The 144,179-nt window shown below is 41.0% G+C and overlaps 1 protein-coding gene across 1 annotated transcript; it reads left to right on the top strand.

Moving 5' to 3' along the window:
• Window positions 1-27,433: 27,433 nt before the first annotated feature.
• On the top strand, window positions 27,434-143,354 carry ZCCHC24 (zinc finger CCHC-type containing 24). Its single transcript, XM_063338597.1, has 4 exons — window positions 27,434-28,001; window positions 44,529-44,729; window positions 129,794-129,958; window positions 139,809-143,354. Exons 1-4 carry the CDS (start codon window positions 27,762-27,764, stop codon window positions 139,920-139,922), a joined length of 720 nt encoding a protein of 239 aa, XP_063194667.1. The 5' UTR covers window positions 27,434-27,761; the 3' UTR covers window positions 139,923-143,354.
• The last annotated feature ends 825 nt before the right edge of the window (window positions 143,355-144,179 follow it).

Genomic DNA, 144,179 nt, shown 5'->3' with positions numbered 1-144,179 from the left:
AGATGCATGGTGGCATCAGCTTGCAGGCTCAGCTTCTCATGTAAAAAACTTTCCACGTTAAAGCATTACAATGCAGACAAGGATGTTTCTTAACTTCTGTGGTTAACTTGTATGTTTCCATTTCACTGCGAGGTTGGGATGGATGTGCTTTCCACAAGGTCAGGAGAGTTTGCCCTGGATCGGCTCCTCTGGCGTTCATACCATTACACGTTTCCTGTTTTGTACAAGACAGCACAGTAAGCTTTTTTGAAGACACAAGCTGTATATGTAAGCCTTTGGAGCTGATTTACTACTTCACTATTGCAACAGAGTCAGACAGTACAAAGCCAAAGGAAACCACTTTTGATTGAAACATTTGTCATCTCGCTATCTAGTTCTTCAGGAACTGAATTCAGGCCTGTAGCTGGAACAAGCTGAATTCAAAGAGCGACCACCCTGGGATTTAAACTGGGTTTTCAAACCCCTAAATGTAAAATGATTGGATATAGCATTTTAGTTTTGTCTTTTGTCCATTGCATAGTCAAGGCAAGTTTCACTGTGTCAGAGTAGCTCCACTAGCACTTGTCAAGTCTGGTAATATGAAGTTACCAGAGACTCAGTACAGACACATCCTTTCCAATCAGCCCAGAGGTATTGAGGCAGCAGTTCCTGAATCAGCTGTTAAAAACTGCTATCACTATTCCTTTTCCACAAACTGCTTCACCTATGCTCAAAACGACAGGCTGGTTCTCACCTCATACATTTTTCTGAAATTTCAAAGTTATTTAGAGGTTGAACATATCCAGTGATTTACTGTAAGTCTGTTTCTTTGCTATACTGCAGATAAAGTAGTGTTTTCAAAGGAACTAACATCTTTGAGTCTTCTGTTAATATGTTGTATTTTAAAAGGATCTTTTTAAAGAGAGGGCAATACCAAAAGCATGGAAATTACAAAGAGAAGTGTAAAGGAAATGACCAGCAAGAAACATCATTTGGGGATTTTTTTAAATCAGTTCAAGCGGAGATGCAATTTAGACATCCATCTGAAAGGCCTGATGGTGATCTATGAAACTGGTGCAGAGAGGGCTATAATTTTAAGATGGCTTATGTCAGCCAAGTATCACTGAAATTACACCTGAAGACTTGGCGTAGGTCTCCAAGACTTCCGGAATCACAGTTCAAACCAGGATGCTCCATTACCTATGCACATTTCTGTTGCTGTCTGTTCAGAAAGCATCTTTGGAACAGCTTAAAGACAACAAAGAAATTGTCTGAAATCATCAGGTTTGTCTTGGCATGGGACATGATCTTGAAATATAGCTGTTCTCTGGATGTGAAACTGAATTACAAAGCAGGACTTTTGACTAACTGATAGAATCTGATAGTCCCCCAAATTGGGATCTTTATGCATAATTTATAAAACTCTTTCCTACAAGAAAATACCTGCAGAACGTAGGACAGAACAGCAGGAGGGGATGGAGGCAGCCTTCAGCCCCCCACAGCCAGCGGGGTGTCCCAGCTGTACAGGGACTGGGGCAGAGGCGGCTGCCTCCTCCCTCCCGTGCTCTTCAGCGTTACCATCGCCCCGGAGGAAGCTCTGCACTGGAGGAGCCTGGCTGGCCTGCTCCTGCCATCGGGAAAGGAGGACATAGACAAAGCGGAGCCAGAAACAGTGCATCGTCCTGCAGGACATTGCTCTCTTAACACTACATTTGTGAAATTAATTCAAAGCAGGAATTTAAGAAAATATGTAGAAACATCACAATTTCTTTCTGACATTTCCAAAGATCCTGGCAACAGAGTATTTCATCGGTAAGCCACCAGCCTGTAACCGGCTTCAAAGATGGACCATCTCACTTCACAAGCAATGAAAAACAGCTACAGGGCACAATCTGATGCCTGCTTGAATCCCTCAGCGAGCTCTGTGCAGGCAAACCCACAGGCAGGGTGCAGGGGCTGCTTGCATGAAATTCAGTACAGGACTGGAGCTGAATTCTCTGTTCTAACAGCTGTTTGGTAGCGTGCAAGACCCTAGCTGGTGAGCTCAGATCAAGCCTCAACAGGCACATGCTCACCTCTTAAAATAGTACATTCTGGCAATAGATTGTAAAAAGACCACAGATACACATGCTATAAAACCTAATTACCATCCCAGCCCACATCACATCATGGCCTGCCATTGCCTATGATGCACAGGAAAGGAAAGTTTTACTCTCCAGGACTCTTGACAGCTCAGCATGGTGACTTTCCACCCCTGCAGTACACTGAAGAAATGCGTCAGAGGAGAGGTTTTTATCTATTTTTCTATAACAAAATCTTTTTACAAGAGTGACATCATAAATGCTAGAAACAGGGAAGAAATATCATTGATTCGTCTAGTTGTATTCCATGCCAGAACAATATTGATCCCAACTGTACATTTACTCATGCTCCAGCCAAACTACTGTTGTATCTGAAAAAGTGGTTCCACTGCTTCCACCTTTGCAGTCTTTGAGTTCACCACCCACAGAGTATAGAAAAGTTTCCCTTTCCTGTCTACAACCTGTTAGTCTCTATTATACCGCCGTTTAATTACTCGCTTAACTCACCAATGTTTGTGTACACCCTGTATTTGCTGGCATTTACCTTGAATTCTCTGCAGAGAGACTTCAACATTTTGTGGGTTTGAAAAAACTAAATTCCACTTTCTTGACTCCAGTTGTGTACTATGTGAAGTCCTAATTGGGTGCTTAATCTTTCCCCTGCATATATTTTCTAGCCTGTCCATGTTATCCAAATATAATAACTAGTTACTGAATATCAATTCAATGACCAGTTTTGATCACTACCTTCTAACCTACAACACCAAACTTGCATCATTTGTATTTCATTGCCAGAACATTGAATAAACATATCTAAGCTATGACATTATTGCCACCCTCCTGTATTTTTTAGTTTCTAACTATCCTTCCATAAAATAATGACAGCATACAAGCTGCAATGATCCATGGTAAATCAAATGTATTCATTTCTCACTCAAGCATCTTCTTTCCATAGTTATTTCTTGGCCCATTCTAATATTTACAGTTTCCTTTCAATCTGGTATTATCTGAATATTTTACTAATATTCTGCTCCTGTTTTCTTTTACGGTAGGCTCATGATGTACTTTCAGTTCATGTTTTTAAAAATCAGTAGTTCATCTCTGTACACAAGATTAAAAACCAGAATAAACATTTGTTCAGTGTTATCTCCCACTATACCTTACATTTGCAATCTATTGCTTCTAACCTTGAGTTCAACCCTAAATTTATTATACTCTGGGCTTTTAAAATTTGTTTGAAGCTTATCAATTGAAACTCTACAGTCCTAGCAGTGGAAGCTTAAGAAACTGTTTACTTACCATCTGTGTCAAATTAGACTCTCACTTCTACCTATATGATCAGAAATAGAAGAGTTGAGCAACTTCATTATTAAAATCTTTTTTCCAGGATCTGGGGCAGGGGGCGCGGAAAGGCCTCAGTAGCACAGCCAGGTTACTAGATACAAGTTATTAACAGGAATTACGTACTTTCTTTATTGATATATAAGGAGTAAGACACTATTTTTAAAGCAATCTAGTATTCATATTAGATACAAGTGTCTAATAGGTAATAACAGATTAACACGACCAAAACACACAAAACCCAAGCTGAATTATGTGGGTAAGAGGACTCCCTTCAGAATATTTCACAAAACAATTCCTGATGTTTCTGAAGAAAGTTTACATTCAAAATCCACTTGGATTTCTAGTCAGGAAAGGCCCAGTGAAGTAGGGGAGATCTCCCCTCAAGATAACCCTTTAACAGCTCTCCCTCGGAAACTGGATATGCAGAGGGATAGGAATAGAGTGGCAGAGAATGCGTGCTTAGAACAAGAGAAAAGAGCAGCTGCTACTATAACTGCGATGCATTTCTGCTTGTAAGACAGCTTGAAAGTTGCAAGGGAGCAGTAAACACTACTAACTTTAAACTACTAACTAACCCAAAAAAAAAACCCCCCGACCCAAACCTCTAATTCGGGACCTGATTTGGCGTGTGTAATTTTAAGCTTTGCTAAATGACCAGCTGAACACAATGAAATAAGGACAAGCTAAAGAGAAGTCACAGGAGATTTAGGTGGGATTTTGAGCAAGGTTCTAACTCCACTCCCAAAGTCAAGTGAGCTCTTACGAATCCTATCCTTAATAAATTATCATTTAAATTGACAAAGCTACTGATCCTATTACTGGTTAAGTACAAAAGCCACTTTATACATGTAATAATTCCACAAACATTGAGGTTTCCATTCAACAGGCCGTCTGATGTCTGCAGTTCAGGACTGGGGCACAGCACTTTTGTCAGGAAAAAAAGGAAAGAAAAAAGAAGAAAACCTCAGTCCTCAGTGTAATTGCAATAAATTGATAATTAACTGCTTAATATGATGTGTAATGAAAGGCTGAGGGTAAGGTGAAAGAGATGACTTTCACCTCTGCTACAGTTTGCTGGCAGGAAGACTCCTTTAGATCCTACAGATCTACATAGGCTGTGAGTTGAAAAGAAAACATTGTGTGGATTTCTATGAGGCTTCTGTGAGAGGCAACAAAAGTTGTCCTTTCTGAGAAATGTACCCAGAATGAGAATATCTCCTGCTGGACAGCTTGGACAAAGAACTGGAACTGCCAAGAGCTAAGGAAAGCTGCCAAAGGAGAGCGAAGAAAATTAAGCAACAGAAAAGCGCTAACATTTTATCAACAACATCTTTAGGGTAGGGAACAGCAAACTTACAAATACCGACAGTCACCGTACACAGAACGCTCTGAAACAGGAAAGAGCCAGAAATTCCAGCTGGGGAGCACGATAGAAGACTTTGAACAGGAAATGGGGAGATCACATTACCATCGTTCAAAATGCATGATTTTCAGAGAGGGCCCAGATAGACAATAAAACAAACAGTTACAATCCTATAACCCCTTTTAATACTACGAGTAGTAAAAAATGTAACATATGAACTAGACTTAAGATGCTCCACAGTCTTACCTGCAAGCACCCTTTATGGATTACCTCCTGCAAACTCCAGGAAAAGTCCCAGATTTCACTCAGGAAAGCGTGATCCACACATATCAGACTGCAGACACTTTCAGGTAATGTTTTGCTGCCAGTCACCAATATCTGGGCTTTGTTCAGTTATTTCCTGGATTAAAATAAAATTTGTATCAATCATTGCATGAAAACAAGAAGACTTAGCTATTAAAACTCCTATGCAGAATTACAATCATGCAGCCACTCGATTATTACGACTATGACTTCAAAAGTAAAACCAATTTTTTTTTTTTTTCCATATCCAAGATAGGTAGAAAAACCTCAGAAAACCAACATCAGTATATTCCAGAAAGTTTCCAGAAAATATAACCAATGACATGGTACTGGTGAAGCAAGAGAATATTAATCTCTGTCCTCGAATAAATTGTCATTTTTATTCACTCCAAGCAAGCATTCTCACATGTGCTTTTATATGAGGTTAAGGAAGGAATTTCAAAGAAATATCTTTAGTTTTTTTCTACTCTCATGTAATCAGGACTGACTGAAGTTACACCTGACTGTGGAAACTGAGCTGCTGCGTTACTGCCACAGAGAGATTAGATACTACTAAAATTAAGAACATGGAGCCACATGCCATGCTTTGCAGCATAGTTACTTCTCTCATTACAATCTTCAGCATATGCTTCTTCAGTAGTATGCAATTCGGTGTAGTTACACGGAGTATGTGTCTATGCATTTGTATATGCATATACATCTGTATTTCAAATAAATGTGGGAGTTATCCTATATACCTGCCACTGGAGTTTTTATTTTAGCCTTAGCTGCACATGACTAATAGTATCCTGTTTTACTGGCTGGAATTTGCATATGAGAGAATAAGAAAGAATGGCATCCATTTACTTGCATGATTAGTGAAAGCAGTCCTGTGTAAGGATCTCTTGATTACCATTGACTATATAAATTATTATAAAAAACATACAGTAGCTGGCACTGAACTCTACGTGGCAGTAATGTACCAGCTCAGTCTGCACAGCCAAGGCTTAAAATAGGTAGGGGATTACATGATGCAGGTGTAAATTAGGAAGGTATTAAGACTGTGTCCCATGAACTTTGAGGAAAAGAAACAAACCCTGAAACAAATGTAAAGAATTTATGATTTACCACAATTTTGGGAAAGCATGTCCCCTCTCTCCTGCATGACTAGCAAAAACTGCCCTTCGTCTTTCTGAGAATGTATTCATGCTTGGTACAGTCTTAAAAATCTACTGATATTTTTGAGGTCATCCTGTCTGGCTTTGTAGGATCTTTTGGAACTGAGCTCTGCAATTTTCCACCCTAAGACATATGATAGCTACACTAAAAATAGCCCCGTAGCAGTTCCTCTGTTGAAGATACACCTACTGGTATGTGTCATGCTGATCATAGTTTACAGTCCTCTCGGACCCTCAAACTACTGCTGATGCCCTAGGGACTTTAACAGAATGAGTCTCAGTGCACTCTTTAAATGATCATTAATAAGTTATGCCCATAATAATCCACATTAGAAGCGCATCTATTTTCTGCACATCAAGTATATACAACTGACTGTGTTCTCTGACCACATGAGGCCGGGGGTGTGTGTGTACGTGCAAATCAATGAGGAGAGGGTATGAAGAACATCTTTGCATTGTTTGCACAGCTGCGGTGTTATTTTTTCCCCTTGCATTACGTTTTCCAGTATTCCTGTCCCAACCAGCTAAATACTCAACAAAATCAACAAATTGCCTCCAATAATTTATTAAGAGACAGTAGTTAGAAGAGCTAGACAAAACCCTGCTTCTATGAATAAGCACTCACACAGCGCAGAGAAATTTGAACTACTGTCGCTGCTGAGACTCTTCCCCGCAAACCACCTCACCAGTAGCTCTGCTAGGATGGACACCAGTAACTCACAGCCTAGTACCCCAGGACACAGTTCCATAGCTCGCCTACGGCAGCTAGCAGCAGTGAATGCTGTTGCAGTGGGAATGTTTCCAGACAGGCTTTGCTTTACATTTTTCTTTGTATACATCAAATAGTTGCAGTCTGTGTGTAAGAAGAATTAAAGATTATATCAAAAATAATAAAAATGCTTTAAAAAGCTTAAGTGCAGCTTGATAACTTACCTTCATTTCTCATTAAGGAAAGCTTTGTAGTATCTAGTCTGCTATTCTGACTAAAACATCTCTCTTTTACCAAGATCAAGGGAGTACAATGAAAAAGGCCAAAATTCCAGCACTGCAATATGAGCCAGCAATTTCTATTTTGTTGACTGTTCGAGAAGATTTTTCTGCCTTTTCAGCTGATAAATCAGAATTTCTAGAGCAAGTAAACTGATTAAAACAAAAAACCAAAACAACAACAAAAAAATCAGTCTTCGTTATTCTGTCACTTTCCTGTAGCCTGAAGATATTAAGACAATATATCTAAATTAGTCACTTGGCATCTCCAGTCTTGTTCTTCTTTCCATTTATAGTTTTTAGCAGTATAATTATTGCATAGATGAACCTTCCAAATGGGAACCTACAGACAGCACTACAGCGAGGCTTGGAAAAATATAGCCTATTTTCTTCTTTCACATGTAAGTTTGTAAGAGTTGACTTATTGGACATGCATGGAAACTGAAGCCACCTCAAAATATGAGCAAGAACCAAGCTAATCATATTGATCATAAGCTAAATTGTCATGAAACATAATATGTACCAAACATGAAGAGAGGAACAGAGTAGGTAGGGTGAGGGGGAGGCATCTTGAAAAGTGAGAGCATGTTTGATAGCACCTTCCCATAAGGTGTAGGGTATCACTCCTCTACCCTGCAAGCCTTTCATTATTGCTTTCCAACTGTTGGCTTCAACCAGGAGTGGAGGAAGGTTACCCATCTATGTGCTAGTTTGATCAGTTTATTCTTTAAGAGTTGCCTTGATTTAACATAAACATAACAAAGTCAAAGTTAACAACTGCATGTACTAAAGTATGTCATTCGTCTTCCTATCTTTCCATGCACTTCTTGCAAGTGTGGTATGCAACACATCGTATTATTACCTGACTTTAAACCAGTAACGTGGAGAAGGTCTGTCCTCAGCTTTGACATGACAGGTACAGAGAGCCAGGGAAGAGAAGAATACAGAAGTTGTTAAAGGATTCAGATTCTAGAGACTTTAACTTCAAGTTTTACTTTTAAGATTATTTTTTTTTTGAGAAGGCAGATGATAAAAATCCCTGTCTCCCCAAACCACTTAATTACCTGTTGAAAAAAAATTAAATCATTCCTGCAAGTCCCAGAAGGTATAGAAAGCTTTGATATCCAAAAGCAGGGAATGCAGCTGGGCTGACAAAAGGACACTATTCTGGAAATCAGAATTAAAAAGAATCTGGAACCAGCATGATCCTTCCATGCGCTCCAGGCAATCCAATTTCTTGTCTATGTGCACAACAATAGATGTGCTGATCTTTAGTGGGAAGGGGATTTATCTCTATATATGGTATTGGGGAGGTGAACTGGAACACCGTGTCCAGCTGACATCCACTTTTTAATAAGACCAGCTAAGTCTGGAGAACAGGGTAGCAGAAAATAAACGCTTAAGAAATTAAAATAAAAAAAGCTTTTGAATTAATTTTTTGCTTAGTAATAAAGGTCTCAAGCTATTTAATCTAACAAAATGAAAAGGCAATGTGATTACAGGACAAAAGAACTTCCATAGAAAGAAAGCACTGTGTAATTAGAAAAAAACAACTGAGAGAGGGTAAAGAAAAAAAGAAAAGAAAATCAAACTGATAATTAGTGGCTGAGGCTGCTTTTAAAGTGGAGGGTGATTAATCACCGGAGTTGATGCCCTACTTGTTGCAGGGGTGTTTTTCATATCACGAAGGTATTTTAGCCAAAGATATTAGAAAGGTTATACAATCCTTGGCAAAAATCAATAGCTTGTATACTAGAGTTGGTCAGAATAAACATTTCCATAGTATCTGCCATCTTCAAATTCTGTGAAGAGTTCACCTCACAGCATTTTGAGGCAAATTTTTTGATTCACTTTTCTACACAAAATCCTGTTATCCACTAAGGTACCCAGTAACATCAAGTGTATTTTTAATAAGGTTGCTACTTCCTGGCAGTAGAAGGGACGAAATATGAGCACGCACAACGAAACAGTTAAACCCAGTGCTAAAATGCAAGCCCAAGGGAACTGAACCATATTCCAGCCATGTCTGCCGGGCTGAGCAGTCAACTAATTAGGTAAGTCTTTTTGTAGACAACTGACAGAGTCATATAACTGGGAATTTTTTTTTTTTCTATTCCTTCCCAAGAAAAATACTGAGTACACTGAAAGGGAATAAACCCACACATCGATAAAACACACCAGAAAACACTCATGAGAAAACACACCATCAAATCCTTGATCAACAGGTCTTCTGTGCCTGCACAAAGCTATGTATTACTGAGGAGGCTGGGGAGGGGAAGAAGGTATTTGAGCTTGGAAATATGCAGGATCCCATCATGAAACCTCTTTATGTGTTTAAAAGTTCTTTTCCAAGCAATTGAAGAGAGAAATGAATGGCAAGAAAGAGGTATATGGGTGAAGGCAACATCCTGAACACCTACATTTGACTACTGAAAGGCAAACAGTCGGTATTTTCTGTGTACAATACATATAATTCCCTTTTTTCTTTTGATTGTTTTTTCAGTTCTTTATTTCTGACCTTAGTTCTTTTATTTGTTTCACAACAATCACATTCCAGGTCAGATGCAAATTTATACTCCATGCTCTTAATAATTTGAAATGGGATGAAAACTAATCAGTTTAGGGCTTTTCAGGTTTTTTTGTTGTTGTTGTTGTTGTTCAGGGTGGGTTTTTTTGGGTGGTGGTGTTTTTTGTTTGTGGGGGTTTTTTGTTTGTTTTGGGGGCTTTTTTTGGTTTTGGGGTTTTTTTTGCAAGGAGCACCTTTTACTTTTTTGTGCTCTACACACACACACCCCCCCACACACGCCCCAGCTAAGTTGGCTCTTTTTTAAAAAGAAGTATTTGCAATTCACACATCATAGCTAGAGCCCAGTGACAACTCTGATCCAAAGGAGAGTACCACAAAGCCACCCTATTTCACCCCAAACCTGTCCAGTTGGACTGTTATCAATGTACCCAATAACACATAACAGCATTTTGCACGACTTTTAGGCACACTAGATATGAAGTTGATTTAAAAATGGAACGTTCTCAGTGGTGGGTTTTATGCTTAGTCTTCCCAAACATCTAATCTTATTTGAACCCCCTGTGTCCAGCCTCAAGAGAGGGAGCAATATGAATAAATATAAATATAGGCACTTAACTTTACTCTTCATCCTAAAGCAAAGAGAGTGAAATAGTTACAGTTCAAGGTAAGAAGAATGGTGAACCCTATATATCCTATCAAGACCAAACTACATGATATGATCATTTCTGATCTTGGGAAAGGACCTACAGGACTATAGTAATGGACACAGTAGACGGATCTACACAGGTGTCACTGGACAATCCATCCAGGCCTTGTGCTGAGCTCGGCAAAACAGAGAATAAGAGATAGTCCCTTGATAAAAAGGCCAGACAATCTAATTAAAAAAAATGGACAAAGGAAGTGAAAAGAGAGAAGTGAAGGGATTTTTCTAAGGTCATGGAGTATTTCAGTGGCTGAATGAGTAATAGGAAGACAGCTCTTCCCAAGTTTCATCTATTGCCCTAACTACAAGATGCGCTGCTACACACCAGCAATTATTCTTCAAGATCAAGACTTTACTGTGTGTTGATTCACTATTTAGAAGCTGAACACAGACAAACAGTTCAGAAGTGTAGTAAGAAATCAATGGATCACTGTTAATTTCCTTCCCAGTGCCCATTGTTCATTATGAGATGCTTCAACACAGCATTTGTGGGAGCTCTCTAGGCTACAATGCAGCCCTTCTTAATCCAAGCAGTAACATACTTTTCAAAGTTTCATTTCCAAGAAGATACTTCAGCAGCTAAAAGGCTTAAAATTTCTTAGTTTATCAAGCTCTTTGGGGGGAAAAAGAAAAGATTGGCAGGGGCAGCAGTGAAAACAAATTCCCCAAAGAAGGGGAGAAGTTCGGGCACTGACTAGAAAATGGGAAAATGACCAAAATATGAGTTCTGAAAACTCAGACTTCTGGAGAGTGTTCCCTACGAGATCTCACATTTCTTTACAGACAGTGACACATCTACAGTTATAACAATCTTCTGAGATAGGTAAAGATAACCATTTCCCTGCAGATTAGTTTTCCAAGGCACAAAGAAGATAACATTCTCAAAAGCCTAACTTTTGCTGCAAAACTACCAAAGTCAGGTCAAATATTTTCTGGTGTTGATATGAAACTCATTCAAAATAACAGGCTTTACTAACACACAATGCTTTAAACATGCTGCAGAGCAGCAAAGGGATTTTTTAAATGCGGCAGTATAGGAACACTGTCAATCATTTATTGTACATAACACTGACACCAAAATTCAGTTCTCCACATCATATAACTGGTTTTTCTTATGAACATAATTAATTGGTATTTCTACAGCAAAGTAAAAAGTAAGAAAGAACACAGCAGCAAGTCCTAATAGGTAATCACGAGAGGATTACACTGCATTAGCAAATATTTTACAGAGTGTGTTCAACAGTTGTACAGAAATAGATGCAGTTATTTTTGGCCAGGCTATTTAAATGTAGATATTCGTTGGCTATTTACTACCATGCCGAAAGTTAGGAATTGATGTTTTAAGAAAAGCAAGGGGTCAGATCTCCAAAACACAAGTGCCCATGCATACATTTGGTACAGTCATTTGGCTGTACAGATGCTGTGTACCAAACACTGTTAGAATTACATGTTTTTCTCTTCACATTGGAGTAAGACTAAGGTCTGTGGTTTACTGATTGGGAAAAAACTGCTGTGTTGCTGCCTATATGAGCTGCATTGTGGCCAGTCCTTGGCCAAAGGATAAATATATATGGTTTACTATTCTACCAATACATAGCCTCCATTGACATGTACACTCAAGAGGCCAAACTAAACTAAGCCCCTTCATCTCAACAGCTATGCAATTTAGCAGCGTTTCAAATCTATAGGTAAAGTTGGAGGCTTTTGTAGCACTGAGGAGATTTAAGCAGTGTCTATTTTCAAGACAGTAGAGCAAGACATGCAAAAAAAAGAAATAAAATTAGGTCATGCAGAGAGTCATACAAATAACGAATTCCCTTATGTATCCCTAGAGATTCCCAACTTAACAGTAAAAGCAAGGGGTTTTGGACAAATTCTGCAAGACAATCTAACTTGAGCTAAATGTCCAATATCTGACACATCATACTAGATTTTTGGCAAGACAGTCAAAGAAGAAAGAAATTTGTCTGTGGTCAAATATTATTTTCTGTTAAAAATTAGAAGCTGGGGTTTTTTTCCTGGTCATATTTGTCAATAATTTTTCCACAGAATCTGACCTGATCAGAAGTTACTGAAAGATGAAAAAAAACACAGCCTGTAACACCATATTTTGTGTTGTGTGAAAATTGAGAAGGAATAGTCAAAAGCCTTCCAGGAAACTAACTTACCATCCATGTAGAACAAGCAACAGAATCACTGGGTCTTAATTAACGAATGATCAAAGCAAACAACGGGGAGGCACCATTCCAATAGCCACTTCTTAAGGCTGAAAACAAAGAAATTGGCAATTGCTACTTATAATAATTGCTGCTGGATAAAGTCCGAGTGATTCTCACTTTATCCTTAAGCTAGATATAACCTGAAGTAAGAGGCAGCAAGTTCAGGTATTTCAAAACATACTGCTTCAAAGCAGTATGCTTCAAAGCAGAGGAAAATACATTCTAAGTTTTTAGAGTTTGTCAGAGTATATAGCTTCAGTCAATTCCAAGATTTATAGCATTCAATACCTGAAAAATTCTAGTTAGTAGTCTATAATAAATCATTCCTTTATAATAGTCATGAACATTTTAGTGGGAAACTAGTGAAAAGTTATTAAGCACAGCATAGTCCAACATGGAGCTAAAAAGCATCAACTGCTCAAAGCAGCGTAGTTTCTTTAAAGAAAATCTGTTCCCTCCCTGCCCAGTTTGACTACTCTAATAAGTTAACGGAATAGGCAACAATACTGTTTATGTGCTTTTTCACAGGGCATTGTGAAGAGCCGTCTCACAAATACTAACAAGGAAAATAAATAGCTGTGAGCACACACGCGTGTAACCAGAGACATACATGCATATGCCTGATATGGGAGAAATAATATAAACCCAAAATCTATTCTTCCACAGATGAAAAAACAAATACCGAAATAAACAAACCTCTCTTTATGAATTATATTATTAGTACATTTATGAAATATTGGAAAGCAGCACAACGAAGTCATGAAATGAAGGTGTTCCAAAGGAAAGGGTTTCCAAAGTAAAACTTGGTAATTTACTCCAATCTTAAGTTTTTGTTAAGTTTTGTCATAGTTTTTTGCAGATGCATTGATTTCTCAAAAACTATTTGCCAAGTCCTTCCTACAAATAATTTTTACACTGGGAACAGTATATTACAAGGATTGGCTACTCATTATATACAGCTGGCTTTGTTGGCAACGTAAATCGTGGGGTGTTTTCCCGAGTACACAGATGTATAGGAGCTCATACAAGTATGCCGAGCATTGACAGAAAAGTGCATTTCAGTTCTGTTCTCTCCCTCCCAAGACTCCTCAGCAGAAAATACGTGCGAATGACTGACAGAAAAATACCAGGCGTCCTGCATGGCCCGTGCAGGCAGGGAGGTTCACAGGGCAGCAGTGCCCTGTGCGATCAGTCCTCCGGCAGCCAGAGCGCCGACGCCATGGGGACAGAAGTCTCCTACCGCGACGAAGGTGCTGATGACAACATTAAATGAAAATGATCAAGTATGAAAAAAAATCAAACAAATTCAACGCTATAGTGAAACAGCATATAAGCTCTGACTTACTAAATTTTGTGTTTCATTTTGGTCTGTACCATTTAAAAAAAAAAACACAAAGCAAAACACAACAATGTCTCTAAACTTGTGAGCCAGGTTATTGGGTCACATCCAGTCTGCAACTACTGGTAGTGATATATTATGTTCTCAGAGCTACCCCTTGTCTTTCAGAGAAGGAAATTTTGAGACAAAGTGCCTGAAAGTGTTTCCCATGCTTGGATGTACAGTGTTATCAGAAGTCCAATGAGTTTACCAAAAGTGCAGAGGATAAGCAGAGATGAGATGGAGAAGAGAGCAGCCAGGTCAGCAGGGACCCCTCAGGGCTGCAGCCAGACACTGCTGCACCTTCTTCAGCCCCACAGAGATACGTTGGTTGTGGAGGCAATAAAACTCATACCTTTTGTAACTTATACATTCACATCTTTCAAACTCCTGGTTTGAGACAAAAGCTGGCAATTTTTCTCTGCTATAAAATTATAACAAGCTTTTTGACTACACAGCACTTTTTGCCTGGGATTTCAAAGTTGCTATCGCTCTTAAAAAAAACAAATCAAAACAAAACAAAATTGCAAATACAAATCTGGAAATGCTTATACAAAATCTGTCAGGGTAAATAAATACACAAAGTAACTCTCATCTAAAGAGAAGTAGAAGAATAAAGGGGATCAAGAGGCAAAGTACATTCTGTGTTGTCTTATATTGAAATACGCTATAAATACCTATAATGTTATTACGCAAAAAGACAGACAGAGCTTAGGGTTATTAAAGAAGTGATGGTAAAATATAATTTCTTAATCAAAATATTAATGGGCATCAAGTGTAAAGTCAAAACCAAATAACTCTGCTTTATATGCCAGTAAGAACTGCTAAGTCTTGAACTCTTATACAGGTAGATTTGAGAAAGTAAATCTGTAGTATTTTTAACAACCAAAGCTATGCGCTGTGGCTTGCAGAGCAGACGCTGGACTCCTTCCAGGAGATGGAAGCACTCCAGGTAGAGCCAGGATGCTGGGAGCAATTATGGCAGACCAGAGCCTTCGTCTTGTTAGAAGAAAGGGTGGCTTATTAGTTCTGGGAATCTGTCACGACCAGCCAGTGGAAAAAAGGGAGCTGGAGATATTCCAGGTAAGATGTAGCAAAAATGGTTTGCAAACAAAGCACTTGCCGCAAGCAAGGGGTTTTTGTTGGTTTTTGTTTTGTTTTAATTCTAAACAATATCCTCCAGAAATACCAATATCCCAGTTTAGCCTGTACCTACATTGCTGCAAGAGCAGAAGTTGGACAGTAACAGCAGAACATTAAGTGAAAAAAAAAATATGTTTAAAGCGCAAAGCTTGTAATAAATTACTAGGTTACGCTTGAAACTTCAGTGCCTGGGCAGACACTTAAAGGCCACAAACACACACGTGGCCAAACAAAGCCATATTCCTGCAGAGATCCAAAGCCACCCCTGAAAGTCTGGGGTTTCATTGCCTTCACTTGGTGATCAGTTTAGCTTGAAGGGATGTCAGCGTTAGATAACATTGTGCAGCGAGGTGACTATAGCAGACGTAGCTGGTGCTGGGAAGAACAGGAAAAGTGTTATTTTTGTTTTCCACAAGTAACCCACAGGCAGCGAGCGGGGAGAAGGTTTTAAGCCTATCCCAGCCTGAATGTCTAGGTGCTAAGTGGCAGCCAGGTTCTTTAAAGTCGCCGCTTTGCAGCAGGGTTGTTGTTTCTCACTCCTAACAGAAGTGCAACTTTACAACACTGTCTGAGTGGTATGAAAAGAAAGGAATAAGTGAAATGAAGGCTTTTACAGTTCCCCAGTAGTGTCTGTCACTCAAAACACAGCCACTCTTAATCCTAGTTCCAATAAACAGTGGAAGCCATTCCCCTGAAATGCGTGTTGCAAAGCAGGGTAAAGGGAAGGGTTCAGACAGCCGCCTTGCTCCCAGGCCCCAGGGGATGCCAGCAGCTTTAGCAGCCAAGGCAGCTCATTAGAAAAAGGCAGAAACTAGCTCAAAGGTAAGCAAGACGACGAAATAAAGGAGAAACACTCTTCATGTGTCCAGATTTTAGTCAGCCCTTTAAAGACAACAAAATTCAGTGGGACAGATAAATTTCAGAAGCAGGCTAACTGACTAGGATTATTCTAATTTATTTTTGCTGAAAACAGTCTTGTTTCAGAAGAAAAGGCAGGACAGGACTTTGCATCCCAAATTCAGAACTTTTTTTCCAGGGAGGGGATGTATTTCCAGAGTACCTACTGTTAAAGCACACACACCAAATCCCTGCTCTGTGGGTAAGCGGTTGGAGTAAGAAATTTGAGGTCACAGCTTTGGCCGGCTCTGCCTGCCAGGGGGCCACATTTATCCACAGTCAAGTCATTTAGTTGGTCCGAGTTTATATAGCTACAGAGTTGATTTTAATAACACCTATCAAACGGATGCATTCACTCTTATGTAATATTGATAAAGTACTTAGTAATTTTAGAGTGCCATTCAGCTAAGGATCATTAAAGAAAACCATTATTTTCAGAGCCTGAAGAGAATGATATACGGACATTTTCTTCTTCCCGTGCCGGCTGAAACTTGGCCCACACCACTGATAAAATCCTGACTTGATGACTGTTTAGTGTCCTATGACAAATAATACATAGTTTTGATTCCATTTCAAGCAAATAAGTGATCATCAGAACTACATTGGGCCACTATTTGTGGCATTGATCCTACTGGAAGCCTCACAGAAAAGACAAATGGGCTACATAATGGAAGAAACATAGAAGTATGAGTGAAGACAAACTATTCAGAGTATCACAGCATGAAAACATTTTGCAATTACTGACATGCCAGTATGGCAAGCGTTCATATAGTATTCTGTGCCCTTCAAAAACACAGGAGGGACATCTTGCCATTTTGAAACTCTTGCTAACAGCAATGCTCAGTGGAGAGCCTTCTTTCATACCTCGACAGAGGAGAAAGCATAAAAAGCTGTGTAACTGGGAAGAAAAAAACCAAAACCAATATCAAAAACCCACAGCCACACAAGAGGGAGAAATGCCATAGTCCATCCTCAATGGAGAGGAGACAGAAAAGGCACAAATTTGTCTTCAGTCCCATGACAAGGGCAGAAGAAATAGAAGTATACTTCATCTTCTCTCAAAAGCAAGGAGGAAAGCCAGAGGAACAGTCTAGTTCATGCTCTCCTCTCAGGTAGGCTCACCTAGAGAACACCTATGTCAACGTTTTGGTCCAGACCAGGAACATGCTCCTGTCGTAAACGTTCTCCCTCACCCTGTGTGTGCTCTAAACACAAATCTGTGCTAAAACCTACTCTGGCTGCTAAAGGGCATATGGTCTAGATGGCAAGACTAGATCTTGCCTAAGGAGAAAAACCCTGAAAAGAGTATGGATGCCAGGTCCGTTGATCCTCCTTTAAAAAATTCACTGCAATCAGGCCACAGTACTCACTAATGCAGATACAACACCATATGCCATCCACCACTGGGGTTGGACTGTTACTTCCCCAAACAGACTTTCAAAACAATAAGCACCCGAACTGTTACAGGTCAAGAAAGGGAACAAAGAGTTTACCAATAAGGAAGAATTCAGTAAGGGAAAGCCGATAATTAGAGAAGCAGGTTGAAAAGAATGAGGCCTTCTCCCCAATCTCTGGGAATTATGACAAGCCAAAAATAAAAGTTTAAGAAACGCAGGCAGGATATACGACTCTCTCAATTTTTACTGAGTTAGAACTGAATGGTTTTCAAGCTTTCAATGGAATATGCAGGTACCACGCAGCCATAATAGTCCGATTGAAAATGCATTATAGATTCCAAGGAGACTAAGCTATATCTCTGGGTAGCTCAGTGGAATTTATTAGTCCTTGCAGACTGGCTGCTATTATGATCAAAAGCAATTATTCATGTTGAAAGTGTGACTGTCAGTTTAAAAGTGTCCAAATGTAACCCAAGCCCCCTGCTAACATCCAGTCTTCAAGCTATCCAGAAAACAGATCTTTAGGGGTTATAACATGAATTATTTATTTATTGGCCTTCTAGAGCCATTCTTTATGAAAGAATTATAATCACATAACTACTATGGTGGAGAGAACAAGAGAATCTTTGAAGTGCAGAAACAGTACAAGATAAAAGTATTATTTTAAAACAGAGAATCAAACCAAATCTGAACCCAGTTCAAACTGCCCAAATACAACTGAAAATGAATTATTATTTTGGAAGTACTTCTGCAAATTGTACCTCCAGCTGACACCCCAGCTACAGTTAACCACAAATCAAAGCCAAACCACAACATTTTACTGGGGGTATTAGTTGTCGCTGTCAGTTCTTCTCAGAAGATTTTTAAGAGAATCATAATCTTGGCAATAGTTGCAGCACAGTCATATTTTCAGTTCATCAAGGGGGAAAGTTTAAAAGAAGTTAAACAAATGATATTATTTCTAATATATTGTTATATTCTTTACTAAATATACGTAAGTTTAACCCAAGTGAAACTCTTTGGTAGCACTTGATTTGCCAAGGGATGCCTGATATTTTTTTGCTGACACGCAAAAACCACAATGCAGATAACTGGGTTTTTTGCCAGCTGCATGAATCCTCTTATCTCACCTCAAGACATCTGGCAAGATAGGAAAACACATGCAGGATACTGACATCTTCATTCAAGTCACTCATGACCTAGAAAGAATCTGACTGAAAAGCATGAGCCCTTCCTGTGCTGTTCCTCAGCGTGGATGTTACCATTTGTCATCCCCATTTATTTTGATATAAACATAGTCAAAAGATACATGTGCTTACATCGCGTGCAAAATGACTATAGCATGTATAACATCATACCAGCGACGAAGCAGAACATGAACTTCTTCCTGCAATTGCTCTGGACACCTCTGGTTCTCACTCACAAGGAACAACACGCTGCACCCCTACTGTTAGGCCAGAAAAAACAGAATTTGCATCAGTTTCTTCAGAAGTAACCTGTGCTTGACAGTGCCCTAATTCTTTAAACAGTAGATAACAACACGTCTACCATTTTAAACTTTTTTTTTAAAGAAAATTAAATTTCCTTTTCTCTTAACCCCAGAAAGGGGAGATGAACATATTTAGCAGCAGCTGAACTCACCATCATGTCCGTCATTCAACATACATTAGCAACTAAGTAAAAACAAGATATGGAGAGAAGTTTCAATAATTTCATATGTACTAGAAAGCAGTAGTAAACAAATTGCATAGTCCACACATGTAAAATAAATAAATACTAACTCAAACATCAACTTTTTTGCTTTTTTGAAAATCTAGCTGGTTTTTGTGGACCCAGAGACTCAACATATTTTATTTTAGTTTAGGTTTGCCTGTGCAGATTTTGTCAATGAAGACAAGAGTGTTTTGTATGAGAATTTTCACCAATTCAAAAAGAGTTTAATAAAAATAGTTCAGTTTGCTCAAGTACTGCTATATTTCTCCCCAGAACTGGGTAAAATTCTTGCTGAATAAAGTTTCGCTGTAGCATTCATTTAATAAAATCTTTGCTCAGGGGTGGGAAAAATATTTCTGGTGAATGCAATACATAACTGTGCCATTAGTGAAGCTGGAATTTGGCAATGGCAGGAACATGCAGTACCTTTGACATCACTGGTATGGCATTTGTGCTGGTGAGCTGAAGCCGCTTTCCTGAAAGTTGTTCCACCTGCAGGCATAAAAGGCAACCAGTGTCGAGGAAAGCCATAATGAAAAGACTTTAACTGGGATTTTCTATACTTATCCTTCATGTTTTCCCAGCATAAAAACACGCAAGACCTTTTGCTATGGTTTGTAAGGTGAGCATTAGGATTACACTGGGACATCCACCCATTTCTCGATGTCCTTATTTACCTAGGAATTAAGTTTTGACGTACTTTTAAGGAGCGTCTCTGACAGCGCTGATGGGGATGAGTGTTTGTCACTCATCTACAGAGGTCTACAGTGACAGGGATATTGTGGCAGAAACAGCAAGGTGGACACATGTCAGCTGGAGAACGTGTTTCTGTAGCTACACAGTCTTGTACATGCTCTGTGTCTGGCCCTGGCCTACAGCTTGGGCTGAGACAAGTGCAAGGTGCAATGTCAAAAGTGGGAAAATAAACTCCACACTTTTTTCACTAGTTTGTCAAAAAATATATCATCTGTTCATTGGCTCTTCACATTTCCTAGCAAATATGACATTCCATAAGGTAGAAACACTGGAAAGGTAATTTTGGAGCAATTACACCCTTGCAGACTTCCTCAGCTTTCATTTTTACTTTTCATTCAACAAGTTATTAGTGTTAATGATACCCTTGGCTAATCCTGTCCTCACAGGACCAGGTGGTACATGTTAACACCTTCAAATTAACAGCTATGTTTAAGACAGAGACACTAGTAGGCTTGTTCAGCCCTTTACATGAGAAGAAGCTACTTGCCTCACTAACTGGGAAAGGGTCAGGTCAGTACTTGTGGGCTGGTACCGGTCTTAGCTCAGGAGGTTCATTGTAAGGGTCTGCAGCAGTGCCTAGACCAACACAGAGAGTAAAAATAAAGTTTCAGGTTAACAGGCAAGAAAAATTTCCAGAAGAAATATTCCAGCTTTACCTCAAGGAGTGGGGTATATTTTTCCCTAAAACACGAATACCTATACCGTTCTGGTTCATTTATTTACCGTAATCCCCACTATAACTTTACCTTTTTTATTTAGGGTTGTATTGAAGAAACAAAGAAAACGTCTTGCTAGAAGTTCATGTTTTGCCTTTGGTTGAATTAAACAGGGATAACAGGAATGTGAAATTGATCAGGGACAAGCAACTCTACTGAGAACTCTGTTTTTACACAGGCTTTGGAATAGCACTTTTTTCCCCTCTGACTCTTCTTTTTCTTGGCGAGGGATTGGACTGTAGTACATAAAGATTGGACTATAGTGCCTTTACTAACAAGACGTATATAGAGAAAGAATGGTGTTTGTCAATTGTATGAATTGAGGTGAAAAAACAGCCTGGCTTAAAAAAGGACAGATTTTAATGTTTTTAAGTAGGAGTTTTAGTGTTCCTTCAGCAGTGCTAACTTATGTAGTATCACAGTGACTTTTATCTATAATTGGTAAATGTACATATATGGAAAGCTGTTTTTACTAGAGTAGCTTAGTCCATATTTATGCCCGCACCAATATCATTGTTCTCATAAAACCATACACAGAACGGATGTAGTAAATCTGATCCCAAACCTGTACACCGTGTATCTGTTATAAAAGCTGATGACTTTTAGGCCCTTGATGGGATGGTACTAGGTGACAGCTTCTTCCTGTCCAGAGCTGCAAATGAATCAGTACTTATTGTCACCCCATTGCCTGTATCAGACACCTGAAAAACAGATCATACGCATGACAAGTTCTAGATGATCCTGGGGGATTTCCTAGGCATGTGAGGTGTGCTGACCGAGGCCAAAACTGAGCCCGCATGTGAGACAGAGGTCCAAGATTTGGGACATGAAAATAAAAATCTCTTGTCTTCGGGCGTCTGCACTTCATTCATTTCATACGAAGAACTGCCTAAAACCTCCTTGGAGAGTTTCCAATTCTGATATAAATAATGTGTCAACTCACAGTAACCAGGAAACAAACTTTCCTGCAACAGGGTTTGTGCTAATTAAGAGAAATGCCCGCTCTAGAATCGACGTGGCAACTCAGAATGGATAAGATGCATATACTTGCGAACAAATGCAATACACGTCCTGTTATCCAGCCTAATGGAAAGTGGTGAAACACAGAAAAAGCATAACCACAGATAATCCTGGATATGTAAAGAAGGCATTTAACAGAAATCAGCGAGAGTGCAATATTGAAGCAGGTGGTAGCGATATTCTCTGTGACGATTGTAGTGCAAGCAGATTCCCATACCATGGATAAAATACTGCTTCCAGACCTGAGCTGGCTTAAGAACAACCAGCACTTCCACAAAAAGCAGTCCAATAACCCATTATCAAAAGCTAATTGTGTAGCTATAATCCCAGTTTCCAATCCCACTGCAGCCACTCTGTTCATAGGTCCCATTAGTCCCCTCTCATCCTCTTCATCCCCTGTTAACCGCTACGACCTGTGCCATCCACTAATCATCATTTCATTTCTTTGTCTCCATTGTTCTCTTCTCCCTCCTGCAACTGCTCTAACTCTTATTTTCTTGAAGCCTTGTTCTCCCTCATCAAGAAAAATCACAGAGTTTATAGTTATTGGAAGAAAGAATCTGGTGGAGCTGCCAGGGGAGCAGAGAGAAGAAATGGCAAGCAATTAGGCACTATATCTGGCTCCCAGAGCTTGCTGTACCACGGATTTAATGAGAGAAGCAGATGGGCACAGATACCATACACAGAGTAAAGGCACGCACAAAAAGGTAAAAATTAAGCCCCCCACACGTTTAAAAAAAAATTAAAAAAATCAAATAGAGAATCATCCTTTCCCTCCTTGGGTGATTGTTTGAGTATTTTTATTGCATGCTTTAACACCAATGTCTTTAAGGGGCTCCATAGGCAGCACCTATCCTCTTCGTTTGGTAGCCAGTCACAAAGCACTGAGGACATTTAAGAAATGCCCTCAGTAAAAGGTCTCCTACGGCATAAGGCAGGTTAGAGGGACTCCCAGGTGACAGCACCTCCCCAGGCCTCCCCACTGGCCTGCCGTTTCTGTGGCTGGTGAAGCTTGCAGCAGCAGCAGTTCCAGGGCAGATGGGGCAGCCCCTGCACCCGCTTCTCCTCTCCCCAACCACTGCTGCCCTGCTCTGCCCTCTTCTGTGGGCTCCCTCTCTTGGATCCATGGGCCAAGCAAGAGAAAGGGGCTAAGTAAAAGGGATAACATGCCTCGGCTACTGTTTTGGCCAGGGATGCTGAACTTTTAGATCAGTACTAGAGACAAGGAGCTACTGCCTTTTAAAAATGAAATAAACAGAACACTTCAGAAGCCTGTGCTGCAGCTGAAGAGTCTGCAGGAAACTTTGCAAAGCCATGCAAAAATCAAACTAGTATTTCTCACACAACTGCTCATACCCAGGGCACCTTTCATGCAATTACTCAGCAATCCACTGACATCTTAACATAGAGCAAGGCCCCAAGACACAAAACCATAAACTGTCCAGGTGCAAAACCTGCGTGCTCCAAGAGGATCTGTTACACCAATTACCCACTTGGTGGTTTGAGACAGTCTTGTAGGAATTGTGCTTGGCACACTACCCACAGCAAATCATTATTGCATATGGTATGTATTTACCAAAATTCTACATATGAATGAGCTATAAATTCATATTCATCCATTTCCAGAACTTTCTATGTCAAAGCTATGGGAGGAAGAGTAGCTATAATTCACTTCTGCTTAGAGGAAGAAAGCAGGAATTTTGACTTTTGACAGTACCTGAGCACTAAGGCTGCGGCTGAGCCTTTAGATAGCTGCAAAACCACATGGTGTAACGTACCCAGGCACATGCATTTCCCAGACCCACTTTCACAAACTTTGGTTTATGCCGTGTTTCATTGCTGGCAGCAGAACTGTTGTAGCTCCACAGCAAGCACAAGTGGCTGTAACATCCATAACTCAGAAATGCCACATGCAGATGTACTTTTACAGTTTACAACTCTGCTGAAATGCCTTCTCATCATTTGAAGAGCGCTTACACACTGTTTCCATCCCATAACTAAATTATTTCATAATAAGATAAGAATCTCTGCTGCAGCATATGAAAAACATTTGCTTGGAATATTCCAGCTACACTGCATCTGAATCGCCCACTGCATTATGTATATCCCAATTACAGAAATCAGAGAATACAGTGGTGGGTTCAAGTTACCTGGTTTCTCTGGTCTTATTGGCAGTTTTGGGTATTCATTCTTTTTTCCTTTCAGAGCTCCATCTAATCTAGAAGTAGACTAAGATGACAGCAATTCAGATTAAAACACCTTTTAAAACTTGAGAATCCAGGATATTTGCTATTAGGGCACATTCACTTTTAAAATATGGAGTACCATTTAAAAAAAAAAAATTAAAAATATCACATCTGTAGTTTAAAGGCTAATATCATCTAAAGGTATGGACTCTGAAAGCAGAAACATAACTACATTAGATTATGGAAAAGCAAGTGCTGGCCAGAAGTAGAAAAGTATGTTCCTCACTCTTCCAAAGATGCCTTGGGAAGACAGCAGCTGCAAGAGGTCCAGCTCACTAAGGGCACAGGCTGAGTGAGCAGTTATACAGTCATTTTAAATAAATTACATGGTCACCCGCGACTTAGGGAATAGGACCGAAGATGCTGGATCCTATCTCTGTGTTTGCCTTTGACCTCCTTCAAGGCTTCTATTTTCCAAGTCACTTAAGCCATTCAGATGATTGAAAGTGTCATGTTACGGTTCCAGTACACTTCATTAGCACTACTCACAAGTAAAACCAGGAGGATAAATAAATAACTGTTTTAGCATGTAAGGCCGATGCACAATCCCTATAGTGGATGTCACTTACACTGCACCCCAGTGTAATCAATAGGAACTGTGCACATGTGCCGAAGACACCCTGCAGCCATTGGACTGTCTCATTGGACAGTTTTGTCTGGAATATTTCAGAGGACAACAGATGCAATTGACTTTGACAACTTTTTTTCTCTATTGCAATGTATCTGCTAACGGGACCATTTTTACCCATTTTCCCCTCACTAATATATGACTCCTTAGAAGTGAAGAAAGAGGGGGCTTTCAATGAAAAAACCCAACAACAACAACAAAAACCCCCTCATGCTATCTTGAACATAACTGGGCTGTATCAAATATGGTAGCAGCATTTTTCTAAGAGCAGTATTAAGTCCAGAAAGGGAGGCAAACTGCCTAGAATTTTTTTTCCAGAAGAAACTCCAGCAGAAGACCAGGATGACACCTGAATCTCAAAGTGTGGGTGCTCTTTAGTTAAGCTATTCATAGTGGAGGCATTTGCAGCCTTTTCCTTTCTTGATATGCTAAAGAAAGCATCCATTCAATTCCTCTGATGGGTTACTAGAAGCCACCAGTGTAGCTTCTGCTATCAAGGGGAGGTTACAGCCCAAACCTTTCAATGTTCAAACACATCTGGTGGAACATGTGGTGTCCTTGATGTGACAGGGGCTTGCTGCACCTCTGAATGCAGCTGCTGTAATAAATGCACTCTAACGCCACCTTCCCTTGCCCTTTCGCAATCTGGACTGTGTTGCCTAACTAAAGCAATCAAACCAACCAACTACAACGAGGGCCATATTCAGCTTGGAAAAAAAAAATTATCAAAATATATCAAAAACACTTTGTCCAAAACATTGTATCACCTCAGCCATTCTATAGTTTGACCTCCATTACTAGAAGAACCCTGCTGTGTTATCTTTTCTGCTTTTTCAGAACTCCCATTCATTTCGCAGCATCTTACTATAAGAGAACAAACAGTAGAGCTATCCAATAAAAATATGAGTATTTTGTTTTATTTTAGCAAGTAAAAGAGGGAAGTGATAAGAATAGAAATCGTCTTTAAGAAAGGAATTGGCATGCCTACAAAAAACAAACTCCACAACAACAAAACAAGCAGCTTCAGCCTAGTTCCCCCTCCTAGACTTTCTACCGTATCCTGACTTCACTGACACCATCTGCCAGAAAGGCAAGTTCCTCAGATGTGATCTGTGTTTCTCGTTCTTTTTCCATCTACCAGCAAATCTCGGAAAATCCTCCTCCACAATTTATTAAGTCACTAAGCCTCATTCACCCTTTTGCTTCTTTAAAACACTAGGTAACAGTTTGAGTTTGGCATGCAATTTGATTTAATTCTGTTGTTATGATCTCTGCTGTGGACAGAGACCCTTTACACTGGCGTAGTTTGTTCCTTCTCATGCTGATACGCACACGTTTAGATGTGCTCCAAAGGGCTTGTAAACCAAGACAGCTTATAAATGAGCAAACTGCACTCATTCTGCAAGGACTTTGTCATTTAAATAACAGTAAAAAAAAAAAAAAAAACATTAGCACCACTAAAATTTGATTCAGCTGTTACAAACTACCTTGCCTTGCAGTTCTGGAAAGTTACAGTCTTCACCGTCACTTAAATTCCTGCAAGCAGATAGCTGTGCTGTCTTAACTACCTGCTGTCAAAAGTAAAACGCATCCATCTTTGGTGTTTGCAGCTGACAATTTAATAGTGTTTTCTACTGTGTGTACACCGACCTCCGTTTTCTATTGCTTGTAACCATGCCTTTTCAGAACAGCAATTTTTCTTCAGTCTTAGCAGGGACGTATGGCTCATTACAGCAAACCTAGATGCCAACTTTGATGTTTCAAAGGTCAGACTTTTTTCTGTTATCTAAGCAAGGAAGACTTTTTTTTTCCCAAGACCATACTGGGAAGACACATTAATTTTTATCTTCCTGTCACTCAGAAAAGAGCACAGGGAGCTTTGCTTGAGTTTTTAAGTTACCTCCTGGGAGTTCCTTTGGTTTTAAAAAGAAAACTCCTAGTTTGATTGCTACAGTGTTTGTACCAAAGCGAGCAATAGCTGCCCAGCTCTGCTCCGCTCATCGCAGGGAAGGCAGCGGGGAAGAGTTTATGAACTGTAATTACCAGCTTACCCACTCAAGCTCCTTCCTAAATGGAGTATCATTCATCATCCTCTTTTGTGCTACCGACTCCTTAAAAGGCCTACTCAGCTTTAACTCCAGTGTGTCCCACCGCACCCGGGCTCCCCAGGAGCCTGCGCCAGGGCTACCTAGATGGATTTCAAAGGGAACATCGCGCCGCTTGCCTGCCTTATTTGGGAAACCCAAACTCTGCAGGGCTTGGCACAACCTCGGTGACCGAGCAAGCCTCTTAGACCTGGAGCTCTGACAGAGATTTAAGGAGAATGAACCTCAGATTGCGATGAGCTCCCAGCAGCGGGGAGGAACAGAAATGAGAGTGAAGAAGGGGCGGGCGGGCTGACGAGATCCCCGGGCGAAACTTGCGGAGTTAAAAACAACCCCGAGGGGGCCGGGCAAGCAGCCCTCGGAAAGGCTTTTGCGCGTGTTTGGCGTATTAAAAAAAAAAATCATTAAAAAAAAAAAAAAATTCGTCAGGAAGGAGGAAAAGGAAGGCCGGGGAGCGAGCGGGCCGGCGCGCAAACCAGGCGGGCAAGTCGCCAGCGGCCCAGGGGACACCCCCGGCCAGCGGCCTGGGGACCTCCGCCGGTCAACACACACAAATACACACACACACAGAGAAATACACACACACAGAGCTACACTACACAGAGCCGGGGCCGGGCAGGGCGGGGGCGGAGCAGAGCGGCGGCGGGACGCCCCCGCAGCCCCGGGGAGGGCGGGAGGCCTCGGGGGGGGCGCGGCGCCGCGGCTGCCGGAGCGCCGGCAGCCCCTCCCCGCCGCTGCCTGCCGGAGTGGGAATAAAGACAGATAGCGGGGCAGGCACCGGCCGGGCGGGGAGGGTGGAGGAGGAGGAGTAGTAGGAGGAGAAAGGGAAAGAGAGCGCAGAAAGTTTCCTGCGGAGCCCGCGGGCGGCGGCAGCAGCGATGCCCGTGCTGCGCGGAGCGCTGGGGCTGGGCGGGCGCCGCCGGCCTTAGGGGGAGCGAGAGCGGCGTGGGGCCCGGCAGAGAGCCCCCGGCCCGGCCCGTCCTCTCCTCTCCTCCTCCGGAGGGCGGCGAGGAGGAAGCACCCCGGGGCAGGGAGGGGAAAGCCGGAGCGCGGGGAGCGGCACCGCGGGGAGAGCCGCCGGCAGAGCCCCGGGGGAAAGATGAGCTTGTTGTCAGCCATCGACACCAGCGCCGCGTCCGTCTACCAGCCCGCCCAGCTCCTCAACTGGGTCTATCTCTCGCTGCAAGACACCCACCAGGCCAGCGCCTTCGATGCCTTCAGACCCGAGCCCTCCTCTTCCCAGCACCCCGACCTCGGCTACACCAAGAGCACCCCGGAGCTGGGCTCTTCGCTCAGCTCCAGCTATCTCAACAGCTTCTTCCAGCTCCAGCGGAGCGAGGTGAGTCCGCTGCAACACCACCGCCATCCCCTCCCACCCACCCCCCCAAGCGCCATGATGCCGTGGCGGGTTCCCCCCCACCCCGGCCTCGACAAGCCGGGACGGAGCCCGCCGGCGGGACGCTCTCTCCGGTCTCTCGGCTCCGGCGACGAAGGCCCGTCTGCGGACGGTCGCCGTCGCCGCATTGGCGAAGGCTCCCACCGCCTCCTTCCTCCCCACCGCCCGTGTTGACAGTCTGGTAAATGGTTACCCCGATTACGCGGCCGGGACGGTGCCAGGGGTGCGAGGAGGACACGCCAAAAAAAAAAAAGTGTTTTTTAAAGTCATATTTAAAGAGGTTGGTATAAAGAATATGTATAGCTTAAGAGGGAGCCGGTGGCTGGCAATGTTGAAGAGATGTAAACAGGAGTGTGACAAAAGCAGAGCGAAGAAAAGGAGTTCTGTGCACGTTTCGTAACGCCAGAGCAAGGCTAAAAGAAACCAAAGGGAAGGAAGCTAAAAAACCTAGGGTATGTGAAGACAATTCACTGTGGAACTCCCTGTCACAGGAAGTTGTTGAGGTCAAGCACTTCAGCACTGGAGGGACTTCACATGTGTGGAGACACTGCGAGGTGGCACCTCACGCACCGCAGCCCCTCCAGAAAATATCCAACAATGTCATTACTCCCAACCATGGGGGCTCTTGCCACAGACATTCAACGGTGGCTCCATTTGGTGGGGGTTAGACGGAATATGCATCCGACCCACTCTGGCACTTCCTACAGAATGGCATTTCACAGTCCTCCCTGCGCCATTTGTATTAAAGCATAGGTTTAAAAAGTATTCTCGGACAAAATACACACTTCTGTTCTGTCAGCAAAGCTATGGGGTTGTTAATTAAAAACAAATCAAATTCCACAACTGCTCTAGTATTATAGCTGTTAACAGTTAAGTGCCAGACTTATATATACACATTCTTTTTTCCTTAATTAGAAATCCTTTCTTCCTTAAGAATTTCACAAAACGCATCCCATCTCAAAAACAGACACTATTTTTGAAAGTATATAGTTCAAAATCCATTCAGCCTGATGTACCCTGCCTCATTAAGCACAACATAACATACCCGGTTTAAAAATATGCAGACTTAACAAGCACACTGATTTTGCTAAAGGACCAACAGGCAGTAGAATTTAAACTTCCAGCTACCTACCTGTTGATTACAAATTGTAGATTTTGCCCCTCTCTGCTTAGCTTACAAGCTTTGTGGTGCCCAGGTAGCGATAAGACTCCAGGGGTTTGGCCTACATGGACTCTCTCCAGACTGGGACTCCATTCAGGTCTGCGTTTGTTTGAGTCAGGATACATTCTGCTCACAGCGGGTCCTTTTTCTTCTTGGGAGAAAAAGGAAAAAACAAGTAAACGGAGGCTGCATCCAGGAAGCCTTTGAAACAGTCTCTGAGAAACAGTTTTCTTTTCCTTAAAGTTCCCTCCGAGTTCATTTTCTGCTCCTACTGTACTGTTTGCAAGTAGGAGCTAATCCTTTTGTCACACTCTCTCCCTTTCCACTTGGCTCACATTTCTTTCTTTCTTTGTTCCCCCCCCCCCCCCCCAAACCGTTTTCTCCTTTCTTCTGGAAAATCATTTCTCCAGTATGCCAGGCCTTCCCCAGCCCCTGCTTCAGCTCCAGCTCCGAGCAGTCAGCACCTTCGCAGCCTCCCCTGGCCGTGCCACTTTCAGGTTCCAGCAGTCACTTCAGATGTATTTCTGCATGGATTACTATCATCCATGAACTGTATGGATGCAACTTTTTACTGCTCTTTTTAACCTCATTACAGTTTCCCAAGGCGCATGAAAGACAACAGCTGAAAATGCCATCTCTATAGAAAGCCTAGAGCATTCACCATTCAGGAAATAAGAAGCCATTTCATTCTATGCAGATATAAAAATATTTTTAAAAGATCAAGCATGTTAGTTTGTTCCAGTTCATTTTCCAGCCTGTGACAATAGCATTGACTATGCGGCTGCTAGAGGCACTTCTATGTTTCCAATATTTACCTGAACTACGTGTGACTACAGGATAACCCGAAAAGAGGGAAGGGGGCACAGCTGTCTCATATGGCATGGGAATGCATCTGACCTGCTGGATATGCCCCCAAAAAAGGAGGGAACCCTTTAGTTCCCCAGGATAACGTTGCCTGCTTATACAGCAGTGTTCATTCAAAGGTTTAGAAGGTGTTACAGATAACTGTTACTCAAAAAAAGTTCTGTCAATATGTTAGATGCTCCGTTCTTTCCAGAAACTGGAAACTAGACTGTTTTTTTGGCAGGAGTCACCCCAGAGTTTCCTACAATGTCATGCTCTTAATTCCTGAGATTCTAACATCTGTTTATTTGCAGATGCCATTGGGTATACACTACGTGTTTCAACTGCGTAAAATTATTTTGGGGACCATTAGTACCGTATGCTGCTTTTGCATCAAGTGGGCTTATGCTATCTTTGGAACAACACATAGCTTTCCACAGTTAAACTGTTGACTGTTTTCTACACAGTGCTTGCTTTGGTTGGCTTTTTTTTTTCCTTCCAGTTTTGTCCTGGGTTGGCTTAGCCTGGAGCCGAGCTGTGACAATGATTGACACATAGCTGCACACAATATTTAGAAAGTGACCTAATGAGGGGCCAAAATAGCAACAAATTGAGAAACGATAGGATCATAGGGAGTAAAATAGTCACGCGTCCTGTATGTTGCCTTGGAATTGAAAATTTCTGGAGGAGAACGCTTGGAATAAGAGGCAGCACTTGTGAAAAGTTGCTATTATACAGGGCTTGCAAGTCTGCATGGCAGTGCCTGTGTATGTGACTTGCATGCTGACCAAAGGAACTGGACAGAAAAAAAAATAAAAGTGCCAGCACCCACAGAGTAGTCTTGCACTTCACCAAGATTTTTGTCCTCCAGACTTTTTCCACTACAATGGACGCCTTCTAAATAAACATGATGAACACAGCTGTTTGGTGCATAAAAGCCCATTGTACCAGGAGAAAAAAAAAAGCAATAATAAAGGTTTAAACGGTAAAGCGACAATGAGTGTTTTGTTCCATATGCAAGACTCATTTTGCAAAACAGACCTGCTTTAAATAAAACTTTACTGCAGCATTTATTGTCCTAGATATGAAACGAGAGCATGTTAGAACATTAAGATGCATTAAATTGGCTATTGAACTGAGCTCCACCCTCATTATAACACCATCCGTTAGAGCCAAGTATTTGAGGTTTTGTTGTGGGGCTGGTTACATGGGATTTAATGTGTTTGAGACACAGCCAGGTAACTGTGGCTTTGTGTCATTGAGTGGTATAATTGAGAAACCTAGAATAAGGGTGAAAGAGAGTCATATGGTATTTTTCTATACTCACAGTAGGCATCCTACCAGATGAATTGCCGACTTTGGCCAAGAAGAGTCAGCAACCAGTAACTAGAAATTACCATATTATAATCATCAAACTTGTTTCTTTGAACATAGAGTGCTAATTCTGGCGCTAGCCAATATTTACACACGAGAAGGAGCTTGCGTCCTAATGAATTCTTTGCCCATGTGCAATACTCTCCGTGTCTTTCCAAGAGGGGAATTCCTTCCAGAAACCTCTATGTCAGCCACTTCCCAGACCTAAACCAGATCTTATTTAAGCACAAATATCTACATATACTAGATTAGAAAATAATCACTTTTTTTGAAAAAGTAATTCACGTTTCTGACTCAGGGCCTTCCAGGACCAGTCTTTATAGGCAAGAGAGGAACTAATTGGCAATGAGAGAGTATGAGCTAGTTCAGTTTGCTGCAGTTAGGTGCATATTCCTCAATCGGAAAGGAAAATTTGCGGAATTAAGGTTTAGAGAGCGTACTGTGGAAAATAACATTCAGACCCCTGTGAAACAGAAGCAGGTCTGCAACACTGGCATAGACACAGCTTATCAGGCAGCTTCCCAAACAAAAAAAGTTAGTATGACAGTGACATTCGTATATTAACAACAATGACAAAATCCCATGAAACACTGTCAAGCACAAAAACATATGGAAGGAACTTGGCATTTCTACAGAAGATACATTTTATATCAGAAAAACTTGTTTTCCATCTGTCTTCCATAGAATTAGAGGAATACACACTAGCCTCATACTTAATGAAAAAAGTTCTATTATTTAGCCTAGGTGAATTAATTTGGATGATGATTACAACATTAAAAAAAACCTGTTTCACCATTCTCATAGTATAGTATCAGAACAGGGATTGCCATACAAGATCAGGCCATCGACCCACTAAATTGTCATATCTCTGAGAACAGCCATGATTAAAAGAGAGCACAAAACACCTTGTAAGAGGCTGCTCACAACCAGTACAGTCCTAGAGCAAATACAGGGATGCAGATTAGCAGAAATTGCTGATATTCTCCAAAACATTCCTGATTCCCTTCACTTCTGGAAAATTATTAGTTATTCTAACACAGAGCCTTATTTCTGATCCACAGAGTGCTTAATGTGCTCAGCACGGCTGTCAGGACTTCTTGCCTCACACTTGCTGGCTAAACCACCGCAGTATTATCTCCTCTTATTTAAGCATAGTTATTGCCAGTCAGAGTGGTGCAGTGTACAGGTTGCCTGCCGTACATGAAGATATCCTTTAATAATTGTGACTATATTTGATTTATTTCCTTATCTTCATTGTTCTCGCTATTCTTCATGTAAGCACTATCATTTCAGTGCCCTTATCAGTGCCAGTCAACTCCTTTCGAACTGTTTTTCAGGAAGTTAAATGTCAGTTCTTGCATTGGTCCTTGTAAGAGATTCCAGGGAGCTGAATCTCTGTTAGTCAGGAGGCAGTATGCATTTGGGGATCTTGGTGGCATCAGCCTCCTCCGTCCTCCCACACAGCCAGCTCTAGAGCCCTTTGGATGGTATTGCCTCAGCACACAAAGTGCAGCTTTTGCAGCCCACTCTCTATTGTGAGCTCAGAGTCTCAGATCCTATTACAGGTATTTGAGTTTACAACTACTCTGTTTCGAATTCCAGTTGGATGTATGCTTTAAAATGCAAAATTTCAGGTTTTTAAGTCTCCCCCCCCCCCCCCCCCCCCGTTCTTATTTCTGCAGCCATGGCCTCCTACTTTGCTGCTACTGTCTTTGAAAAACACCCTCTTTTGCCAAGGAAGAAAAATCTATATGTGAATATACTATACGAAGTGGAGTCTGAAAATAAGATCTGTATTTTGTATGAGAAGTGTGAAATTCAAGTTGTCATACAAATTGCACTCTTCTGTTTGTATCCCCTAGATATTGCTTTAGACTTCTCTACTCTCCAGGATTAATTTTTTTCTTTTTTTTTTTTTTTTTTAATTTTTTAAGTGCACTGTATTGCATATGGTAGATACCCCTCTTCTTATTTACACTGAGGCTGAATTACCTAATAGCAATTTGATTGCAGAAGGGGGTACACAAGAGCCAAACTTGTTTCTCTTAAGCAAGTACTCTAAATAGAGTTATGTGCTTTTACTTGGGCTTCCTTACCTGAGTAAGAACAGCAGAAAGCTCCCAAAAGTAAGAAGAAGTGGTGAAGATGTGTTGAAGTTACTCCAACAGCTGGAGTGTCTTCTGTTGCTTCCTTATCCTCCCACATCTGAAGCAAATGCTGCTCTGGCTCTGCAGTGCACCTGCGCTACCTCTGGCTCTAACTAGTTCAAAAACACGATTTACAGCTGGGCTTTAGTTCATGGCAACAAAAGTATTATCCACCATACTCTTCTGCAGCTACTTAGTGTCACATAAAAGGCTGACCCGTGTTTGTAAAGCTGGCAAGAGCTAAAGTATTAATTGCTGGACCTAAATCAAGTCTTCCAGAAGAGAGGCTTTCTGCTTTACCATTGATTTATTTTTTGATCGGTAAAAGAAAAAAAGCTAGCAATAGAAGACACACCAATTATATGTATTCTTCCTGATTAGTTGAAAGTTATTGCCAACTTTTAAATCACTTGTGACTGTATTTATGCACACTCCTCATTGAGAGGAGCACTACCATTCACTGTCTGTCTCACAAATACATCCATGCCTTGGAAAACTTGCCAGGCAATACACAATAAAAAAAACCCAACCCATAATTGGATGCAAAAAGCATGTAGAGTTCTTGTTACAGTTCTGTTTTATACACACAGCTTTCAGTTATTTTACAGCGTTTACAGTGTCTTCCATCCCAAGGCACCCAAACAAAGGGGTGATGTAACTGCGTGTTGGGTAATGATTTTTCATCCCCTCCTCTTTTGCTCTGCAGACAGGCTCAGTTATTCAGAACAGAAAAGGAAGATCCTTCTCCATTGAACTGCACAAATGGTCAGACAATCAAGTCTGACTTGAACCAGTATATTCATTTATGAAGCGTATGGAATGAATGGATAACCAAGAGGTGTACAAAACTGCTTTTATCCAAAAGCCAATCCCCCTCTCCTTCCCCCTCCCCCTGCCCTTTTGTTGTTGTTGTTGCTGTTTGTTTGGGGGATTTTGTGGCATTGTAGGAGATAGATAGCAAATAACTTTTACCAAGGGTCCTGTTACTTTAAGTAAAAAAACAATTAGAAGAAAAGATCAGATTATTGACAGTCACTAGGTGAGGATTAATGCAAGGAAAAGTTTTCTAGTTCAGAGTTTAAGTGGGCCGTAAAAGGATTCTGGCACCTGATTTAAGCAATATTTAAATCTAAGACCGGAGGATCTTTTCCATGCTACATTAAGCAGCATGAAAAACAATGACACAGCTGCAGTTGCAGAAAGGTGCAGGCACAGATATTACAAAGACAAAAATCATACAATACTGATAATATGTATTTGCATAGAAACAAAAGCAAGTGTGTTCTGTTATCCAAAGATGCATACATATAAATGCTGCCTAAAAAGTGATACCAGGTATCACCTTAAAGCTTCTGAATGGTTTTGTGAAATCTAACACTTAATATTTATACCTCTCCTCAGTTTCTTTTCCCCAGGAAAATTGCCAGCAGCCTGATGCCCATTTTGCTGCTCTCCTGAATTGCCCTTCTTCCTCTTTTCAAAAGCCACAATGAAATGATTAAATTAAATGGGAAGAATATAAGTCTTTGCTTCACGGCAGTTTACTTAGGTTCTGTCTGGGTTCCAGAGAAGTTATAGTAGATCAAAGGAACCAATTAAGTTTTACAAAGCTATTCAAACTTACAGTAATGCTGACATAATTCAGATAGACAGTGTTTCAGAAGTGTCACAGTTTAGATTGCTTCGTTTTTCCTACAGGTTGTTTTTTATTTGCAGAAACGTTACAAACAATCTGTGATCGACTAAAAGTAGAACCTAAAATTATGGACAGATTCACTTGAGGAAAGCAGAATAAATGCAGGGTTACGAGGTCTGGCCTGTGTCCTTGTCTAGCCAGGCCAGTACAGCTGTTGGGAGTTTTGGTGGTTTTTAAGTTTGAACATATCACAAGCCTAGCCCATTACTTTCTGTCATGTGTTTTGGTGTAAGCAAATACTAACAAGTCCAATGCTTTGACTAAGAGGAATTTTAAGGAGCCTTTTGTAGGCCCTTTTTCTTAGCTCTTTCAGCTGCTGCTGGTAGGAGAGCTGCTGCCTGGTCTTCCAAACCTGTATCTTAGGGAATACATTTTGTGTTTCTACAGATTTATTTTGAAGATAAGCAAATATCCTCATGGTATGAGACCTCCTTCTCTCATATCCAAAGCAGAAATACATTCCTGCTGTATTAAACGACCATCCACACCTACTCACGGCACATGGCAGGATTTGGTGTCTCTTTTGAATGAACACAAGTGCAATACCTTAGAAGGATCACAGGAATCTGGAAATCTATATTTACACCTCATCCAGCTAACTGCCAACCAAGCAAACATTTTAAAGGGATCATCTTGCTCCCATAGGTTTCTCTCGCCAACCTAGGGGGTTCCAGGTTTCTACACTTGGTTGCAATTGTAGCAGGGGAGTTGGGGCCTGTATTTTTTTCACAGTAAGCCAGCCTGCTGTGCAACTATTTGCGTGTAATCATTAGGGCTGTGGGTACCTGCGGTTGAACAGAAAGCAAAGGAACTGTTGTACAGTCATTGCATCCTGAAAATGGGGGATCAGTAAGAGCTCTTAAGAGGGTTTAAGCATCAGTGGTCCTTGAAATACAGGGGTGATCTTATAACATCCTTCTCCAATATACGTTGCAACTGAAATTAATAGAGTAATAGATTCATTCCTCTAAACAGAGCCAACCTGGAAAAAAAATAATTCCTTAAGTCTGCTTGGAAACCAGATTGCTCAATTGTTATTTCATAATTTATCTGAAGCAGATTGTGAAGTTTTAGGTTTACTTGCTCAGATCACACTTCAAGCAGTGCTGCATCACAACTGATTAGGAGGGTGGCTTTAAATGTAGTTAAAACGATCTAAAAGATGGAGTCACAAAATTAAATTCCAGCCTGTCATTTAGTACATGGAAATAATTTATTTTACCCAACTATATTCAATTTAATAAAAGTTTTTGTCTTCCCATGAGTGCAGGAGCTGAGGCCCTAGGCGCATTGTAAGGGGCCCGTTCTGGGCAGATGATGTATTGTTTCTACCTCTGACGGCGACCTTAGCTTTGCCTCTTTTAAACTTTGGCAGCCATCGCAGAGGTTTCTGTGCCAAGAAGGCATTACTGAATGTAAGCGATATAAACAAAACTGTCTCAGACTTGAAGTTCTATTTAACCCAAAATGGACATTTCTTAGCAAAACCTTTCATCACGCAAGAGCTGCACAGGAGGTAAATGCTTTCCTAAGTGTGTCTTGAACAGGCACATATCTATTTCCGTGTGTTATTTTTCTTGCGTTTGGAGTGTCAAAAGACCCACCAAATGAGAGGAAACTCGACTCTTGTTTTTCAAACTGCAGGTCAGATTGAGACAAGATTTCCTGCAGGAAACAGCGATGTTAACAGAAAGCGCAGGGGTCAAAACATGTCCATCCGTTTCTCCCCTCACTTTGTGCTGTACAACCTTCACAACCTCCTCCTCGTCCGAGAGCCCTGTCTCCACAAAACAGGCTTGTATTTCGGCAATGTGAGGAGGAGACAGTGCCATGGAGGTATGTGGTGGATGGAGGCCCTCCCTCAGAAAGGTCAGGGAGGTTGGCGGTCTGCAGCCTGGGGGAGATTCAGCTGCAGGCAGCCAAGGGACAGCCCCAGAAAGGAAAGCTCCTGTTGGGGATGTGTTAAAGTAATTTGCAACGTGAATGGTCTCCCTTGTCCCTAATATAGTGCTCGCGTGTTAGAGGTTCTCTTTAACATAAGTGGGCAGTTGTTTAGCATTCAGCAGATGAAAAGGGTCCCTGCAGAGCTTGGTGCAAGATTTAGAAAGTTCCTCCAAGACCGTGCACCTCTGACCAGAGGAAATCTCTATCCTCTCCTTTCCCACCTTTCCACATCTGCCATTAAAGGCTTTTTGTGAGGTCCGCATACGTTGTGTAAAACAAGTGTCCTTGCTGACATCCACAGCAAACCTTTCCCTGAGGCTGAAATAAGGAGGATCACGCTACCGGCAGAGAGCTAAGAGGCTTATCTGAGCTCCAGCAAGCCTGAAGATGGTGACTGAGCAACTCCTTGACTGTCAGTGTTTCATTATTTCTGTACCACTATGTAGTAGATGGGGAGCAGCTTTTTTTTTTTAGATCAAAAGATCTGTGAAATTCATTGAAAGCTTTGGCTGAAAATGTTAAAAGATCAGTGGATTTAAAGCAAGGTGAGATGGTGGCATGCATTGCTCTTCACCCTTGCTGTGCAGAGTCTCAGCAGTGATGAGCAGTTACAACCTGAGAAGCCACAACCAGACGAGCTGTCAGATCTGGAATAACTAGATTAGATAGATCCATCTGCTGGATTAAAGATTCATCTCCCTACCATCGACTCACTTCACAACTATTGGCAAGTCATGCTGCATTCATAGTTGTCCCCTTAAGATACTGTTTCTGCAAAAGGCAAGTCCATCTATCTGAAAATATTTAAAGTAGGCATTAGCGTTAGCAGTGTAAGCATGTCCTTATCTAAAACCCTCTACAGAAGAAAGATGAATTAAGGTATACTTGGCTAATCTAACTATCCAGGAATGTATTAATTAAGGCTGTTTTTAGATGAGGAAATTGAGTAATTCACATTTTACTAAAGGCAGCCCAAAGACCAGATTTTTTGACAGCTAACTTAAACATTGACTTCAGAAGGAAACAGAAGCCTGAGTTTTGTTTTTTTTTTCTTCCTCCAGACAAACATTTTCTTCACAGAATGATGAGCTATGCTTGCGGTTGTCCAATGATAAAATGTTACTGAGTAAACTCTTAAACTGTTTTCTATAAAAGCATCTATAATTTATCAGAGGAGCTAAAGCTATACAGGAGCAGTTTTTGAGGTTTTCCAGTTCACCCTTTGTAATTAAACTTCTCTGTTTCTTCTGGCTCAAATTAATACAACTAAATTTATGACAGTATTTTCATTTAATCCCTCTGTTTTCAGAAAGCTTTGGGGTTGGCTATAAACATTGATTCTGCATTGGACATTTCTTTGGGGACAAAACCAGGGAACTGTTTTGACCACCTATGAAGAGCTGAAGCACAGAAAAGTCAGAGATTTGAAGCGCTCTTCTCCACGCGTGATCGTCTTCAGGTGTAACTGTTGAGCTTTCACACATGTTGCCTGGCCCCACAGATAAATCCCATGTCAGAAGCAAGTGTTGGGGCTCTAGCAGAGAAGACAGATATGGGCCCTCAGGTTAAGTTTTGTATATTAGCATGTACAAACCACTGAATTACTGTTTGGATAGCTTCAGTTTTACCTCTCCACCAACATGAAAAGAGCAACTAAGTGAGGGCAATGACTTGTCTATCCTACTCTTTTATCCATGGCGCTGCACGGGGTTGTACTCGCTTCTTATCTTCATGAAAGTCCAAGCTGATAACTTAAGCACCTTTTGACATTTCAGTGCAGGGCTAATAATTAGCATGGGTAGTCTGGTTGCCATCATACAGGCTTCACAGACTGGAGAATGTTTATAATTTACAGTATATGAAAACCTTACTTTTTCCACACTGATGATAGGGCAACCCAACTCCTTTTTCCAACAAACTTCAAACAGCCATGATGACTTAAACTTAACTCTGGAAGTTAAGACTGCTTTATTTTTATTTGCTTTATTAGGTTGGCAACATACTAAAGCAAAAATAAGTAATCAAAAATTCTTTGCTCATTGCTTTTCAATTACAGACTATTTCATGTAGTGGAAGAGTTGATGACTGGACTATGTTACAGGAATATTGAAAAGTTACAGGACCTCACTGCAGTATGTGCAATTAAAATGAGCATGGAGAGAACCACCAGCACAAATCATACTAACTTATCACTTGGGCAGGTTCTTTCACAAGTCTTTTAGAGATAATTTTAAACAGCTGTAAATAGGGAAGAATTTTTTAGTATTAGACTGTTAAGGGATTTTTTTGTTTGTTTTGCCTTTTTTTTTTTTTTAAATGTTAACCCACTGGCTTTTAGGTGGGATAGTCACAATAACAATGGCATATCCAAACGAAATTATCCTGCCAAGGTGGAATAGTCACCCCTGCCAGCTTCAATGTTAAATCCCTTAACTAGCAGGAACAGAGAAGGCCCAAACCATGACAGATATGTCATATAGTGAGGAATGCTATACACAGAATCCAACAGTTTGAGAGCATTACATGGCTTCTCCTATCCAGTTTTAGCTTTTGCAGTTGAATGGCAGATGACTTGAAAAAGGGCAAGAAGTTGCATTTTCTTCATGCTCGTTTGGTTGGTTTAAATATTTCTTTTTCTCCTCTGTTTTAACTGGTACAATGTCATGTAGGGGCTCCAGTTTGTTTGTTTGTTTTTTTTCTTTGGCGGGGGAGAGGAATGTTTTTTCAGAGTATAGTTTTTAAATTAAAAAAAAAACAAATGACCCCAAGAGCACCAAACCAATGTACTGGCCAGATGCAGCCTATCAACCTCTTCAACCAGCACAGGTCATTCTAGCTTCAGGTAACTCGTGGATCTGTACCCCTTTATCACTGCCTTAAGGGTCCAGTACCCACAAACTGAATTTAGGGCAAAAACTGAATTTTCCAGATACGCCTCTACATTTCCAGTCTCGCGCCTAAAAGCTTTGCTTCTGAAGGCCTATAAGTCTTAATAATAAGATGGCATTCCCACATAAACAGGTTGTCATTGCTTATCAATATCAGCTGTTGTGGAAGATAGGTAATCCTATCACATTTAGGCAAAATTAAATGTTGTCATAACTGGGATGCTATCATGCTATCTGTGCTTTCTGCTCCCTGTTAAAAAAATACCTTTACAGCTAAAGCAGTATCTGTGGCAGTGGGAAATTTGGAAAGTAAGGTTTACCACCTGTTTGTTCAAATGTTTCATTGCATATTCCTAACAGTACATTGTCTTTATTTTCAACATTATACCATTGCTAAAAAAGAAGCTGAAGAGATAAATTCTGTTTCAGTGTTTCCTTAACCATTTCTTGGCACATCAGTCCCAAAAGCTGTTTCTGAAAGGCAGGGACCAGCCAAGGGAATCAAGAGCAGTTGCCAGATTATTCACGTAACTAGGGAGTTTCTTAGAGGTGAGTTAGATGCTGGAACTCTTGAGTCACGTATGTTACCCAACTGGAAATTAGAGTAATGGAGCTATAGAAGACAATAGCTGCCTCTTTTACAAAGGACCACACTGCAACCTTACAGATTACGTGCCCTTTAACTGGAAACACTTAGCAAACAAAGGAAGCCTCACTTCGCCACACCACCAACAGATACAGTTTAAAGACCTACTGAGCTGAGAGGTTACCTTTGGAAAGTACACCACCAGATTTTCAATTTGGTTCACATTCAACTAAGTAAACAAGTTTCATAGGAAGAAAAAAACAAACAAACAAACTTACATTATCAGCTCAAGCTTGCCACCAAGCTAGTTTCTAAGCTTTACCACGAGGTCCCCCATCCTCCCAGTGCAGCAAGATAAGGAAATCCTGAATTCATTGCAGCTGGCCTGATGAGCCTTGTAATTAGGACACGCAGTGTGGTCTTTTGGCTTCTTGAGAGCACTAACCCCTTCACTGCTAAATCCTTTCTATCCTGTTATAGCTCAAAATGAGAGTCCATTTGAGAGGTATTTTTTGTTGTCTGCTTTTTAAAGAAGTAGGTTGGCTTTGCTAGTGGCACACTGTGAGCATCAAGCAGTCATTGCTTTTGGTGGAATTAATCAGAGGAGCGGAATCCGTGCCACCTCCCAGATGTGTTACCAATACACTCCAGACCAGAATGAGTCAGAATGCATTTCCCTCTTCCTCTCTTATTCTCCTTTCTACTGTTGTTTATCTGAGACCATTCCTGTTTGATTCTGGGGGTCACGATGAATTTTCCCACCACCAGCCTTATTATATAACTTGGCTTTTTGGAACGGCTTTTTTCCTCATCTCCTTCTGAGGAACTGGAGATTTCCACAGCTAGCAGGATATAGTTCCGTTTGTGCTGGTGCTCTTTATAGCAAGGGCCAGATTGATGTGTTTTTCACATTGACTCAGAGTTAAACTGATTTAAGACCGTTTTCCAGGTCAGATTAGCAGGAGCTGCTGAAGCGGTTTCCCTGACTCTATACCAGGAGCAATGGGCTGCATCTTGGGTTTGTCTAGGAATTTTCCTTAACGAATTCATATTTTTTTGAGGCACCAATAACGTTGGCAATGTCCAATCTTCTCCTTTACTGTCATCTTCTGGGATGTTATAATTGTGTCTTTTCCTTTTTTAACACTGGGCCTCAAGGTGATTATAGGGAAATGTTTCATGGTGGTGTGTGTAGATGGGATGTTTTGGCGTGTCCAACTTTGGCACAAATGCCCTGCCAGCTGAACCAGGTGGCCACTTTCAGAGCCATGTGTCATGCTTCAGCCACAGAGCCTTTGGTGGCTGCTGAGATTATGATTTAGTGTCAGTACAGCCCACAGTCTGATGGGATCCTGGCCTTTGACATGGCTTCTGGCTGCCGTGGTTGAAACAAACAAAAGTTTGTAAGGGTTTGCTGACAGAGTGGGCAAAATCATGGTCACTGCAACCCTTAACGTTTCTGTTTTGACCTGAAATGTGCCAAGAGGGGCTGGTGGAGGAGCGAATTGCATAATATCCAGTTGTGGTGCCAAATTCCTCCCTTATAATGGGGGCAATAACTCAGTGTAAAAGATATGTGGAAAAGAAAACAGTCACCACTGTGAGCCATATGTCCAATTCAAAGCCCACTGAAGGCAGCAGATAGGTATGTTTTCTTTTGTCACTGGGTTGGCCCTGGGGGCAGAAATAGCAGCCTCCTGATGGGCAGGAATTATATATTCTACATCCCCAGGGGATGTTCCAGATTTTGGCAATGGGCAAAGACTTTGTGATTTCACACATTCTGTGTGTCCATACACCCACTCGTCTATAAAAATCAGATAATAGGGAATTTGCAAAGTTACCGATGGGTATAAGTACTTTAAGAATCTCTTGGCAAGAGAGGCTCTTAAAAAGAAAGATTTTGCATTATTCCAACTGTATGTAAGAGAAAGTGGCTCCTAGGGAGACAAGAACTTCTTGAAGACCCTTAATTAATACTATTTTGGCATCCATAGCACTTCCCCTTCCTTTTAACGATCTGATGCCAAGAATTTCTCATTCCAATAGTGTCCAATAAATCCTAGAAAACAAATTCCAGTGACTGTTGGAGGTATCTTTGGTTGCTTGATGACTAAAGCAGCTAAAACCTTTTCGTTAGTTTTTGAAATAGCTTTCCCTTTTAAAATGTATGGGTGTAACCAGTGAAACAAAGTGGCTGATTCTCCTCGCAGCAGCCATAACATCTTGCACCAGGACAGAACTATGCCCTGCTGGGGGTAAAACGATGGGCGTTTCAGTGGCAGGACATGTGTGAAGTCCCCTGTGGGATCAGACTCTACCCTGTGGCCCTTTGAATTGATCCTGCTGCCAGGCACCAGGTTCAGGTTCTAAGAAGGGTCAGTGGAGCTCGGCACGTTGTGTTTGACTATAGTGAGGGTGGATGAAGGGGATTATCTATATGGTGGTGGCCTGCCACTTAGGCTGAATTTTTAATTACAATATACACTATCTGCAGTGGGATGGGATTCAGTGATAGTTGAGGCTCATCCAGGTAATTGTGCCCAGAGCTTCCATATGATTCTTTTGCTATGTGACTGTTACCCAGAAAACGCGCTCACTGTGCAGTCATCCTGAATGTTTGAGATCTCTGAGATAAATGTGATTCCATTTCAGATTTATTTCACAAACTAAATCGATTTCAGTGCATGTCTTCAATATGTATATAACATATAAACATCTGAAAACGTATATGACATAGATAAAGACTCCATTGAAATACTTGTATTTAATAGCACTCAAAACCAAGGTCTCCCCAGAGGTGCAGACCTCTTATTACCTCACTTTCCCATAAGCCAGCGGTAATTCTCTTATGCCAGGAGAATGACATGAGCATCGATTATTGTGAGGTGTATCAGACCTAATATAGAAACACCCTGTGAAATGTGTACCAGCATTTCAGGGTGGAGAGGACTGTCAATAGTTGGCCTTGTTTCTATAGTGATTCATTACCGTGTAATTTTTTTAAAAAAAGTTATTATTTACTTTTTAAACTCCTACTACACAGTTTCTTTTGAGCCTTAACACATTAAAGTGAATGAATCCTTGCTATCTCCATTAGGGAGATTAGCTATTTAGGTGATTATGGGTTTCCTGCTGTTCTAAAACTACTGAATGGCAAATTAGGAGCTCCTGATTTTGATTTGCAGATTGAGAGAGTGAAGATCCTATTGAGGTGAAGTACAAACCCTAGGTATTTACTGTTTATCAGGAAGTGTTTAAATCACAGCAGGTTTCCCCTTAGAAAATCCAAGACAGATGTAGATCTGAATGGTTCTTGTTATTGTTTGAACGTGGGACTCTATGTTGACTGTCTCATTAACCAGATTTGAAATTAAAAATTACTTCACATTTTTCTTGATATTCTTTCCCTTTCCCTGACTTCAGTATTGTTCCTGTAAGTAGTACTGGACACAAAACGTTCCCTTATGTGGGTTGTTCTTTCAGCTTTTTGCCTGCATATTCTAACCGTACCATGAATGCGGTGTGATCAAACACAAGAAAGCAGTTGTTGCCCAGTGGAAAGGTTGGACTAAGTGAACCGTGGCAAGCTCAAAAGTTTCCTCAGCAGTGGGGTGACCAGCTCCATTGCATTGCCTTCACGAAACCTCTTTATTAATGGACTGTGTATTGCTCTCCTCAAATATGTAGCCATATTCTTAATGAATAAATAAAAAAAAAAAAAAAATCACATTTTTCTTCTGCTATTTTTATCCTTCTACTCAGATCAGTCATAGAACAATCCTTAATACAGTACTATGTTTCATGCAGTTTTTTTCTTTTCTTTGCAGGCTCTGAGCAGCAGTCTGTACAAGAGCGCATCACCTTATGGCTCCCTTAATAACATTGTGGATGGGTTGAGCTCCCTCACTGAGCATTTCTCTGACCTATCCCTTTCTTCAGAAGCCAGAAAACCCAGCAAGAGGCCACCTCCTAACTACCTGTGCCACCTCTGCTTTAACAAGGGACACTACATCAAAGACTGCCCACAGGTAAGAAATATACAATATTCTGGAAAAATTGTCATGAAAGTTTTCACCATTCCTTGATTTAGTAACATGAATTTGACTGAAACGGTTGTTTAGAGTGAGTAGCACTGAAGAAATATCTTGACAAAGTGCCAACCTAGCCATGTGTTCTTTTAATCTATTCTTTATCACAATGCTGATGGAAAAAATCTGTTTCATTTGCCTAAAAAGAGTTACAAAAGATATTAATCTAGGCAAGTGGTAGTAGATTTTGGAAACTTTAAGAATGGCTACAATGTAATTTTCTATCACAGAGATTATGTAAAGTATGTTTTCAGGCAGCACACTGTATAGTCAGTTTGGCAATGGCCAAATTAATAAAGATATAACATGTTACATATGCCAAAGGAGAAGAAACTGTTACACTGGATGAGGACTTTGAATCAGTGTTGCACTAACACCAGCTCCGAGCATATCTACTGCAAAATGTCTTCTGTCTCACAGAAGCTGTTTGCTATACTTGGCAAAGGTAGTGTTCTTGGACTCTCAGAACTTTGTTGTAGTAGCGAAACTGGCAATATTTATTTCCTTAAAAAAGAGGTATAAACCGGTGTGCACTAAAACCACTCACCGATCTGCAGTATTTTTCTTCTGAGGCTCCAAGCCACAGTGTGCGAGGTTTCTCCATCCTCTCAAGTTTCAGCTGGGTGCAGGCGTGCTGCTGGCTTAAACTTTCACAACTCCAAATATATTCTATGTAGAGTCCCAAGGAAATTAAAGTGCTGCCAATACTCTAGAAATACAGATGTGGACATTACTGGCGACCACTTCACTATGGCTTTAACCTCCTACCCACTAAATGTGTGACTTTTAGCAGAATTAATCTGCATAGAACCAACTACAGCTGGTTTGCTGTTGACGGTGTCAGACATATATAAGCCAAAACACAGGTGGAAAAGCATCTGCCAGCTGAACGGGGTCAGCATGAAATCAAGTCTAATGTCAGATGAACTTTAGCTGAGTGTATTCCCCCTGCTGTTATGCATAGACTAAACTGTTTTCTTCATGGACTTTAGCTGTATATCTTTCATTAATTCTAATGACAACTGTGGAATTAAAGTACTTTTGCCATCTTGGGTGTGGCACTTGAAAATATTTTTACTTTATATTATTTCAATATACGTTGAGTAAGGCAATTTTCTTTAGGACAAATTTATGAAATTTTCCTTGCTAGGAGGTGAAAAATACTCCGGGTTGTATAACCGGAGTATTAACATGCTTAGTTTAGCATGTTACAGCAAAATGTAGAGATAGGACCATGTAATAGCATACATTACTTAACAAGGGGATTAGAACTACGACTACTAAATATCTAAATATGGGGCAGAGAGAAACAGAGTGCTGAACTATGGGAGATGGCCGTGCCGTGCTGCGTAACAAACCAAATGAATGCAACAGGTCCCCCGACGATCAATATGTGCGTGCTGCAGCTCACGCAGACAGTCCCAAGTGAACGTGACAGAGTTGGAGCAGAAACGCGTTATTTATTTCATAGGTGCTTTTACAGTTTGAGGCACTAGAGATTAAAGACCAGTTAATGAAAATTGAAGACATCTCCACAGAAATCCAGGGGATGCAAACAAATCAAGATTTCTGTAGGAAGATTTAATTTACTTAAATTGCACGTCCTATGTAATTTTTTTAAGAATTCGCTAGTAATGTCTTCAATTTCTCTGCGAACCAGGAAAAAGACTTCCTACAGAGTGAACTCTGTGGCTGGCCTATGAGCTAGTAAGTAATGAGTGAAGGAACACAGGACAGGGAGGCATCTGCTTGCTCACTAAATGCCGTCTTCTACAGTTACAGTCAGCCATATCATACAGTCCCTCTCATAAACTGATCAAGTTTTAGTTGGGAAGTATTTCAGTATTTTGCCCTCGCTACTGCAACTGTTGCAGAACTTCAGTCCTCTCCACATTAGAAATCTTCCGATTTCCAGGACAAATGTAACTCATGGCCACTTCATAGTCATTTGTTCTCCTGCCAACATTGTCTTCCACTGAAATAACTCTTCTCCCTCCCCGGTGTTTATCTTGGGGTTTTATTAATAGACTGCAATCATATCCTCTCTCAGCATTCATTCTGTAGGACTAACCAAGCCAGGTTTTCTCAGTCTCCTCACAAAACGTAGATAGAGTCTTTATTCCCCAAACCTTCTCATGGCTGTCCTCTTGTCCTTTTCATCTCCTCGTGCATACATGACTACGGGTACGTATGGCATCCCAGAACAGATCTCATCAATGCCTTTTGCTGTTTCTACAGATCAAAGTTTATGTTACTTAAGGAACAGGTGATATAAAATTAGTTCTGCTTTATTGGAGATTTAAAACACAAGCATTTCATGGTCCAGTCAGCATGTGCTTTTTTGAAAAAGAGCAGACCTAAGTGTTCACAGAAACTTAAGCACTTCCGATTTCTTGATCTGAACATTATATGCACTTCTTAATAGCTTAGATTTTGATGCTTAGTTTGTCTAGTGCTGTCAAAATGAAAGTTATTTTGCAAATCCTACCCAAAAAGGGCCGTAGCTATGCATTTTTAAAGTACTTAAATTTGGATAGAGAAAAGAGATAAACTAATCTGATTTGGACTTAATGCATATCAGTAAATCATACGGTATTTTTATTTTCTTTTTATGTAACTGCCTAATAAGAAACAGATTTTTAAATGGTGTGTTTTATGTAGTTTTTCCTGCATAACAAAGAAATTGTGTAACAACTTTGAGGCTTTATATCCTTCCCTAATTCTGCTTGTTACAAACACTGTAAAGATGCGTGTTCTTTTTCTGTTGCTGTAAAAGTTGATGGTATACCATACTGATGAAAATACACATATCTGTTCAGATTTATATCTTTAATAATTATAAACAAAAATATCTTTAATAGTTATAAACAAAAAAGGCCAGCTTTAGTATTTGAGTACCTCAGGTATCTGCAGTTTGTCCAACATCCTGTCCAAAATTATGTTTGGAAATTGAAATGAAATTTAGCAAACTTCTATTATTTTAGCACATAGTTTGTGCCATGGGTAGGGATAGAAAGTGTATTTTCTGTTTTAGAAACTACCAGAAATGAGAGCAGTGACTGCAAGTCATCATTTCCAATTTGCCTACATTTGCAAAAACTGTTTGTTGCAATTATTACGTCTATAAAAAACACAGCACTTTCTAGCTTTAGTGTCATCTTTATAACATACGTACATTTTCTCTGAACTAATTTTTGAGTTTCAGTGGCTTAGATGCTAACATCTTACTCATACCTCTCTGATGTTCTTTCACATACCGAACTCTCATTGACTGGAACAAACTGAAAAATGTCTAGAGAATAAACGTTAAAAGCAGTGCTTTTACACTTAATATAGTGGCACTCTTAAATTATCATTGACAGTGCCATCAAACATACAAAATATTTCTCTTTAAATAGCAAGGAAGGTGAGGAATGAGAGTACTTCTCCTGTCTTTTTTAATAGTGGTTAGTTGCATGATATATAAATATATACGAATATAGATCTGTGAAAACTTTGTTTACTTATTTGTGTACTCGAAGGTACTATGCTAGTATACATCTTGCATATGCATAACCATAGGTTTTCTTTCCCCTGCCAGGGCAAATAATGATGAAATCTGTACCAGTAATAGTTAAAATACATGATTCTTTATGACATTTATTTATCTAGCAGAAGTAGGAACTCATAGAAGACCTTTTAAAAAAAGTTACAGTGTCTGTTTTAATCCATTATCACTGTAGTCTATATTTTTAAATCCTACAAAATAGAAACAGTGGGATAGTTTGTACTATGCACGGCCTATACAAAATGAATCTTGCTCCTTTACAGTATAGGGATGTTATTGACATTACCACCCTTCCATGATGTCGTCACCCTAAACTCAGAGCTATTACACAAGTTTAATATGCAGAAAGTACAGGACAGTGGGGTAGGGTGTTGGATACAGTATACATGGACATTTGTGAATAAAGCACCTAGTTCGGGTCCTAAGAAGTTGCTGAGTGATTGAACTTTTGCCATGGTTCAAAATTGTCTTTGGGAAGAAAATATGTAGACGCAGATCCTAGACCTCATTTATTGCGTAGATCATTTCCTCTTGTTAATTTGGGCAGTAATGGATTAACAGCAAAGGCAGCAACAAAGTTTGTACTTGTAGAGGTCCAAGTTCAGAGCTCCAGCAAAGCATCTCTCTATTCAGTGTTTCCAAACTGCTCTACCTTGCGTTCCTGCCTAGCACCAGTTCCATCTACTTGTCTCTCTGTCCTAACTTTATTCAAGTGCTGTCAAATCCTTTTGTGAAAATATGTGCAGGCCTAGTCACTCAAAAAATACATGGCTCCAGCAATGTTCTTCTGAATGCTGAACAAGGAGACTGCTCTGATCCCTGTGCTAGGGCCAAGCTCTCTGCAAAAATCTCCCTGACAATTCCTGTAAATTTCTACACAGGCAAGGAACTCTCACACATCATGGAGATGGTGGGGAAAAAAACCACAACAGGCAAATATCACCGTTCTGCAGTCAAATCCCCGGTGCATTACAACTATTTACATTCAGTCCCTGGGAGATATAGAACTGTTACACAATGTTTTTCCCAATTTTGCCCTATATTCATAGAATAAAATGCACATGTGTGCTTGCAGAAGTACAGACATACTACCACAAATGTATATGCATGTATGGGAAACAATATTAGCCTCATTTTCCCCTGCATTTTTAGATGTGTGAATGAAGTGTATGGCGTGATCCATATTAACGAGGCCAACAGCAGGAGTCTTTCCATTGCTAACATTGATCTTTGAAACAGATCCTGTATGACCAAAGCACCTTGAGAACACATATTCAGGTCAATGGGAGTAGCAGGTAATTACTATGGCTGCTTGAGTTTGCATAGATTTGCTTCTGTGGTTTCATGCAGGATGTGGAAGAAATCAGTGTCAAGCTGAGTGTAGTCCTTTCTTCTCAGTCCATAACTTGGTCTGCCAGATCATGCTGCCCTGAAGCTGTCCCTCCCTGTGGTCAGATATAGTAGATCTTTGGCAGCAGAGTTGGCTCAGCAGGCAGCTCTTTGGCTGCAAGATTGCAGTGACTCTCATGTCTGAAGCATTAATCTGGTTTGTCTTGTGCCTTATGGTTGTGCAAGGATCTCACATGTCTGCAAAATGCAAGGAGTCCACAGCTGTGCTTCCTCCAGGTACTGAAGGCTGGCTAAGATGGAAAGATGTTACCTTTCTGGGTTTTGGCTTAGAGATCTTAATTTAAAAAAAAAAGGCAAAACAAAAGGCAAAACAAACACAAACCTCTTGAAATTTATTTTTCTTTTTTAAGTGGAAGATGATGTTTCAGAGAGCTCTGGAATGAAAGGGGATCGTAGACTTTGAAAAATCTTAACATTCACTCTGAAAATAATAATTTTTGACAGTTGCTACATTTTACAGTAGTCTTTTGGATATCGGGTGACGGCTTCCAAATAAACATGTATGTTCTCCATTGAACTGAGTGAAATATCAGTATTCTTACTCAGTTGTAGGATGAGGGGTCAAGCTCTCCAGTCCCTCAGGAATCTAAAACCCTGTATGGCTCCATTTTGCAGGCTCCACCATAGTTTTTGATCAGAGTATACTTGCTGGCATTTGATATGGTGCTGTACAGGTGTCTCTTGTTTATGCTTCAATTCTGTTGGCTTAGAGAGTTATTAGAGGCCTGACTGTGCAGTCCCTGATATGAATGAAGCAGTATTTGAATCACTAAAATTAGTATTCCTCTTACAGAGATTAAGATGAAAATATGGGACATATAATAAAAGAAAGTGACAGTTAAATTCATCTCTGGTGCAATAGCACTGATTTTAATAAGTCCGGTACCGACCGAGAACCTGTACACCTGTATTACAAGGAGGAAAAAGGTATTAATCTCTACTATATGTAGTTGTTTTCAAACTGCACGTGGCACTCTAGAAAACAAATCTATATATATCCAGCCCCTACATTCTCTGTCTTTGAAATACATTTTGATACATTAACCCATTTTGTACAGTGCATATTTCTTCACGTAAATATGTCTCTGTAAGAAGTTGCAATTCTTAGGTGTTCATTCTGCAAATACCTACACACATACAAACCTTCCACCTTACGACATACTGGAACAATTTGAGACGCTGAATAGTTTTGTTTATACACAACATACTATTTTCATTTACGCATATTTTTCCACTCAGAACCTGCATAAAATTATTTTAGATGATTCAGACTTGACTAAGATTTTTTTAAATTAGTTTTTTACCACATGCAGCCACTTTGATAACACCACGATATCAAATATAGTACAAAATTTATTGCAGGGTTGGGGTTTGTTTTGTTTTGTTTTTTCTTCCTCATATGCTTAAACTTAGCCCTGCCAAGTTTTCTCAGAGTTTCTGAGTTTAGCTGGATATATTTTCTCAGATCATTTCTAGTTTCATTATGAAGACTTGCAGAAATCTTGTAACAAAAGTATGGTGGGCTGTAATTTTGTCACATCTATTTTACCTCTGGAAGCGTAAGCTGTTTAAGAGTCTGAAACATCAGAAAATACTCATTTCTCTCTGTTTTGGAAATTCTGAATAAGCTGTGCATGTCATGGCTTTAAACCATTTATCAGAGAGGCAAGTAACTTGGACAGCTGTATGTGAGCAGAGGGGATCCAAACAGCCCTGCTTTGACAGCATGCTCCCAAAGTACTAGTTTTAAAACTGTGGCTATAATATGTGGCGTTTATGTCCAGTTGTTTGATTAACTGGGTGCTTGGAAAGAAGATACTGAACCCTAACAAACCAGAATAAGAGCAGTTAGATAGTGAAAAAGAAAACAGAAATATCTAGTGACCCGTGTCTGTGACCCCTTCCTGTCTAGCACACTACTCGATATTACATTCCCAAAAGTCTGGAAGACCAGCGAAAACCAAACTCCTCCTTCAGCACCGTCACTAAGCTGTTATTACTGTGGTTCTGTCTTTATTACTGATAGGAGTTCGAACTTCTTTTTGCAGTGGGAAATGCAATGTAAACAGATGCAATAAAGGCAAATACTGTAAGGGGGCATGCTTGCTTGGTCTTTGCGGTGACCTTGGGGTGGAATCTCAGGTCCTGTGCGATGGTTACCAGTGGACTGTGTGACAGGTTTTGGAGGATCACCCACCACAGAATTTGAGGTTTTATTGAGGTTTTACAACTTTGCAATTACCTTTGCATATTCACTATCTAGAAAAATTCAAGTCGGTTGCCCACTGACAGCAAGGGGGATATCAGGAGAAGACTGCTGTTTAAATGTAAACCCTTACAGATACCTGTCATTTCAACTGAATAAGGTTTCAGCATTGGTAAAGCCTTAGCTGGATCCAGGTTGAGCACAGTAATTCAGGGAAGACTAGAAAGGAGAGAAATTAATTTGGCATCTCCGAAACATGACTTCTGTTGAGAGCCTGAAGAACCAGTGTTATTTTCTCCCACAAAAAGACATATTAATAAGTTGCAAATATGTAGAAAACCTTGCATGAAGGGCACAGTTTGTTTTCCAGATGCACAGCTAATGAGTCCAGAGCACTGGACTCCAACTAGGCTGCTCTTTCTAACTGTGAGGCATTGAAATAAAGCGCATGGGAAGGCTCTTGATCATTGGAAGACTTTCAGAACAGTATAGATAAACATACATCAGGGTTTTCACAGGTGATCCTGTCTAGAGACAAGTGAGAGAACATCCCAAAGCACCTCCCAACCTTATGTTTCTACTATTGTATATCTGCATACTAATAATACAACTCACAATCTTAAATGTGTATAATTTCTATTTAAAAACTGTACACAACAGACCAGATCCAAATCCTGTGCAAGTCACTGGGAGAGTTTTGTAAACTCCTTTGAAGCAGACCGAGTATTGCATTGGTCTAAATCTGAACCTTGTTTACCAACAATTTGGTATTTGCTTAGTTTGCAGTAAAACTCCTGATAAACCATAATTAAGTGCTTAGCTTGGAAATGAATACTGCGAGCATTCCTCTTGAGAGGAAAAGTGATGTCTGGTTTCCAGCCCTCCACAAGCTGATTTATAGATAAGGTAGACAGAGAATGACCAGGTCAAAACCACACTAGTTTATCAATTCCTCATTCTCACTGATAAGAAAGGAGCAACGGAAGATTAAGTGAATTATGTTTTCTCACTTAGTAAAAGTATTTTGTTTAGTGTGAAATATGGGTTGTGGAATTTTTATCCATGCTTGGAAGCATTCAAGATCTGCCTGGACAAAGCCTTAGGAAACCTGACCTGAACTCAATATTTGTCCTGCTTTGAGCGGGAGGTCAGACTTGGTGATCTCCTGAGGTGCCTTCCAAACTTAATCATGCTGTGAATCTATTCTATGATAATTAATTAAATTTTCATGCTCTGCAATAAGAGATCACTGATTGTCCTTCAAGATTTCTGTATCTCCCAGCTCTAACATCTATCACAATCCTTCCTCACTGTGCTTTTAAATAAAATACTCTTGCAAAATACAATACTGCTAAAACATAAAAGTTGAAGCAAACAGGCATTTATTACAACAAATACAGAAAACAAAAGACCGTGGAAATAACACCTGTCAAAATGTCTATGCACAAACACTTCCTGTAAAAACTTAACTTCATTTAATCTATATTTAGAAAGTCAATCAAGTAACTTTTTTTTTCGAAAGGAATTTTCTCTAGGAAAATGTCTATATCAACATTTCAGCGTTCAGATGAAAAAGCAAAAGGTTGAAGCAGACATCTGAAGTGGAAGAAATATTCTTTGCTTTGCAATGTTTCAGAAGTTTCATTTACTCAAATGAACATGTATATCATTTCCCAGTTTCTCAAAAGTGAAAATGCATTTTCTGATAATCCTCATGCCCAGTTAAAGATAGCCTGCAAGGTCTGAGTAGAGGCTGGGATGGTGTCAGATAAACGGGGCACCCTCTGTCTATTGAGGAGAAAGCCACTGTCAGGGGAGCGAACTGCCTTGTCTCTCCCTCCCTTTTCCTTTTAACTTGCTGTGCAGTGGAGGAAGCTGGCAAACAGATAGCGAGAGCAGGGAAGAACAAGAGCAAATCACTAAAGGCAGAGCAGCAGTTTCTGCTGGCAACAGCCAGCAGCTGCAGCTCATCTTCTCCTTGCTTTTCTGGATGTCCCAGGACAGTCTGTAGATTGTGAGGATACAATTCCAACCCAAGGGGCCAAGAGGCCCTCTCTTATTTTCCTGCTGTCAAGATGTACCAGTCAGTCCCGCCTTTCCCTCCTGTTAAGTCACTTCCCTCAAGAAATGAAGATACTAAATGGAAATTAATCCCTCTTCCATTTCCCCGGTATAACACAAGTATTGGTGTAATTCTGCTTATCTGGCTTATGTCAATAAATGTAAAAGGAGCCTTATATGTTTCGATATGGCCCCTTTTATAGATATAAAAGGTCTACTCTGAGATTCAAACAGAGTTTCTCAGGTAACTAATGCCCATCTATGCCTTGTGATTTTTATATATTCTTCAGACTGGCTGAGCAAGCTAAATCAGAAGCAGGAGAGGAGGCAGAACTGCACGGATCAGGAACACAAGTCTTTGTGCTATATTGTTGCCTGGATGTCAGCCTCTCAGACATCAAGCTCAGGAGGCGTCATGCAATCTGATTAAATAGTCCAGGAGCAGTATCACCTACAGAGTATACTATGTGAGTTGAGTTCACTTATAATCAGCAATCCTGTTGCTACAAGGAACACCAGAGGATTAAAATTGGTTCAGGAGTCTTTGCACCAATTGGAGAGCAGACCATTTGATCTTGGTAGGGATGCTAAGATGCAAGGGCTTGTTTAGCATTCAGTTTGTAACCCTAAAGAGGCTCTCCCTCTATGTTTAGAGTAGCTCCCCAGTCACTGCTTCCTCCCAGAAGGAGCACATTTTGATACAGCCGCCGTTTGCTGGCCACATAGCAAAAGCCACATGTTTTAGCCTTACATTAATGACATTTTAGAGCAGATGGCATAAAAACTGCACTCTGCATGCAGAAATTCCATATATTTATGTTGTACAAAAGTATAATGTGACTCTTAGAAACCTAATAACTTCCCCCACTTCAGACTGAAAGAGCTGAGAACAGAACTTCAGTTCAGACACAAGTCCTGTTTTAACCCCGAGTCTATTTCTCTGCATTAGCTCACCAAAACCAATACTAAATATCTCAATTTTTCTAATTTATTTTTAATAGCAAAATACATCTTACAAAAAAAGTAACAGATTTGCTGATAAGCTTACTGTAAACTTAGTTCCTTAACATTTCATATTTTATACTAGAAATTATCTGTTATGGTACTGACATAAGGAGACAAGAGACATTTAAGGAGACATTTCCCAGGTTTGTAGAACCTTGGTTTTTTTCTTAAAAAACAAGACTTTTCTTCCAAATTTCCTTCATGGGGCAGAAAAGCTAAAATGCTTGTATAGTAATTAGAGAAAACACAAAATAAGCCTTTCATTTCAGAGCCCGGTCAGTGCCAAATTATTAGCTAAGGCAATAAAGCCCGTAGACAGGCACTTAAACTGAAACATTTGGGGATTCTAGCAGCAACAGCAGACATTTTGGAAATGACATAATCTTGATTACTATTTCATCCTCAGATTTGCGTCTGATTTTCCATAAGATACCTGCTACTCTTTGTTTCTAACTCATTCTCTGACTGTGCAGAAATGTGCAAGGAGAACCTTTTGAGATCTTCAATATTACTGAGCCCTGTAAACAACTTTTTCATTCTGCAAAGGAAGAGCACATTTCAACTACACTTAGACATGGTCTCAAGCTGTAATTTTGGGCATGAGTTCAGAACGTTTCCCAGGTTCAAGGGTTTCATATACAAAATACCGGTTTCAAATCAATTTCTAATTTTAACCCACACTGCAGGTGTGCAACTATAGATAAAACTCTGCGAACAGCACAGCCAAATCAATACTTCCACCGGAGCCAGCCTGCCCACACCGCCTGGCAGCCCAGAACACCCAGCCCCAGTGCACGCTCAGCCCTCCCAACACAGCCCACCACACATCTTAGGTGAGCGAGGAAGGGAGACCCTCCGGAGGCTTCATGAGAGCAGAGATAACCTCTGAGAGAGATGGTTTTATATAGCAGCCGCATTACTCTTACTCCTAAATGCCCGATTACGCAGTTGAGGAAATTAGAAGAGCAAAAAGTAGAGGAGGGAAAAGCTCCTTTCAAAGTAATGGCAAACAACAAGGCTTTCCCAGACGATCAAAGGAAATTCACCACTGAAGTGGAAAGGCGGCTTTGGTTTAAATAGTTTTAAAAAACAAAACTTAACAGTGGTCACTCCAGACCTGCATTTTGTATTTCTCAATGCAAGTTAGAGCTCTGCCATTTAAAACAGGTTTCTGTAAATCCTGGTTAAGAAGTTTAATAGATCAGAGCTAAACGACAAAACTGCACTGCTGTCTTCATCATTTTTACCAAGAATCATGAAAAATGCTCTGTGTAATGTCAGGTGTCCCTGGGCCTGGTTCTCTGTACCCTTTCATGAGGAGAAAGCACCACCAAAATGGTCGCACTGGCCTTTGTGCTGCATTTGCCACTTGTCGAAGTCTTGACACAAACCAGGAAAGTAGAGAATCAAGCCCAGGAATTTTCAGGTTTCCTTGAAAATGGTTACTTATATAAATTTAGGGGTTCATTCCTATCCGGAGATTGTTACATAGCTGTGACAGGTGACATACATATCCACCTGTGTTTCACCTGTCACAGGCATATAACTTTCTCAGGACAGGCGATATCCATATCTCCTGAGATAGCACAGAGTGCTGATACACACAGAAAACTAACCATACTCCGATTTTAGAGTGTGCTGGTAATTTTTGCATTAGTGACCGAAAGTCTCTGTTTTCTGGTAATCGAAGTATATTACACAGTTGTAACCTACGTGATGTAAGGTAGAAATCGAATGTGCAGGCTGAAGCCTGAGGAGGGGACAGAGGCCTGTTTCAATGATGTATGAAGTTTTCTTGAGGTGACTTTCAGGGGAAGGTGAAGGCCTGAATTCCACCTCCAGCTTTTTTCTAGTATCTGTAATCACTCTGCCCTCTCAGCTTTTCACCATTTTGTGATTTTGTGTGATTCCTTACCCTAGACCCACCTGATCTCCTAAAACACGACCAAAAGCTTCTTGTCGATCCCTCTTCCTCTGTGTCACCCAGTCACAAATGATACTTTGAGTCTCCTCATCTCCGCTTGGTGCCCTTAGAGGACAGGGATCTCTGGCTAGACAGCATGGCACTCGTGGTCTGAGAGCCAGAGGTCCTTGTGCGCTGGGGAGGGATAGGAAGGATAAGGTGGGCTGTAAAGAAGGATGTTTTATGCCTGCAACCATCAGCCTCAGCAGATAAGATGAGATCTAACAGTCATCCAGGGGCTGTTAGCATAGGTCTGACAGACAGTTACTGCTTGTATTACTATTTCTGTTGTTCAGTAATGAAAGCTATGGTGATTGATAACAGTCTGACTTTTAAGCCACTGCTAACACTCCTGTTAAACTTTTAAAAAATTGTCTGTCTTGCCGGTATCATTTGCAGCAGTCTCCCAAGCAGCAAGTCTTAACTTGCTTGGTTTGTGATAAATTATTTCCTTGCATACTATACTGAATCTATTTAAATAAAAGACAGGAGACACTTACTATAAACCTGAAAAGTGGTGGTATTAATGTGAAACTATTGGAAAGGCCTTTTTTTTTAAGTTTTTTTTTTTAAATAGTGTTGACATATATAAGTAAATAATACAATGTTCTCCTCTATAGCTGCTTGAGGCACAACATATCCAATATTAGCGTAAGTGGGTACAGCTAATAAGGGCTGTACTGTTTATGCTGAGCTCACAACGTGACTCACATTTTGTGTTTGTTTGCAAAGTTGGAGAGGAGAACAGGGCATTTTTCTTTTTTAGCATTAACATAATTTTAACTCTCGTCTGCTTTCTTCTGAGCTCCCATTCCTGATTCAGCACGCATGAGTCTGCTAATGAAATCCAGATGTCAGACAAAAAAACAATAAGCTCTCCCACCCATCTGGTGGATCAGGTTTCTCAGAGATTGGAAAAAAAAGAATCAGGAGAGATTCCTAGAATGTCTGAAACTTTAGATTTCAGTGTGTTTTCAGAGAGCAGAGGGCAGCAGGGGGATGGTTTGGAAGTAAAATTGATAGCAGGTCAAGATTCTTGGTAAAAAACTGAAAAGAAATTGAGTGGTTACATTATCAGTTACTCTGAGCCTGAAACATACCTAGTATACCCCAAATTCAGTGCTGCTACTCAAAAATTACACTGAGCATCACAACTAGCAGTTCTCAGTCAGAAATAATAATAATAAAAAAGTATTGTGATGTAAATTATTAAATTGTTTTATTCCTTGGCTTTGCTGTTGCAGGGTCCCAGTCCCTCCAGAGACTCAATAAATCTGGGAGGAGAAATTACAACTTCAGCCCCCAGTTTACTTTGGAAGGTTATTTGCAGAATCTCACAGCTGTGACTCTGGGCTGCTTCTCTTTCAACCCTCACCTTAAACCTAACCCTGGTCCTAGGTTGAGCTGTACCCAAGGTGCCCAAGCCCTTTCCAAAACCAAATTTTTCACAGCCCTCAGCTTCTTTGACAGCCTCTTTCCATCCCAAATCCAACGGTAGCTTTAAGCTTTCTCCTTCTCTCAACTCTAACCCTGACCATAAACCTAAGCTTCAGTGCTTTCTACAATTGAATCTTTGCATTTTTTTCTTTCTCTCTACTATTTTTCGTTTCTGAAATGTATCATAGTCCTTAAAATACCTTAGGCCTGAGAAGAAGGGGTCAGAAATTTCTGTACCAAAAGACTTGGGCCGAATAGCCAACTGGAAAAATAAATTTGCTTCATTTTTAGAGGAAATGCTTAACAAAAATCAATTTTACTCAAGATTTTTATGTGACTAATTCAAAGGAATGTTACCAGTAATTTTTAAACAAAGTGAATAATTGAAATAAAAGCAATGTCTTTTATACTTCCAATAATATTAGGATGCATCAGGATCTGCTTTGACTCTGAGGCATGTTTCTGTAGGCACAGATTGAGAGCTTCCCTCATTTCAACTATATTTGACTTAAAACAAGCCACAAAGTTGCTTTTATACTACTTTTGCATCTATGTTTCCACAGCCACACTCCTCTAGATTGGCAAGATAGCGAGAAAAGTTTTATAGGTTGCTTTGCCGTCTCTGTTGCGACGGCAGACTTCTCTTCTACACAGGCACTTCCCTCCTCTGTGGATGGTGGGTTGATGGCGTCATGGTGAAGGAAAGCTCCCTCCCAGACGCTCTGTTCTGTGCACTTCTGTTCCCCTTTCATATAATTTAGCATCTGAGAGACATACGCTTGTGGTTTGCTCTCCCAGTCTCTTCCCCGGTTCAGTCTTGTACATGTAATGTAGTGTTTCTGTCTAGTAACTTTTTCTTAAACATCAGAAAAATGAGGTCAGAATGCACTTGGACTTGCACTTGGAATGGGAGAAGGTTCCTGGTGAGCTTTAGTTCCTGTGAGAGCACATAACATTTTCTCAGCTCAGCTTGTAACCCAGGAAAGCTCCCCTTTGCCTACTAATGAACGCTGCTCTGCTGGAAGAAGTTTCCATTGTGCCAGAAAGCAGAGCGGTCGACAGAAGTGGCCTTCTCTCAGCAGCTGCACCTCTCCTAGACACGTCTCACCGAGGTGCTCACCAACTGGCCCAGGCTACTTCTGATCCAAAAGTCCTGTAACCATACTTGTTGAGATGTAATACAGCATTCTGTAGATCTGGGCTTTTCAAATGCCACAGCTTCACATCTGTGAATGTTGTGCTGTTTTCCACGGAAGATGGTGTTTATACCTATTATGATGGAGATAAATTTTCCAGCCATCAGGAAATGGCAGAATAAATCGTGGGTGCTGCTTCCTGGTAGTTTAGCATCCATACAGACTCCAGGAGCTCTCTGCTGTCAGACTGAGCAGAGATACTGAACATTTGTGCCTCCTATGAAGGGAACCGCTCTGTAGCTACAGGCATTTCAAAGTACTTGTTCACTACTATGTATTTGGCCCAGGTTATCGAGCTGTTCATTATTCATGAGCTGGTCTTATCTGAACCCTGGTTCACATTGGTGATTACTTGTGATGATGGATGGTTAGAGCCGGGTGCAGCCTGCAGACTTTACGTTAGAGCCTGTGTTGTTTTAACCGGTTCATCTGGTGGTTGTACACAGAGATTCAGCAGGATCAGTGTGCACAGAAACCACAGCGGGGACCAGTGGCAGAGCTGTAGTCGGTCACTGCTCTTGGGGAGGGCAGACTGAGTGATCCTTTCCATGAAGGATGCAAACTACCTCAGTGCAATCCCATGGACCTTGCCCATCTTTCTCGGGAGGAAGAGCAGTATCTTAGGAAAGCATCGCTCCTCATAAACATTTCTTATCATGTCTTTTCTCTTTACCCCATAGTCTTCTCTCTTACAATCCCCTAATACATTTGGTAGCTGATAAGGGCCAAAAGCAGAAGCTAGTAGAGATAACACACAGGGAAGTGTGAGAAGTGAGAAGACAGCTGTTGCCTAAAGACTGCCAGCTGTTGAAAAATAATCAGAGAGAGCAGTGTGCAGCATCACCCTAAGGTTAGTTAACTATGGACTTAGTCTAACTCCCATCTATGTCTATGTAAAAGACCTGCTTGTTTCAGTAGGAGCTGGAGTCAGACCTAAACGACTTTGCATGGTCAGCCTTCAGAGACAGGCTGTTGTCTTGCACCAGCAGAATTATTGGAGCATGTACAGAGGATCTGACCCTGCTGACCGCACGTTCTGCATCCTGTCATACCTTCTCTTTATCTCATCTCCATTCTTGAGATTCTTTCCCAATCAATTCCCCTCCTTATCCAGCTGCTACAGTTAAATCCCTCATTCCTTTTCCAGAGTATCTAAGATCAACATTTTGAGCCATTCAGTCTCCTTTCCAAGGTGCCTTCCATTGATGTAGGAGAATAAGGCTGAAGAATGGATAATTGGCACAGCAAAACAGACGTAATGGAGAACGGAAAGCACAGCTCTTGTATACAGTTCCCAGAGACACGAGCCTTATCTAGCTTTTCCAAACTCAACCTTTTTTCCTATATTTTTCTCTTTTAATCCCCAGTGGCTGTCATTTCATTCATCACTGTCATTTTATTAATCACGCTAGAAAACATGTTGTTTTTTGCTTAGCACATCTTGCAAGTTAAGACACAGAGGTTTCATCTCTGGATATTTTTAGCATACCTTGGGTGGTTACGTTATGACAAGGAACATGGCCAAAGTGCAGCGTACCCCAAGAGTTAAGTCCATAGATTTAGATCAATGGAAAAGCAACTTGAAGTTCTTGAAAAAGCCCATAGTACATTTTAGTAGGACTCCATAAGTCAGGCTGTCAGCCAGCAGTTGAATATCCAGCAGTAAATATTCACTGTCTCCTTGTAAAATTGATGTATTCCATACTGCTTCTTAAAATACCCGATTCCTGATTCCTTCTTACTTAAGGCAGTTCTAGCCTAGATGAATAACTGAATTTGGACACTGTAAGAAGTACCATACTGTACATCTCTGGAAGACTCTCTTCTTGGAGCTGATTTTTCTTTTAAGCTCTCCTTGACTTTTCTGTTGGAGTAAATTACATGGACTGAGCAGATAAACGTCCCACAGAATGCAGAACTGGTGTTCTACCACATGTAGCCGAGCCTTTTCTGCTAGCATAGCCTTGTTTCATACAGGTAGAACTAGACAACTATCCTACAGAACTCAATATAGGACATCAGTCTATTTTCATTTCATTTATGATCAATTTTGTGGAAAGGAGTTTGGGTTTAGTTGAATTTGAACAGTCTGGCATAGTTTTAACATGCAGGTAGATTAGCACTATTCTAACATTTAGGTTTGTTGCTTAACTATGGCTGGTTACTAAACTCACATGATATTGTTCCTTACAACAAAGATATTGGTTTCCCAGAAATTTTGTACCAGGAAACGTGTTTGCTCAATTTTTTGTAAAAAGTGAAGATGGCTGAAGGCAATTGACTAAAGATCACAAAATATTTAAAGAATAATTTGTCATGTACTCCATCCTCTTCAAAATCTAGTCCCATGTACTTTTGCAGTCGTAAATAAATCAAGAAATGGGGTCTTCAGCACATCCATATGAAGCTTTTAAAGTTGAAAAAACCCTGATGTTTGCAAACTTCCCCACTGTTCGTACTAAATGCCGCTTTTATTCCCCCCGTTACTCTTCAGAACACAGGTAAGTACCTGCAGGAAACCTTCCATATGACTCTGGAATATTAAATCACAGAATCAACAAAACTACTGAGGCTGGAAAGGAATCCGGGGAGATCAGCTGGTCCAACCCCCTGCTCAACACCCCTCAGGTGCCGAATATCTCCAGGGTTGGAGAGCAGCCTGTGCCAGTGCTCAGTCACCCTCACAGTAAAACAGGTTTTCTTATATTTAAATTATATTTATAATTAAGTACTAGTCATGCTGAACAGGTTTTCGGTGTGTGGAAAGCCAGGGTGGCCGTGCAGCACCTTTTTGCCACCTGTGATCCAAAGTCTAATAGGGCTGATGCTAAAATATCTGATTCATACAATGTTAGAAGTCACTTAGACCGAAACTCTGGCTGGGCTGAAAAGAGTTATACCTTACATGACACAGTGCACTGCCATGTAGAGAATTAGGGTTGCATGCATCATAGCACGCGATTTCCAGTTCTAGAAGTAGCTCCTTCAGAGCTACCATAACACAAATATACCCTAAAAGTCCTGTAAAATAGAAAATAAGAGGTATAGTCATGACAGATTACCAGGTAGAAGACAGCTTTTTCTCTCAAATACTGAGTACACTCTCCAGGAAAACAGACAAGTCAATGACTTGACAGAATTTTGCCCATCTAAATAGTTGACAGGGAAAATTCTCTTGAGGCAGGCAGTACGTTTCAGATGCTGGGGATGATGAAGCTCTGAATACACTGGATTAAAACATGCGGAAGTAATGACCTAGAGTGAAACAATGACCCAAGTAACATTTGGACCACCTCATATTCCACTTTCTCTATCCCAATTGAGTGGGAGAGAGGGGAAAGGAAAACAAAAAATTAAAACAAGAACTCAATTTTAAGTCAGAATATCTGCACTGGCTTTAGTATTTTCATCAACTTCTTGACAGAGAATGTTCTTTGTGCTGCAGATTTTGTGTTGCAGGTAGACAATTTGCAATTAGTTCTCCATTTTAAAGAGAATTACAGCACTAGGATTTTCAAAAACTTTAGTCCCTCTTCTCTGTCCTTGTTGGGTTTTGCCTCACCACCTCTCCTAAATTTTCAGCGGTGTTGTGTGTTAGGCCTCAAGGCTGAAGGCAAGCAAAACTAACAGGGTCAGCGCTCAAGGACAAATGAGTGGGATTCTGTTCAAATATGTGGGGATGCATCTGTTTGTAATATTGGATGATCTGTCCCAAAATAACAAACAGGAAAAGCCAGGTAATACCGTTAGCTGAGAATTTCAGCCAGCGTGGAGTTCTGACTTTATTTAGCTGTGGTGTTTATGTGATGGAAAGAACTCAGATTGCGCAATGGAGACGTGAATCTTGAGTCAGAAGTGGCGAGGCAACTCCCTCGACCGTTTATTCTATCTTGGACTTTTCTGTGCATTTCCACATAAAGCAAACATTTCTCATTCTGTACAAAGCCCCTCATGAGAAAGCTGCCTGTTTCTGTCTGATCCAAGGCTGGAGAGGCAAGTTTTGGATACCTGCATCGCAGGTGTCCTGACACCGAGACCCTTGGGCAGTAATGCACAGCTGGCCTGTGGCAGATGCGCGCTCTGCTCCCAGCAATTTTACTGTCCGCTTAGGTCTGTGGAAGTAGTGAAGTTTCTGCATGTTTCTGCACAGCTGACCTAATTGCTCATAGAATTGGAGTACTTTTTTTTTCTTTTTAATGACTAGTCTTGATTAAAAACCAAATGACACTGTTTTAGCGCAGAAGATCATCAGTGATGAAGAAAAAGTTTAATTTTTTTCATAGCGTCACACTAGAAACTCAATTTTAGCTGATTAACAGCAGTGGTCTGAGGTCATTTTCAGAATCATTCTTGTGAGAAACCTGCACTTACGGTAACAAGTTGTACCCCTCTAATTTCACATTTGGCCGTGCTAAAACATGGTTGTATGCAACTTACCCAGTGATTGAGATCACTGTATCAGTTACCTCATCTCTTCATTATTTACCACACCCCAAACACTGTCCTCTGCAGACTTTATTAGTCTTTATTTTACCTTTGTTTCTTTTTTTGGCTACAACTCCATGTAATATTATCAAACTGAAACAACAGAAAGGCATTGCTTCAGCATCAATGTGTTAAAAATGAAGAATTTTTATTTTCAGATCCAGCTCACCCCTAAACTGCGTTTGACACTGTGAAATGCACCTCGTTACAACCAATTCAACTATGGGGATGATTCAGAGAATGGTAAATTTGTGAGACTGTATTACTAGTCATCACTATGAGTAAGAGTCAAAGCTTCCCTAGTATTTTTCCAAAATATAAAAAAATCCTTTTCTAATTTTGAATGTTTGGCTTTGACCCATATCTATTTAATTATTTTTATTAGTGTAGTTAAAGTTCTGCTAGTAGTCCCTTGTCCTGTAGGAATATTGTATAATCACAAGCAGGTAATATAATGTCTTAAAGGTTTAACTATGAAGACTGATAAATACAAATCCTAGGAAATCTCTGCAAAAAAGGTTTTAGATGAAAAGCACATAGAGTTGTATTTTATGAAAAACCATGGGATTTTCATGCTTTGATGAAAACAGCAAAACTAAAAAAACTAACTTTGAGTTGAAACAGCATAGTTTCTGTTTTATCAAACTAATCATTTAGATTATCATTTAGAAATAAACTCAAATATTTTCTGAACAGTTCTTTTATTCAAATAATTTTGGGGAAAAGTTATTTCACTATTTTTTATCATCACCCAATGGTATTCGAATTTGTGATGGTAGTTGTTTTGCTATTCTGGTACAGAAGTTTCTCTGAAATCTTTCTTCTCCCTCCCCATTTGCTTCTTACACTTCCAGTCAAACTTTGTGGGCTTACGCTAAGGCCAAGATCTCATTTTTAAGTCCTACAAATCAATCTTGAGCACCTTTCACACCCATAAGTAAATATCATCACTCAAACTAATGGTTTCTAAATTCCAATAAAAGTTGTTGTCACTGTTCTAATTTCTCACTCACTATTAAATCAACCCAACTATGATTTCCCTGTCAACTTTGTCTTTTCAAGAGCTGTGGTTTAAGCTAGTCAAGACATACAGGAGCTAAGGACCAGGAAGGAATAAGAAGCAGTTACACTAAACATCTGTATTTTTGGCACTTATCATTTTGGTGAGGGAGTTGTATCATGGTGGTGATTCCTTCTCAGAGCCATTTATGAGAATATTTTTGTCTTTATCTTATCTTCACCTTTAACTAACCCTTACTTTGGAGAAGTCTACCTCAGAAAGGGAAGATGTTAAATATGTAGCAAATAGACCAATGCTCTGCCAAAGTTCAAGAGGAAGCAAATAACTTGATGGACTGCAGGACTGGAACAAACCTTTTAGAGCCTACAGATGCATGTGCATTTGAACGGCAGCCTGAATAAGTGCTGCCTTCTTGTGCGCTTTTGGTCCTGGAACTTTTACTTCTCATTCAAGTCAACCTCACAACCTTGCTTTAGTCCATGTGGAAAAACGTTGTCTTGGAGTTTTTGTATATTTTACCATGAACTCGATTCTCACAATCTTTCTCCTTTAGAAGACACTCTCCACCACCATAATCATAAACAGCGAGGGAATACCTTCAGCAGAAAAGCACAGCAGGCACTTGTGGATTATTATTCTCTGGAGCGTCACTAAAGATACCAGTCTCAAGATGGAAGTCCACTTATGAAAAATTTCAGCCTAGAGATGATAGTCAGTGTCAAAGTTGTATTTCCCCCATCCACCTCTTGCAGATAGTCATTCACCTTTTGGATACCGTATTACAAAATCATATCCTTTCTACGTGTCAACAAAAGAACAGACATGAATGTGCTTCTGCCCAGGAGTCTGGGTGAGTGCCTTCCATCTTTCTGGAAAGTGAGTAGGGGATGTTAACATTAGAGGAAGCACATGATAATCCATTTTTCTGTACTGCATCTCAGTTATACCTGACAAGCTTAGCAATGCCACGCAGAGGATGCTGGCTGAAGAATGAACAAAGAGGACAACTGTTACAAAGCAGCAGTATTCTCATTTGCTTTAAAATTCTGTTTCTCATCAAAACCTTGACGTCCTGCATTTTACCCCACTGCAGTAGCATTTGCCAGATACATCATGCAAAGCTGGGTACCATAGACATCGTCTTCTTTTATAATTTTATGTTCCTACTGAATTCCTCCTGTCCACAAGGACGTGTCATGAAAGCAGTATTTTTTTCTTAGATATTTTCCTGAGACCAAGCTGATCAGGGCATGCATGCTCTGTTTGTGTGAAGCACTGATTGCAGCGTGACCTCATGCAAACATGAGCAATGGACAGATCTTATGCTTCCTGGAAGGAGGAGCTAAGGTAGTGCTTCTCAATGAACAAGAAGATGGAGGAAGGAAGACAACAGTAAGAAAAATCAAAAGTACCTGCCTGCATGGAGGAAAAAACTATATATCTCTAGCGAAATGTGGTCTGAAATACCTCAATATCTTGCTATAAAGGAGGAGGTGGAAGTAGGTTCTGTTGCACTCCCCTGCTACAGACACGTTGAAAAGCTGCACTGAAAACTTTCGGGTTTGGTGCTAAATGGCTTTATCAGCCATCTTTCTAAAGCACTGTCTTTCTCCATTCCTCCTGGCAAGCAATCCTCTGTGTACAATATGCCTCACTTGTTTTGTTTCACTCTTAGTAGAAGTCGAGCGCTACGTCTTTTAGAATTATCAATGAATTGGTGGAGTTTAAAAATCGCCACTGGTCTTTTTACATCTTTGAAGAGATCCCTGCATACCCTGTTCTCAGACTTTGTCCTTGTGGATTCTCCTGTAAAACTGTTACATGAAACAAAGAACTACAGCTCTGCAGGCAAGAATCTCAGTATTAGTTTCACTGACTGCATTAGTGATGTTTTTCTCCTTTTAATCTTTGGTACTCTGCATAACGTAGTAGCAGTTCACAGCATTTGTCAAATCTGGAGCTCAGATTCAACTACGATTTCTATGTAATCAGTATTATGCTTATATCGTGACAAGAAAATAGAATTAAAAGTAGATCATACCCTGATTACCTGCCTTAAATTACATATTACATGTTTTGCTACATGGAAACAGCAAAAAGTGTTCTCTTCCCTTCAGGTACATACCCCACAGGAATATATAATTCCCTCTTTAGCACAAATCCCCATAAATCTTGTATGATTCTGACCAGCAGGATCAGGATCTGTCCTAGTTCAAGTAAATACAAACTTTAGTGGCTGCATGACATCCAACTTTAACCTCCAAATGCACTGCCTTACAGCCCAGCTCTGTTCATACTTCTATTGACAGGCCAAAGTGGTTAAAATCTAAATTCAGAAAACAGACGACACCCAAAGAAAGAGCGTGTGCATACGTGTATGCACGCATACGTGTGTGGCTGGCTGTGAGGGGACAGGGAGTGCTGAGGGAAGGCGGGCTTGGAGAGAGAGCTCGCTCACTCACGCTCCCTGAGAAGGAAATCAAACGTAAAGAGCAGGAGAGAGGCTTCCTGCCAGCTGCGCGGAGCTGTGCAGCGGGATGCAGTCTTCCTTCTCCTTTGCTGATTAACAGAGAACTTCCCTTTGCTGTCACTTGCCAGCCAAAAACAAACTCCTATGAATGCCTATCTTATCAAAAAATACTAACACACAACATTTAAAATCTTAGTGGACGTGAAAGAGCTATAAAGTTACTGTTTGGGTTTGAAAGAGGGTCACTAGCATTCAAGCATTTTCTCTGATGGCCTTTTATATATATATATATATATATACACACACACACATATACACATATATATACATATATATGTATATGGATGCTATTGGTCCATTTATTTGTGGACAGGCATCCATAACATAAAGGCTTTTGTAATGGCTGCGGCACCATTATTCACACCTTCAGTAGAAGTGCCAAGAATGGAAAAAGCACTGCCCCCCACCAGCTCTTCTACAGATGCCCTGCGCACAAAATGAGGTGTGCTATGCCTACTAGTGCATTCTCTCAAAATAACTCTAGCTCAACCAAGATGTGGCCTTCAGACTTGTTGCTCTTCCTTGTGCTATGGCAAGAGTGATGCAGAAAGCCTTGCCTATAACAAACTGTACCATTCATATCCTTAAAGACAGGGGTTTGAAACCTAGAAGCTGTGTATTGCAAAAGCTATCTGCACCATACAGTCTACTGTAGATGTTTATATACGTATCCAAACAGAAGAGTTTTGCAAGATACCTGGCAATTTTTTGTGATTTAATCCATCTCAGCCAACTAAATCCGGATAAGTACTTTTACATTATTCCCATGTGCGCCTGTCCCTTTGATAGCATGATTGGCTTTTACATGGCATAGTTGCAGGCTAAAATGCGAGATGAATGCTGACCCATCCTTCTAAGAGGTCGGTCTGAAGCTCCCCATCTTACGTTGAAATGCAGTGACATTCAAACTAGTGGCAGTCCTGCCCATTAAGAAATCGATTACATTCTTTGGGATGGTAGCAAGTGTTCAAATAGTAACTTGTTTTGGTACTGATCATGTAATTTTAGCTGACGTTGTGTAAAGAAAACCAGCACAGCTGGCAGATAACTGTGATGGGTCTACGGAAAATATTCTTCAATCAAAACCCTAATAGTTTAGAGAATATGCGCGTAAAGCACTTGGGGCTGGTTAACCAACAGAGAAGAGAGATGCTGGAAGGCAATGGTTTGCTATTTTGCCATCAAAGTTAGATCTTTCTAGTTACTTTTTTGGAGGAAAGTTGTAATTCTCAGGAAGTAGATGAAATGAAGAACATAGTGGTGCCCTGAGGAACACACTGGCCAGCTAACAAAAGCTAGTATTACACTTTTTTTTTTTTTTTTAACAAGTTACAGCCACTGTTCTCTTTTATCTAGAAATGGAGCAAGAGCAAGATTATTTGTAATTTATAGTATGGTCACTTGTCTTGGGTTCACTCTGCTAGTCATTGTTCTACGTAGTCACAAAGGTTTCTAGTCCCACAGGGATGAGAAATGTTAACAGTAGAAGAGGCAATTACTTTATACAAAAGAAATAAAGAAAATAAAAGCTAGAAACCTTCCTAAAATATATCAGGTTATATTTATGGCAGACTCAGGTCTTTCTCATAGCATCCTACATACAAGATCCACTAGTAATCCTTTGCCTTTGTTCTGCATCAGTGTGGAGTGCTGCATCACAACATCTTTAGGCCAAATTGTGGACTACTTTTAAATACTTTTGGTCCAGAAGCTGCTCTTTGAAACTGCCTCACATATGACAGCCTAGACAGTTCGATTCTGCTCATTAGTTATGAAAATATTATAAGCCTATAAGCTATTCACTGTTCAGTGAGGACTGTCCCATCTGCTATTGTCTTTTGCAGTACCACATATTCACCACAGAAATACAACAGAGAGATTGTGCAGACCTCCCCAGTTTAGCTGCAGTGTGCAGTATGCTAAGGAATTTCAGTCACAAAGAAGATCCTTTTTTACAAGAAGGCGGTAATGTGCCCTTAGAATCCATTCGCATCACGTAAAACAGAGCTGTGTTTGTTCTGCCTAATAGACTTTGCATGGGGCATCTTTCTAGCACAGTCAGAAATATATTCCTTGGCTCTACGAGTTTGCCCTGAGGCATGGCAGTACCCCACACATTCTCCCCAGGGAATTCATGCTTTTCAAAATCATAGCCAGGTCCTCCTTGGTAAAACGCATGTGTCCCTGGAACTTCAGTTCAGCATGTTGCTACTGGCTACGTGTCCTAACTATAAAAGATAGGTTGGAAACAGCATGGGGTTTTTTTGTTATTTCTTTAATATAAAGAGTGACTGGACTATGTGTCTGTAGTTCATTGAAGTCAATCATTATTGCGTATTGCATTGTGGAAGGGGGTTGTTCAATGGGAATCACGTTACTACTTCAGTTACATTACGGCAACTAAAATAGCGAGCTCTAAAGTGAGCAAAATAACATGGCTTTCAGTAACTGACACTGAAATCATGGAGAGATTCCTGGAGAACTTGACTTCCAAGGAGGCTCACTAACTCAGCAAGCTCTTCCAACCTTCTTTGGTAGTTCCACCACTCAGCTTTGCAGTCATGTATTCTCAAAAACGTATCCTTTTCTTCTGCAGGTCATCATTACTTTTACTATTTGCAGAACCTGGGAGTTGGACTTTTTTTGTCTTTTAATAAGCACAGACATTGTGCATATTGACTTCAAAATCAGTTCTGCTTACTGTCTCCCACAGGCACAACAATAGAACATACAAACTTATGTGGTCAGAGTGAGTTAGGCTGATTGTGAACTCACTGAGGCGACAGACTGAATTCCAGCCAGTTTCCTGCACAACAGGCTTTTCAGATATTTTTGTTTGCATTTAGACTTCTTGTAATGTGTAGCACATTCATTTGGATGTGAGAGAATGGTCTTGTGGTTTAAGCTCTGGACTGGGGTTCAAAAAAGTCTAGGTTGAATGCTGACCAGTTGTATGCACTTGGGTTAGTGATACTGCCTATACGTGTTTTATAGATGAGGAACTGTGGCAAAATCCCACCTTACCTATTAGAGTCTAAGCTCTTGCGGCCAAAGTATCTTGCTATCATTTTGTACAGCTCCTACAGCAATAGACTCAGGATCTCTGCTCAGTAGTGAACGATAAATAGTTTTTAGACAAGGGTTGAAAAACACTTCATCACTGCTGGTCTGCAGAGGTCTGGGGATAAGTGTATCAAGTTAGCACAGCTGACATACCGCAGGTTTACAGAGTACTATTTACAAAAGGCATGGGAAACCAAAGAAGAATTCAAACAGGGTTCAAAACTTCCAAGTGGAACCTGGTTTAGCCTCTTGGACGTGCCAAGCAGGGCTGGAAGCAGACGAGAACAGTCTTTCATGAGATTTTCCTACTTCTGGTCAGGCCAGAAATTTTGCAAGAGCAGCCTTTCTCATGATATTTTGGCACTTTTGCTTCTGGTGTTGCCTGAAGCCTGGAGGCAGAGCCATGCGAAAACACTAATGGAAAAAGCAACTTCTCTCTGTGTGTTTGATCTTCAGCTACAGCCTGAAAGATTCATGTTATTTCTCATACTTTATCTATGCCCAGCTGTTATTTGCAGGTCTAAATGTTTTTTTAACACATGCCTTCTGCCTTTGCTGCTGTAAACATGCAGCCTCACGTACAGATTAATCCTTTTTGATCAAAATCCCAGGAAGAAACTGAAAGCATTAAAATGAAGTCTCAATCTTAAGAGACACAGATTTGAATTAAGGAGAAAAACGTGCTCTCCATAAAGCCAACCCTGAAACTACCCTAACAGTACCATCTACTTTACCCAGAACAGCATGGCTGACTTGAGTGTGGACTTGATGTAGCCGCTGTAGTCCGTAACAAGACTACAACAGCTGATACCATATACTCCACAGACCCTCAAAACAAAAGTAATCCTACATGGTTTTCCGATCCTCAGTCTATGTCATCACCTAGAGGATCAACTCACTGGGTCTGGGACTGCCTCTATCCATGAGTTTCTACCAGGTCCAGCGTGACAGGCAGCTCCTCACAAGAAATGAACAATAATGTTAATACCAGATCTTTCTCCTCTGCAGCTTTTACCCTCCATGTAATACAGAGAATCATGGAACACACAAGGGTTAACAGGAAAGAATCTCAGGTCCTCTTACCAGGAAGCTTTGCTTTTACCTAGATGAACAGAGTCTCTTCATTTTCCCTTTGAGAAAGGAGATGATCTTGACTATGGCTAGCAATCAGAAAGAAAAGTTAAGATCACACTTCCCCTCCCCCCAATTTTTCTGATGACATTGTTCCCATGAACTTCTTATCTAACCTGCTTATGGCTATTTGCAGCATTACTCCAAATACAGTGACATTTGTGCCAGCATGCCTGCCTGATTTCTCTCTCACCCTGTTTATCTGCAAACACTTGTTCAGTGCAATCATCTGCCAAAACCAAAAGTTGGAGTTTGGGGGATTTATAGTAAGAAAACTTGTGTTTTTTTCTGGAGTGGGGAGTGGGAGGGAATAGGAGATGAATGGACTGAACCTTTCAGTCTTTCTTCAGAGTAGCACAAAGCGTTGTCCTCACCTAATCATTCTCACCCCAGAACACATGTATGCATATTAGGACCTTTCACATATGTTCTCAGACTGCATTCTGGAGACAGGTGATAACCATACTCTGGACCACTGAAATTTCATTTAGTCTACAATTTATTTCTTGCTTTAACTACAGCTGTTTCTCAGATGATAAAAATAGGCTTCTGTGCTGGTGCCATCTCTGCCTATTTTGATTAAAACAAGATGCACGACTAGATCATGTTCTGATCCATATGATCCAGAATAAGAGAACAGTGAAACAAAATTTTCTTTCTCGCAAAATTATGGGAAAATGGAGTGGAAAATGAAAAAGCAACAGGCAGTTACTTCCCAAACCCTCAAGCCTTTTTAGAGCCTTTCCTAAAGTTTGCAAATTGTAGAGGGCAGAACGCTACACTGCAGTTGTCTCAGTACCTCAATTTGTTAAATATGTATTAATAGAAGAAATATATGTGCTATGACAAAACCATAAGCCCCAAGGGAAGTCCACGGTTGATCCTTGCTTGTCCCTGTGACAAGCAAAAAATAGCACTGCATAGTTCTGCATCACTGTCGATATGCAAAAGGAGAAGTTAAGGACTGGAATGAGGTCTGGCATCAGCCTGGGTAGCAGTTACCACAAAACAGTGACCACTGTGTCTGGCTTCAGATGGACTCACCAAAGCAGGCACTTTCACTGCACTATTCTGTTCCAAGTGGTGATATTTTCAAGGTCTGTGTTTCTCTCAAATTATCGTACCAAGCTAGAGCAAAAGAGCTTCCACACATTCAGAGCCAGGTTCATAATGGGCAGATCTGGAGAGAAGTTCCATAGTTTGGTACCAGCAAACTTTGTACTGTAAACAAGAGTGGTAAGCCTGGGCAGAGGGTGATGAACTCAGCCTGAAGAATGCATACGTCATTGACCCTCAGGAGCAGATAGAGGCAAATACTCTGCACTGTTAGTTCCAGTACTGATGAGCTTCCATTCTACAGAAGTCATCCTTACAAGACTTACTGTACTGTTTCAGAAACCCTGCAGTTAATACCTTCAAAAGAAGATGTCAAAACTAAGATTTTAGGTGACTCTTAGTTTCAGTGTCAATACTGTACTTGATCTCAAATATCTCTAAGTAGTGTAGGTGTTACTCTCTTTCAAGGTCATTGAAGTGGTGCAGAACAACAGCAGCAATCAGAATTTAGGAAAGAACATGAGGTCAGATAGGGAGGCTTAAGTAATCTTGCAGTCTCAAACTTGACTAGTGACCTAATCAACAGCTTGTGCCATTTTCATGCATCGTTAGGTGCTGACTGTGGAAGCAGCACAAGAGGTTACTCTTTTCAGTCACAGGAGCGAGAATACTCATCAAGAATTAGAAAGAGTTGATTTAATTGAATCAGATAAAATATTACTATTTGCAAAAGTCTGCATTGAACCCGATCCCAAGCTAACCTTTTATGGACCTCTGAAAGACTGTGGATATTTGGCTTTGCCTCATCCTGTTCCCTGTCCGTAAACCTTTGCTAAGCTGAATTGCAGAGGGGCAGGAAACAGGCATGCCAAGTGTTACAGGAAAAGCTATTATCAATTTATTCCATACAACCAAGTTACAGGTGATACTAAAAGTCTTTCATCTAGATATATCCAATGCACTTTAGCAGGCCTAGAAAGTTTTTGGTAGGAATCTAAATATGAGAATGTTTATCTGAACCTTTCTAAATTCTGCCATTATCAAATAGGATTAGAAAAGAAGAAATAACGTAGCACAGATCAAAATGAAGAATATAACTCCTAGCCCTGGATGGGCTTAAACAAAAATTTCTTGAATCATTACTCTAGAAAAGCAAATTACTTGGATTGTGTGGAAAAGAGTTAGTTACACTAAATGCCCAGAGCCTCTTGATAGGATACACACAAAAAAAAAGAAAAACAGGGTGGAAAAAAATCCACAATGCTCGCCCCCTCAGAGTGTTGGTTCTATATCCTACACAGCTTGGTAACTGGAGATCTTTGATCATGAAGCACCTGTTGTCCTTTAGTATTGAACGTGCAATATTGAAAAGAATGGAATACTTTATTAAATTATTTACTTATGGTCTTTGTGAAGGCATTTCATAGTTTGCCTGCCTGCATTGCTTTCTGCCTTAATCTGGCACAGCTTTATCTCACAGCAAAGGGTGCTAAATCATCAAGTGTGTTCAGGCACATCTGTGATGTCATACCATATGCAGTAATGATATATTTATTATGTGATGTGGTGTGCATCTGTCCTAGTAGGTCATTCTTTTCCTTGTCTTGATCAGTGACAGGCGCTTCCCCCCCCCCCCCCGCTTTACATGTGCAATGTTTTGTTTTACTTTTAGAGCACAGACAGCTTTGGCAAGGACTCAGCTTTAAAAGTTAGCAGTTGCATGGACCTAACTGGACAAGTGAGCTGATCAAAACCAGTAGATAACAGTGTATATTTATAGGGAGATACATTTATGGAAACTTACGGGAAAAGCCAGCTTCGATTTCAGAGAAGACAGAGGTTGTGCATGCTCATTACAGCTTTGGAAAGTTTTCCTGTTACCATTTTTCTTTATATTCTGAGTGAAAGTTAATGGCAGATAAATTCCTGTTACTCCTGTCAGCTCTAATGCTCTATTAGGCTTCATTTTAATACTGTGTTGTTGTTCCAAAGTCTTTGGGACAAATTCTCTCCTGGCTTAACTCCACCGCCTGCGATGAACCTACATTAGAATGGATTTGGCCCTACAGTTTATCTTTTTTTTTTCAGTGCTGCAGTTGTGCTTGGCTCTGTACGTGACCAGAATATAAAGACAGCAAGCTTGCATAAGAAACAAGTCACTAGAGAAACTGAGAAACCTTTCTAAGCTATCAAATGTCTTTTCATGGGGTGTAAATGACAGCACAGTTCATTTCCTTTCTTTTCAATATCTTCTGGCAGGAAGACAGTGCTAACTGTCATGTAAACATCAAGTTTTACAAAAGATTTCTCAAAAGTAAGTAAAATATTAGCTCGTGTTGCTTAGATCACTTTTCCCATTGTTTATACACAAACCTGAAATTCCCATTACAAACATAAACAATTACAACACCCAAAAAGGCTCTTTGCAGAGGACAATCTGTTTCAGCATATTCATGGTCCGCGTTAATGTTTCAGCTGGTACAACAGCCTCCTGGGCTTACTGCTGATCTGCTGTGCAGCAGACCCCTAAAAATCCTGCCAGAGAACGCCTGCTCAGTCATTTAGGTTAGCGCAGTCTTCCCCTAATGCAGGATTTCCCTCCTCTTGCTGTCCCATTTTAAATGACTGGGTAACGAAGCTTCCATGCTTCACACCGAAGTTAGTTCCACATTCTAAGTAATGGTTTGCTTTTTTATCATTATTTCTTTTCAGGGTTGAAAGAGAACTGCTTTGGTAGCCTTAAGGCACATGGCAGGAAGAGATGGAAACATTTCTTTCGTAACCTCTTTCTGATTATAGAGCCCTTTGATCGCAGAAGATTTACATTCAAGTGAAAACCAAACTGAAACAAAACAACCACGTGTAATCGCTGGTCACTAATACAACTTTGAGTATCTTATCAGGCAGGCTAGTAACAAATCGGCATAATCTCACAGAGACACATATAGGAATATCTGTCTACCAAATTATTTAAAAAAACACAGCGGAGGAGAAGACATGTATCCACGGTTTTGGTTTTGGCTGCATTGTGAATTTGAAAGAGTGTTATCCTGTTAGCACAGCAGAATCTGAAGATGATGGAGACCGGAGCACCACAAGAGCAGCGCTCTTCTCATAGTGCGCCGTGCCAGCAAGCTCTTTGCTTAAGATAATAGTTATAGTTCCTTTTATGTTGTCACATAGACCTAAATCTCACCTAACCTGCACATACATATCTGTGCCAAAATGGTTTGCCGCTTTCTGGTGCTGAACTTTCTGACTTGGAAACCCAAGCGTAACTGCTTGTATATCTTGCCCAACTAAGGGCATGGGAAGGATTGTCATCTCAACTCTGGCAAGTCTTTGTCTCTCTTCTGACTAGAAAGTGAGGAAAACAGAAAGGGGGAAACAGTAGAGACACACAGGAAATTTCACACTATTTCACCCTAGTAGATATTTGCACATTTCTATCTGCAGGTGAAAGTCTGAGCAGGATAGAGAGGAGGGATACTGTTGGAGGCTTGGAGGGAGCGACAATCACAAGCCAAAATGGAACAGCCCGTTGAGTTAGCCTTGCTGTTTCCTCAGCTGATGCTGCCGTGTTTCAGGCAGTATATTCTGAAGTGCTCTACACAGCCTAACTTCAAATAGCTGAAAGAGTGGGATTTCTTCCATTTCCTACCCTGACAGCTATACTTTATTATTATGAATTTTATTCTTAGACATTTAAACAATAATAACTAATAATAATTAATAATAATAAAACACCCCCACCACCAGCACTTACTTTGTAGTAGTCTAACCCTTTTCACTTACAACTCCCCTCAATAATTCTTTACTCCCTCAGAACTTGTGTTTGATATATCTACAGAAGCATCTGAAATCCACAGAATATTTACTTATTTATTAGTAAAACATCATTTAGACCGGGATTTTGTCACCAAATCCTACTGCAGTTCCATGAAGTCGAGTACTTGATACATGAAGGCCTTGTTAGAAAACCTCGTGACTGTTTTATTTTACCTTATGGATCATTTTCCCAAGTTTTATTTGTTACTTTATAAAAATCCTTTTTTGCTTATACCTTATCTATGCTAACACAGGAAGGAAAGAAATTCTGAGCAACAACAGACCTTGCCATAAATAGCCTCATCAAACTGGGATTCCCGTGGTCCGAAATCCTAATCACCAGCATTTTGGAAACTCAGTGCAGCACTCTAAAGCCACCTCATCCAGCAAGACATTCTGCTTTGATGAACTTGGGGAGCTACTGCTTGTTTTAAATGCCAGCTACCAAATTCCCAAATCAGTCACCAAAAATTTATATTCCTAGCTGCAAAACTACCTTTTTTCCCACAACACTTGATTGCTAAAGAGTTTTTTTATCATTTGCTAGATTCTTAGCTTGAAAGAAGAAACAAAACCTAATATTTTACTGACACTTGTGGAGCTTTCCCACCCTGCTGGGGAAGCCTAAATACAAGCAGATTGGAGCAGAACAGGAACAAAGAAGACGTGCTGGAGGAACTTGCTCTAAAAACACAGCTGAGCATGCCGAGTTCCCAACGCACCGGAGACGCAGACAATGATATAAAGCGAGGATGGAAGCTCTTGCTGTGAAACCTCTTGTCCCCCTGCATCTCTAAGAATATCTTCATCCCAGAAGTATTTACGCGAAGGCCAGCACGAGGCTACACGGCTGAGAGATACAGCCAGAGCATGCAACTCTGCATAAAGCCTTTTGTGTTTACAAGGGGCCAGTCTTTTGCTCAGGGAGCCATGTCGTATTGTTTACCCACTGGGGTGCTGCCTGCTGCTCCTTATTAGGGCCCCTGCCTCTACAGGCATTTCTTGGTACAGTCAGCGCAAGCATTTTTTAACTATTACTTACAAAATGGCAGTGGCTTCCCCAAGGCCATATCTTTGTTTCTTTGTACAATGCTGTGATTGTGTAAATTGTCTTGCGTAAGCACATCAGCCCACTCTGGAATTCATTTTTTCCCCCCTTACGGCCTTTCATTGTTGTTCTTTTATGGTGGGATTTGTTCTTTTGCCATCTTGTCACAAATCCATTCCTGTGGCTATGTCACTTTTAAGGAACAGCATGGCTAAGTCTGGCCTTTCAATTTGACGGAGGATCTGGGGAGCGGCTACTTCTGCTGAGAGCGCTGTTGCCAGCAAACTGGACAGGCTCTCCTGCGCTGTGGCACAAAACTGCGGAGCTCCCAAAACCATGAAGCCCAAAGCAGCCACCTCGTAGAGTTCTTATGTCATAGTCCTTTCCTGCATATAGCTCAACAAATTATCTTCTACGTCTAGTGATGTGGCTGGTGACAATAAGAAGTTGGGGAGTAAGACAAAGGTTCTCTCCTAGCACGATCAGGCAAAGCAAGTCCTTAAATCATGAATGCGGACACTGCAGGCCTCAGCATCACATATGGATATTTCTTCTTTCCTTTGTAAACAGAACGAACCCCAAGTGAAAACCAGAGTCTGTGAGGAACTTGCAATTTCAATTTTTGATGATTAGACAGTGGCAGAGTTCTCTGGAATGTCTTTGTTTCCACCTCTGTCTCTACCTTAGCTGTAATTCTACTTCAAGGACGGTGTTACAGTAGTGTATGAGAACTCTCTCAGGATCACAGATCTCAGCCCTGTTTCCTCAGTTGCTGATACTGATCTGGCAAGTTATAAAAGGGTGACCTGAAAGCACATGTAGAGGCTTTCCCCCTTTTTTTTTTTTTTTTTTTTGCCTCAAACAGAAGAGGGCTGGCTGGCCACTGGGCTTTGCTGGCTCAGCGCATGTAAGAGCCCATCAGGAGGTGCCTATATGGGGGAAGGCAGCTACAAGACAGACCCTCGGGGTTTGTTACAGGCCGTGTCTGCAGAAACCCAGAAACCATCCCGGTCAGCACTGACACCATTGCACAGGCTGCCAGATATGCCTGCACTAGCCCCAGGTGGGCCTCAGGAATACAACAGTACACAACTGAGGTTGGGCAGGAAAGAGTTAGCTATCAGGCTTTCTGGGAAGAAAGCAAAATTGCACTTAATCACTGTGTGCCACCTAGAAGCATTGAGACTATTTATGTTTTTAATCAAAGACCCACTATGAGGGAACACATAAATCAGGATAGGCATTGTCGATTTGCCAGCAAGGATGTAATCCAGATCCCTGTATCCTAAATGTGTTGATTCATCATTAAAAAACAAGACCCATGGAGGTTACTTCCTACGACTGGTACAAAGGTAGCCACGTACTCCACTGAATGATCAGGAAGGAATAATCTAAAGCCTGGCTTTGTAAAGTCCACTGGCATTCATCAAGCTTTGAAATGAGCCTGGATGGGTTAGACCTACTTAACAGATAAAATTTTTAGATAGTTGCTCTTCATAATACAATCAGACTTTAGTGGACAGTGTTCCAGGAATAAAAATATTTTGTGTAAATACTCTAAACTATGTACATAAAGTAAGTTTCTTCTATTAATCATGTTTGCGCTTGCACATTAAAAAAGAATCAATATCCTTAAGGCTTGAATGCTATAAATGTTCAGATCAGACATCACAGACAAACCACAAAGCTTACTGAAAGCTGGGAGAAATGTCCTCCCTATAAATACAGTGCATCATCTTCAACACTCGGTAATTTAGAAAGAGGTTACCTATTAATGTGAAGTTATATAATATTATTTAACAGCTGTACTTGCTGGATGATGCTAGATGGATATAGGGTTGTGCCGCCATTGTCAAGAGGAATTAAGGAGCTTGATGTGGGTTAGAAGTATTTTCCTTTTCTTTGAGTGGTGTGACCTTTGTATCATCCCATGCTGCAGATAAAGTGGAAGCTCCTTTGTTATAGTGACTCTCCAGGTCTGCCTTGCTCTCTGTTTCTCCCCCTAAATGCACACAAAACTGCTTGCGTGCATTTCTGATGAGCTGAAAGAGCCGCAATCCACATTTCCTAAAAACACTTATAGAAGGCTGTGAGTCTCGGTGATCCAGAATGGAATACTCTTTTGCCAGCATAGCAAAGAACAACTGTACCAGCTCTTTCTCTTGACATGTGTCAGCCTCATTGCTTGCGTATAAATACCAGAGCTAAATGTTTTCAATTCAGAATTGGATGTGAAGCCTCGGCTGAGTGAGGACATGTTTTACAGGCTAAGACATTATTACTGAACCTTGGCTTGTGTTTCTGAGGCTATGTTTGGCACTACCATACGCAAGACTTGAGTTTGGTCCTCGGCTAAAATGCTTGATCTGTTTACTGCTAGTAGTATTATTCGTTTTCATATTGTTTGTGTGTCCCAACACACCCGCTCGTTGAATTTCAAAGGGAAGTTAAAAGAGCACTGTGGCGTTCGTTGCTAGCTAAAGCCCAGGAGTGCCTGCCTCTGTGCTCTGCCCTTGTGGTCCCCCTGCTCACACCAGCGCACATTCTCTTCATCACGGTTGGACTTTTCTGATGACAACAACAAGAGGGGAGTGTTGGGTTAAGAACGTTTAGGTTAATTTTTATTTCTCTGCATTTGTTTGAAACTTGGCCAAGGAAACGAGAGCAAGATGGCTGTCGTGTTAAGAAAGGAAGATACTGTAGGAAGCTTGGAAACACTCATTCTGCCTAAACTTTAGCTTCAGCTGCAGCAAAAAGTATTGTCTGTGCTGTTCATCTTGGTCTAAGCAAGTAATGGTGGGAATATTTTAGTTGCAGACTAAAATACACAGAGGAAGCAGGAGATAGTCCTTGCTTTTTGCATTTTTCTCTGAGAAAATCCTGAAATACACAGAGTTAGCATGAAGAGATGTCAAGAGAAGATGTGCAGATGATCTGACTACCGAAATCGAGTATATGTCAAGAGACAGAAAGAAAAGATCATATGAAAAGTACACATTCACTGTTATATGCAGATCATGGCAAAAGGGAGAAGTAGACCCTTATTAATCCTAACCTTTGGTGTACTAAAGAAAATGAAGAAAAGACATACAGCTTTACCCTCCAGTAATAGTTTCCTCCCTGCTTGCCCAGGTTGGTGCCTTGTCAAACTGACACAGCCAGTAACCGATGGTGCTCTGCACCATTTGATGTCTTTTGTATTACTGATCAGAGTGATTTAAAAGTCTCTATGTTACATGGAAGGAGACGAGAAGTAAGGAATTTTCTAGAAAGGTCAGGGACTGGACTTCTGTTTCCTTCCTGGTAAACAGGCAAAACAGATTTTCGTATTTCTTGCCAGGGAGACTAAAAGGCAATGAAGCTGTAAAGCCAGTCCTTATTTTCCAGGGTGCACAGTGAGGATATTATGCATATTTAGAAATGGGAATCAAACACAGCACGAGAAAGACACAAGTACGTAAAGCCTTCAGATATTTGCATCTTTCTTCTATTTCCTTTCATTTCTGTTTTTGATGAGGCTGTACTATAAACAGACATTTCTGTCCTCTTCAAACTGAGAAAAAGTCAGGAGGAAAGCATAATCACCATAATACAGACTAATATAACAAAAACTGCTGTTGAGGGTGATTGAACTAGACCAAGAACAATTCCAGCAGCCAGGCTTATGTACTGCTGAGCCTGTTTAGAAATGGCATCTCAAAACTGTTTACTTATACACTTAGTTAGTTAAGTGCTTAGCTCATAGAAAGAACTATTAAGTGACTGTTAATATATATCCCCTTCCCAAAATACAAGACCTGGAAATCGGTATTCTACTAGAAAATCCAGATGCATCCAAAGAACTGATTCAAAAGCCACCAACCCAATCGCCTATCACACAGAAGATGCCTGCAAAGAATTTCTGCTTTCTGTTTAATGTGGAATTGCCTGGCTTTGGAAGGATAGTGAAGGGCAAGAAAGTCACAATGTTGATGTGTGTAAACACAGACCTAAATTTCCAAAAGGATTTTCTTATTTTGGAAGACAGAGCCCAGACACCTCCCTCTGAGCCTGCTTAGACACTAAGTTCTTTCAGGTATCACGCAGAAGAGCCAGGAGTTCAGTACACTTGTACAAAAAGGAACCAAAGATCCTATCCTTTAGGGTGCAATCCTGAAAATAACTAGTGCAGGGTAGATTTTTAGTTTTCAAAAACTGATATGGTGCAGAAGTCAGCTATTTGGAGGCAGAGGGGTAGTTTTTCAGCTCTCTGTGACCCAGTTATTTCCCATCTGAACAGGTGTCATGGTTTCATCTGGGATGGAGTTAACTTTCTTGCTAACAGCTGGTGTAGTGCTACATTTTAGATTTAGGATGAGAAACAGTGGTGATCGCACACTAATGGTTTTGGTTGTTGCTGGCAGACAAGGACTTTTCTGCTCCTCACACCACCCTACCAGTGAGTAGGTTGTGGGCGTGCAAGAAGTTGGGAGGCGACACAGCCGGGATAGCTGACCCATACTCACCAAAGGGATATTCCACACCATGTGACGTCATGCTTGGCATATAAATCTGGGGAAGAAGGAGGAAGGGGGGCACGTTCAGAGCTATGGCGTTTGTCTTCCCAAGTAACCATTAGGCATGATGGAGCCCTGCTTTCCTAGAGATGGCTGAACACCTGCCTGCCCATGGGAAGCAGTGAATGAATTCCTTGTTTTGCTTTGCTTGTAGGCACAGCTTTTGCTTTACTTATTAAACTGTCTTTATCTCAGCCCACGAGTTCTGTCACTTTTACTCTTCTGATTCTCTCCCACATCCCAACCAGGGTGGGGGAGTGAGCCAGCGTCTGCGTGATCCTGGTTGCCCGCAGGGGTTAAACCATGACAAAGGGGAAACATGTAGACAGGGGTATGTAGATGCCTCCAGACACCTCAGGGCTGTGCACAGCTTTGCAGGCTCTGCTAGAAACATCCCATCCCTTTTGTTAGAGACCAGCTAAGAGGGCAGGGTACCATCAGGAAGTGATAAAACAGAATAACACGTACACATGGTAAATTCTTTTCAGAACTCTGTACAGTTCTTAAACACCAATAGGGACCAGCCACCAGGTATGCATCACCCCTGAGAAAAAAATAATTTCAGTTCTTTGAAGTAGTTGAGAATGAAATCAACCTGTACCCACGCATGTAGGTGAGAAAAAATAATACATAAAACTGACAGTTTTCTCTATATCCTCAGCATAAGTGCAGGCAAGAGCTACAACTTCTGTTCACACATGGATGAAGATTGCTCAGTGTCCTCCGCTCCTTTCACAAGTTTCATTCAGTAACCTTCACGCCAGCTTTTCTCCAGCATCTGCGTCAGCACAACCAATAGACCAAAGAGGAGCTCAGAGCTGGACTAAGGGAGACTCCAGTTGTCCTGAGAACTTTTCCCAAACACAAATCTTGGCCTGGCCAGAGTGCAAAGGCAGCTATGGGAAAAATATATACAGCACGCAGGAGGCCAGGAAGGCCTGACTCGTAGTAGTGTCCTATGGTCTATCACCGCCATGACTTGGAGAGCTGCTCAGTTAGAGGGGCTAATGAGGTCATGTTGAAACTGTGGTCTAAAAGCTTTTTTTCCTCCTCTTTCTCCTTCTGAGCCCAGACTTCCTTCCAATAACATTTCGTCTTCCAAAAGAAACAGTCAAAACCTCCACATTTAAAGGAACGTATCATACATGAAGGTCTATAGCCCAATAGGAAAATGAATAATGATTATTTTTTTTTGAAGATATCAACTTGATACCAACAAATCTTTAATTATAAGCCTGGGGTCACAAAGCCCCAAATGCTTTGGGGTCCCACCCACTCCAGCTGAACTGAGGCACAAGGCTTTCCATCTGCATTAACCTTCATCATGGCCCTTGTCTGAGGTGGGCAGCGCATCGTCTCCGCAACAGACTATTAAAGTGGCACAGAGAGGAGTAAGGTGTGAACTAAGAAGACAGGTTCAATCCTAGGCAGGAAGGCAGCCCTTCCCAGCCCGGTCCTCAGCCACAAAGCTTTTGCCCCAGAATGATGCACACACTTCAGCGTAAAAACAGTATTTGAAATGAATATTACACAAGCTTCTGTTCCTTGAAAATTACATCTGATATCAGCCTACTGGCAAGAGACATCAAGTTCAGGCAGGGGAGAGGGGGAATACAAAGCGGAGGATGTGAACTTCCACAGAGCTCAATAGGAAAACTGTTGTTATCGTTGGCCTGGATATTGTGGCTTTAAATTACAAATTACTTTAAATTGTAAAAACATCGATAGCAAGCCTAGGAGAAGAATCCCCAGAATGGCAGTAAATAAAGAGCATCCTGTCCCTCTTTATGCCACAGTTAATGTGGGAGGCGATATAAAATCCTATCTTGGCAAGTGCTGCATGTCAGAGTTGATGAGTTGAAAGGATGTGCATGTACACAGGCCCAAACAAAGAACTTGAAGCACACAGAAAAATTACTGCAGTAATTACTGCTCAACCTTAGATGCTGAGCAGCGCAACAACATTTGCTCTCTGGACTATACTTTGGACTAGTTCTCCTGCATTTTTACACTGTCTCCTATTACACTGGAAGCGGCAGGTGGCTTTGCAGGGATCCTTGGGGATGGCGTCGTGGGGGAAAGCTAAGCTCACAAAGTACTTCCTTGTCAGACCCCTCACCACCCTGGGAAGAGGACAGATTTCTCTTTCTGTTTTGTGCCGGGTCTGGAGTCCTTGCCTAGGAGTCCCACCTGCTCCTGCAGCTCACATCCCCTGAAACCGGACCCCATCCAGCAGCTGCGTAAATCATTAGGAACAGGGCTGCAGCGGGGTGTCAAGCAGTTGGCAGCACATGGTGGAGTGACTCCCTTTCTCCCTTGCACGCCTCCATCTTCCCCTAAAGTAAACAACGGCAGTCCCCACCGTGAACCCGGTTGCGAAACCACACAGCACTGAACTTTATCTCTGCGCCGAACAGGCCTCGCAGGGGCCGCGCGGACGAGAGCGGCTCTGGTCTGTTTTCCTGCCGCCTTCCAGGCTGCTGCCAGCCAGGGAATTCTTTCCATCGCTCGTGCGGCCGCCCTGGGAAAGGAAGCCTGCTTGCAAACATGCAGAGGAACATGGTGGTGTGGGCAGCTTAATGGCTCCTTTTTCAGGTCTGAAAATGCATTTTAATAAATTGCAAATACCCATTTACATGCAGTTAGCTCCATCAACCTTTATCCCATGTCAGGTAGCTTTTATTTTTCCCCAGAAGCTCTTAGCGTAAAAAAAGCAATGCAAAAAAAGCAGGCCAGGGAGGTTGCAAAGTTCAGTTTCAGATCAGAGTAGGAACTTCCCTCTGACTAGATAAAAAAAAATCGTTTGCACGATTTTTGGTTGAGACATAATTATAACAACATGTTGTAGATGCTGCTGCATTTTCTTTTTTTCAAGCTGGAATTTCCAAAACTGGCAAAAGCTACCACATCACAAATGAGGAAACCACTCCCTTGGTGAAGAGAGGATGGTACAGCATTAAATCAGGGGAAAAGCAAACCCTCAAAAAGCCAATATATTCACTGAAGCTATCCATACGCAGAAGTGATGGTCCAGGGATCTGAGCAGTAATGCTCTGCAGATGCCTCGCAATCCAAGTCATGCTTAAAGGAATTCTTAAAGTCTCACCCACACAAGAGATTCTGGTTTATAGCCAGCTCCAGGAAACAGCACTCCGCAATGTTTCTTTCATATAATGAGGACTTTTTCTCATTCTCTTTTTCATTATAATGAATCTAGCAGCCAGATAAAGAATCAGGACCCAGCTCTGCATGCTGAGAGCAAGTTTATTCCTCTCACTCTAAAGATTGCTCTCCTACCAATATTTTGGTTAGACTCATTTATCTTTTGTGCCGTAACCTGAAGGAAGGATAGTGTCTTGAAATTTTTAAAACTATCTGCAAGCATGCAACCTCCACTCAGGTTATTTATGTGAGCTCCTACAAAATAGGAACAACAGCTCTCATTTTGATTTAAGTTTTCTAATTTAAGGGTCTCATTATAAAAGACTAAACCACTGCTTTGGTTGAAATTGAGCTTTCAAGCTGGATTTGGGCTTTATTATTTGGGCCTTTTCTTTCCCATCTGTCTAGAGATACAGATATTCCCAAGCTTTAAGAAGTAAAACTCATCTTTGTGAGGGGAAACAAACTCATATTTTTTCAAGGGGAGGAACATGACAGGAAGAAAAAGAGGGCTCTAATTGTGATTAGAACTGGAAATGTATTACAACCAGGTGAGAAAGAATCAGCTTCAGGAGAGCAGGTCGTTCTACTGGAGCTAAGCTCTGTTCAATGCACAGGCTCTAAATCTCGTTGTAGCTTACCAAGTCTCAGGTTTCAGAGCCCTTGAAGATTAGCAGGCTAAGCCGTGGTGAGATGGACTGTTCACAGTGTGTTCGTTGGGCCCTCGGGAAAGAAATCTCAGTTTAGTTCTGTTTTTCTAGTAGACTTTTAGCTTTTTTTCCATTGCTTTCAATGTGAAAGTCTGTAAATTTATTACTAAGGTAAATTGAACTGGGCTCTGTTTTTGTAGCGGAGGGGGAAATGAGAGATGGCAAACAACCTGCCATTGGTGCACATAGACACGTAAAATGTCCAAGTGAAATACCGTTTTGGTGTATTTTGTAGGCCATGGTCCAAAATGCCAGCTGTTATAATGTGCGTAACCCTTCTGTAACTGCAATCAAGCCAGTTGCTTCTCACTAACTATTTAAAATTACTATCACTGCCATCATGCCAGTGTTGTTGTACCAGTACGCGACTTTGCTCAATCTCTTATTTCCTCTTCTACTGGCCATTTCAGTAGTAGCGATGGGGAGGCATTAAATCCCCCAGGCCTTTCCACTACCCTAAAATCCAGGAACTTCCCAGGAACATCTGCCTCTGCCTGTGCTTTCCTACTGCTTCCAGAGAGAACTGTTTCATCCCACACACGTCATCAAGAAAGGGAAGAAAAAAGGAAAAGAGATTTCCTCTCTTTCTTTCTTTCTTTCTTTCCACAGCATGAAAAAACCACTAAATGGGATGGATAACTTTTCAGGTCTCCCTTGTGCAAAGATACCTAAGCAAACCATCCTTAGCAGCTGTGTAGCCCTGACTTATGTCAGTAGGGTCACTGTCATCTTTGGCTAAAATGCATCTCCACAGGAGTATTATTTTTTTATGCCTCCATTATGTATCTTCTTTCAGCTAGATATACTTCAGCTGAGTACAGATATGTTGGATATATTCCAACAGAACAACACTCTCCTCCTGCAGTTGAGCTGAAAACCTGGTTAGCATGGGACTATACTTTTAATGCACGGCTTTCCCCACCTTCTAGTGTATCATTTAAAAAAAAAAAAAAAAAAAAAAAAGAGTTCTTTTTGGAACACAATCTGGTGCCAGAGTTTATAGCAAATTCTAGCAAGTGGACAGAAATTTTCCTCCCTAATTTTGTTTTCCTCAGGGAGTTGTGGTTTCCACGTAAACACTTCCATAAGTAGGCCCTTTGAGACATGCCTGGAAGAATATATATTCTGCCTAACACGTATCCACCATATCTTAGCAGCAAAGAAAAATAATTCTGCGGTCTCACTACACTTCACCACTATCACCTCAGCCTGGCTGAGCTAAAAATTAGAAGAAAGAACAAAGTAATGTAGGTATGTTGAGAGAAAGCTATGGCTGATAACTTCACTGTTGTTTCTGGACTTTTTCCTGTCTTTTATGTTAGATTTCTAGCTTCAGGAAATAGTGTTTGAAACCCATAAAATATGGTAAATAAGGATAGGGATAACATAACCTGATATTCATTCACTGTTCATTGCAGCGTGGAGCAGCAAGCAGCACCAACCTGTGACATCCTGAGCATTCACTCTAAAATTTAGATCATCATTTCAAAACATACAAAGGACTTCTCTGTCTTTTTGTAGGGTCTCATACACATTGTCCTACTATAGAAGATCCCCTTTGATGTCCCTGCAGGTTCCATAAGCCAAGGGCAATATAGCTAGGCCCTTGGAGGACAAGAGGAAAAAATGTAAATGTAAGTTATTCTTGGAAATAATTTGGATCCCCAGCTCCAGACCAGAGAATCTTTGAACCTGCCTGAGCAAACTGTTCTCTGTCTGAGCCCAGCCCAACTCTGGAATTGCAGTTATAAAAAGGATGGAATCCAAACCATGGACCTGGATGCTCATAAGCTCCTGGGCATTCAATATTTCTGGATTCTCTCTTTTTTTTTTTTTTTTTTTTTTATCCTGAGCCCACTTCTGATTATTTATACAAGACATCTCTGAATCTTTTGGTTTGGGTTTTTCCTCACGTGCGCTCACTTATAACGTTTGGATGCCATTAAATGTTTGTAATGCTTACTAAGCAAAGCCCTGAGTAGCGAGGCTGGATCAGAGCACTCAGAGATTTCTTCCACAAATTCCAAGTGCAAGCTCAAGGAAAAAAAGGCAGTTCTGGGATTTACAATTACAGGATGTTTATCTTGAAGGTGTGCACCTCCAGTAAGCAGGTTCTGAATTCATCTTGCACATAATCATTGACATTCTTCCCTCTCAGGAAAATAATAATTCTTTATCCCAGTGGAACAAAGGGGGAGGCAAACAGAGCAGAAGAATACGTATGTGTGGAAGAGCTTTCAGTCTGGTCACTTGGTGACTCAAAGACTGTAAAACAGAAACTGAAGCTTAACGTGACAGGACAGGAACAGAACAGCTTTGCGTCCAAGGAGTGAGATTCCAAATGACTTGGGGTTTTTTTTGTTGTGTTTTGTTCCCCACCCCCCCCCCCCCCTTTAAACAAAGCATTTCTCTGGGAAGTCCACTTCCCTCGTGGAAACCCAGGCCCTAAAGTAGCTAAAATAGCCTTTTCTCTCTCCTGTTGGTCTCTACTTCGTGGCTTCTTGGAAAGAAGGGTGTTTGGGCAGGAAGTTATGTTGGTTAATGGCACAGGGCAGAGCTTCCAGGGGAAAATTCACCTACAGCCATTTTTAAGGTTGGTAATGAAGTGGTTTGTGGCTCCTTCTTTTTTCCCTAGAAAACAAGACTGAAAACCAGATCCTGATCCAAATCCTGTCGCTCTTAAACAGCTTAGCGCTCCTTATTCCCCCCAAACTCTCCAAGAGATGCTGGGTCTCAGAATGATGCTACATGCAATGAACTTCCCGTAGTTCGCTAAAATTTCCAAAGGAACCTTAGGGAACTGGTCGCTCAAGTCCCACTGTTTTCCACAACTGTTGTCTTGCCTTCAGTTTGCAATTCTTTTGGTTTATAGGCACGCCACATCTGTGTTTTATTCTTTGCATTCAAGCAATACATCTCCCTTGTCTTGTACTGCCCTAATACTTATTAGTAAACAAAACGGTACGTGTGTTTTTGCAGTTGTTGCTGATTTTATATCTGAACCTTGTAGCTCCAGAGAGTATTACAACAAGCTGCAGAGCTTTAAAGAAGTAGGGTAGATTGGGATGTTAACACACCAATTGGCCCCTTATCTATAATCTAGGTCTTTTCTCTAGATGCATATCAGTAAAGACCCAGCTAAACAGCCATAAACTCCTACTTTCAAGCAATGCATGTATCCTGCTGTGTAACAACCCTTTTGATACTAAAGATATTTCCTGTCATGTTTTCTCCACTGCCAAGCATTGATTGTTGACATAAGTGTTTCATTTAATAAATATTACCAGGGTGTATGAGCGTGAGGGGATGATTCAGCAGTGTCAGGGGCCACGTGGCAGCACTCCTAACAGGAAGACAAAAGTGGTTGCTTCATAACCAATAAATCAGGCCCCAAATCTGGTCGACTTGGAGAAACACCATTTTTGCACTAAATTGCCCTACCTCAGGGTTGCATTAATAGTGACAACATATGCATAAGCAGCGATTTGTCAGGACAGGCATTTGCATGTGTGTCTGTTAAAAGGAAACAGTCAATGCCGGGAATCAGAAACTGAGCCCAGAGCCAGGACACCTGGGTTCTCCTTCCAGTCCTTCCTCCTGCCCTACACATTTTTTCCACCCATCCGCACCTCCGTTTCTCCCTTGTAAAATGTAGATCATGACATTCACCTCTGTAAAGCAGCCTCTGGGTCTGTGTAAGCTCATTATAATAAGACTAATCAAAAAAACCCCACTTTTCTATGCACTATCCTATCAGACATACCTTTTTAAAGCCTCTCTTTAGAATAAAAATTACTGAAACCTACCAACTGTGTCACCTGCAGCTGACTATCCTTGGCAACCAGTTAAACACATTAAGCATGTGACCAAAAACTTGCAGCCAGTCTTGGGGAACTCACTGTGATCCTATTCCTTCCTTTTCATTTGATGTAGAAAATTGATAACAGACTTCCACAGTTAAATTCATAAAATCTGCTCATCCTTGAACTGCTATGCCAAAAAAAGATCAGCCTTTTATAGCAAAAATGCTGCATGTGTAAAATACCAAATTACACAAATAGAAGTGTGCGCTACTGTTTCGTACGTTGGTACCTGACGACTTTAATTCAGCTGTTAGGCTGTCATAACATTTTATCTAACACACAGAGTTTCTGTGAGGTACAAAAAAAGTAATGGAGAGACCACAGTTTTATAGGTGCCCACAGATGAAGAAGGATGATGAGACATTCATTCATTCAGGAGGACCACATGCTCAAAAGTAACTGCATTTGTGTCCTTGTTGTTATTCATGAATGAAAAAGCATTCAGTGAGGGAGGAATGAACATTCACAAACTTCCCAAAAGAAATCCAAATGTTTAAAAATTTGTTTGTCAGTAACAGATTAATTTATGGTAAATCTCTCTTTCAAATTCATGAAAGGTAAGTTTGCCACGTTACATTACATTACTGGATGAATTCCAGGGAATCTTAATTTGAGGCTGTGTGACAAATTAAATGGGATTTAATTATTAAACATCTGTGTTAATCTAGTGTAAATCATAAATCCTGTTTGCTCCTTGTCATTTTTCTAATAGACTTGGGTTATAGTTATTGTTAGTTCCCATATAATGTGTGTTGAACAGGTGGTGTACTGTTAAGTGCTGTGAAAAGTGCCCTTTCTGTTACCTGACACAGACAGGACTGAGCCCACTGCAGACCCCAAGTCTTTGAACGTTAAAATCTGTTCAGGCGGGGAATGCGGTGTGAGCAAGTAGTGGAGCCAAGTTAGACCTGCAGGATTACTGTGTGCTCTTGCTGGATGAAAATTCTGGTTTTAAATTGACTTTGAAATAAATATTTAGCCATAGGCCTTTGAGAGTCCTGGTTTGTTTGGGTTTATGTTCTACACCAAAGCATCACAGTATTTGGTAATTCACATCCCTTGGGGTGGCTTCCTACTTAGAACATTACACAAAGAATGCATTTTCAGGCTAGATTTCCAGTAAATAACCCTGCAGTTCCAGGAGATGGACTAAAATAGCAGCATGCCTGCAGCTTAGTACCACTTTAGTGAAGTTCAGATCTCTATTATTCTGATTACGTCCTCTTCTGTCCCTCCCCCAACACTAGCATCTTTGTCCAGGTCCTCTTCCTACCAGCATCTCGCTTTTCACTAAGTTCTCCACAACCCCATCTTTGCTTACGACTATGCTCTCATGGCATCCTGTGCCCTGTGTTGCTTGACTCATGCTTCCAACCCTTTCCATAGAGTCACCAACTTCCACCATCACATTCACAACTGCTGTGTACGTTCTGCCAACGCTGCCAAAAGCCTGGAGATGCCCAGCACCTTTTCTTTGGCTCTTAGACAGGAACAGCCTCAAAGGAGAGATCACTCTTAGTAAAGAATGACTGAGCAGATAATTTAAGAAGTTTTTTAAAATGCTCTAGTGGCTGTAAAGTTTTAAAACAATGTGACAAAGATACACTTTATGACTTGTAGTTGCCACGTGTTCTGCAGAATAATGGGTTTTATTAACTGCAGAAGAGTTTCTACCATGCCTAACTCATTGTTCTTACTCTTTACAAATCCCCGATTCTGGTTTTGAATCCAATTTGGTTCTCAGTGTGTGCCAAAGGTTCAACTATGCATTGTATAATACATATTGCCTTTAAACCTTTTTAGTGAGTTATTTTCTAATCCAGTTGAACATCTTCCTCTGCAAAAGAGCTAGGAAAACTTCCAGTTTACCCACTCTGCACTTCTGTCACATATTTGTTCACTTACTGCGTCTCAACGGTCCCAGTCTTTATTTGGCCTTCATAAGAGTCTTCTGAATCTCTGCACTTTGTTGCTACCTGTCTACACAGATTACTTCAAGCCAAGTTATTGACACCCACTGCTCTCCCCTCATCCACAAAACCAGATATTTTATCATAGAAGGCAATGAGGTATGATTTAGCCTCAGTAAATCCATGCTGACTGTTCCCAGTGACTTCCTTCATGAACCCAGAAGTGGCTTAAAAGACTATGTGCCCCATGGTTTTGCCAGAGACTGAAGGGAGCCTTTATTTTCCCACATCATCTTTTTGACCTCATAACAGCCCAAATCAAAAGAGATAGCAGAGTCTCTACAGACCTGATCTATGACAAGCAAAATAACCACTGTGGATTTTAGCCCTCTCAGGAGGAATTGGCCAGAAATATATTGCCAAATTAGAAGGAAATCTGTGCTGGACAAATCAAACAGTCATAAATCTGAAGAAATATTAGTTACATTTGCTTAACTTGTAGACTAAATGAGCTCTTTGGAGGTCGTCTTATAGTTCTGCACACAGATACCGTGCTCGGTTCAGCCATTCCTAAAACGCTCCTTTGTGTCAGCTAGCTTACTACAGGGACAGGGCGCTAACTGGCTGGCCGGCATATCAGGGTGAGTTAGCAACATGTTGTAAGTGAGAAATGTAAGAAAAAAAGCTGTGAATGCCGAAGAAACACTATTTTCGGTCTTGTTTTCATAGTGTTCTCTGCAGTCCCTCACTTACCACATGATTTTCTTCTCTCTCTTCCTTATTTTCCTTTCATCCCTGAGTGTTTCTTCTCCTCTCCTCTGTTCCACCAGCCTGCTTTGGCAGGAGGTATCACTGAGCAGAAGAGAAGTCTCTCTCTCTCACATCTGTATAGCTTTACTATTACTTGCTTTTCCAGGGCAATACTTTCACTTACCCCATATTTCACTCTGCAGAGACAGCTTGGCCAGAACATAGCACATTTTCCAGTCACAGATGTCTCTATCGGATTCATGCCTGGTTCTTGGAGACATGGTAGAAGGGATTTTTTTTTTGTTGTACTTCAACTAATACAAATGCTTCCGAGCCAATATAAAGCAAATTTCTTTATCCTCTTTGCCTCAAACTGGAAGATCAGGTCTTTCTGACCACATGTGTTTGCCTCAGTACTTACATGAGGAAAGGCTGATGTTTTATTACAAATAAACAAATATTAGATATTCCATTAAAGGAAAAATGACTGAATTTTTAATACATTCCCTTTCAAATGTGGCTACAGCTCTGGTCTTACAGTAAGTGATAAAACATACATTTTCAAAGTCACGAATTTACAGTCAGATCCTTGTGTCTATGAAGATTTTCCCTAAACTTCAGAGGAATTTCCAACTGTATTGCAGTGTACAGTTTCCTACTGTACTACTGCATGAATCCAACGGCAAGACTGGAACCTAAGATTATTATTTTTTTTCCTCAAAAGTCTCTACCTGACTGGTTTTAACTTCTGAAAGAGAGAATGCAGTTCCATTGTAGAATCTGAGTACTCTAACAAAAATATGTACGTTTTCAGAAATCACAACACTGCAGATCTATTGTCAAGAAAAAAAACAAAACAAAAACAACAACTGTGAAGACAAGCACAGGAGATTAATAAGGTGATATTTAAAACCCTGTTTACTCTGATCAGAACTGGTTGCTGAACTGGTCCCTGCTCATGATGGAGTATTCTCACACAGAAGTACCAGCAGCAGGTCACAGCTGAGTAGCTCAGTTTACATCAATGCAGCCAGCAAGAAAGTTTGCAGACCTATACTTCCAAAATTTTTTAATGCATGGATTTTAAAAACAATGGAAAAAAAGAAGCTGCTTAGTCGGATCACATAAACTTCCTTGATCTTTTATTTTTATTCCTTTCGTTCACTTTCCTTCTTTGCACCATTGCCATACAATGGAAAAAGGTGCAGGGGGAGGAGGGAGAGAAAGAAAGAGAAAGGAGCAACGGATTTCCTTGTCTAGTCCAGTTCAGGCACATTCAAAGAGTTGTTCTGGTCAATCTTTTATATAAGGTTTTATCTCTAGTCAGGATCCAGAGAGCAATGCCCTAGTGCTGCACAGTAAAAGGGGAAATGTCACTTTGAAACAGGCTTTCTGTACTTGCTGTTATCTTTTCACAGCTTAAGAGCTAAGATAAAGTGGGAAAGTAAATTGGTCAGTTTGTGCGCCCGCACTGTTTCCGGAGAGCAGCACTCCCAAGGAGGAGCAGTGGCTGCAGCAGAGGTAAACCCACAGTTGGCATCGGGGTGCCGTGCAGGCGAGAAATGGGATGCATGCCAGTTCTCAAACCGAATGAGAGCAAAGCCATAGGTATAACGCGCTCTAACTCCCACAGCTGCCGAGAAAGTCTGTGTTACATCAGTAGTATTATAGGTCTCCTGTGACTGTTCATCCCAGTCAGTGTCACAGCTCTGATTTTAATTGCATCTGAAGTGAACTCAGCAGAAGAACATCTTTGTCCTGAGTGGACAACTGTTTACTTCCAGCTTTATGTAACTCTATGTGTGCATCACAAGAAGAAGAAGATGACACCCACCCTCACCAGGCAGTCCTTTCTCGTGGTGTTTCTGGTGCATATGAGCAAGCGTTACAGAGCACTCCAGCAAAAACTGTCACAAAATCTCAGTCCCAATGAAACAGTCGTGGAGCCTAGGAATTAGCCATTTTCATGTTTGTTTGCCTGAGCATCCACTTGACTTTAATGGATAACCTAACAGGGATTTTTTTAAAAAATATATTTTTATGTATAAACAAAAGGCGGGATTATCCATTCCTAGCACAGTTTGTCTCAGAAACAATTACGAACTCTGTGGCATCTTGCAATCTTGGCAGCTGCACTGTCGTCTTATATGGGAATATAGATGCATGTTTGTCTTGAGAGCTCCCAAATCCCCGCATTCTCCATAGGAAAGAATGGGACAGGAAATTTCTGGGTTACTGGGCTCTCTTGGTGCAGCTGTCTCTTTTGCTTTCACACGTATTTCTACAGCAAGACGAGAGCCATCTTAAGCAATGGAAACAGAGTCTCATTCAGCAATGGTTCTTTTCTCTTTTGTCTGCTCTAAAATAGTCTGAGTGTTAGGAAGAGTAACAAGCACTGAACTTTTCCCCACATACACGACTCTCAGAGGAATGAAACTGGGTTGAGATAAGAATATTTCTTTTTCTCTTTTAAGGAAAAACCAGTTTAAGTTCAGGTTCCTTCAACTTAAGTTTGCTATTGGAGTCATAAGACCATGATCCAGCAAATCCATAAATTTACCTGATTTCAGTATAATTTTTCACATGCTTTCGAAGTTAAATATGCATTTAAGAACTTGCTTGCTTGGGTGATTAGGCTTGTGACAGAAGACAGACACAGACACCTAGATCTCAGCTCTCATGCCTACAGCTTTAGGTATCGACTGCCAAAGATGCAGCCTTTATATTCCAAAACATTTTGCCATATCCTGCAGTCCTTAATCCTTAAATTCAAAGAGAGCTTTGTTTGTTCAGTAGCAGAACTTAATCCATTTTTCCTTATTTGTATTCTTACACTCTCTTTTTATTCTATTTGACCCACATTGCTATAAGGAGTCTAAAATTATTATTATAGTCTAAAATTATTAACTTTGCCGTACCACATTGCTATTTAGCCAAAAGTAACTAGTAATCCATGGGAAGCGTGAGGAATAAGAAAGGCAAAAACACATCTTAAGTGCCGTAGTGGAATTAAACCCTCTTCCCTTCACGTCCTGTTCTAGCTCTGGAAAGGTTTTTTCCCTTAATGCAGGTTCTCCTTCATACATATTTTGTGCTTTATATCAAAAAAGAAAATATAGGTAGGCAGAGGCCTACCGTAAGAAGCAGAAAATTATGTCTACTCAGTGTTTTGCATAAATAGTTTCTGAGTAGAAGCTATGGCTTTTGTTTTGTGATATAACCTGAGAAACAGTAGTGGCTTGCTAGAAAAGATAAAGAATATGTACAAAAGACAGAAAGAAAGAGGCAACCAAAGTGCTAAAGATGTAACCAGCCCACAGGCATGACTTTTCTGGAGGGGCTACAAGGCTGGAACCCTGCCCCTCCCACTGGTACCACCCAAGCAGCTGCGGCACGGCTCCGCGCAATGAAGAAGCTGCATCCTCTCCCTCCTAGCAGCAGCCGCTGTCTTAAAGATGTGCAGGGGCCAAGATTTCCCAGTGATTATCTCTTTTCTCTGAAATGACCTGTTCTATACATATTTAAGATGGCCTGGGAGAGGATGCTCAGTGACTTCCAAAGAAATCAGGCTTTTAGGAGAGGCTGACAACATGGTGACTAGGAGGTAAGGCGCTGACATGCAGCCTTAGTCCAGTCCAGAGCACAGAGGAGAACTGGGAATTCAAAGTGATATTTTCACAGTGCTTCAAGAAAAGCACAATAACAACAAAATGCAAAATACTACTGGTAGTCATAAGTTCCGCATCAGTTATGAGGCTCTAACTAGGAGAAGTTTTTAAAACTCCTAATTTCTTCGCACATTATATTCAATTCTCCCCAAAACAGATACTGCTTGCAAATGAGAAAGTGTTACTGCACCGTTATTTGAGTTCATCCCTACGGGAGCTGTATCTTATTCCCACTGACTTCTACACAACTGCTGCTGCCATCAATGAAGCCCGATTGGAAACCACACAGGTCATTCAGTGCTGTGCTATCTGATTTCCGTGTGGATTATTAGCAGCATGGTCTGCCTGTACCATAATCTGTTCATGCATTCTGACAAGAAAATGCACAGCTCAAAAGGCATCTAACATAAACCAGTATTTGAGGCCAGAACCTCAAAAAAAAAAAAAGCTTTAAACAGTTGCAGCAGAAATAGCCAACGTCTATATTTTGGATGGGAACAAGATAGTATCTTAACGTAGAAAATTTTAGAGCAATGTAACCAGTTTAAAACTGCGCACATGTTAACTGATGACATTTTGACCGCAGCATACAATCCCCAGACATGCAATTTACTGAGTATAAACAAGACAAAAGAAGAGGGGAGAAAACTCCTTGGAGTCTGTTACACGTGATAGACACAAGTGCTGCAGAAATCTGCTGATAATCCCCTTTTCGGTTTGTGTTCGCAGCTAAATCTACTTCACTTCCTATGATACCGAACATTATGCAGTCCTTTGAGGTCCACCACTAGTCATAAATCCCAGGCAGGAAACAGTTTTCAAGCCTAGGAGGAAAGACAGCGTTTCATTTTCTAAAGCCAGCCCAGAGTAACCGGGTCAAACAAAGTTTGGAATTGAAGCTCTTGAAATCCAGGATATAATTGTGTATGTTTTTCTGTTTGTTTTGTTACCGGTTAACCGGATGCAACAAATAAAACCATTTTCCTTTCTTATTTTCTCTCTCTGACTGTCTCTTTGGGAGCTCCTCTTTGGGAGCCAGCCTCTCCCTAAGCCAGTGCTTGAGGTCATAGCTCCCTTACTAAGACATCTGCGAGGTCAGATGTACTTGAAGAGAATCAGCTGCTTGCTGCAAGCACAATATTAGCACACTGAAGTCACAGACAAATGTCGAAGGTATCTCTCTCTCTTTTTTCGTCTCTCTAATAAATACATATATGCGATTTAAAATTTCTTGCCTTGATCAGAGATCTGTCTCCAGTGCAGAGCATAAGATTAAGACTTCAAACTCTAAAATGTTTGAAATGTAAGAAGAAAGTTAAAAAACTAAGTACTACCTTCACTTTTGGCATCAGGTACTGAATTTGCTCTGTACTGTATTCCTTCTAATTTTCTGAAATATCATAGAAGTAAAGACACACAAAAAAATAAAATATTAATTTAGTGTGTTGAACACCTGAAAAACAGATTGATGAGCTGTACTTTGTGAAAACAAACTCCCTTCCTGATGTCTCAAACCGAACATCCAAATCAAGAGATTCTCCAAAGCACCAGCTGCTTGTTAAGCACTTGGTGTCCCTTTTTATATTCATTATTTAAAACATTTCAGTTGTTTCAGTAGCACGCGTAAGAAAAAGACAAATAAACACTCAAGATTCATGCTCATCTCTCCAATAACAAAAATGTATATACAGATGAAGAGGAAAAACATATTTAGTATGAAATTATTTCTTCTTTTTAAGCCACCAAAGACTTGTCCTAGAACTTCTTCAAGCCACCTCTTACATACCATAAATGAAATGTTATTCTAAAATAGAGCAGTCACTTTTTACAGCAAGGAAAAAATCTGCCTGGAAAAAAATACAGCAGGCTTGATTCAAAACTTGCACACTGGAGTGCCAGGTTGGCAGCGGTTGAAAGTGCAATGGAATTGAAAGGTTTCCATCTTGCCGCTAAGCTTTAGCGCAGTTGTGTTAGATATTCATCCTGCTTTGGCAAAGACCTGCAGCCCCAAGCGTACTAATTTCTGGCAAGCTTTTGAAACTCTCATTCAGGTGCCTGAAAAAGCAGAAGGTACAAGGGAATTGGTAACGTACCCCTCAGGGAATACCTAAAAGCCAGTCAAAATGCAGTACCTGTATTTAGAGGATTACAGCAAATATCCTTCCATACAGTTCATCTCTATAAGAAAGTTAAAGAGGGAAATGCTAGGAGCTACATTCACAGCCACTATTAAAGCCATCAAGCCACATTTACCCATTTATATCTGTTTAGACTACCTAAGGATCATTCCTCAACCATCTTCACCAAATCTAGTGTTATGAAAATAGGAAAAATCATCATATATTAAATGCCCTTTTAAGCTCTATCCGCTTTATGTTTGCCACCCAGTACACCTTATTCGTTCCACGAATACTAAGAACTAATTTCAGTTATGCACCTATTCATTTCAAGTCTAAGACAGAAAACATTAAGGTGGCAAGGTACACTGGTGCAGTCTCTCCACATGACTGTAAGTCTGTCTACGCTTTTGCAATAAACAAAGTTTTAAAATAAAAGTAAAAAAAAAAAAATAAACAAACAAATTTATTGCATTAGTTTAAGCAAGAGTTGTGTGTTCTATCTCAAAGCATTTTCTCTATATTTTATTCTGTTTACATCATAGTAACAAGATCAAAAATTGGTTGAGGTTTAAGTTTTAAGTTCTCATTTGATGGCCCATCAGGAAAGCTCCTCTGCTTGTCTGCAGGGACCACACAATCTCTGTGGCGGTACCACAGTTGTACTTCCAGGGCTGAGCCCGGGCCCACGGGGAGCCAGAGCAAGCTGCCCAGCCTTGGCTGCAGCCCTGCCTTTGCCCTTCTAAGATCAGTGCGCAGGAGGAGAGCGAGCTCTGGTAGTGGCTTCTGTCTGCAGGACTTTTGTCTTTCAGGAACTGGGTTGAAAAGCATGGCTTGATAAGTCACCAACACAAGCAGCATGTTTAAACCAAGACACCTCAACAGAGAAAACGGAGCCTTTTATAAAAACATTCCTTGGTAATCTACTTGATAGCATTTGAGCCTTCAAAAAGTGCAAGTCTGAAAACAAAAATATCTTGTCTATGCTGACTGTAAGTCACTTTGATTCTACCTGCATCTTCCAAGTTAGAAGGCAAAGCGTGGGGAACGTAAGGATTTTCACGTAGTATCTGACAGTCACGTTGTTCACAAGCTCCACCCAAAATAAGAAATATGGAGCATTAGTCACTTCTGATGTTTTCAGTGGAAGTGAATTATGACCCAGTGCTGCCACATTCACGACATGGTTATTCATTTGTTCTTTTGTCAGCTGTGCTCTATCAGATACAGCGCTCTCAGATCATATTTCTGAGAAGCAAAGTCAGAATGGAGTTTGGAAAAAGATACCATCTCTGGCTTAGTGCATCCCTGAATTACAAATTGGTGGGGGCTGGGATAGCATACTGGGGTAGGTACCATTTTATGCTTAGCTTGGGTTTGTACCTTCCTCTGACATCCGCTGCTGGCCCTGCCAGGGACTGGACTAGCACCTTTGTCCAGCCCAGTACAGCAATTCTGATAGTACATGCCTGTATAAAATGAAGCTATTTAATGAAGGAAATAACTGCCTTCAGTTGGAATAAAAATAAAAAAGGTCCAACTCCAGAAAAGGCAATACAGTTACCATAGCTACCATTAGGTCTACATTAACAAAAAATCAAGGTATTAGGCATGCTATACTGCAAAACAAAAATCTTGCCACGGAACCACCTGACTGCTTGCTGATAACAGGCACCATTCAAGATGTGTTCCAAATACTAGGTAATAACAACCTTAGAAATTCTTTACAGTTTGTGGGGAGGGAAACAGTCTTGCAGCTCATTTATTACATATTATTTGGGAACAAGTAAAGACATTAATTAGAAAGTCACAGAGAACCTTTGATTTTCAAATACAGTTTAGATTTTATTGTTTTTTTTTAAAAGGGGAAAAATGAAGGTGAGACTGTACTTCATGGCATCAAGGCGATAAAAAGGCTGCACTGGTTTAGCATTCCATTATCATCTGATCTGGTTTAAGAGTTGGAAAGTAGCACAACTCTTTGACAAAATAAGACAGTTAATGTTTTTAGCATGTTGTCAAACAGATGCGTAAACTTATTCATCATGTGCCTCTCAATTCATTTCTGAATGGATTTACCAAGTGTGTGTGCATTGAGATGTGTGTCAGCACGGTCCTTCACTTTCTGACACACAGAACAACTGGGCATGTACAGGTCAATGTACAAACATACCCTGCTCTCAGTTTCGGACGCATCAGCTCGCATTGAAAGCCCTGTTTACAGCACCTGCCGAGAAGTCGCTTTCTTAAACCCTTTTTGATTTCTGTGATGTCAGGATTCAGCTCCTCTGTGTTAATGTTAACACATACATTAAGAAAAAACAAAGGCGTGCTTTTAACATTAAAAATATTTGAAATGTACATTAGAAACAAACCAGTGCTCTTCTGTGAACGATACATTCCTATCAGCCCTACAGGCAAGGACTACCAAATCACAAAGGGAAGAGATCTTTCATCTTTTCTAGGACACAGGAAGGAGAAAAAGAGGAGGCACTTATGCCCTTTTATCATACCTTTGGCCCAGAACATCAGGTTTCATCATCTTTAGGTTTTGTAAGAGGTTCTTTGGAAGAGACTGAATAAGCAGAGGATGGTAGCATCACGGGGTCTGAAATCTGGCCAGCAGATTGTCTACGGTTTTGAGTATAGATGTGGTTTTCAACCATCAATATGATGGATTTTTACACTTATTAGTAAATCTAGAATCGAACTTGTAGATTGTTTCAAAACGTTATTTCTTTTTGAATGGGGGAGTTCCTAAAGCTCTCTTTTAGCAAATTAAACTCTCTACAAATACCAGTTTAGAGGAGGTTCTTTTCTGCAAAACACCCATTCCCATGCACTTACAACCCCTCTCAGGAGATGTGAAGACTGCAGCAAAGACATGACTATAGCAGATATCCTCCATTAAAACAAAAGGAAAGGCACAACCTGGTATTTCTAAGGTGTGAACAGGACAGCTATCTCATTTTGAAGGAACTCCTTTGTGGATTTCCAGAGTTTCTACCCTAAGTATATAAATACAGATAGGTGCAATGCAGAAACTTGCTCTGCAAAACGTTCACAGCCAAGCTTGACTGGAATACAGGTCTCCAAACACTGAATTCCTGCTCTCAGACTTCATCCTTATGGAAGTTGAGAATTAATTACCAGGAGGGTTGGGGGTTTGTTTTTGGTTTGGTTCCCCCCCCCCCCCCATTATTTCACATTCCCTTGCTCTTCTCTGATTTCTGGCTTTGCTGCTCAAAGTGCCTACTGCTCTCCCTGTTCTTCCTCCCCTTCCCTGATTTCCATGGTTCAGATGTTTGGAAATGCTTTGTAGAATTCTGCAAACTTCTTCCAGCCATGCCAAAGCAAACTTGAACTCGCAGGCTTCTGAGGCTTTCCCATCACCGCTGACACTCTCTTGGTGATCTGCCTGCTATGAAGTTTTTGCTGGGGTTTTCTGACCATTTTTGCACATCCAGTGTGTTACAGCTAAATAAGCTATGGATGCCAAGGAGGAAAAAAACCCAACCCTACATTGCTTGCCCTTGGTTGGTTGTGTTACAAAGCTGTTTAAATACAAAAAGACAGAGAAACGGGGCAGGGAGAGGGGGAAGCAGAAAGGGAGAGAAGTGGTGTGTGCATGTGTATTTGAGAGGGAAGGGGAACTGTAAATGAAGGTGATCTTAGTGAAAAGTAGTACTGTCTCTTTAAAAACAAAATGAAAAAAATACCCTCGGTGTTTTCTTTAGTCTTTTTCATTCTTTGGCAGCATCCCAAAGATTTCACTGTCCTTGTCTCCAGCATCTGGAAACCATCAGGGTAAACAATAGAGTGCTAGGAACTGGAACCCCTGCCTCAGCTCCCGTGGGACTTCGCTCTGGAGAACATGAGAACACAAACCGTTGGACACCATGTGGTCAATTACTTCAAACTAACAAATCTGTGTGCCTTCCTATTTTCTGTTTTCCTTGGCACCACATGACCCTTTCACGATGGAACCCAGCTGTTGAAAAAGCCAGACCTTTTCTTTTTTAACCTCTTGCTTGCTTTTGTGCTTGCTTTCCACAGCAAGCTTAGGGTTGGCATGTGCCGTAGGTAAAAGTGTCCCGCTTATTAAAGTCCTGGCTGGCTGTAATGTTTGCCTGTATTAGTCAGCAGAGAGGCTTGAGAGTATTAACTTAACAGGATCATACCACAGTGAGGACTCCGCAGGTGGTCCTGTGTTTTCTGGGTTTCCTGAGATTGCGTGCCAGCACTTACAGCAGATACGCCAGGACACTTTTATAGCCTGCCTGTTTTGTGCAATCAATAATTGCATGTGCAGTTGTGACCTACTTTTTAAAATTTGTTCCTAGTGCAGGTGCTACATTGGCAATTGCAAAGAGCTAAAGTCATCTCAAAACCAAAGACCGTTGAGGCAGCCTGCCCCTTTCAGTGCTGTGAAATATACTTTGCTCTGGATTAACCATGCTGGCTCCAGCACTGAAGCTGGTGGTCACAGGGAAGGGGGTGTGGTGGTGCTGACAGGTCCTTGTTCTTTTCAGGCTTCTATTTCAAAAGACAAATCTTTGAACTGTGTGAAACAGTCCAGCGTTACTGACCACACACGAGCCAAGACTTCTATGGTACATTTAGATGCATCATCTTATTCTCTGTGCTTTACTTTCATTAACTTCCTCCAAACATCCCCCCCAAAGAGTGGGGATGCTGAACACAGTGGAACTGTGTGAGAGTTTTGGGGCTTCATCTTTATGTCACCTTTAAATTCGCTGAACATTCCTAGCACATGCTGAAGAAAAGCAACTGACATTTCATGTATAAATAATCATACACACTTCCAGATCCACAATTTTATTTCTGGGAGAAAGATAGGTGCATATGTAATTCTAGAAGACAGGAATAAAACAAGGACGTGCCATGCAGCTGGGTCCTTGCAGCTAGCAGCGCACCGCAGATGTGGTGTTACATGAGTTTTGGCACTCAGCATCATCTGCTTTGGCCTCTGCTGAGCAAAGACAGTTATATCAGTTTGTAAAGGTTAGGGAGTTGGCACTAGTATGGGTCAGGAGGCTTGTTCAGGGCAACTAGATTCACAGTGCTAGCTATTTGGATGAAATATGTATCCCAGTGTGAAAGGGCTGTTGCACTAAATTGGTCCAACCTGTCTCCACAGGTTGATTGGCGAGGCTGGCCTCGCCTCTGACTGCAGGAGGGCTGTTTCAGGGGTGAGCTGCTCAAGCCCTGACATCTTGACTGAGCACTAAGCACGCTTCATTAATTTCCAGGGTGCTATATTGAACTATACCACCTAATTTCTATTAAGGATACAGAAATCTGTAGAAACTTAGGATCCTGCCAATTCATTTCTATTTCCAGCAAGTAGTGAAGATTCTTTTCTTTTTCTCACCCTCTTTGGATTTATACATAAAACTTTTTCACTGTAATGACCTCAACATTAAAACACAACCCAGCTAATACAAAGTGAAATAAAATAATAATATACCCATATCTGCTGTGAGCTGCAGACACCAACCATAATCACAAAAGTTGACAAGCTTAAACTTAAAAGGCAAACAAACCAGGAGACCACTTGGGTAGGCTGAATAAGCAGACAATGCTTTAAAATGTTACCTGAAAACTTGTTAAAAATGCACTGCTGAGCCCCTGAAACTAATGAGTTCAACGCCTGGAATTGGTGGAATCTTGTTTCTCCCCTTTCGGTAAAGCACAACGTGTATTTTGCGTACAATTTTGTAGTTATATTTCTTTTTAGAGAGATGAAGATGAATCATTAAATAGGTTTGCTGGAGGAACTCCTACTGCGGAATCTAGGCGTTAAGCCATGTTGTGGTCAGTAGTATAAATATATTTTTTTTAAAATCCCATATCCAGCCTATAGCTCAGCAGTAATACTAGGGAAGCTTTTTCCCCTTTTCTGCCAGTGGTTTTTGATCCCAAATGTCTGCAGAATTGATTAGTGTAATACTGAAAGGGCAGAAGCAGGTAGGGGAAAGGGGAAGGTTAAGACAATGCAGTAGCGACTTAAACACCACAGGGCACACTTAGCCTTTTAATATTTATGAAAAGACTGGTTGATTGTATGGCGTAAGTTCAAATCAATCTACTAGTTCCCTATGTGAACATCTTGGACAGCTTCTTGTCTGACTGACAGATACTCACAACAGTGTAGATAAAAATACAGTTCTTTGAAGGACTGCTCTGCCTGTGGCAAGACAGACACGTCTTACAAGGGTTAAGGGGTTCTGCCTTAGCTAACTGAAGCAGTCCCAGCACAGTTTGGATGCAAGCCAAGGACACAAACGAAACCACTATAATGACACTGACGGATGACCTCGTTCTGGCAATGAAGAGAGAACACGTCCATTTTCTTCATCCTGCACCTCTTTAGCTTTTGACGCTACTGGCCATGAGATACAGCTGTTGCACCAAGAAGAGGTGGCAGACAACCAGAGTGATGCATTAAGATGTCTTCAGTCTTTTTCAACAGGAACAGCACTCCCAATAGTCGTCTCCCTTCCTTGGCTCAGTTTTGTGACATCCCATAAGAATCAGCGTTCCCTCTGATCCCTTACAGTATCTGCATGGCTGCATTTACTAGGTAGGATGGTTGCATTTAAATGCCAGCAGTGTTTGTATATGTGACACACACACATAGCACTAGCTAGTTTTCACTGCCTACAACCATATCACTTCTACATAGCGAGCTCGTGTTCAGTGGGGTGAATTGAATTTATGGATGAAAAACTTCAGCTGCTTGAAGCTGAACAAGAGCAAGAGACGATGCTGGCAACCACAGGAGAGAGCTTTTGGAAATGTTTTAGGACTAGCGCAATCTCATGATTGGTCAAATTTAGGCACTCTTTTAGGACTATTACAGTATTACTCTCTGAGACTAACTTGTCATAATTATCAAGCAACATTTTTCTTCCCCTCTCCAAATACTGCAGTTTAGCCCCTCTTTGCAGGAAATTATCTAGCATGCTTTAATCTTATCTTCCTCTGTCATGGTTTAACCCCAGCCGGCAACTAAGAACCATGCAGCCACTCGCTCATTCTCCCCGCAGTGGGATGGGGGAGAGAATCAGAAGGGTAATAGGAAAAAGGAAAAAGGAAAAAAGGAAAAAAAAAACCCCAAAACTCATGGATTGAGATAAGAACAGTTTAATAAGTAAAGCAAAAGCCACACATGCAAACAAAGCAAAACAAGGAATTCATTCACCACTTCCCATGGGCAGGCAGGTGTTCAGCCATCTCTAGAAAAGCAGGGCTCCATCACCCATAACAGTTACTTCGGAAGACAAACACCACAGCTCCAAGCGTTCCCTCCTTCCTTCTTCTTAACCAACTTTATATGCTGAGCATGATGTTACATGGTATGGAATATCTCTTGGGTCAGTTGGGGTCAGCTGGCCCGACTGCGTCCCCTCCTAACTTCTTGTGCTCCCCAGCCTACTGGTGGGGTGGGGTGAGGAACAGAAAAGGCCTTGACACTGCATAAGCACTGCTCAGCAATAACGAAAAAATCCCGGTGTTATCAACACTTTTTCCAGCACAAAGCCAAAACATAGCCCCAAAACATTGCTACTGTGAATAAAACTAAGTCCACCCCAGCCAAAACCAGCACATCCTCACCTCTCTACTCAAGTGCAATACTGTGTACCTGAATACGATGCCTACACCTCGTAGGAAGCAAAGGGTATTCAAGAACATCTTAACATGACCCTAGCAATTCAAGAGTCAGCTTGTCTTCTACAGCTTTCCACAAAACAGAGGTACAGGCTGGATCACATGCTGAGATCCTACAGACACTTTCATTGAATTCATGGGATGTTCTAAACATCTTTGACTGTGTGATCCATGAAATCCTCATCTTCGAGTTGTTTCATGAACTGGGCCACATTACCTAAGGGTACCTACAGTTCTTGTATTAGGATCACCAACAATTTCACTAGCACTTGTCCCTTTTCAATGGGGCAGTCTTAACTTCAGGAATAAGGGTGCTCAGGAATTAAGGATTACCACAAGCCTCCCAGAGTACAAGGTGTGCACATTTTGAGCTTGTCTTCAAGTAAATATGTATTGAAGTATGTATGTTTACAATATATTTAAAAAAGGAAAAGTCCTGCCTAGAACAAGATTTCCACTGCACTGAAGAAGGGTGGGAGAAATTGCCAAATGATGTTATGACATAACATACTGTGTCAAAGTGCTTTGGTCTTAATGCTGATTATCCTGGGATAACAAACTTTCTAGGGTATTTTCTTCCATCTTTCTATGCATCTAAAAGATGCATATCTTTTTGCTGGTTTTGAATCAGCACAGTATGCAGAACACTTCAGCTCCTGTGGTCTCTTTACAAGTATTAGTAACATGTTTAAGATGAGTTAATGTTTGTCTGTGATTGCTCCCTGTTTGAGAGAACCTCTTTTTCCATCAGACAGGAGCATTTTTTTTTTCCGCTCAAGTCTGGGAAAGTGATTGCAATTCTGATGTTGCAAGAGAGGTAAAAAGGCAAATTTTCAAGTTCCCAGCAAGTTGTTAGTATTATAAACAAACCCATCATCTACACGCATTTTTGGTTTGAAATTCAGAAGAACCCAAAGCCAATGTGTAATATTTTCCCATCTACTACAGTTTCTACACTCAGCTAGGATCTCCTGCTCAATTTTAAATGGAACTGGTAAATCGTTAATTGAAAACAGTTTACTGGTGCAATTTTGTGTTAAAAATAATTTACAAGTTGTATACAGTCAGATTTCTGTGACTTTTTCATTAATTACTACAGTTTGTGTGTCTGTTTCTACAATAGATTTTAATAGGTCCATAAGCTGCATTTCCTGCAACTACTTACAGTACAGTCTTACATATCACCACTTCTGACAGATCACATAGACTATAAAGTTATATTTCTGCCTCAGGGGGCTGAGTTATTACTAACCACTGAGCCCCACAGAGAGAAGTCTGTTTATCATAATGTGACTAAAAGGAGTAAGTAGTCAGGGTGGAGGACAGTGCTGAGGGGGGAGAGGTGTAACTGGAAAGAAAGCTTCATTTGTAGATGACAGATGACACTGCTTTTCTGCAGAGAAGAATGACATAGAGGACAGTTTACACATACTTTTTTTCCTTCACTGTTGAAGTTTTTAAACGTTAAGAACACCGATCCTGAAAAGAGAAGGAGAAAAGAAAAGAATAAAGAAGAGAATGAAAGTCATAGCAGGAAAGAAAAAAAAACGTAAGAGAGCAGAGAACTATGTTAATTAACTACTACTAAGCACAGACTGTCCAATGGTCATTTCACCTCATTTACCCTTCTGTTTTCTGAAGGGGTCTGATTTCAGGCAGCTGATCATCAGGAAGGATGCGCATGTAGGCAACACTGAAAGAACCTGTTTCTGCTGAGGGGAGACAGGGCACCGAAGTCATACCTGCCTTTAATGCTAGTCAGCATTTTGGGCAGCTCTGTTTCTCCCTCAGATGTAATACACAAACTTTTCAATTTCCATTTAACTGACCGTATTTCCCACCATCTACAACAAGTGTCTATTTTGCGACATTTGGTCTGCAATGGAACGTTTCAGAATATTCCCTTCAAAATCTGATACTACACAATGCAATTTCTACTAAGAAAGGACTACAGAAACAAAGGGGGAATAACACATGGCATACGATATGGGAGAAAGTGTTCTGTTTGCTGCTTCTGTATTCAGGTACCAGAACGTACTGGGATTTAGGGCCTTGGTTTAGACAGTGCCACCTGAATGACCTTCATTTAGCTCCGGTTCAGCTAGCATCTGGGCTTGTTTGTTTTCGGAAACATGTTTACATGACTAAGCGCTTGGCTTATGGAAGGCAAATGTGCAAATAGTGCAGATGCTGCAACGGGAAGTTCATCTTCACATTGGCCAAAATGGTCACAGGCCCTTTCCTCCTATTATATACCTTGTCGTGGTAGTACATCATTAGTCCAGGGATTTCAAGGCAGCTGTAGGAAGTTAGTGTGCCTTGGGTGCTTAATTCCTTCTGCAAACTATCTTGTCTTCAGTGCAAGGGGCTGTTTGGCTCTCTCCGTTTAAGGAAATGAAAATATCCTTTGCTTGTGGGGATATTAATCTCTATCTGAATGGCCTAAAGATAATTCCCATATTCAAATGAGCGCAAAACTCTGTGCTCTAAAGCTTTTATTTATTTATTTATTGCAATGAACGGGTTTGTGAATAGTTAGCCTCTGTCTCCTGGACAGAAGAAAAAATTCTCCATCCTTTATTTATATGCCCTTTTACTGGCAAGGTCCAACTCTTTTCTTTTGTCCTTCCTATTGACTGGTGCAAATACTAAAATGACCTACTCCCAGCTGCTGGAAGCGCGCCGCACTGTCCCCATCCCCCTGCCAGTCCTGCGCACAGCCAGGAGCCGGCAGCTGTTACCGTGCACAACACAGGCACTGCAGGCTCAAATCCAGGCAATCTCCATCACTGCTCTTCTAGGGAGGAGTTTTAAACCGTAGTTTGAAAAGCTCTTACTGCCAGGCAGGAGCTTCATGTACTGCTGTTCTTTGTTAATCCATAACGCTGGTTAGCAGAAGAGACATTTTTTCCCCCTCTTGGTTAAACACATGCAGTATAACCCACTTTTAGCTGAGCTAATTGTTTGAGAGAGAGGGGAATGCAAATCCTAAATTGGCCCCACACGCTTCAACAGACTATTGCTAAGCTGTGGTTGAAGGCAATTTCTTCTGCAAGTTTATAAAACTGACTTTGCTGTAACAGAGCTGCCTTAAATTTCCAGCACAGATCTCCTTATACAGTGTTGAATGTACCCTTCAACAAAGTCCCAAAACAGTTTCCAGTGAATACGGACAGAGAGAATGTTTTCCAAAGAAGCATCCTATGCAAAAAGCTGCGAAGTTGTGTACATGTTAGCTGAAACAGACCACCCAGCTTTTATGACGGCACTTGAGGGCTGCCAGGGCCCCCCTAGTCACCTGAGCAGAAGCTGCAGACGTCTGCATCCTGAGCAGGGGGGTCTGTCTGCTCCCCCATGAGTGATGATGGGTACTTATCCAGGGACGTGACAGGACCTGCAGTCTAGGCAGACAGGTATCTGCAAGTTATCCCAGTGACAGAGGTGTATGGACACCAAACAGCAGCACCCCTAGCCTTGTGTCCTCCACACTACCTCCTGCGTCAAGCAGAATGACGCCCAGCCCTGGTGAGACCTTCTGCATCCTCCCAGCAGAACGGTGCTGCCCACCAACTGTGGCTGTGCAGAGGTCACGACTGTAAAATCAGAACTAATCATTTTAAATACCTCTCTTCCTTGGTTAACAAAGTCCTGTTAAGTGCAGATCCATCTACACACCAAGATGGCTGCAAATAGCTCCGACTTTTCTACAAACAGGTATGAATAGCAGCATTAGAAGTGCTCCAGTTGTTTGCAGGCACTGTGAAACAAAGCAGTTCAGTTTAAAATCAGAGATCAAACAAAAGTCAGAAGATTTTTGCAGCTGTTCTCCTGCCCTGGAATTTGTTGTGCCTATCTCCTTTTTTGGAACGCTTCTTTGTTTCACGGTGCCTTCAAAAATATACTGTCATCACAACCTTCTTGCCAAGTACCACTCCAAGCTGGTTATTCACTGCTGCCCCTTTCCCAAGTCAAACTGTGCATTTCTAAAACACTTCTCGCAGTCATCAACTGCAAGCAACACGCTCGCTCTTTCAGGCCAACCTGTGAGGTAATCAGCTGATCTCTGTTTCCTCTGTATGAAGCAATGAAACATCTGTTTCATGAGAGAACTGAAAGATAGTCCTTGTGTTGTTACAGTCTTCTGGCATCAAAAGCTTTTTTTTTTTTTTTAAACACTTCTAGTTTGACAAATGTAGTCATAATAGATCACATAACTGGCACTAACCACAGGGTGTCATGGATATAAACTAATTGGGGGACAATCCCAACTTAATCAGAGACTCAATTTTTTATTAAAAGGTTCGAGTAAGTTCTTTTGTATTTCCCTACCTACAGAAAATATTTACGTGTTTTAAGCTTTACTAGTTTTATATGAAAGAACAATGTATTGAATAACCTGGATAAAGCCAAAGAGAAACAGCACAGAGACAGGCATGGCAAGAAATGAGCTCCATCCCAGTTCACATGCGTCTACGCTAATATGCTGAATAAGTTATTAGATCATAAACCGAAGTAGAGTAACAAGGATTCACTGTGTTTAATGGCCCTGGGATGTTTTCAGACATCTACAGGAAGGAAAAACTGATGGCTGTATTATCAATGATGGCAAATGAACTAAATTCTGGAGGCTGTTCTTAAAGCTTTTCGGAAGTTTTCATGCATTTAAGACTGCTAATATCACATGATATAGAACAGCGAATTTTTTTGCCAATTCACAAATCAAACAAGCACAGAAAAAGCAGGGTTAAACCTGCATACACAGACATCACTACTACTATGTTCACTTTAAAACACTGGACCATTGTCACCCCACCTCCCTTCTAGAGAAGAGCACTATTTTAATATGAAATATTTTAAGAATAGAGCCCACAAAGTAAAAAAAAAAATCAGTGAAAGAGCAGGAAACACTGCTGAACGTTGGAGAAGCTGCTGAGAGGCACTCCTGGCCGATGGGCACATCTATCTCTGTGCAAGTTTGTTTGGTATTAACAATTCACTTCCTTGCTATACTGCAAGTTACAATGAATGTGTGATTCCACACTTTTTTCTTACATCTCTCTCCTTAATAACACATAGTTATGTTTCATTTCAACCCACCCTTTCTATTGACTTCACTACAGATTATGTTTATAGTCCTTAAATTCCCTGTCCCTGCACTCTGAAGAGTTCTCCTTACTCATTCTTCATATCTTTTAAGTAAAAAAAGAAAAAAAAGTCTATATCCAGTGGGCAATAGAGGAGAGGCAAGAGAAGGGATTTTCAAGTACTTTTTTGCCCGATGTTGAGAACGTGACTTCAGTTCATGCTGTTTGAACCCACGTCCTAAGTGATGGTTTAGGAACAAGGCACTTAATTGTGGATGCTTTAGAGAAGTGAAGACACTCCAGATTCCCCTTGTACTGCATATGCAGATAACAAGATTAAGGAGGAGGACTTTCCTGCTTATATCCTGATTTCATGTGCAGAACCATGTCCTTAAAAAGAAGCAGGTGGTGGGCTGTCTCCAAAATGATTTCTTGCACTGTTTCCTTGAACGCATCCTGGCAACGCGGAGTGTGCTGCCCACAGGCCAGTCTGACAGCTGTAGCATCTTGTACAACCAAAGCGCTCCCCACAACCATCAGAAGAGATTAACAGTGACACACTTGACACATAGTTCTTCCTTTTATCCTCAAGAAGGAACTGGAATAGCTTAGAACGCAATTCCTCCTCCTGAGCTGGCTTGGCTATGCCAGCCTTTAGGAGGAGGTCATCTGAGGCACCATCCTGCGGTTCCAGAGTTTTCTCTGTCAATTTCCGTCAGCCCTCAAAATTTCATATGGAGCTATTTAACTACAGCTTCACTGGTGGTCCATCTAGCAATAATTTTCTATCAAACTGAAGTGTAACATTCACCATTTTAAGGAAAATTCTTTGCACTTAATGAGTGAATTGTATACCTCATGCTAAATGTACATACACATACTCTTCTTTTGTTTCCATTTATGCATGAAAGTTAAATGCCTAATGAATACATTCTTATCTTTCTATATCCTTTTCTTATTGCTGCTGTTATTAATCTTACATTTAGAGTAATTATGTATTTGATAAAATTGTTTCAGCTTCTCAAGACTGATTCAAATCCCACTGTCGTTAATATATATAGTATATAGTACTATATTGTCTGTAGTATATAGACAATACGTTTAGACAAAAGATTTATTGCTGTGAAGATTTAGCAAAATGCTAAGCACTGACGGGTACTGTTTTCCACCCCAAAGGTGTCTGCATTTCCATACCAGCAGATATACTCTGTATAATTTGGTGAGTGCTCTGGAATGGGAGCAAGTGGGAAATAGCCCAGCGTATGTTAATTAACAGCCCACAAAATTCATTTAACTTTCCACTAAAACACAGTGACCTCTGCAGTGAGGTATGATAATTAGAAGACAATTTAAAATAGAAAGTTAAAATTGTCTGAAATTATTAAGCCTTCCCAGATTTCCATTGCAGAAGTTTTCATAACACAGATACCCCAGGGTTAGCCACCTCTGCGCATCGCTCCAAGTAGAGAGCTTTCTAAGTGAGCTCAGTGATTGTGCTCAGCTAGTAGGTAATGCGATATTTAGAAAACCAGTGGATTTCTTTTCAATAAAGTGGAATATTCTTGGTTCCACGGTGCTATCCTGAGCCATCTACTTTAATTCGACAGCAAGGGCAAGAGGAGCCAATGCTGTTCGTGAGGAGTCTGCTGACTCATTGAGCAAACTGTCAAAAGGACTCAATCTCTTCCACAGGTTGTTGTTGACATAGTTGTCTCCAGTGGAAGTGTCTACTCTCCCTCAGCATCCTACAAGGCTTACTAGGATGTCCAAGGAAGAGCAGGCTTGCACTGCTCCGTCTTGCTGGCTCTTACTAGTACCTTTGATAGAGTTCAGGCTGTCCCTCGCTGCTGGCAAGGGCCTTGTATTGCTAAGTGTTGGACAGGACATACAAGTCTCTGATATTAGAATAACTGCGTCTGTGTATAAAGTAAGTGTGAAGATAAATCCATTTTTTGTAGGTTTAATTTTGCCAAACAAGAGCGAACCCAGCTGAGCAGTAGAGCTCTACAATTATTAAAGATGGGGCTGCCCCAGATGTAAGGCCATTTGTTGCTACTCAGCTGTCCTAAATAATAAACCTGAATTTGCCCTGCGACCCCAGCTGAAGACGTGGTCAACACAAGGCAGTCCTCCGTCTCCAGTCTGGTCAGACCTGAAGACAAGCAGCAGCTCCGGTGGAGTTCAAAGTTTGACAGAAGAACATTTTCTGTCCCTTCAGAGGGCTTTTCCTGAGGCCCTCCGCCTGTCTCGCGCTCCATGAATGCTCTCTTTGTTCCCACCAAGTTGACAAATGCCAGCGTTACAGAATAAGGATGACATTTCTGCTGTGGTATTAGGGCTGAGAGAGGGGATTATTCTGGCCAGCGCTGGCCGGGAGGCGGCGCAGAAGGGAGGCTGCGCAATGCCGTTGTTTGAGCCGTGACAAGGAGGCCCTTGAAGGCCATGGCCAAGACCAAACACAAGACCTGTGTTTGGGGAGACGTGCGCACGCACTGGAGGCGGTGTCCCCAGCCAAGTCCCCAGCCCGGTGGCACACCTGTGCCAGCTTCCTCCCCAGCCCTCTTCATTATTCCCGGGCACACAAAGAGGCAGCTGGGCTAGGGACAAGGAGCCCGCTGCGCTGGCTCGGCTGGGGACACCGGAAACCGGGGCTGGCCACCTCTTTTGTCGCTTTTTAAAAAATCATGGGTTTGTGTTGAGCCTGCGGAGGATAATGAGCCTCTCTCACCAGGCACACACTGAACTGCACATCCCCCTGAAACGCAGAGCGGATAAAGTTAACCAGTCCTTGGAAAGACTTGGCGGGGGAGGGGGGAATAAAAAAAAAAAAAATGAAGGGGCTAGAAGACATTTGCTGCTGTGCCAACCTCCGCGCAAAAGTCTGAATCCGTGGCTTACCAGAACAGCACAGCCTAGATGGTACTCCCTGACTTATAAGTCAATAAATAAGACCCTTAGACTCAGAGACCTTATAGTAGTAAGTCAGGTGGGACACCTTTGTTTCTGTATATCTTCTATTTTATCATTCCGTATTGATTTTTTCATTTATTTCTTAAATCAATAAGGCTGCTGAAATACTCCCATGCAACAGAGGGGAGTACCTTAGTATGAAAACCAAAATTAAATACTCCTGAATAAGGTTTTCTTAATGGCTTGGGATCTTTTCTTCCCCGCCAAGATCGAGGCAAACTCCCCCCTACTGCATCTCTGCAAGCAGAGCAGGCATCAGTCTATCCTTAGACTAACATCTCTCAATGGAAGGAACATGAAAGTGAAACAGGAAAGGAGAAACTGCAGCAAAAAGGATAAAGAACTGCACACCTCCCTTCCCCAAATCTTCATCCCACCTCTCCAGTCATCTTCTGCAGCAAATAACCATGGCAAGCATTTTATACCAGATGCTTCTTGCACAATACCCTTTCAAAAAATGAATAGTTTCTTAGCCTTTAGCAAATAACAGAGAGACAGCATCTAGTAAAGACATTTTGCAGTGGCCTGTTCACTGTCTGTGTCAGGGAGACTGCCTTGGACATCAGAAAAGTTGAAGATGGCCTTGGTCACAGACATGTTCCCATGAAAACTACTGAACATAGCACAAAGCCCTGTCATGCCTTCTGTGCCCTACAGCCCCTTGGTGAATCCTCTGCTCTCATGAGGTTTCTATTAGAACATGCATTTACCCTTTCTATTGTTTGATAATGAGCTTTTCACTTTACTTGCCTGTGGGTATTAAAACTGTCTGCTAGGACAAAAGTGGAATCAGATATTCCAAAAAGGGTGATGTGGATAATCTTTAAAATAGAACTAGCACCCTAGGAAAAAAAAGTGCTCCTGAACACGTGCAGTAGCTAAACACCACAGCTGTCCTTCACATATGCTTTTTGGTGCAGCATGTTCTTCACTAGGAAGAGATCCCTTACTTGGCGGTGGTTTTTGATGTTGATATGGGTTCCTTTTCTCTCATGTTCATCTCCCAGTCCATCTCCTGATATTGCTTTGGGTCAGGATATGGAACTACCAGTTGGCCTGAGGCTACTCCCCTGTTTTGGGTCATCAGCTAGCAACAGACCTGGGATGCTGCCAACATCATGTGCTCAGAGCAGCCCAGTGCGAGACTCCTATGGGGACAGCTACTTCTCTGTACACAGTTTCAGGAAGTGAGATTTTAGGTATCCATGATAAGGCAATGCTAATGTGCGAGTGTCTTTGACAATAAAATGCTTAAATATAGAAAATGCTGTCTGGGGCCACTATACAAACGCATTGTGAAGGTTGCAAACAGTTGAGTAGTATTGCTTTTTAAAGAAGGAATAGGCAAAGATGTGACAAAAAAAATTGGAATAGAAATGTCAGCTAGTTGCATTAAAGGAAAAGGTGATTACAACTCACTTGTTTAAGCAGTTACCATTTTGTTTTACTTTTCTGACTATATTCTGGTCAAAAGAGTTTCCATTCAAAATCTTTGACAGCAATGATTATCTTAATCTCAAAGTTCCTGCTACACAGCTGTACAGAACAAGCCTAAAACATAGGTGTCCAAAAGACTTAATTTCTTACAGTACAGCCAAGCAGCCTGATGAGTCAGACATGAGTTTCCTATTTCAACACTTAAGAGACTTTATTTCTCTCAAAAGCCACAGTTATGGACCAAGACACACAACATCCATGGCCTGATTCAACCTATGACCTTTCTGATTTCTAAAAAGTTTCAGACAACAGCCCTTCTCCTGGCTTGTTTTGTGACAGATGTTAGAAGAACAAAATAATTAGTAGTGAAGAGATAGAGAGTCAGTTAATTAACTTTTTGGCAGAATCGGAATCACTGAAAAGGCTATAAATTTTATTTTGTATCTTTTCTGTGCATCAGTCATCCCCTAGATGCTACTCCCCTCCCTTCCGTCTAGCCAGAATTCTGATGTGAGAAGTCCTCTTCCCCCAACACTTTGACTATGTTGTGCTCTCACCCTTCAGACACCTATTATTGTTCTCTACGTATGGATTGCAGTCCATCCTTGCTCACCTTCAAGACACTGCATATTTCTCCACGTGGTCAAGAAAGATATTATGGAGGGAACTAGTTTGCCTCAATTCCTTTTTGTAGGAGCTTCAGTAAAATTCTCAAAGCTCTTCTAACAGCACAAACATCAACCACAAATGTCACAGAATGGTCAACAAAGTTTGGCAGTTGCTGATGCTGTTTTTGTAGCATGACACAAGTGATTCTTTAGATGATTCAAGCTAGCTTTGCAGGTGGCAGGGGGAGACGGGACAGGGGACAGTGAAGGAGCCCAGTGGAAAATGCAAATACAGCTGCAGGAACAGGATGGACTGGGAAGGGAGGTAAGGATGGAAGAGAGTAAGAGAGTAGAGGTGCAGATCCATACTGTATTATCACAAACCTCACACCAAAGGATGGTAGTCTTTGGGACATCTAAAATAGAGGTGTATATGCCTATAAGTTTTCATTGCAAACCAGTGGTTGTGTTTAAAACAGTGAGACCTTTCTGATGCACTTCAGTAAAATGTTAAAAACCTTGTCTTTCGTAAGAGAGAGACTCGGCCTACAGTAGGAGAAAACTCGAGCAAAGGGTTCCTCCCAGACACCTACACATGCACAGGGATCCAAACCAAGTGAGGAGCTCTCAAGGGATGTCAGGCACATGAACTAAATCAGGTAGTTGGGAGTTTGGGGCTCTTGAGATGGACAGACTCACATGTGGCTGCTGTGGGCAGAAAGTATAGGTTTCTAAGACTTTCCTATACGTATCACGCTCCTCATGTAATCTGGCAGAATTATTTCTAGAGGACAGAATACTGGGACCAGAAAAAAAGTCTCTTTCACATTATTTAACATAATAAACATTTACAAAGTTTAGATAGCAGCAGCTGAAGTCATGCTTCATTTTTGGGCCATGCATAGCATGTCTTTTTCCAGGCTTAGAAAGAATGCTGTAATTTAAAGCAGGCTGACTGACTCAATCGGTGTTTTTTTGCATGTCATCTTGGAGACAACGGGGCCGGGGGGGAGGGAAGGTGGAGGGAAGGAGGCTGAGGTGGAGAAAGGGAGGGTGGTTGCTCATCTGGTCTTTATTTCCTTACCCTGTTTCTTAATAGTTCAAGCAGAGGGCCCATTCCAGCTACAAGCAATGACACTCTTGCTGTGGTATTTCATCTTGGAGGGGGACAGGCCACAGCCTGCTCTGTGTGCTAGCATCCTGGGAGCCTCCACCACTGCACTGCTCTGGGGTGGGGAGGTTAGAGGGGCTGCAGGGAGTCCTTGCGTTGTTTTTGTTACAGTGGGAAGATTTCTAAAGAGGGCCCACGCTTTAGCTTCTGCGTGAAGAATTTCCTAGCTAGAAATCCTCATAACTGTATATGTACTTGCCTTACCTTCTGCCATGTGGTTTTTGTTTACTTTTTTTGAATGATGTATCACTGGAGATGTCACAAGCAGTTAATGGAAAATGACATTTCTGACTACTTTAACCAACCAGGATGTAGGGAAAACGTAACATGCATGAGAGAAAACATCTGTTAAGCAAAAAAATTGGCTGAAGAGGCAAGGTCAGGTTCACTGGTGACAGGCCCATGGCAGTCCTTGTTCAAAACCTTATCTGAAACTTGTATAACTCAAGATACATGCATACTGCTCACTTTTGTAGTAACAAACATTAGTTACACTCCCAGAACGTGAAGTACACTAGTACTGCCCGTGCTCCAGATGAAAAACCGAAGCACAGAGAGATCAAGTAACTTGTCCGCAAACCCACAGAGAGAGGTTGTAGTCAAACCAGAAATGAAGCCCAGGCTCGCAGAGGCCCAGTCCAGTGCCATAACCACAAGACCACATTCTTCTCCTTATTATGTACACTCTCCTCTTGGATCTTTCTTACTGTAGTTATACCTATTCTTATGCTCTGCACAGGATATGCCACGAACCGAGTCTTGAATCCTTAAGGATTTAATGGGTAGTTGAAAGAGATCCTGTCCCTTTCAGAGCAGAAGGAAGGAAGAAGGCAGAGTTCTTCTAGAAACATCCTTTCCCCTGAAATTCATCCTTATCGTCTTAACAATATTTCCTTTGCTTTCCAAGAGTTGTTTTGAAGAGATAAAACCTTTACAAGAGCAAAAGCATTTCTGATTCAGCCTAAGAGAAATCCATCATTATTATGATTCAGACACGTATGAAGGGAACAAGAAAAGAACGTGTCAGTCCAGAGGATGCAACAAGCAGCATAAAGTCAAATCAGAGCAGAACAAGCCCTTTCCTGAGTGGTAACACTGCTAAAGTTGCATTTCACATTGCACTGTGCAATTGCATTGAATTACAATATTCTCTGCTTTGCCTTCTCCTCCTCCCTACTCCACGTATTCTCAGCCTCCCAGTGCAATACCTTCCCCTGCATACTTCCTTGCCCAGCCCACAGAGACCAAAGCGCTCATCTTTTGGCCACCATCAGAGCCCAGGACAGAGACTATTCAGGAAACTGCACAGGAACCTGATGTGTTTTTTAAAAATTTCTTTCTTTATTAAGGATATTAAAATATCTGTTATATCAGGTTGACCTTGCTGTGGGCCACAAATTGTTAGGATAGAAGAAAAACAGATAATGCTTTGGGAATGACGCAGTTTCATTTGGAAACTGGGCAAAGAAATTAATGTTATTTTTAGATATATGGATGATGTCAAAGCTTCTAATTGAAATAAAATCATTATTTATTGTAAGTCCTCAATGTCATCTGAGTCCCCTCTGCCTCAGAGGAAAAAATACCTTAGCATAAATCAGTGGTCTCTCCTGGCATCTGTGGAGATCAACAGACTTTCTTTCTAATGAACGTGCAAAAGTAGCAGATTCCCAAGTTGAGGTTTCTTCTTAAGATCACTATGCTAATTAAAGTCCCTCCCAAAGTACTTTCAGCAAGTGTTGCCCAGCAGATATACGGCATGGAGAAAAGCCACAACAGGTCCAGGTTTACAAAAGGATAAAGGCACCAAAAGATACAGATAGTCATACAGCAGGATTTTACAAAGCCACTCGAGCAGCAGAGGAAGCCATCTCCCATCACCGCCTACGGTCCTCTTCATATTTACTACAGGCCCTTTCTCTACTCCCGTGTAAATTCACACCAAAGTTATATCAAGCTGCAGCCAGTATAAGATTAAGCTACAGTACTTCATGAAGAGCAAGTACTGAAAGTTTTGCAAGTTGCCATGTTTGCAATTAAAGTTCCTATGCAGCTTTCACAAATAGTTCAAATAGTAGAGACAACATATTATTCTGTGTGTTTGATGCCAAAAATGTCTCAGATTCTCAGCTGAAGCATAAAACACAAAGCAATGCAAGCTCTATGGTCACCACATAAATTGGAAAATTCCCTGATCCAAATCCTCTTTTGAAAATTTGCTTTGACCAAATAGTGGCACACCCAATCTAGTGTGGACAGAGTCTTCTCATGCATTTTCTTTACCTGGACACCTAAATAAGGAAAGAAATATCACTACAGGACCTATTGGAGATCTGCAGCTGTATCTCAACATCATCACTCAGTCCAAATCTCTTCAGGTTGGGACTTTGCATAAGCACATATCAGAACAGCAATGAAGCAGAAGACAACCTCCCACATTTTGAATGGGTCTTCAAAAGCACCTGCCACTCACTAGATTCAGAATCAAATGACCTCCAGTGACATCTGTCTGCCTTCCTATCTGTTTTCCCTCTGGAAGGGTCCCATGACCTATGGGGAGGCAAGTGTTATCAGACTCATTCCACTACTTTTTAAAGGACAGATCATCTTTAGATGCCTTTAGACTTGTCTGCTCATTACTAGAATGGTGCCCCAGCTGTGCCACATTAGCCCTAGGAGAAATCTGAAACCCAAATGAAGCCATCTGAGGTGGACCAATTAAGCAGGTCCAAAAACATGCATCTTGACCTCAGCTCAGAAGAGGTAAACGCCTTATTATAGCAAGGGTGTGACCCTCACTGCTCCAAAACTCTGATTCCAACTACTGAAAAAAACGCCAACATATTTAATACGGTGTGCTACCAGAGGAGAAGGGGGAGGGAGAGAGGCGGAGGGTATTGCCATTGTATGTTTTCAAGCAACAGATGAAGAGGGACAAAAGAGTCCACACATCAGGAAACTATTAAAATGAATACATTCCTAGTTTCTTCATAATTAATTCAGCATGGCCAATTTTGTATCAGAGAAGGGGAAAGAAAGATTTCAACCACTTCCTTTTATCTCAAGCTGTTTGGAAGAATATGATCTTGTAACACTGAAAAGAAGTGCCTCACTGCATCCCAGCAGGCGAGTGTAATTTTAACTCTTCCACATGCCTCATTTGATATGCAAATCCCTATTTTCTATATGACATACAATACTTAAATTACACAGCAAAGAACCAAGTTCATTTAGTCACTACCCATCCCCACTTTCTAGCCCTATCCCCCTTTTTACTTCCTATTGCATTGAATAATACACTGGAAACAGTTTTCGCTGCACAATTCTGAGAGAATTTTTTTCAGTACAATTGCTTCGTTGTGAGAGTTAACATTTGGTTCACATTTTGTCAGTTGTCTTCACATGCATAAGGACCAGAGACCTATTCTTTCCCTGTTCTTGAAATTGTAGGTTCTGGGTTAGGCTGAGTTATGCAATACTTTCAAAAGAAGATTCATTAGGCAGCTATTTATATGCTCAAGTAATTCCATTGTTTTCAAAGTCCTACGGGAACAAACATTAAAGCTGTGATTGGCCACAAGACTAGATAGTCAGTCTGGAAGCTCTTTCACAGTCATTCAGCAAGCAAAGACTAGCATGCACAGGTAAAATAAGTCCTTGAAGTACAGTTAACCAAGAGAATTATTTGCAGCTTTCCTTAATAAAAGATTGGTGTAGGTTTAGTTGAGCTCTGTGGCTCTGAAAGTCTACCAGACACATTAAACACTTGATCATTGCCTGCTGCCCTGTATTTAACACATGATGTAACTGAATATACAAGCACACTGTTTGAAATTCTAAAACCTGGAAAGTTCATGTGAACATTCAGCAAAAAAAAAAACTAAAAAAAAAAGTCTGAGGTTTGTTAGAATTAGGAATACAAGGGGACTTTCACCTTCTAATAAGACTCCACTAACAAGCTTCATCAAGAGAGAACACGTTTCTGTGCAATACGCTATGCACCCAAATTTTCTTCTATGAAAAGGATTGACTGAAAGTTTTGTGAGTGTTATTTGCTTGGTCTGTTATAACAGCACTTAGATGGCCCAGATGAAGTTCAAGGTTCCGTTATGCTACAGAAGCTACATCACCATACGTAGTCTGAAGTGATTATACAATGCCACAGCCACCACCAACATGTCAGGGAACAGCAAAAGGACCTCTCCTCCTAGCCCTATATGAAGGGCTGAGGTACAGTCTAATGACATGACCCGACCAAGATCAGACAGGCAATCTGTTAGGGCTACATATTCAATCCAGGTGTTGGAAGTCCAGCACCAGTCCTGTCACCACATTACCGTTCTTCCCAGATATTTTTCTGTTACACTGCTCGCTTGTGTCAATACCTCCAAGTCTTTTTTTATGAAGACAGAAGCCTATGAAAACAGCATACTATTATTTAATCAACACAGTTGTTTTCTCAGACTGTATGGTACTGAGCTTTTACACATTTTCTATTTCTATACTAGTTGCAGAGTGATGACGAGGATTTGCAAAGACGGAAACCCACACTATCAGCTTCTCAGACCATTCAGTGTTTAGTAATTTACACATCAGATAGTAACTAGTATTTGGCAATTCTGCAAATATTATGCTTCAAACTGACTGAGCACAGAAATGAATATTATGTATCTTTGGCCCGAGGATGGTTCTAATGATCAGCTCAACTGGGCATTCTGTAGCAGAAGAAAAGCCTTTGTTCCAAAAAGCATGGCTAGGATTCTGAAAAATCTGCAAAACCAGATTTTGATTTAAATGTTAGAATATACGCCAAGCCAGCTTCTTGGTTTTCTGGACTTTGATCAGCATGCCCATGACAACCATGCCTATTGCTTTAATCATCATCAGAAACTATGTGCATGTTACTAGTAACAAATAGTGCCAAATCTTACTCTTGGTTTACTGCTGTGGAAACGAGATCAAAAATCGCAGTTAACATACAATATGTTGACAACACTGATTTTTCAAAGCAACCAAGAGACACATTCTCATATATTGACATGACAAACATAAAAGCAGTCTTCTGCCATTTCAAAATTTACCTATAAAGTTCATTGACACAGCTTAATCAATACACTTTTAAATGTTTCCCAAAAAGTAAGACTTGGGGAGTGAAAATGTTTTAACAGCAGAAATAAGGTATTTGTGCAAGGAAAATAAAAAGACTAATGTTATATTGGATTGTGCACTACACATCCTTGCATCTTTTGTTTAATGCTCTGCTTCCTGGAGAATCATGTTCCATTCTGAACACCACCCTGCTAGAACAACGCTGACTGCAGGGCCAAGAAAGCAGAGGACTAAATTTCTGCTCAGTAGAGGTACACGTATGAAGACGAAATAAAGAAAGGAGAAATGTGTACAGGAGCAAACTTCCCTGTACAGTCGACTGTGAAATTATTGTCCACATAAGATGACAAAATATACTACTAATGAGAGCACAGTATGTGGTGACCCCTGGAGCAGCAAGCAGACACACAGAGACCCTAAGGAGTCTTACCTGCTTCTAATTTTATGTTTCTTTAGGGGGCCAGGCATCAGCTCCAGCAACTCATTGTCCCCTTTTTCCCCAGCCCAATGCACTGATGGTGAGCAGGAAGGCTACGATACACATATTGCCCTAGAGAAGATGTGCTGGGAAATCCTACCGACTTTATCAGATGCCCAACTGTAATAGTTCATTATTTGGGACCTCAGTACAAAGCCACCTTCTACCTTGATCAGAATTTAAGAGCAGAAGTGGTACGAGTGTGATAGAAGGTTTCAGATTAGCAATAACAACTGATGAGCTTTATCTGCCCTGAAGAACAAGCCAGTTTCTATGAATGCAGTGGTGTAAATTCCTGATGCTTCCAGTGATGATAAAAAAACCACACAGTAGACCCCCCTGTCAGAGGCTGACATAGTCCTAAGCCTTGTGACAGGCAAGACCCCTAAGAAAATCCCAGTCAAATAAAACATGTACCGGCCTCCTCTGTTAAGTTACACAAACAAGTTTTCTTTATTTTTCAGCATTGTCTTGCTCAGATATAATTTTATTTGTCATAAATCCTTAGTCTGGAATATCCAATATGTCTAGAAATTCCATAATATCTATTGTTCAGTAAATCAAATATAAGTCTTTTATTTAAATAGTGATGCTGTAATGAAGAGTCTGCTTTCTGACAGTTATCCCCCTTTTCCTTTAACTGACCCGTATCAAGTTCTCATCATATCACTAATACACAAATTATACTAGAGACAAGAAGGCTGAAACATTGCATTAATTTGTTTTCTGTATCGCCTAGATGCTCTTCCTATATTGCATGTACTAATTAAAGATTTTGCAACAGTTTATTTAAATACCTCAGAAGTCTTAAGTGTCACACATCAGCAATATCATACACCAGCATAATGGACTACATGTGGCAAGGAAAGATAGACCAGCTATGTTAGAATTTGTTTTCCCAACATGCAACCTCTGTATCTGTCTATGCATCCTGTTGATACTCAGATTTAAATGAATACAAAAATCAGGAAGGACAAAGAAAAAAAGTTGAGCGATGTAAGGATTCCCTTTTATGTGCTACTTTGGCATAAGCATGGAAGTGTGTTCTCATTCTGTACACAGCCTACACAGAGCAGAGAAAGGTCAGTGAATTTCCCAACACTCTGCAACTTGCTGCAGTGAGCACTAGAATGCCAGGACATCCAGTACACCAAATCAGTCCTAATGCTTTCTTTTTCCCTTTTTAATTGAACATTTTGGGTATGCTTTATCATTATCATTTCATCTTTCTCAAAGCTATGCACATAGAGTAGTGCAAAATAAGAGTGCAAGTTTTTTTTTCGTATTATCTCCTAGTTGTGCTGACTTACAATTGAGAGTGTTGGAGGGCTCACATTTCAAAATAAAACTTTGTCCCTCCCACTCCTGCAAATCACTTGGGAGCCGGTCAGTTCATCAAGCTTTTTCTGCTGTTATTGCTTTTCTGCTTTACTTTATGAAGCATCCTTGTAAGCAGACCCTTACAGAGTTCTAGGAACAGGACCCACGTACCAGCGCCATACTGACTTCATCTTCTCCCTGTGCTGTACGCCTTTCAGCTGCGTAACACAAACGTGGGGGAAGATGAGGGGAGGAAGAGCATTAAATACATTGTTCCTCTGCGTTTCACTTTGAGTGAACTCTCTGCCCATTGTTGCTTATAATGAATCTAGTTTTAAGCAGGGCATGTGGGGGGTTTGGTTTTGGTTTTGCTGATTCTGCAAACTGACACTTTGAGAGAATTGTCTGGGGAAAGTAGAGAGTCCTTTATTATGTCCGTCACTGCCAAGTGATTTGGCAGATTCCTCCATGAGATGCACAATCTGATAGGTTGTGAGAGCACTTGGTTGGCCAGTTACCAGCAGAAAAGCTCAACTTAAACACTTTTAAAATCTTATTATGGCCAATTTGTGGTTTTGGCTGAAGAAAGGAAGGGGATGAAAAATAGAGGCAGCTGGGTGTCAGCGAAGGATGGAATATCAGTGTCATTTTTGTTGCTGTGCCACACAAAAAAATACTGGATTTGTACGTACGTTGGATCTAGCTAAGGCAGACACGTGCAGTGGCTGAGTAAACCTGCAAAGACGATTTCATTTGTCTTAGCATTTGTCTGGAAGACCAAGGTAATGTATCAACTGTCTCATGAATCAGAGGGCAAGGTCATTTCATTTGGCTGTTAGTGGACAGAGGGCCCGGCAAGGGCTTTTAGAGAATCCATGCTGCTTCCTGAATTCAAGGCCTCCGGGAGTCCCCTTCAGCCTCAGCACTAACACCACCAGTCGAAGATCGGCTCCAATTTCTGTTTGAGGGCCACAAGGAGGGAAGGGGCTCTGGACTACCATGGCTTCCACCCAGGGGGACCTTGGGGAAGGAAGGCTCTTGCTTCTGCAAATCCCCTGCTGACTGCCAAAGTCGCAGCAGCACAAAGAATCTGTTACGTAGGCCTAAATCTGGACATTGAGACATACTTCAAGTAGTAGCTTGAATACTTCAAGAATAGTTTCTGGTCCTTCTCAAAAAATCTGTTTTGTTTTGATCATTCCCAAAGGCCTACCTGTCCTGGCAGCATTAAATAATCTTTGAAATGTGCCAGGGGTGGTTTAGACTGGATATTAGGAAGAATTTTTACACTGAAAGAGTTATTAAGCACTGGTACAGGCTGCCCAGGAAATTGGTTGAGTCGCCATCCCTGGAGGTATTTAAAGGATGGGTAGACATAGTGCTTAGAGATATGGTTTAGTGATGTTTTTAGTCAGAGTTAGGTTGATGGTTGGGACTAGGTGATCTGAAGTGTCCCTTCCAACCTGGACAATTCTATGATTCTATGATAATGAAGATACATATAGCTGTTGGAGAGCTGTACAGTCACACAGCAGGAAAAATGTTGGGTGCTTTGGTTTTACAGAGTAAGCCTGTCAAATCAGCATTTAAAGCATAAAATTGTCAACTCCCCAGACAAAAAGAATGCTGAAAATGTAAAAACCTTGTTCACGTTATGGTTTGTAACCTAGTTTGAGTATTATTTTGAACACTGTAAGACAGAGGTTCCACCAAGCTTTCGCATCCAAGGGTAGAAACTGGGCCAAAGACTACCTGGGCCTAAAGGCAACCGACCATAAGTTAACATGGTAACAACTAAAAATTTTGCCATTGTGAATAGGGGCATAATTTCACCACGTTAGCTCGGAACATAAATAAATCCCTATCTGCAGAAAGAGTAAGGAAAGATAATGCTCAGTGAGGATATTGCAGGACCTAAACACCAACCAAGGTTTACCATTAAATACCATTCAAATCAAGCTGGGGTGGCAAGGGGATAGGAGGTTAATGGTTTAAACAAGGTAAATCCTACATTTTGTAAAACAAGAGTCTTTAGGTTAATACCAAAAGACAAAACGTGTCATCTTTTTTTCCCCACACTTAGTTAAGAAAAACCTTTGGTGAAAATAGTTCTTGCCCTCCAGCTGGGTGAGCAGTGAGACACCTCTGCCGCAGAGTGACTGGGTACTCGAGCACCCTGCCGGGCAGGGCTGGCTGCTCCTGTGCCAAGGAGCAGGCTGTTTCTTGGAAATGTTTATGCAATTCAACTCTGCTGCTGCTGAAGCCACAGACACTTAAAAAAAAAAAAAAAAAAAAAAAAAAAAAAAAAAAAAAAAAAAGAGAGAGAGAGAGAGAGAAAACACCCATCCTCAGACCTCTTGGGTCATTAGTGTATCTCACACAGGTTTTGCCTTCCACCAAATACTGTCAAACTTCTGTTTTGTTTGGACCTGAAGGGTGGAGGGAGTTGGAGAATTGCCTTCACTGCTGTCAGTGCTTCCTAATGATGTTTCTCACTAGAGAAAATGAGCTTGTTTGTTTGAGAATCCAAATTCCCTGTGGGGCACAGTTTGGGAAACTGAAGATATGGGAAGGAAAATAATATCCGTTAGGGCAAAGTATAAACATCCATAAAGCAGAAGAGCGAAACACCTACAGAGAATGTTGTAGCTTTGCCAGCAAACTAATTAAAGTCACTGACTGAGGAGGGAGCTGTGGCAGCTGAAAAGTTAAAATAAAAATAAATCAGAAGTTTAGTCTAGCAGTTATAACAGGAAATTACCGCCGGAGTCAGTGCTCCTACGTTCTTTTCCTGGTTCTGCTTGTGATTTACTGGTCAAGTTGGAGAAGCCAAATTTTAAAAGTAACTTCTAATTTGGAAAGCCTCCATTTGTGATGCCCAGCTGTACACACAGAGGACTTCACCGACCAGCATCTTCAGTGCCCTCCTGTGCATTTATGAGGGCAGAGCTTTTCAGGGCATTGGTGTCTCTGAAGTCAGCTTCCTGACCTGGAGAAACCCACAGTTGTCAGCCTGCTCAAAGTGGCCATCTCTGAAAGTTTCCCCGTCTATGAATTGTGGCTAGCACAACATGTTGCTGTGGGAGTCTGATGTTTAAATGCTCTTTATGGCTGGCATAACATTTTGCAGTGGGAGTGTTATGTTTAAATACTGTTTGTAAACATTTACAAGACTTCTCAAACATGCTCTGTCTCCAAAGTCAGTGCTATTACTTTGGGAAATAATGCACTCAGTGACCTGCACATTTTCTGAAAGGACTGCTTCTTAGTAGGGGTAATGAAGCTGCATTTCCAGGTCTGCAGGAGGAGTTTAAGTAGAGTGCCACTGAAACTGAGAATCAGAAGTAACTCTTGTCTTCTGTTCAATAACATAGCCCCAGTTGAAACTACAAATAAAGCAATCCATGACACCTCAGGAGGAGGGGGAACATCTCTCAACCATGGGAGCTCTCTGTACACAGGGTTCCTATTCAATTTCGTGAGAATTTCTAAATTAAGAAAGCATGTGGTTCCTTCTTACACTGACTTGAGCTGTGCGACAAATTCCTCAGAGGCAAATTAAGTGTCCAAAATAAGGATGTCTCCATAAATTGACATTTTCCTGCCCTACATTCAATTACAGTCTCCCATCCTTATCAAGGGACACCATGGATCAGAAGATTACACTGTGGGTGCCTGCCAGCACTCATTTAGTCATGGAAGTCCAAATGTTTCTCATTATGCCAATGAACACTTTTTTCTTCAGTGCAATACTTCTGTACATGTGTGTGTCCTAGTGTCAGCTTGATCTTTGCTCTAAGCCAGAATGTTTACAGTGGCTTATCAGATTGAATGTCACAAAGCAAGTTATTATAGATGTTTGCCTATTTGTAACAGGGGTTGCTACTGCAGCTGATCTTTTAAAGAAGAATATTGCTATGCTGAGCAATAAGCATGAAAAACAGAGAATGTTGTTTACTGATGCTGCAGGGAAAAAAAAAAAGAAAAAAAATAGGCCAGAGTGGGTTTGGGGTCCTCGTGCTCCTCTTCCACCCGCCAGCGTACGAGGTGGAGCGCACTCAATGTTCTTTTCCCACTTGCTCCCACATGCGACCCTGGAGGTAACACGGCGTACACCATCTCCATCAGCCATGGGAGCTTGAGTCTCAGAGCTCCTGCCAAGCTCAGGTCTTCTGCCAACCACCTGCTTTTTCAACCCATGTTTTCACATAGAAAGCAATTTGGACCTACACACTGAGAAATCGTACAAGCTCCCGAAACAAAAACAAACCCTTTCCCAGCATGATGGGTCATTTAACTTTTGTAAACTAAACTTCATCCGGGAACCTTAAAAAAAATAATTTGCAGAGGCATGACATAAATAAATGACAAAGAATGCTTTGATAGGTGATTATACCATTCTGCCAATATACAGGCGAAGTATCTCCTTCTAGGCAGCAATAAACAAAATACAGCAAATACACGGTCAGTATTTCAACATCTGCTAGAAACTCTTTGAAAATGGTGTCATCTTTACAGCTATCTTCAGGACAGCCGTATTCAATGCTCACATCTTCACCTTAGCATATTAACATATTACATATCTTACTATACCTTTGTTAGCTACACCATACAGTTTTAGTGAGTCTATTTAGAAAAAAATCATAAGTGGTATTTGCATAAGGTCGTCTACTCCACTAGCTTCCCTAGATAAAAAGGCTTTCTTTAGGGGACATTTAACATTTAGATATCACAACAGTCCATTTGAGAATCCCTTCCTATTTCCTTCAAAATGTAGCAATCAGTGAACCGTTTACCAAGAGCAAGAAACCAAATGAAGTTCATTAAATTAATGATTTCTACTAATCAAAAACATGTCTTTCCATCATACTTAATCACAGTTTGTGCACTCCCATATAGTAATGCGTACCCACATACTAATTGCCAATAATTCGTTGTTTAGAGCCTGTGCAAAGCTGTATTATAAGAAGTTTTCTCAATGGTAGGTTCTAGCAGAGAACAGACAAGGATCTAATTAAGAAATACAGTCCTTTGTTAGTGAGCTGCTTCTCCAGATTGTATACATAATTTTAGCAATATGTACTCAATAGAGATGATCTTATAATGAAATAGATATGAAAACTATTCATTGTAAAAAGTGCACAAGCACATTTTAAATACTATGTTCAGTGTCACAGGTGTTAGAAGTCGTCTTGAACTTTTAAATACTTTTTACAGAGGTAACTCTAAGAACTGTTAAACTCTACCTTCAATGTACAAACTCTTCATTAAGGGGATATGACCTCCATGTCTGTCTCCAGTATCTTCTGCCCAAAGTTTCCTAATTTAAAAAAAACCAAAACCTTACTTTTCTGCTATGCCCCCACACCCTTTTTTGGTCATTCATTGCTACTTCCCTTTGTTTTGTAGGCTCGCCCAAAAGGAGAAGGTCTGACTCCATACCAAGGCAAGAAACGCTGCTTCGGTGAATATAAGTGCCCCAAATGCAAGAGAAAATGGATGAGTGGAAACTCCTGGGCTAACATGGGACAAGAATGTATCAAGTGCCACATTAATGTTTATCCTCACAAACAGGTAGGAGGAGTGCAAACCTGCTGGCATACAGGCTCAGAACTAGAAATGCTCCTGACTTTGTACAGCATGGGTAAGAACTAAACAGGACTTGATGTGGTCTACAACACGCCAAAAAAAATTGTTCCCCAGATGAGATGCTGTTCTCAGTTCTGGAAGTCTGGACTGGGGTCATCAGAGTTGCAAAACTCAAATGTCCTAGCTTTCAGTAAAAATATCTCCAAACCAAAATCTTTATCTGCCTTTATTATAGAAACAGACTGTGGTGCCTTATAATCTGAGATGGAGTAGAACAAGTTCAGCACCAGCAGCGAGCCTCCTAGTTCTGATTCTCTTCATATTTACACCAATTTAACATTTCGTTCCACTGGTGTCAGTGCAGTTATTTGACATGTGTACTACTTTTTTTGACCTGTTGAAACAAGATTGGATTTGGTCAAGGGGCTATGTCTATTTATAAAGATTAGGAATAAAAGAGAACAATACTAAGATGACTCCTGCCTACAGAATTCCTTGTTAATGACAGTAGAGCAAGACAGCCTGGTTAAAGAGAGATTTCTCAATTTCCATAATACCAGGTGATGCTCAAAGAACTTGAAGAGAAGGCTTTTTATTAAGCTGAAAGGGTCAAGTCTGAGAAGTAGCTCTGCCATCTTGTCAGCCATAGCTGACACGGTACACACAGCCTTCCTTCCTCCTCCCTGCAGATTGCAGTTCCATCTATCCCTTGAGGTAATTTCCTGCATTTCCAGCTCACTATGGGAAAGCTGACTGTCAGTTCCTCCTTGTATCCCCACCAGAACTAGTCACAAGCAGTCAACCAGTTCAGTGGTCCTTAGTGGGAGACACAGACCAACTGCATGAGCTTATACCCCTCGTTTCCCTGACAAACCAGGCTGCAGACTGGCTGTCAAAGATGACTTTTCTTGCAGAAAGTCACTTTTGACAACCCCATGAAGAATGAATTTGGCCATCATGAAAAAATTTGAGGGGGATTTTGCAATATTGTGGAAAATTGTTGCGGATGGAAAAGGTGAGAATTATTTTAAAAGAGTTTGGGAGGTGTGATTTGCCTCAGGTATAATTCATCCTAGCTGAATCTTAGTAATAAATAGAGCTGTGCATGGGTCAAGTTACCTGCTGCCCACTCAGAGAGACTGCTCAAACCATAGACAGATCATTTGGATGTATTTGCAATAGGTGCAAAGGAAATTCCATCAGGAGCCTTAGGTGTCTCATTAGTTACCTAAGTGCTTGTAAAATTCCTATCAAAAGCTCTTTCCATGGGCTCATAAGGAACACTTCATACCATTTCATGAGATTTTGGAGGGGAGGGTGTCAGGAAAAAAAAATCCTAAAGGAGGATTATTATTATGAGGATCATTTTATTATGATGAAAAGGCAGAGGAATACTGAAATTCATTGCAACAAGCAGGAAGAGGAGATACAAATACATTTATTAAACTTTATCCCATAGGATAGGAATATCAAATCAACTATATTTCCTCCTCTTGTACACATATGCATATTCATCTAATTCTAAGGGAAAGATCTGGCTCAGTCTCCACAGCAACACTGCATTTCAATGTGCAGCCAAAATATTGATTTAGAATTGCTAGTGCCTTGGAGCAGTATGAATTGCAGTTAAAATGTAGTGTTTGAAGCCTGCCATGCTTGTGGCAGAAGCCTTGGTTTAAACTTGACATAGTTCACTGCAATCATCCTTCTTTCTGTCATGGGATTTTTTCTGCTTTACAATGAACTTGTACAATTCCATGGCTAAGCCAGAGAGTATCGTTGTTCCTGTTGGCCAGTTGAGATGATATGATCCATTCCCCTTTCTCTGGGCTAATGCCACTCCGATTCCAAACCTGGAAACAAGAGGTCACCTTTAGAAATTGCAGTCTAATTTCCCTGACGAAACTGTGACTGGAAACTGTATTGCAAGTGAGAAAAAGCAAAGACGTCTTTTTTTTTGTGGAAGCACATATATGGAAGGAAAGCTAAGCAATTTTCTTTCACTAATTTACCTGAGAATCTCAAAGCTTACAAGGTCTCTGGTTCCTTGCTTCTGTTTAGACAGCTTGTGTAGACAACTGCACCAAAATCCAGGCTGAGCAATGAAGTCATTTATCACATGCATGAAAGTACAGTCTTGAGGGTGAGAGAAATTACAAGACCACTGATTTATAACAAAAGTTTATAAATATTTACTTTGCTCCTCTAAATTCTTTCCATCATTTATGTTACTGTTCATAGAGTCACAAGAAATCGCTCAAGAGGTATCCCATCCACACTATACAAGAGGCATTATAGACTTGGGAATATGTATATTCTGTAGCAAAGATTTTCCAGTAGTCCCTTGGGCAGAGTTGTCCTTCATGGCAGGGCTAGAGGAGTCTAATCTGCATAGTGGTACTAAAGTCAAAGACATACTTTGAAAGGGTTTCAGTCTACAGTGCTTCTGTAATCAGTGCTTGCCTTGGAGCCATGGTGTTTTCCAGGGAGTAATCACAGCCTGTGCAGTGCAGGTTTCCACAGCTGACCCCCATCACTACGTTTCAGTATCATTCCCCATTCCCTAAGGATACTCAGGATGTGGAAGAGCTTTGCACTTCTTACCTATCCATGTGTTTGTGTCCCACCAGTAGGTATTGCAGCCATTTGAGATCTTCCAGACAAGAGTGCATTTCAACTAGGCTTCCGGATATAAGTAACTTACAGCCAGTCACTAGTGCTCTTTCCCAAAATTTGAACTCACAACATCAAGTTGAAAGATTTTAAATCTTGTCTCTGCCACGCCTCCATCAGCTTCTATTTCTCAGTGTTACTGTCGTCATTCTTTCTATTATTTTTCATTCTTCCAGAGGTACCCTGTGCTGCTTCTGATTAAACATACCAGCAATAGCCAGACAGTAAAGAAAACAGCATCAGTTCATGCACAGAGCCAGCAGCAAAGGAGAGCTAACTGGGGCTGCATGAGGTCAGCGCTGCTTCTTGACAGCGCCTAGTGTTTGCTAACCCATACATGTTTTTTGTCCCAGCATCCAGCTCCACACCAGACTCTCTCAACATTTATCAATCTGTGTGATGTTATTCTGCACCATTTTCTAAAATACGCTCTACCCAGATACCAGTACTCTTACACTAATGACTATATTTTGTAAAAGCACAGTGAAAGATATTTAATAAGAGTCCAATATTTCTAGCTCCATTCAACCTCAGACATTATTTACCTTACTGAAATAAGTTCACTTATTGAAGTGAAATACTTCAATATTTCTTCTCTGCAATGCATTGGAAATTCATCATCTCCTTTTCTTACTCCTTGCCCTACCATTGGGTAAACATATCATTGCAGCCTAACAGATAAAGACGTTATTTTGAACTTTATTAAAAAAAATGAACGATCATTTTATCAGCAGATGCAAATCACTGATGGTTCTTCAACATCAACTAGTCTTATGTCAAGTTACAGGAACCTCCAAAACTACAGAAATTACTTAACTGCAGGCAACTCAGACCATGTCTAAAACCCATCAGGTGCCACATTTCCCTGGTGAGAGTGTATTACAGAAGTCTCCATTCACAACAGTGTGTACAGAATGAAAACTCCTTCCAGATCACATCAAACTCCCCTATTCTACATCTGATCCTGGGCAGTAGAGGGCACTTGAAGGTGTGGATATAGGACAAGACACAGCAACCACCTCTGAGGATACTTTTCCATCCTCTGGTATTGCCAAATAAGTGTCTCTGCATTCCCCCAGCTTCTCACCAAATAGACCAACCCTGTAGAGTCTACTCAATAACCACAACCTTGTAGAGTCTATTCAACAGAGTCTATTCAATAACCACATGGGCCACCAAGCTTTGCTACATCATCCTGAATATTGGAGATTAGGATGCTTTTTTCCAATTTAGGAGAGAAAAATGAAATCCTTCTATTCAGGATTGCTTGACATCAATTGCAGTGAACTAGGAGCTTATTTTCAATTCGCAGGCTCGCCCATTTCTCCAGTCCTCATCTCCATCTCTTTCATCTTCCCCAGTTACTTTCCTCAACATACGGACTTTTCAGTCCTGTAGGGCTTGTCCACATTGTCTCACAAGGGATGGTTCACACCCGAGTACTCCCGTGTAACTGGCGCAGGCAATAGTATCAGAGTACTGGAGATAATTATCACTGGATAGCTGTGGGGTAGCCATTCAAGCACATATGCTGGCTCTGTGAATGGCTCGTGCAGCTATGCTCAAATCTTGATTTCCTATGCATACCTTTCGTTAGTGGGTCTCTGGAGAGGAGAGCAGCCACACTTCCCTGCCACCTGCTCTTTGTTCCTGGAGGCTCGTTTCACTCCAGGAAGTGATCCTGTGCCAATTCCCCACAAGGAATGTCTCAATTCAGCCCTGCAGCCTTACTCCACATACCCTATCTGTGAGAATGAGCTTTTAATCTCTCTGGGGCAGGAAAAGTCTTCTCAGCAATTTTACAGCTGTGTATATTCTTTAGAGTCCTCTATAAATACAGCTCTAAATCTCTTCATTTTAAGAGAGATGGTGCAGCATGAATTACAAGAAGTAACACAAGAGTCTGATAGCAGGGCTGCTGCCATTCATTCCCCGACTCACCCACAGGGTGGGGAATCGGGTGGCTCTCACACCTGAGCTGCAAAACTGCTCTTTGTCCCAAAGAAGCACTGCATGCATTTTTGTTTTCATGACTGAATTGTAACTGAATTCCTCCTTTTGCATTTCCACCACATCCCGCAAGCAGTAAACCTCCCTGTGGGAGCGCTCACAGGAATTCACAGGACATGGGGCAAAAATTGGAGGCCAGTTGAGCTCAAGCCTTATTGAGGAAGGGGAGACCAAAGAACTACCCTGACAAAGCTACTCTATAGCTATTCCAAAAGTTATTTCCAACTGTCCTGACAAAGCTATCCTGTGGCTATTCCAAAAGCTGTTTCCAACAGAATTCTCAGATGGGACTTACACCTACCTCTTATTCTTCCAAGGAATCTGGATTTTGTAGTTGTTTATGCTCCCTCTTACCCTGCTCCAGCAATGGAGCCAGTCCCTGTAGCCATTCACCGGCATTCTTGGCACTGTAACAGCCCAGATGCCACGCTTTGAATTCTCATTTTCTTCCCCTACCCTCTATAGCGGCAACATCTGCGCCTGTGGTTGCTTCCTGGCTGGCCCCTTATCAAGGCTTCTTCTCTGACTTTGTGGCTAACTCCAGTGCTGTTTGTGATGACAGCTGTTGCACTGGTGCAGAAACAGCCATCTGGTGACCAACTTGTCCTCTTGGACACTATTTTCTTCCAGCTGTCAGGAATTTACTGTTGGACTGGAAATAATTCAGTATGTAAATACATTCTTCATGCCATCCAAGCTATTACTTCCGTGGTCAATGCAGTGGTCTCATCTCTATTCCCATACCCGGGTACAGCCACAGCCACCTCTCTTCTCTCAGTATGGGGAGGGATGGGTCTGATCACTGAAGCTCAATAACCTTTTCAACAGTTTCAAGCGTGATCTTTTGGCTCTTTAGATTTAATAAAATCCTCCCCAGCATGCCCATACTTGTGTGCTCCAGCAGTGGAAATACAGATCACCCCAGGTTCCTGCTTCTGTGAACTCCGAAAAGGGATTTTGGCCATTTAGCTCATGCAGTTATCATTCACTCCTAGCTGGCCTGTCCCAGAGGCACGCTGCTGACAGAGGCTGCTTGCTCTTTCTGAGCATCATGCCTCTGATCTGCAGCCTTCTTATCACTGCCTGTCGGGTCCACAGCCACAGTGAGGGCCTCGTTAACAGCCCTGTTCCCCCCAGGCAGACAGAAAAGCAGAGTGCCTTAAGCATGCACATTGCATTTCATCCTTTTTCCCCAGTTCATAATTATTATTGGACTAAAAATTTATGAATTCATGATAAGCATGTGTGTCTTGAGGGAAGCACAGCTAGCTAAGGCTCCTTAAGACTGTTAACCTAACAATTATCCTGCCAGGTATAGTAGTAGAATCCATTTCTATCACATATCTAATCTGTCATTTAATCGTCTCATTACTCCTTTGAAGACTTGAGATAAAGACTCCAGAAAATTATTTATAAATGTTTTCTTACATTTGAATTTTGATGTGATCCTTTATCATTTGATTCCTTTTAGAATCAAATAAATACAAACATAAGCAGCCACATTATTCCATTCTGCTTCTTAGTGGAAGCGACTTTCCTCAACGGTGTCCTAGCTACATTTTCTCTGACACCTAACACTTCATAAGGGCAAGCCTCATGTTCTGAGGTTTTGGGGTTTTTAACTGACTGTGGGGAATGCAGAGTTTATTCAGTACACGCAGACTGGGACAGCAATAGCTCACAATCAAAAGTTAATTTACAGGACAGGAATTGCTATATAAATTTGTTTCAGCTTCATTCCCCTGAGGCAACAGCTTTAGTGACTACCACCAAATGCTTTCCTGGTGGGGCTGCACAAGATTATTTCCACGCGGTAACTACCAGAAGAAAATTCAAGAAAGACGCACAAAAATGAAGAATGTAAGAGTGCCCATCCCTGTCATTTGTACAGAAAATGTGGACTGACAAATCCTGGATGCTTGCATTTAGAAAAAGACAATGAAAATTGAAGTATTATATTTAAATTCTCCATTTTTGAAGTATTCTATTTAAACTCTCCATTTAATGGAAAAAGTCATACCTTTCCCAGAGAAACGTAGCAGGATTTTCTGTTGTTTTACAAGCTACATTTCACCCCTTTCTACGGAAAGGAATTATTTTTTCAGCCAAATGGCCTGTCCCCTTCTCCACACCCTCTCCAAACTCATGGCTGAGTTTTCATCCTACCAGCCCCTCATCAGCAGCACAGTACTCTTGTAGCAGCCTCCTCAGGTATTCAGATCTTCTGCATAATTCAGGCAATCCCCAAAACTAATACACAGTGTGCATCGGCCCGACCCTGCCGCACCCCTCTTGTGCCGGCATCTTCTCCTTCCCCTCTGCTTCCACTACCCCAAAGCTGGTGAGAATTGTCCAAGGTCATCCCGCACTGAGGAAGTCCAACCTTGATGGACACACAGCTCTTTGGCTGTCTAATGTCCTACCCTTTTTAGCACAGTGTAAGAAAGGTTGCAAGGGTGAAAAGTTACTACTTTAAAGTCCTCCACAATTAGTAACAAATATCAGCAGGACAAGAACAGTTGCTTCTCAGGGTGTTTGAAGGGTGTTTTTTTTGCCTTACAAGAAACTTGTAGAGAGAAAACAGCAAATGGAGATAAGCTGGGACTTCATTTTATGCAAAAGTTGGATTGAAGCATTTCTGGGACACAAACCACACAAGCACAGCACCAGTTTCGAAGCCTCAGCCCTCCACTGCCTCACCAGAAACATAGCTGGGGCTCTGCTCAGCTCGGCTTCTTCCAGCTGGCCCTTGGCAACCTGCTTTCCTGCATTTGTAACCCCTCTCTCCCCAGCCTCTGTGTCGTAACACGCTGGTAACAATAACATTTCTGAAATTGAAATGCTTTGCAGGCCAAAAAGCTGAGCTCAATCAACGCAGGGGGAAAGCAAACCGCGGAGAGCTATTGTTTCTGAAAACTGTCCAAAAACTCTTGGCGCTTCAAGGCATTCCCAATGTCCTTTGCACTATTTCCAGGAAAAATGATTCCCAAGGCCTTGCGTATTAAAAAAAAAAAATCTGGCTTATATCAATAAACATGATAACTGCTGTATTTTTTCTCTTTAATCAGAGCACAGCTAGCATGTAGAAGCAATCAGAGCTGAGTCAAATAGCCTGTTTTCTAAGTGTAGCATTTCAAAACTCTCAAATTCTCTGTTGAGGAGCATAAATTAACTCCTGGGACTCCTGAACCTGAGCATCATCTTCGACTACATTTATGTAATGCAAATTCTTGAAGAAAATTCGTGGGCAGATCTTGGTGGAATAAGTGATAGAAAAGGTGAAAGGGCAGTTTTTCTGACCAAATAAGCTTATTTAACTTGTCTGTGTTGTGGCAGACGCACTGCCTCCACCAGTGCTTCGGTTGCAAGCCTAGGCACGGGGGTGCTGGTTCTGATCTCAAATCCTAACATACTGACTTCCAACAAGTCATTCACCTGTGGGGCTGCGGGGGGAGGTTAAAGGATTTAGAGGAGATCTACCTTCCTTATCCCCTACCTGATACAGGAAAACCAGCTTGCAGTTAAATTGTAAATGGAGTTAAACGCAAAGACATATAATATGTGGGCCAGGACGGGCAAAACTTCAGGCAGTATCACGTGTAAGACCATTGAATCAGTAACAAACGATTGGCAATCACCACTGAATTACTCCCATATACTGCTTTTACTAGCTGTGCAATATAATGAGTGTTGCACTTACAATCCAATACAACCAAGCCGGAATTTGCAGACATCCCTTGTTCAGGAGAGTAGAATATATTTTGTCTCATTTTAGCTACTCAGAGCTGAGAAACCCTTCTTCTATTTTCTGTATTATGAGCTGTTCTTGCAGTGTTACATAGCCAAAAAAAGCAAGCTTTGAATGTCTCTTTTCTTCCTGTTCACAGGGTCTCAAGTGGGTGGCTTTGGAATGAGGAACTTATAAATGAAAACTTAGATGATCAGGTGTACTTTAAGATTTTACAGCTGAAGGAAATTCTTTAGGATTTAGGAAAGGTGTGAGAAGATAAGTGGCCATAATTTTGTAATTTATGCTTATCGACCCTCTGCTCCAAGAATCATATTTTGAAGAGATAAGCAACAGTCTAGTACCCCTGCAAGAACAGTGAGAAGCTCATGGCTTGTTTTCAGAATTCACTCCATGTGCTGTCTCTACCACAGTCCCATACAACAACTGCTGTCTTCATGGGAGGGCCCTGTGCAATGAAATAGTCTTTCAGGTACATTTCACAAAAACTGAGAAATTACAGGTTAGGGAATTTTGTTTGTTTTTTCAAATAACTGGTGCGCTTCATGTTGTTCTACCTCAAATCTCTATCACGTCTCTAACTATTAGACGTTCCGAACACTTAAACTTACTGCAGTATTTAACACGGGTATTTTATTTTCAGAATAATTGTGAAAACCCTTTACACGTCATGGAAAATTAAAGAACAAAGATCTATTTGAAACAAAGCAGTTTCATTACCTTGTTTAGCCCAATAAACTCCCAACCCTGTGATTTCACAAATATTATTAAAAATACATAGTCAATTTATCACTCAGATTCAGGGCAAAGGGTTGTGTTGTGAGGTTGGGGTTTTTGGTTTGGGGGTTTTTTGTTGTTGGGTTTTTTTTTTTTTAATTAATAGCTTTGCAGCTGGTCTACTTCAAAAATTTCAGCCTCAGAAATATGGGACTGAATACTGGGAAAACCTCATTTAGCTATGTAATATCTGTAGGTGGTTAAGACAGTTTTCTTGTTGTAGCAGCTAATCCTAACGTTGGTAACCCCTGCTGGCATTGCTGGGCAATGGGATTCCCATGCTTGAGGTGTTAATGCCTTTGGGACATCTCAGTTACTGGAGCCAAGATAATAAACTCGTCTGTGTTACTGCTTTTATAAATATAGCCCCCAATTCAGTCTTTTAGTAATTAGTCTACAACAAAGTTACCACCACCTTTGTGAAGAGGAATGACATTAAGTTATGAGGCCACTCTGAACAAATGCAGGGCTGAAAAAAATATGTCATCCCTTCAGGAAAGAAATACAGTACCTTTGTAATTACCAGGAGAAAGCTCAGTTAAACATAAAGGTAGGCTTCACATGCATAGTAAAGAATAACGGTGACAAAAATTTGGACCTAATCTGTTTTCCTGCCCTTCACTGCAGAGACCCCTGGAAAAGCCGGACGGCCTGGATGTTTCAGATCAGAGCAAAGAACATCCCCAGCATCTGTGTGAGAAGTGCAAAGTTTTGGGCTACTACTGCCGCCGTGTGCAATAAACCTTCAAAGTGGCCTCTTCCCGTCCCCATCATCCTTAAAGATCCTCTGGCAGCACGCGATCAACAGCAACACAACAAATCAAGATAAAAAGCTAAAATAATTGCCAATATTGCCTATCTAATAATATGCCTTACCATTAATAGAATGTAACATTTCCCCTGTGCATGCACACGCATGCAACAGGCATTTACAGGACTGATTTGTATACATACATATATATGTAAATTTATATATATATGTACAACATACGTATATAAAGCGTTACTGACAGTGTTCACAACAGAACCACGGTTGTGGGTTCTGCTGATTGTTTACACAGACCCTATATCATGGCCAGGTGAAATGAAGTACTATTCAATAGGCAAGGTGTAATATTCACAAGGAATATATGTTGTAGGTATGGCTTTTGCAGAGGTTAAATAACTGTGGGGCCACTAACTGTAAGCTCTCACCCACAACATGAACGTTATTCCTATTATATGACAAGACAAAGGAAGATGAAACAAGCCACAGCATAAAAGAAGGAAAATTATTTTTTTAATCCCAGTTTTAGAAAGTCTGAGAGTTTTGTGCTGCTGCTTTCTTGGACTTTTTCTATTTGTTACCATCACTTGGGCAGGGCTTAGGCAAAATCATTTTTGCAGGATGTGGCAAAAAAAAAGTGAATAATTGTTTGAGGGTGTGGGTTGGGTAGAAAGGGAATGCCATAATGGGACCCAGAGCATCAGGAAGGATTCCAAAAGGGTTTTGGAAGAGACAAAATTGGCTTGCTTGCGCGACTAACAGATCCTTCTCTTGTCATATAATCCCACTGAAATGGTCCCTGTATGTGTATGGGCTGTTCATTAGGCCACAAGCACACTAAATTTACTGTGAATAAGGGGGCATAAGGATACTTAAAACTGTCCCCAAAACCCTTAATTGAAAGATTAGCCAAACTTACTATTTATAATAGTTTTAAAGCCACTTTCTGGAAATATTTTTTATGTCCTGTTTTCTACTGTACAAGTTTGTTATAATGTAAAACTTGTTAGCCATAGGGGTGTTTTGAGGCATGGAGAACACTCTATGTAGCCTTCCGTCTTTATGTCTTCCTGAAACACCTGCATACCTGAGGAGAAATGTAGGAGTTATACTTCGTTGTCCCATTTCAGGTAAAACTTCGTGCAGGGGCATCCTGCTGCAAAGAAGTATCTCATCAGGGATTGGGAAATAGCACGAACTGAAAGTACCTCGAGACAGTATCCTGTTTGTATGTCTACATAGGAGTACGTTGGCAAGAGGACACAACAAGCAATTCACTTGCATTATTCACTAAAAAAGGGATAATGTTTGTTTGGTTGTTTGGGTTTTTTTTAATCAACAATTTCTATTTTTCTGAAGTTTCCTGTAGAGACATTGATTTGTGTGAATGATACTTAGTGGAAATACTTTAAATCCTAGATAACTTGATGTGAATTAAATTTGTTTTGCGGATTAATTCCATAACGCTAAGACAGAGGGGGTTTTATGCCAAGTTATAGCAGGACGTTACCAGCATGTACAGTCAAGCTCTTGTCAAGCAAATTGAAAACTTACAGTGAACATTTATATAGGAAATGTGAAGCTCTTTACAAATTTGCTCTAGGGGTGAAACTTTGCCATTTCCCTGCTTTGGTATAAGCAGGGTAAAATTGTTTCTGCGTATTCTGGTGATAGTGTCATGTACATATCTCACAAGCTTCATTATTTATGGGTAGCCCAAGTGCCCCAGCCTACTGGTTGGAGCAATGGATGAACATTGGGAGTTCTGACCATGGCTCTTCCATTAGCTCCCCGATTTTGGGCAAGTCACAAGGTCCTTCTGGACCTCAGTTTCCCCAGCTGCAAAATGGGGATAATAATACTTTAGTATACCTACCTCACAGGAGAGATGTGAGGCCTTACTTAATATCTATAAGCAGTTTGACATCACTGGATGAAAAGTGCTACATAATGCTAAAATAGCATTAACTAAATTAATCACTTCAAAACTATTTTTGCCCAGTTGGCAATTCCATCAACTAAAATAGCTGAAAGTAATATTATTGAAAGTTAACACTAATAACAGTTCAGTTGCCTCAGTGAAGATATGCAGCTTGAGTATTTTCAAACGGAAACGTTCTTGTGCACAGACTCACAAATTACCTTAGAGACAAATTCTCTGAACAAAGATACTAATCTGCCCATACAAAGAAGAATAAGAAAATACACAGGCAAATCTAGGGGTGGATTTTCAAAGTTTGACCTCTAGTGTTAATCTTAGTATCTTTTTTTCAAGCGCAAGTAATATCAAAAGAGACACATACTAAACCAGATCTATTTTTTTCTCTTGAGCACTTAATAGCACATGAACAAAAAAATTGCCTTGATGCTTCACAGCCATCTAAAGGACATGTAGAAGACACCCCACCCTACCCCCCCCCCCCCCATAAATTAAGATAAGGGAAAATGTTATTTTATTTTCTCCCTGAAACTAAGATGTTGCTATCAACCATTTTTTTCTGCGTTGAAATAATTTCCATCTTATGATAACCACTAGATCAGTAAAATAGCTTGATATCCTTTGATATAGCTACATCAATATACAGCACACCACCAGGTTCTGAACAAAGGCCAACTAAAAGATACCTTTATATGCAATTGTTGCTATTTTTATGACATTGCCCTGTTAAAAATTGTTTATCCAGATTCAACACTGCATGGCAATGCCTTAAGCTTATGGATTTTTAGGTTGTACTAAAAATACACATGGTCTGCTTTAACACAATGTCTATAGGTGTAGAATAGTAATTTTTAAGAGCATACTTAGGAAAGTTCAATATTTATATCATTGATATTTTCCTAGGCAGCAGACATACAAAGTATTTAAGTAATATTTAGCGTATTTGAAAATAGGAGAGCAGATTTTCCCCTGCACTCATGTTGGGGAAAAGCAGATAAGGAACAAAATGTGCAGAAAAGTAAGAAGCAATACTGCCCTAGTTTGTACTGCCTCACTCGGAGACTGCAAATCCGTCTCGGTGCGGGATGCGGCTGCCATCAAGCCCTGGGCACTCCAGGGCTGGAAGCAGCCCACTTGCCTTGCCATCCCTGCCAAAAGTGGGGCTGAACTCCAGCTTCCCCCCAGCCCCGTGGGGCATTCCCTTGTTTTCTGTCCTCACTGCACAGGGCTGAAGCCTCCTCTCCCCAGCAAGCCAGGAAGGCTGCAGCACCAAGCTCACTTGGGGGGAGCACTCCTCTGCCCTTCCCTGTGTCAAGTTTGCCTGTAGGATTGTAGCATTCGGCCCTGGGCATTTGCACCACACTCGTCTCTATACAGTTTGTGGGTTGCTGGAAAAACACATCCGCATAAGTAGTGTACAATAGATTATGACCATTGGCTTTTAGTTAATGGCACGGAACGGAATTTTCGGGATTTTGATTTAAAAAGTAAAATTGACTACAAATTTTTTTTCTTCCCTCCCTAAAGGTAATTCACCTATAGGCCTAACTAACTCTTTCCAAATTGGAAAAAAACTTAAAAATCCAGGTTTTTTGACTGGAAGGAGGATGAGTTGATTTACCTCTTAGATTTTTCTGAAGGGTTTCTGATGTTCTCTTTAGCCAGCTCCTCATTTAGAGCATCAGCTGGTAATCCTTGAATGCATTTTTAGACAGTCTTACCAGAAGCAAAGCAGGCAACAGTAAAAAGAATTTTAAATCAACGCAGGCCTCCCTAATTTGAGTATTCTTTGGGGGTGTACCTGAGAGAAATTTGGTTCTGTGCATTTATTTGGCAAACTTGTTTTAACCTGAGATGCTTGCTGTTGCCTGCCTACCGATCCATCCAGAACATACTGTTTTGGTTTGGGTTGTGTTTTGTTTCGTTTTTCTTTCCCCCCCCTTCTTTAGAGATTTTTAAGCTTTTGTTTATTTCTTAAAAAGAAAACCTAAACACAATTTGTTTCCTCAGTCGGTCACAACATTTCACACAGAATTTGTCCTTGGTATTGGCACTGCTCTGGAGAAAAGCATCAGTGATTTGAAATGCACGGTGTAGGTTTTTAGCTGCTTTAACTTGATGCGGCTCCAATGAAGTTGTTACAAATACTTCGTTTAATGGTGATGAAGAAAAATCCCTGTCGTTTCAAGGACGGCCCCATTTTAGCCAGTTTCTACTGCTGCTACCACGGACATAAAACAATGCCACACAAGCAAAGTTTGAGGCCTTTTTGTCTCAAAGTTGCTTTTTAATT

This window comes from Chroicocephalus ridibundus, chromosome 6 (genome assembly GCF_963924245.1).
Source record: "Chroicocephalus ridibundus chromosome 6, bChrRid1.1, whole genome shotgun sequence".
NCBI classification, from domain to species: domain Eukaryota; kingdom Metazoa; phylum Chordata; class Aves; order Charadriiformes; family Laridae; genus Chroicocephalus; species Chroicocephalus ridibundus.
The sequence above is the reverse complement of the archived record's forward strand: the minus strand, read 5'-3'. Positions and strand labels throughout refer to the sequence as shown.

Bases quoted from the DNA above. Each gene is read 5' to 3' on its own strand.
- ZCCHC24 (XM_063338597.1), top strand. From the start codon at position 27,762: ATGAGCTTGTTGTCAGCCATCGACACCAGCGCCGCGTCCGTCTACCAG. The intron at 28,002-44,528 runs GTGAGTCCGCTG...TTTTCTTTGCAG, and splicing joins TCCAGCTCCAGCGGAGCGAG to GCTCTGAGCAGCAGTCTGTA. The intron at 44,730-129,793 runs GTAAGAAATATA...TTTGTTTTGTAG, and splicing joins ACATCAAAGACTGCCCACAG to GCTCGCCCAAAAGGAGAAGG.